Genomic DNA, 121,896 nt, shown 5'->3' on the forward strand with positions numbered 1-121,896 from the left:
TCCTTTCTGAATTGCTTGTATTGCTGTTTTAAAGCCCCCTGGGGGAACCTTCCCATATTATGTGGATACAAATGTATTTTCTTTTATTTTCTTTTGTCTTCATGGTGAAAAAAAAAGAAAGAAAAAATACAGTTCTAACCATTACCTGCTATAAAAGTAAAAAAATTGGTTTGACTTTAAATATAATTCACATCAATGAGGTTTAAGGCACATCAACATGTGCACAGCTTAGCCAATGTGTGCAATTCTGCTAGTTCACACCTATACAATGTGAAAAAAGGGGAGTGGGAATTTTGAGACTTTAAATGAGGTCCAGGTACAACGTGGAGGTAGATGGAATAAAAGTGCATATTTATTTGTCATAAAACTGCATCAGACATATCAATAAAAAAAACACATAAGAAAAAAACATTATAATAAATGTCATTCCATAAGTATTCATACACACATATGTATGTGCGCATGCAATGAGGCATCCAGAATACATCAAATATGTCAGCTAGATGCCACATAGTGGTCTCAACTGATAGCTTAAAAAGGGAGTCCACCTTAAACAAAAAATATTAAAAGCCAGCAGCTACAAATACTGCAGCTGCTGACTTTTAATAAATGGATACTTACCTGTCCCAGGGGCCAGCGATGTCGGCAGCCAAAGCCGATCGATCGCTCCTCTCTCGGCTGCCCCCACCACCATCCTCGGTCAGGTAATCAGGAAGTTTCCCACAACACAACGGGGGGGGGGGGGGCATTTGCGGCTAGCTATTCCCGGAAGTGGGTGCAGATACCTGTATTGTACAGGTATCTGCACCCCCCCCCCCCTGAAAGGTGCCAAGTGAGGCACCAGAAGGGGGGAGGAATCCTATGAGCGGAAGTTCCACTTTAGGGTGGAACTCCCCTTTAATACATACAATGATTGACAGAAGATGTTCTCAGTTGATGGTGAACACACATCACACCATCAACTGAGAACATCTTCTGTCAATAAATTATGATTCCACTGTTTTATACTATTTTTACTTTTCATCGCTAAGTGCTGCTGTTATGTGTGTATATATATATGTATTCATTGTATGTATTAAGCTATCAATTGAGACCACTATGTGGCATCTAGCTGACATATTTGATGTATTCTGGATGCCTTATTGCATGCGCGCATACATATGTGTGTATGAATACTTATGGAATGACATTTATTATAATGTTTTTTTCTTATGTGGTTTTTTTATTGATATGTCTGATGCAGTTTTATGACAAATAAATATGCAATTTTGATCCATCTACCTCCACGTTGTACATGGACCTCATTTAAAGTCCCAAAATTCCCACTCCCCTTTTTTCTGAACCAGGGATGGAGGTACACCACACATGTGTCTCATTTAAAGTCCCAAAATCCCCCCCTTTCTTTCTGCATTAGGGATGGAGGTCCATGTACAGGGTTGGCAGTGTTCCCCTGCCACCCATGTAGGAGGTCTTCAAGCCCTGTAATGGTAGTGTACCATGTCCAGGTCTTGCAAATTCTATGGACGCAATCACTTTGTGTCCATGAGATTCATGTAGCACAGCCGTGATAAATCAGTACTCTGGGATGGAAATACCGCTTTTGGAGCACCAGGGCCGGCTTGTTGTCTGATATTCGGGAGCTGTGATGCGCTCTGCGTATCCCCTCCCCCCTCCCCCTCCCCTCCGCCCCGTCCAGGGCAAGGGGGAGTGTGCTCATGTCGGGGAGGTGGGTGGGTGCCCACAGCGCATCGGCACCATGCATCCTGCCGCACGTGTGACGTCATACCTGGCGTCATCACGTGGGACATGAGGTTTGTCCATCGTAGCCGGTCAGCTGGGTTATGTGGGCGTCTCCCATGGGCGGTGTTCATCGTCCAGGCCAGAGCCCCTCCCTGCATATGACGTGTTTGCGTGAGGCTGGTGGGAGCCAGCGTGCACGTGGTTGGTTAGTCGTTAAGGGGATGCTTTGCTGGGAGGCAAAGGTCAGGTCAATAAAGCAACTACAAGCCCCAGAGTCAATAATGGCGGTGATTGGCACTTCCCTTCCCGGCAACTGTAATAAAATAGGGAGAGTGAGATGGGTGACACTAAGGGATGAAGGAATGTGGTTAACAGATGATAAGGTTCGCCACTTACATATCTTGAAGGGACAGGTGCATACGTAATGGCCAGGTCCCCCACAATAGAGATAGAAGTTGTTTTGCTGGCAGTATAGCCGTATTTCAGGAGACAGAGGGGGGTGTACTATGTCAAGCTGCATAGGCTCCGGTGCTTCGGCTGCAGGACTGACTGAAACAGGCTGGCTAGGAGCAGGGCTGGTACTAGCATGACAGGTGGGAGCTGGGACTCGAGGCATTACCCAAACTGGACGCTGCTGCTGTTCGGATCTCTCTGATCGCCGCTCACAGAGCTGGCGGTCACTCTGAATGGCCAGTGTAATGAGGGCCTCCAGGGTGCTTGGAACACCCAGGCTTGCCAGTTCATCCTTCGGGCTCTCCAAAGGTCCAAGACGGAACTGGTGTCCTAATCGTTCCACTACGTATCTGCACTCCAGCGCCAGAAGTCCATTACATAGTCCTCGGCCGTCCTACGGCCTTGCTGGAGTGCATGAAGGGCAGCCTCTGCTGTGGAAGTCCACTGCGGATAATCATAGATTCTTGCCATGATGTCAAGAAAGGTGGGCATAGACTGCAGCACTGCGTCACTCCTATCTAGCAGCTTGTGGATCCAGGACTAGGGCTCCCCCTGGAGTAAGGAGATGATAAACCCCACTTTAGTGGACTCCAATGAAAATGCTTGTGGTTGCAAGGCAAAGTATAATTGACATGCGTTGCGTAACGCACAAAATTTCCCCCCGGTCCTCCGAAAACTTCTCTGGTGCTGGAACTCTGGGTTCAGGGGGTGACATTGTGACTAATGGCACTGTAGTAGCAGTTCCGGTGGTAGAGGGCGCAGTAGTAGTTGCTGTGGTGCGTATTGGTGCCAATAGGGCCTGTACTTGCTGGTCCAGCTGCTTGTAGCCATCCTGCAGGGATTGGACAGCTTTGGTCAGGGCAGTGGAATGCTAACAGATGTTATCTCTGGAGGCCAACTTCCCACTTGCAGGCTCAGACATGGCTGTCTGATACTGTCATGTACCTGACGGGTGAGCCTGATGTGTAGCAGGAAGGCCTTGCGTACACCCTCGGCTCAAGGACCACCAATGTTATGAACAGTGGTCACAAGAGCCGAGTGGTGTAAGAGTGCCTGGATCGTCTCTTGTGCAGCTGATGAATTACCAGCATTGACCAGCAGGTAACAGGTGTAGTCAGCTCAGCAGACAGGAAGCAGGAAACAGAAAGCTGGAAGATGCAGAGCTGTGGAGACACTGGATGCGTGGTCAGACATGCCGGGTTCGGTAACAGATGATCAATCAGACCCAAGTGGCAGGCAGAGAATGGTCAGTATACAGGCAACGGTTTGGCAACAGGGTATCAGTCAATGTAGAGATAAGCATAGTCACAAAGCAAGCCGGGATCAGGATAACAGAAGTCAATCATAATCAAACAAGCCGGGTCATAACAGTAAACAGATCGAATCTTGAAAACAGGTAGACACAGGAACAGGTATAAGCTACAGCTCAGACAGCGAAGTGTCTGTGCAGCTCTTGTGTTTAAATAAGGCAGCTTGGCGCCAATCACTGCAATTACTGCACCATTGTTAACCCTTAGGTGACCCCTGCGCTGAGTGGCAGATCCATGACAACAGCACTAAATTCTGGTTTAATAAATCTATTCAAATATGTATTCTTAAAGGCTAAACTCCACCTTTTGGGCCATGTTACATTTTACACCTACAGTATATTTAGAGTATTTACAAGGCCATTAAATAGTGAATGTGAATGGATTTTTTTTTCAGTAAAATGTCTGATGTCCAAGGTTTGCTGAAGGCTTGGTGCTGATACCCTTTTTCCCCATTTCAAATTGCTATATTCTTGCCCTGGCATTCACCTGAGTGATTACATATTCTTTCTCATTTTGTTATCATTTCAGCAGTGTGGCTACCAGTCAAAAATTATATCAATAACTGCTACTTTGTCAGGACAACTTGGTCTGTTAAAGTAAGTTGAAAAATAACAGACTTAGTGGCTGGATCACCAAGTGAAGATAAAGGGAAAAAAGCCCCCCACCCCCCCCCGCCCCAGAAAAGAAAACAAATTCAGTTCCCACATCTAAGAAGTAATAAGCTGCAATATATTTGATTTAAGGGTTTTGGGTATAATACGGCTTTAACTACCTCCCGCCTGCGCTATAGCCGAATGATGGCTACAGCGCGGGCCTTAATTGCCGTCCTCCCATGCATGAACTGCCTGCGTGCCCCCTGCAGGGCCACACGTGGCATGCTCTGTGATCACTGAGTCAATGAGACTCGGCTGATCACAGATTCCAGCCCCTTACCACGTGATCAGCTGTCAGCCAATGACAGTTGATCACTGGATGTAAACAGGAGATCGGTAATCGACTTTTTTTTCCCCTCACGCTGACAGGGTGAGGGTGAAAAAAAGCAGATCACCAGATTATGACAGAGGGACATCGGTCCCGAACAGGGAGAGTCACTTGCTATGCAATGCCCTCCAGTGCCACCTGCCAGTGCCCACCAGTGCCAACTACAGGTGCATATCAGTGCCACCTACCAGTGCCCATCAGTGCTGCCAACCAGTGTCCATCAGTGCCTCATTATCAGTTCCACCCATCAGTGTCGCCTATCAGTGCCACCTATTGGCGCCACCAATCAATGCCACCCATCAGCACCCTTCAGTGCCACCTCTTAGTGCCCACCAGTGTCGCCTCATCAGTGCTCACCAGTGCCACCTATTAGTGCCCATCAGTGCCACCTTATCAATGCCTATCTGTGCACTCTATCAGTGCCCATCAGTGCAGCCTATCAGTGACCATCAGTGCTGCCTCATCAGCGCACATCAATGAAGAAGAAAAATTACCTGTTTTCAAAATCAAAAACAAACTCTGAAACTTTTTTTTTCAAAATGTTTGGTCTTTTTTCATTTTTGCAAAAAAATTAAAAACCCAGCAGTGATTAAATACCACCAAAAGTAAGTTCTATTTGTGTGAAAAAAATGATAAAAATGTAATTTGGGTACAGTGTTGCATGACTGCGCAATTGTCATTCAAAGCGTTAGAGCGCTGAAAGCCTAAAATTGGACAGGAAGGGGGTTTAAGTGCCGAGTAAGCAAGTGGTTAAATAAATATAAAATGTTCAGACCAATCAATTTGGGGTTAAAGTGGTAGTAAAGGTAATTTGTTTAGGTTTTACCTACAGGCAAACCTATAATAAGGCTTACAGGTAGGTACTGTAAATATCTCCTAAACGTGCACCGTTTAGGAGATGTTTATCCGCGTAGTCCCTGGTGAGGTCACCAGCGCATGTTCTCTGAAGGAATGGCAATCCTGCGCAGGAGTGATGTGATCGCGGCTCAGCCATTCAAAGGACCAGAGCCCGCAAACCTGGAAGGAAGACCAGATAAAGATGGAAGCCCTGTTAGCAGTGACAGCACACCGCTGGAGTGTTTTGTTTTAAAGTATAACTAAAGGAGAGTGGAGAGGGATTGGAACACCAGTCAGGTTTGTATTGCTGTCTGTGCCATTATGGAGATTCACCCTCTCTATTTGTCTTGTTTACCATTATTACTGAAAGTAAAAATAAAAGAAAATCTTGGGTTGTTCCCAGAAAAGTAATAGAGGGGAAATCTTTCAATGGGGACACTAGTTCTGGTGACCAAGGGATTCCCTTAATTTGCAGGGATTTACTATCACTTCCTGTTTGGCTATAAGACAGGAAGTAAAGGGAAATCTCCCCAATGGGACACAGATGGCGAAAAAAAATCTCACTGGGGTTATAACCCCCCCCTTACTCCACCCAAAATGAAAAAAAAATGGCTATAGTTCTACTTTAAGGTAAGTTTGACATAATGTGCTAGTATGCAAGACAAATTATGTCACATCTGACGAAATGCGCAGGGTGGAGCCATGTACACGCGCTACCACGCATGCGGAGCCGAATGTCCACCATCTTTGTCACTGGAAGAAGACCTGTTTCTCATCCTTCGTACTTTATAACATGCTGTTTGTTATCCACTTAAATGTAAGTGCAATTCTTTTACATAATGGAGGTTCACAATACAGGCATACCCCACTTTTAAGTACACAATGGGGTTTATTTACTAAAGCTGGAAAGTGCAAAATCAGGCTCACTTCTGCATAGACTTAAAGAGAGCAGTGCAGCGCTGGACAAGTATCACAAGTGAAAAAAATTTGTGGAAAATTGTGTTAAAAAAAAATATATAAATTAAACAACAATAATAAATGACAACTAATGATGGTGCTTCCAGCGATGTCTTCTCTCTAGAGAGAAGACATTGCTGGAAGTTTCAGCAGAGGAGGATGCGTCCTTGGGACTACATCTTCTGAATTGGCGCCCTGCTGTTGCTGAGTAGTCGCCCAGGAAGGAGGCTGGCAAGATTCCCTACAGAGTCTCTTATGGGACATCCCTTGAAGTTCATCTCATATATCTCTCTCTACTAAGCCTGTTTTGACCCCCCTAAATAAGGGCGGTCGCAGGCTCTCTGGTAAGCCTTCATTACTTTATCACCAGGTGGTGGGCAGCACTGGCGGTGGATTATTGATCAAGATTTCCACATGGAATAACCTTTGGATTTCACTTACACCATACTTTAGAACTCTTATTTGCTTTTATTGTATTTGTTTTTTATCACCTATGGACTTTGGATTGAATGCTTTTTTCATCAGTCACCATCATTAGTTGTCATTTATTATTGTTGTTTAATTTATATATATATTTTTTTAACACAAATTTCCACAAATTTTTTTCACTTGTGATACTTGTCCAGCGCTGCACTGCTCTCTTTAATGCCCCGTACACACGGTTGGACATTGATCAGACATTCCGACAACAAAATCCTAGGATTTTTTCCGATGGATGTTGGCTCAAACTTGTTTTGCGTACACACGGTCGCACAAAGTTGTCTGCATTTCCGATCGCCAAGAACACGATCACGTACACCACATACGACAAGACTATTAAAGGCCATTTCAGAACCAAGCGCGGCACCCTTTGGGCTCCTTTTGCTAATCTCGTGTTAGTAAAAGTTTGGTGAGAGACGATTCACGCTTTTTCAGACTCGTGGTTTTCAGATCGTTTTCTGCTGTTCAGTTTGTGCTTGTGGGTTTGTATCTGCTCTTCAGTGCATGCATTGAGTTCGTATTTGATTATTCATTGCGTTCTTGTCCGCTCGTTGCTGTTTTTCAGGTCGCTCTTCATAGGCCTTGCTGTTCTTCAGTGCGTTCTTTTACTTCCTTCTGAGCAGCCGACCATTTTCTAGCCATGTTGCGTATACGTACTCCTCGTAGAGTTCGTGCTGTGCTGGGCTTGGTGTTGGGGTCCTGACCTTGACACAAGTCCAGTCCAGGGTGGGGAGGAGTTCATGGACCAATAATTAGTTGCTTCAGCATGACCAGTTCTCTCATATGCCTTTACTCTGTGAGATCCGTGAGAATAATCCTGATGATTTCAGGAACCTTCTCAGGATGACGGACCCCGTATTTCACCGTTTGTTGGCTTTGCTGACCCCCTATATCAGCAGGCAGGATACCTGCATGAGGCAAGACATCACTCCGGAGCAGAGGCTCGTCACCACCCTGTGGTACTTGGCGACGGGGAGAAGCCTGCAGGACTTGAAGTTCTCGACAGGCATCTCCCCCCAGGCTCTGGGGATCATTATCCCAGAGACCTGTTCTGCCATCATCCAGGTCCTTCAGAAAGAGTATATTAAGGTAAGATTTGTATCCTTTAATGTCACATTTTATTGTATTTAATGTTTGCTAATGTATTGTATTTCTTTCCTCATTCCCTAATTACCATGATTGTAATATGCTGCGAATATCCCCTTTGTCCTCATGCATGCTGGATTTTTATGTAATTATTTTTTTCTCCTTCATACATATTTGCCTTCCCTTACCTCCCCAGCATGCTCTCCTGCCCCTATATTCACCTCATGTATTCACTTAACAATGTATTTTATCAGCTCCATAGTAGTGCTTTACCCAAAACACCCCCTAAAATGTTTAGAAATGTGATTAGTGCTTTAAATTCAGGCAGAGTGCCAGAGGCTTTTTTCGGGTGTCCCCAAATCATTTGGAACCCTCCCTCCCCCAATTGCTAAGTCAGCTGATACCAATTCTCTATCTGTCCTCAATCATCTATCTGCTGACTTTGCCAAACCCATACACACTATACCCATCTCTTTTGTGGTCAGATTTATGGAGGAATTCCCCAAAGCATGTAGTGCAAGGGCCTGCCTGTATACTTTCAAATGGTACTGTTTCAAGTTTTTGTATACTATTATTATCTTGATAGGTAATAGCAGAATGTCCAAATGTGCTAAAATGTGTGTGTGTGTCAACATGTGCTAGCTGCCATCATGGAGGATCAAGGGACGTGTTTTAGGGGTGCAACCCCTTCCTCACAGCTACTTTATTATTGAGGAAGGGGTTGCACCCCCAAAACGCGTCCATTGATCTCCCGTGATGGCAGATAGCACATGTTGACACACTGTGTGCATCTTCAAAATTTGGCTTTTCTGATATTTAAAAAAAAAAATTCAAAAATTGTAGCACACCAAAAAACAAAGGGATTTGGGGGGCTTTTAAACTCACCCTAAAACATCAATGATGTTCTTATTTTTTTGAAGAACATCATTGATGTTTTTCTTGATGTTTTCTAATGCAACATTACACCCCATGATCTCCCCGATCAGGATCTGGGCACTTTCAGAGGTGAAAGGATCAGGATCCACAACATCACGATCACCTAAAAAGAGAGAAACCAAGAAACCAAAAAAAAAAAAACAGGTATTATAAATATGCCGGCATCCATCTCTTACCTGAGCCTGTGGTCACAGACACTCACCTGTTGTGGTTACAATTTCCACCACGTCTTCCTCCTCCTGCTCTTCTTGTCTTTGGGGGATTTCACCTTCTTCCAGAGGTGGGGGGTCTGTGGTCTCCTCGGATGAGGGGTGTCCTCCGAGTCTTTTATCCCCTATGTAAAAAAAAATAGGTATACTTAGCACACAGATATTTAATGTCAGAACTATAAATATGAAGCATTGCTTGGAAGTGGGGTACAATTGTCTATTTTGGCAGAGTTCCAAGATGTAGCATTTTTATTGTCCTTTGTCAAGATGGCAATTGCATATGGCCAAACGAACTATGTTTGATACGAACGAATAATGTGCCCATGAACATGAAAGTTGCCATTTTAAACTGGATAACAGTTATTAAGAAAAGCACATGGAGCAGCACAAACGTAATAAACATAAAGAATAGGAACACAGCACAACTACTTACTTTTTTGCAGCACTCTCCGGATCTTTTCTGTACTGCTCGTGTTCTCTTAATTTGAGGTCCGACCACCACTTCCTGAGCAGACTCTTGACTACTTTCGCCATTATCTTGGCCTTTCTGACATTGGGGTTGGGGTAAGGTCCATACTTTCCATCATAGTCAGCCCTCTTCAGGATGTCGACCATCTCCAACATCTCCCCAAAGGACATATTTGATGCCTTATATCGTCTCCTTCTGGATCGGGACGTTTCAGGCTCCGGGCTTTCCTCCTCCTCCTCCTCGTTGGTGTAATTATCAGACATCTGCTGTGTTTCCACCATGTGCTCTTCCCCCACTGCGCCGAACGAGAAGGGGCGGGGAATAGACTAGAAAGAACGTCAGGGGCGGGCGGAGTTTCACGCATGCGCAGTGTCTATAAAGCGTAACACGCGTGCGTAGTACGTACGATCTGTGAGCGGAGGAAGGAGTAACGGAGGCGCCGATCGTGATTGCGAAGGTAAGATTTTACATTGGGCTTATACTGCTTCTAGATTGAGGCCTGTATTTGCACAAGTTTAGTAGACTTTAGGCTGACATTAGGGTTTGTCTTGTGTTGTGTCTTGCAGATAATAAAATGGATGGCTTCAATGACCACAACTTCCTCCCCCTGTTCATAGACAAGTACAAGGAGCTGCCCTGTCTGTGGCAGGTGAGACATCCACATTACAATAATAAACAAAAGAGGCAGGCAGCGCTGGAGAAACTGCTGGAGTTGGTGACGCCGGTGGTCCCCACGGCAACCATCCCCTATTTAAAAACCAAAATTGGTGGCCTGAGGAGCACATATCTTAGGGAGCGCAAGAAGGTCACGGATTCCCAGAGATCCGGAGCTGCAGCAGATGACATTTATGTCCCCAGGCTGTGGCACTATGAGAGACTGCGATTTCTGTTCGGACCACACTGAAGTCAGGGAATCCCTCTCCACTCTTCCTTCCACTCTTCCTTCCACCCCAGCTGAGGCTTCCGATGTCCAACCTGGGACTTCCAGCCAGGAAGAAGTGGAGGAGCCCAGATGGAGTCAGGTATAGCATTGTTCTAAAGATTTCTGGTCAATAAATAAATGATGTTTACTAGATGTTATTATTGATTGATGTTATAATTGCTGATTTAAAAATGTGTTTTACATATCAATAGACAGTAGTGGGCAAAAAGATTTTGGACAAGACTGAAAAATGGTGGGCTCAGAAGGATAGTCTGTTATATTTGTTAACATTCAATTTGCAACAGTCATGAGATGAAAATTATGTGTGATTGATGAATAAAAAACTAAAACTATGTCCCTTTTTCATACACGGGAAGACCTCAGCCAGGACGAGGCTCTGGAATGTGGCACACAGGAGTAGGCTGTGGAATGTGGCAGCCAGGAGGAGGCGGGGGTTAGTGGCAGCCAGGAGGAGGCGGGGCTAAGTGGCAGCCAGGAGAAGCCTGGGACCAGTCGCAGCCTGACCGAATCGCAGGTACCTCCTCTCCGCCTTCCATACAAAAGAGCGAGGAAGGCGACGCACAAGCAGGATTCTGTGCTCAGGCTCATTCAGGAGGCTTCTGCGTCCCTCAGAGCCTTACCCACTCCTGAAGAGGCCTTTGCCTGCATGGCTGCCACAAAACTGAAGGGCATGCAGGAGGGTCAACGCAAGCTATGTGAGGACCTGCTTTATAAAGTCCTAAGTAAGGGGGTGAGTGGTGAACTAACACCCAATACCCACCTGAGTGAGTTGGCCCCTCCTCCTCCTCCTCCTCCTCCTGCTTCCACAAATCCACCACCACAGCCACAGCGTGGAAGGAAGACCAGAGAATGATGGCCCTGGGTTCAGTCTGGTCTGGCCAAAGATGCAGGCTCTTGTATAACCACAGCCTGGGGACACAGATGTCATCTGCTGCTTTCCGGATCTCTGGGACTTATGGACCAGTCTGCACTCCCTTAGATATGGACTCCTCAGGCCACCAATTTTGCAAGAAAATAGTTGATGTGTGCCCTGGGGGCCAAAGGCTTCACCCATTTCAGCTGTTTCTCTAGAGTTGCCTCCCTCTTTGTTTGGTTCTGAGCCCTTAATAAAGGAATTTTTTTTACAATTATACTCGCCTATGTGTGTTTTCTTTTTAAAAGGACAGTTTGTTTGTGAGGAGGCAGGTACATTTCAAATATACAATGTGAAATTAACAAGAGACACTGTGACAGACCTAGGCGGGAGAGAGACTTTTGGAGGGGACTAAATGCTAGCCTCTTGCCGATCGATTGTGGGCCCTGGCATTTGGGGAAACGGTGCTCTTTGTGAGCTGCATGCCTGGGGATCCTTGAGGTGGCATTACTGTGGATTCGGGTCCTGGTCCCCCAGGACACACAGACTCTGGGGACCCTGGATTTACCATGTTAGAATAGTGACTGATTCATACCGTTGGGACTCCTACTGTTAAATGCTAATGTCATCAATTCCAGCTACCTGTCTGTTGTCTACTAAAATGTGTATTGTAAATAAGTCTCTAGTATGGGATCTAAGAGTCATTAGATCCTCATTGTTGGTTCTGTTTAATTAACTCTGATAATGTTGATTGGATTTTCTGAACTACAAGACGGCCAGTCTGGCCTAAAGGCCATGTCTGAGTCATCTAGGCTGTCTAAAGGGATTAGTTAATTAGCTCATGTTAATTAGGTTAATTAGGTTACAGCTGTATTGTTAGAGTAATATGAGCAGGAGGTCTGCACCTCCTCTTTTAGTGTATAAAAGAGCCTGTATATTGCAATAAAAGAGATTCCTGGTTGAACTTACATACAGCCTGCCTGGTGTTTGTTCTGAGCTATCACAACTGGGTTAGAACGGCACATAGCTGTAGTTCTAATCCCGGAGCATTGGATGACCGAGCAATCAGATGGTGCGATCTGCAATCTGATTCTATAGCTGCAGAGGAGTGTCGGGAGAGTGGAATAGAGCGAGCAAGACACCAGCACCAAACAATCTCCTTGAGATTCAATAATACAAGATAATAATGGTGTTGTGGTAACTTGACACAAAACATACACAAAAATATTATGGAGTAAAACACACACACAAAAAAAAAAAAAACATCTGACTTTTTAAAAATACAAACCATTAAAAAAAACAGCCTTGGAAAAAATACCAACCACCAAACAAATACAAAAACAGCCTTGAAAAAAAGAAAAAATATTTAAAAACAACCCAAAAAATATTTGGTCAGATGTGACAAATGTAAATATATTGAGGGAATCCCAATAAATAATAAAGAAATAAGTTTGTGAGAAGTCTGTGTGAATATGAGCAACAAAACTACTTCATTCTTCTCACATTATAAAGAAGAAGAGAGTGCGCTGCATCAAACTATTTTTCACATTGCAGCGTGACGAAAGTGCTGTATCCATTTCGAACGCTAATTTTACCAGACTGAGCTGTTCCGTCTCGAAATTTCTTCTGAGCATGCGTGGCGCTTTGTGCGTCGGAAATGGCCACACACGGTCGGAATTGACGCGATCGGATTTTGTTGTCGGAAAATTTTATAGCCTGCTCTCAAACTTTGTGTGTCGGAAAATCCGATGGAAAATGTCCGATGGAGCCCACACACGGTCGGAATGTCCGACAACACGCTCCGATCGGACATTTTCCATCGGAAAACCCGACTGTGTGTACGGGGCATAAGTCTATTTCTTGTGCCCTCGTATTGGGGTTATAGTGTCCAGCAGCAGGACCTCCTTCACGGTTACTACATCATAAATTAATTTTTCATATATATAATTTTGTTGAGCACCTAGCGCAATTCTTTTTCTTTATACACTTCTGAATAGAAACCAATGAGCTTCGAACCCCGGCTTGTTCAATTAAGCTTTGGTAATAAAACCTGGAAGCTCATTGATTTCTATGCAGAAGTGAGCCTGATTTTGCACTTTCCAGCTTTAGTAAATAAACCCCATTGTGTATTTAAAAGTGGGGTATGCCTGTATCACACTAGAGTTGATATACTATAGGCAGACTGTACACTGTGCAAAGTTCAGTTGCCGCCTGCAAGTGCAGTTACTCCAGAGCTTAGTAAATGAGCAGAAGCTCTGCTGACTTCCATCATCCAATCATGTGCAAGCAAAAATGCTGTGTTTTTATTTTCCTTGCACGTGATTGGGTACTCCTTGCAAAATGAAACCTTATCTAATTTACTAAGCTCTGGAGCAACTGCACTTGCCTATTTGCAGTTAGTAAATCAACTCCACTATGTTGAGCCCTTAATTTGCATATCTCCTGATCCACTGTGTGTTTGTTGGATCCATCTGGCTGTTTGATGCATTCTTATTATTGACAAAAGTGACCTGTGCTGATGCCCCTACTCCTGCTATGGAGTTCATCTCTACTGTTTAGCTGAATGCATATTGACCACCCTGGGTAAAGGGGATCGCCGGCATTCTGGTAAGCCTCTGGTGAGGGTATCTTTGATGTCCAATGGGCTATCCCTGGATTTATGGAAGAGCCCTGGGGCCATTATAAAAAAAACAGAATTCTGACTTTGAAACTCAGAATTCTGAGATTGAAATTCAGAAATGTAAGTTTAAAAAAAAAAAAAATTCTACAGAATTCTGAGATTCAAAGCCAGAATTCTGAGATTCAAAGTCAGAATTCTGAGTTTCAAAGTCAGAATTCTGAGATTCAGAGTCAGAATTCTGAGATTCAAAGTCAGAATTCTTAGATTCAAAGTCAGAATTCTGAGTTTATAAATATAGTAGTCTCTATTAAGAAGATTTTAGGACCAATGGGCAATAATGTAGTAACACCCACAGACCATCATTCTGCAGACATACAGATATGTAAATCTATCTTAGTTACAGCACACGGTATAGGGAAGCAGGCAGTGCTGGATTCTCTGGTTCCTCTGCTGTCTTATCATTCTCTGTCATCTGCTCCAACATAAAGAGCCATGCTGAAAACATGTGTATTGTGCGTGAGTGGGGGGGGGGCACAGCTTCCATAGATAACAGAACACAATGGCCAGCACAGCTCTGCACCCCAACTTGTAGGAAACATTGCACTTTTGCCCCTACATGAGGGAATTGTGAATGGCTAGAAAGCAGCAGGACAATGTGTGTCTATGTTCATAACAGATTGATCATAGCAATTACTTGTCTGGACTAATAGAGGTGTTTCACACACAATTAACCTCATATTAAACATAAACGCAAATCTAAACCATTACTGAGAGATAGCTTAGTGGTTAGAGCCGCAGACTTTTATTGGTGTAGTTGTGGGTTCTAATTCAGGTGAGGGAATTTTTTATATATTTTAAAATATGAGATAGTGAGGGCTTAAATTGTATTTTATCAATATATCCAAAATTGATTTCAAGGTATATTAACAAAGACACACTGATATATTGAGCACACAAAGTTGTAGTATATGCTGGCTACTATAAATTAGAGAGTAGAGATTTCAAAGAAAAAACTGTGAATATATTATCAGGGTGATCAGATGGGATCATTAGGGTGTCATCTTCAGGTTCCCCTGGGGGGCAGTTCACAATTTCAGGAGACTGGTCATAACGAATCAATTATAAGTCACTTGTTTGGATTAATACAGTTGTTTCATAGAGAATTAACCTCTTATTAAACATAGAAAGAAATTATTAAGAACCCCTAAGTGATAGTATAGTGGGTAGAGTAATAGGTTTATAGTGTTGAAAGCTCTGGTTCCTATCCAGGTCAGAGCATGTTTTTTAGTTATATACATATTTTCAATATATTGATTTTATATTAAACATATTTTAAACTATAAGTTAGTGAGGACTTAAATTGTATTTTATTGATATATCCAAATTGATTTCAAGGCATATTAACAAAGACATATTGATAAAATTGTTGTATATGCTGACTACTATAAATTAGAGTAGGGATTTTTTTACAAATCTGTGTATATATTGGGATGATTTTGGTGACATGGGGCCAGTTCTCAATTTCAGGAGATTGTCCCTGGAAGCTGCATGATAACCATCATGTCTTATAACTCAACCACCGATGCAGGACCCTGCATCTAGTGACATCACTGATGCAGGGTCATTTTTCCATCCAGTGACACCACCGATGCAGGGTCATTTTTTCCATGCAATGACACCACCAATGCAGGGTCATTTTTTCCATCCAGTGACACCACCGATGCAGGGTCATTTTTTTACATCCAATGACACCACCGATGCAGGGTCATTTTTTCCATCCAATGACACCACTGATGCAGGGTCATTTTTTCCATCCAGTGACACCACCGATGCAGGGTCATTTTTTCCATCCAGTGACACCACCGATGCAGGGTCATTTTTTTCATTACATTTATTACATTCGTGCTGCCACGTGTGCTTTTCTTAAAAGTGTACATTTTAAAATGGCAACTTTCATGTTCATGGGCACATTATTCGTTCGTATCAAACATTTTTCTTTCGGACTATAAAACACCATTGTTTTGGCCATATGCATTTGGCCACATTTTTTACGCCCTACTTGTATGAAACTAATTTGGTTGTGTAGATGTGTTTGTTACTAGAATGAAATGCAAACTAGATTCTGTGTAAGGAGAGGACACTGAGCAGCTGTTTTCACATCTGGACACTGGAGCACAAGTGTGGGACCCCAGAACACCATTTTTATTAGGGGGGCCACACAGGTGCTCCAGTGTATACTATAGGGGTGACTCCATCTGTGAAGCTTGTACCAAACAGGTAAAGTATTGCAGCTTGACAAAGGACACTGAAAATGCTACATTTTGGAACTCTGCCAAAATAGACAATTGTACCCCACTTCCAAGCAATGTTTCCTATTTATAGTTCTGCCATCAAATATCTGTGTGCTAAGTATACCATTTTTGTTTTACATAGGGGAGAAAAGACTCGGAGGACACCCCTCATCCGAGGAGACCGCAGACCCCCCACCTCTGGAAGAAGACGAAATACCCCCAACCCAAGAGGAGCAGGAGGAAGAAGATGTGGTGGAAATTGTCACCACAACAGGTGAGTGTCTGCGACCACAGGCTCAGGTAAGAGATGGATGTCGGCACATTTTTGATACCTGTTTTTGTTTGGTTTCTCTCTTTTTAGGTGATCGTGATGTTGTGGATCCAGATCCTTTCACATCAGAAAGTGCCCAGATCCTGATCGGGGAGATCATGGGGTGTAATTTACAATTGGAAAACCTCAAGAAAAAAATCAATGATGTTATTCAAAAAAATAAAAACATCATTGATGTTTTGGGGCGAGTTTAAAACCCCTCCAAATCCCTTTGTTTTTTTGTGATGCCACAATGTTAAAAATGTTTTAGCGATTTTTAGAAAAGCCAGATTTGGAGGATGCACACAGTGTGCCAACATGTGCTATCTGCCATCACGGGAGATCAATGTAGGCGTTTTGGGGGTGCAACCCCTTCCTCAATAATAAAGTAGCTGAGAGGAAGGGGTTTCTCCCCCAAAACATGTCCCTTGATCCCCCGTGATGGCAGCTAGCACATGTTGACATTGGGAAATTTGTGTGCATCTTCCAAATTTGGCTTTTCCTGGGGTGACTTCACCCCATCTGAACGCAATATCAAACACAGTTCCTAAATACTCATGTCTGATATTGCCTTCAAGTTCTACCAAATGTGAACTTTGTAAGTTCAAGATTTGTGTCTTTCTTGTTGGTTTTACACATGCCTGTTTTATTTAAAATGGATATTTTTATTTTTGATAATGCCACCCCAAAAATTGTTATACAACAAACTGTGAAAATGGGGGTTATTTCCTAAGGGCAAATCCTCTTTGCACTACAAGTGCAGTTTCAGTGCATTTTCAAGTGCACTTGTAGTGCAAACTGTCTTTGCCTTTAGTAAATAACACCCAACAGTGCTTTGTATAAGGTTACACAATCACGCCTTTTCAGGACTCCCCACATTTCTGTCAGGGTCAGCTAAAACAAACACAAGCAGTAAATGTCACCAAAGATTTGCTTTTTTTTGGATTTTATTTGATAAAGGCTTCATAAATTGTCTGGCATATTGATGGCCCCCCTACCCGCAAAGAACTCAAGGTATCTTAACCGGACATCACGGGCACTCAGGGAGGGCAAGCCAGGACGGCCACTTTCAAGCGCCGTCAGGGTTGTTTCATTTAGTATTCCAGCCTCAGGCCCAACTGAGCCAGCATAGTTGGCAGAATGTTGGCGTAAAAAGTTATGTAGAACACAGCACGCCAGGATTATATGATTAAGTTTATACTCCGCCATATGGATGGGTGTCAGAAATAGGCGGAACCGGCTGGCCATGATTCCAAATGTGTTCTCCACCACTCTTCTGGCTCTGGCCAGCCGGTAATTAAAAACCCTCTGTTCCGGGGTGAGGGTCCTCATCGGGAATGGCCGCATAAGATGGTCCCCCAGCGCAAATGCTTCATCCGCAACGAAGACGAATGGGAGTCCTTCCACATTCTCTTCTGGAGGTGGCAAGTCTAAGCTGCCATTCTGGAGATGCCTGTAAAACTCCGTCTGGGCGATGACTCCACCATCGGACATCCGGCCATTCTTCCCCACGTCCACATACAGGAAGTCGTAATTAGCCAACACCACCGCCAACATCACAATACTATTGAACCCCTTGTAATTATAATAGTACGACCCCGAGTTGGGTGGTGGGACGATGTGAACGTGTTTCCCATCAATTGCTCCTCCGCAGTTAGGAAAGTCCCACCGCTGGGCAAAGTGGGAGGCCACAGTCTGCCGTTCCTGTGGCGTGGAAGGAAACTGTTGAGGAAAACAAAAAAAAATTAGTATTTTTGCACATAACCATGGAAAGCAGATTAGACACAAACATTCTTGGCCAACATCCAGATAACATTTATTAAGGGGAATTTTACAACACCAAAGTATAAGGTACACCTATCATATCCCCCCCCTCTCATGGGTCATTTCTAACATTATAGGGGCGGGGGATGTTGGACAGGTAACCCTCTTCACTTCATTGAGAGATGAATGCCTAAATACAGGGTATTACTTGGAACAGCCCCTCCTTAGTTACACTATTGGCAGCCCACTGGACAGGTAAGAAGTGTCAGAATACAAAGATATAAATACACACTGTACACATTTGAGGACATTTGGACATTCTGCTATTACCTATCAAGATAATAATAGGATACAATAACTTTCAACAGTAACATTTGAAAGTATACAGGCAGGCCCTTGCACTACATGCTTTGGGGAATTCATCCATACATCTGACCACAAAAGAGGTGGGTATAGTGTGTATGGGTTTGGCAAAGTCAGCAGATAGATGATTGAGGATAGATTGAGAATTGGTATCAACTGACTTAGCAGTTGGTGGGAGGGAGGGTTAATAAAAATGATTTGGGGACACTACAAAAAAAGCCTCTGGCACTCTGCCTGAATTTAAAGCACAAATCAGATTTCTAAACGTTTTAGGGGGTGTTTGGGGTAAAGCACTACTATGGAGCTGATAAAATACATTGTTAAGTGACTACATGAGGTGAATATAGGGCCAGGAGAACATTCTGGGGAGGTTAGTGAAGGCAAATATGTATGAAGGATTAAAAAAATAATTACATAAAAATCCAGCATGCATGAGGACAAAGGGGACATTCACAGCATATTCCAATCATGGTAATTAGGGAATGAGGAAAGAAATACAATATATTAGCAAACATTCAATACAATAAAATGTGATATTAAAGGATAAGAATCTTACCTTCATATACTCCTTCTGCGGGACCTGGATGACGGCAGAACAGGTCTCTGGGATAATGATACCCAGAGCCTAGGGGGGAGATGCCTGTCGAGAACTTGAGTTCCTGCAGGCTTCTCCCTGTCCCCAAGTACCGCAGGGTAGCAACGAGCCTCTGCTCCGGAGTGATGGCTTGCCTCATGCAGGTATCCTGCCTGCTGATATAGGGGTGAGCGAAGCCAACAAACGGTGAAATACGGGGTCCGCCATCCTGAGAAAGTTCCTGAAATCATCAAGATTATTCTCACGCATCTCACGGAGCAAAGGCATATGAGAGAACTGGTCACGCTGAAGCAACCAATTCTTGGTCCATGAACTCCTCCCCACCCTGTTCATGGACTGGACTTGTGTCAAGGTCAGGACCCCAACACCAAGCCCCCGCACAGCACAAACTCTACGAGGAGTACGTATACGCAACATGGCTAGAAAACGGTCGGCTGCACAGAACAAAGTAACAGAACGCACTGAAGAACAGCAAGGCCTGTGAAGAGCGACCTGAAAAACAGTAACGAACGAACAAGAACACAATGACAAAGTCACGCGTAGCTTGCTTGCACGCACTGAAGAGCAGATACAAACCCACAAGCACAAACTGAACGGCAGAAAACGATCTGAAAGCCACGAGTCTGAAAAAGCGCGAATCGTCTCTCACCAAACTTTTACTAACACGAGATTAGCAAAAGGAGCCCAAAGGGTGCCGCGCTTGGTTCTGAACTGGCCTTTTCTAGTCTCTTCGTACGTGGTTGACGTCACCGCGTTGTTGGCGATCGGAAATTCCGACAACTTTGTGCGACCATGTGTACGCAAAACAAGTTTAAGCCAACATCCGTCGGAGAAAATCCTAGGATTTTGTTGTCGGAATGTCCGATCAATGTCCGACCGTGTGTACGGGGCATTAGTCATAGCTGTTGCCTAAACACGTCAGTTGTTTTGCTTGTCACTTCATGTAACAACCATTAAAATCATTATATGGACTACAGAGTTGCCAGCTCAATCCTTTTATTTGTTTGTGCTGTGGTGTGTAAGGACACACTGAGCCTGAGCACCTGACAGAGGATCTTGCAAATTGAACTGGAAGTTCCGCGTTGTGTGCGCTGTCTCTCTTCAAACTTCTGCAGTTTAACCCTGTCCACACTGCAGAAGGGTAATACAGCAGCAACAAAGTTCCACAGCAGTTATCAGCTACAGTCCATGTTACAATACTGCAATTAAAGGCAGCCTGCACAGAAAGGAATCTGGGGGCTGCCGTTTCTGGCCTTATTTTAGGAATTATAGTTGCCTGGCTGAATTTCGGCTGCTTCTATATGCGCCTCTCTGAACTTTTCTGCAACGTTTCTTCCATTAATTTATTTACTGTCTGTCTGAACTTGATGTTCTTTTGACCTCACCTTGATCTGGGGCTCTGGCCTTTCTCATGCTCTAGTGCCTCACTTCTCAGTTACTGACCCCCGGGATTGTTTCTAACTTTGATTCTGCTTCCTGACCCTCTACTTACCCAGTTTCACCCAAATCCATTACTACGATATACAGTAGATTCTGAAAGTACCAGTAGGCCAAACTTGAAAACCGCATTCAGATCACTTTGCAGCAAAGATTACCATATTTTAGTTACTCTCGAGAAGACCAGTGTGTTTCTTTGGCTTTATTTCTTGGGAAAGCCCATGTCCGCAACAGTAGAAACTGACAGTTGACTTTCTTCTACCTGATCTAATTGCCAAGCATGGTCCTAGATGACCAAGGAACAGGACTCAAATGTCTACCCTCCTTCTGTGCCATTTTATAATTGTTGTTTTGGCTGCATTTCAAAAACGAATTTCTAAACCTCAAGTCTTCTACCGGGACTCTCCAAAATTCAGATGTTTTGGGCAATACTCTTATCACTAAAACATGGCAGCCAGGCATCTAACATTTTGAGAAGAAGAGGTCAGAAATAACAGCCTCTATATTCTTTTAAAAAAGTTTCCTTTAGGATGCAACAAACAACTGGAAATTGTGTTGCATACTTTAGAGCTTGGCAGATTTGCTAAGGATGACTGCATTTAATAGAAGGTCATGCACTGAAGGACTCCATGTCTTCTTCCATTCAAACTTACTGTTACCAAAACAAGCATGAGGTAAGAGGCTAATGACTATATTTATTACTGTAGCAGCCCCTAGCATTGCTAGAGTGCTAGAGTCAGGTTTTTGTTAGTATAGGTAAATGTGTGCAGACTTGGTTGGCAGCCAAGCCTGTGTGTTTCTTTCCTAGGTTGGGCAGAGATCCAGGGAGGGCTGGGTGACTCACAGGCAGCATCACTGAGACCTCCCCCCTACTTCTAGAACTTACTGAAAAAACTTCTGGAAGAATGGGAGCGGAAATAAGGTGGAGCTGTCTGAAGTGTTCTGAGGGCCCTAACCAATCACCAACAGATGGGTTGGCAGAGAGCAGACTCCCTCAAATACTCAGGGTCAGCCCATGGGAGCAGTGGAGTTCGGATGGAAGCTGGAGATGGATTGTTAGCTGTCGGAGGCCTTTGAGAGTAACCCCCTAGTCTGGGGGAGGGGGTGAACTCAGGCATGGGCTCAGGTGCGGAAGGGACCCCTCTTCAAGACACACAGGGGGATCCTGATCAGGAGGCACAGGAGCAAGGAGAGGACAGCAGGAGGACACTGCCGGGCAAATCTCCAGGGAGGAAAACAGCCAGGTGGGCTGGTGAGTGACACACAGTCGGGAGAACTGAGAGGCAGCCTGAGAGGACTGGGAGAGAGCCGTCTGGAATGGATGCAGAGTCAGTCAGGAAGACTGTGGTGGAACGGGAAGGGAGAATGGGCAGCTGCAGCCAGGTGGGCTGGCAGTGCCTGAAGAGGTGGTACTGGGAGCAGTAGCCACAGATAGGGCAGCTGTGCACTAGAACTTTTCTACACCAAATGGGCCCCTGCCTGTAAAGGGCATTTGCTACTAGTCTAACTGAGCCTTGTGTTAGACTATCCAAACAGTGCCAGCTGGTCCTGGGTGTTGTGGTTCCACAAGCACAAACTGCGCTGGAGGAGAAAGAGTAGATTTGCTAGCAAGTTTGTGCAGAAGGCAGAGGAGTGTATTTACTGGATGTATATAGTTGATCCTGAAGACTTTATTACACTGATCAAGTGGGCATCCCATATTCCCCATCCTAATAAAACAAAAAAAAACAAAAGCTGTTCAAACTGTTTCCTGACTCCGTGTACTGTGGAAAATGTGGTGTGCCTGGCTATGCAAGGTGGGGGATCCCATTCACCAGTGGCTCCCAGGGGGAAGCGCTAAATTACATTTGTAAACACAAGCAAAGCATCTCTTTTACTATTTTAGTCCCAGTTGCTTTGAAAAGTTTGCCCACTCACAAGGCCAACATGATTTTAAACATTTTTTTTTAAATCAGTAGGCATGAAACTACAAACACACATATACACTTACACACTAGATAAGAATATACTGTATGTTTCAAAGCTTTCAATTTTATGCCTGATTTGAAGAGATTTTCATGTTTTATCTTAAAGCAAATTTGTCACTGCAGTGCACAAGTGTAATCTGACAAAGCCCTGAGGATTTTCAAGCCCCCGTTTCACATGAAGTTGCTTCGAAAAACTCATGTGCTCTATGGAAGTGTGCTACATACATCATAATACTGTCCTGCTCGTTACAGAGCCAAGTGTGAAGATGAGTGTTTTCTGTTTTACCTACCTGTTAGAGCCGTATTGAAAGGACAAGTGTATGTTTGTGTATACATAAACTTTTTTTTAATGTACCCTTTCTTTTGTAACTATTTACAAAGAGCACTGCCAAATTTGAGCTATTCAGATGCATTATTGACTCCCTAGGGAACTACTAGAAATAATTGGATCCTCCTGCCTATCCTTTCGCTACCTACCCTATATCTGGATCCAACAGTTCATCGGAAAGCCTCTGGCAATAATCAGGCTCCAGTCACAAGTGTTTTCTTGTACTATTTATAGCAGTACTCTAATTGGAGAGAGGGTTTAGGGGTGCTGGTTACCCAAAACACAAAATAGGAGGCCAAATATACTGAATCAGCAATAGGTCTTACATCAGCGATGCCCCAGAAATAAATGCCAATGATCAAAGGGCAGCCATATAAATCTGTGACCCTTTGAGAGCAGTCAAAGGGGTGGATTTACTAAAGGCAAATAGACTGTACACTTTGCAAAGAGCAGTTGCACTCTGCAAGAGCAGTTGCTTCAGAGCTTAGTACATGAATAGAAGCTCTGCTGCCATTCATTATCCAATCATGTGCAGTAAAAAATTATGTTTTTTTATTTCCCTTGCTCTTCATTTGGTATTCTTTGCAAAGCTAAGCCCTACCTCATTTACTAAGCTCTAGAGCAGTTGCACTTGCACAATGCAATTACACTTTGCAACGTGCACAGTCTTTTTGCCTTTAGTAAATCAACCCCATAGTGTACTCTTGCTCCTGAATCTGACCTCTGTCCTTCTTTAACCAGTTCCCGACCGGCGCATGCCGATGTACGTCAGCAGAATGGCATGGCTGGGCAAATGGGTGTACCCGTACGTCCCTTTGTATTTGCCGCCGTGCCATTGCGTGCGCGCCGCTGGCGGCGCGCGCCTGCGGGAGCTCCGTGAGTTGGGTTGCGGGTCCCATGGACTCGATCGCTGTGGGGATACCTACGATCGCCTCACGGAGAGGGCGAACGGGGAGCTGCTAATGTAAACAATTTGTTAATTTGTTTATAAACGACCTGGAGGATGGGATAAACAGTTCAATCTCTGTATTTGTGGACGATACTAAGCTAAGCAGGGCAATAACTTCTCCGCAGGATGTGGAAACCTTGCAAAAAGACCTGAACAAATTAATGGGGTGGGTGACTACATGTCAAATGAGGTTCAATGTAGAAAAATGTAAAATAATGCATTTGGGTGGCAAAAATATGAATGCAATCTATACACTGGGGGGAGAACCTCTGGGGGAATCTAGGATGGAAAAGGACCTGGGGGTCCTAGTAGATGATAGGCTCAGCAATGGCATGCAATGCCAAGCTGCTGCTAATAAAGCAAACAGAATATTGGCATGCATTAAAAGGGGGATCAACTCCAGAGATAAAACGATAATTCTCCCGCTCTACAAGACTCTGGTCCGGCCGCACCTGGAGTATGCTGTCCAGTTCTGGGCACCAGTCCTCAGGAGGGATGTACTGGAAATGGAGCGAGTACAAAGAAGGGCAACAAAGCTAATAAAGGGTCTGGAGGATCTTAGTTATGAGGAAAGGTTGCGAGCACTGAACTTATTCTCTCTGGAGAAGAGACGCTTGAGAGGGGATATGATTTCAATTTACATATACTGTACTGGTGACCCCACAATAGGGATAAAACTTTTTCGCAGAAGAGAGTTTAATAAGACTCGTGGCCACTCATTACAATTAGAAGAAAAGAGGTTTAACCTTAAACTACGTAGAGGGTTCTTTACTGTAAGAGCGGCAAGGATGTGGAATTCCCTTCCACAGGCGGTGGTCTCAGCGGGGAGCATTGATAGCTTCAAGAAACTATTAGATAATCACCTGAATGACCGCAACATACAGGGATATGTAATGAAATACTGACACATAATCACACACATAGGTTGGACTTGATGGACTTGTGTCTTTTTTCAACCTCACCTACTATGTAACTACGTAACTATGTAACAAGCATCTCCCCGTTCTGCCTAGTAACAGTGTCACTGATCTCTGCTCCCTGTGATTGGGAGCAGAGATCAGTGACATGTCACACGTAGCCACGCCCCCCCACAGTTAGTAACACATCCCTAGGACACACTTAACCCCTCCCTAGCCCCCTAGTGGTTAACCCCTTCACTGCCAGTGTCATTTCCACAGGAATCAGTGCATTTGTATAGCACTGATTGCTGTATAAATGACAATGGTCCCAAAAATGTGTCAAAAATGTCTGATGTGTCCGCCATAATGTCGCAGTCATGATAAAAATCACTGATCGCCGCCATTACTAGTAAAAAAAAAAAAGAATAATAAAAATCCCATAAAACTATCCCCTATTTTGTAAACGCTATAACTTTTGCGCAAACCAATCCATAAACGCTTATTGCGATTTTTTTTTTACCAAAAATATGTAGAAGAATACGTATTGGTCTAAACTGAGGAAAAAAAATGTTTTTTTAAATATTTTTTGGGGATATTTATTATAGCAAAAAGTGAAAAATAATGCGTTTTTTTCAAAATTGTCGCTATTTTTTAGTTTATATCGCAAAAAATAAAAACCGCAGAGGTGATCAAATACATCCAAAAGAAAGCTCTATTTGTGGGAAAAAAAGGACGTCAATTTTGTTTTGGAGCCACAACCGCGCAATTGTCAGTTAAAGTGACACAGTGCCGAATCGCAAAAAACGCACTGGTCAAGAAGGGTGTAAATTCTTCCGGGGCTGAAGTGGTTAAGCAAGTAAAATACCTGAGTTCATGGCCAAGAATCCTTCTTCCAAGATCCAAATGGCAGCTTCTAGCCAGCTCCTCTGCGACCCTCTTGAGGCAAGAGTATCTCCGTTCAGTCCATCTCCCTGCAGGCATGCACTTCAGCCTGTGGCTTGGTATCTGGGGCCCTCAGTACATTGCTCATTCTACAGCAGTTCTTTACAAAGGCCTCCTCCCAGAGAGAAACCCTAGGTAAGACAGCTCTGGAAAGGCGATTCCAATCATTTATCATCTAACCAAGCTATGGTGCTGAAAAACACCATCAGTGATTGGCTGAGTCAAATAAATATTCATGACCTAGTGGTTAAAGCAGTATTAAACCCCCCAAAACAAAAATGTATTAAACTGAAGCTCACCAATTTTTTAACTTACTTTAACAGACCAAGTTGTCCAGACAAAATAGGAGTAAGAGGGTGGAGACAAACCATTTAACACTGACCGGAGTGCATGCAATGGTCAGCTTTTATTTATTTATATAGAATTTGTATCCCTCCCAATCCAACTCCCATCATCCTTCTTCAAAACATTTAAACACATCTGCTCCAGATTCCCCTGGGGAGAACGTAGAGCTAGAATCAACTTCAAACAACTTACCAAACCAAAACGACTAGGAGGAATTGGCCTTCCAGATCTTCACAATTACCAAAATAGCCACTCACCGCACCAGAATAGTGGACTGGAATGTCCACTCCCCTTACAAAGATTGGGTATCCTTAGAAGCTTCCTTCACAACCTTACCTTTGTATGCCCTGCCTTGGACAACCCCAAGTCACATCCCCACCGAGACACGTCTCCACCCTCTGATAGGACCTACCTTGCACTGTTTCCAGAAAATGTGCTCCCAATCCACAATATCCTCCATCCCTGGACCACTAACTTCAGTAAAACTAAACCCTGCATTCCCTCCAGGCATGCATCAATACTATCTAAAGGACCACTGGCCACAAGACCAAATTAGAACCTACCAATTCTTTCACCATGAGAAGCTTCTTTCAGCCTCCCAACTCGCAAAGCAATTGGAGAGACCACCCATTCCTACCTGAACCTACCTCCTGCTTGCCCAACATCTCAAACTCCTAGACAAGAACTTACAATGTTCGCGACAACTTACCCCCTTTGAAAGACTATGCACCCAGATGACACCCCAATCTCACTTGATATCCTCAACACATAACCTTCTCTTTGCGGACCTACAGACCAATGAGAGCCCAGCGTGTAAAAAATGGGAGAAAGACCTCTCGATCACGCTCTCATCTGAGAATTGGGAAAAATTTTTCCTGAATATACACAAGGGCTCTTCTAATGTCAGCACGCAGGAAAATCGATACAAAATCCAATCCAGATGGTACCGCACTCCACCCCTTCTACTCAAGTTTTATCCATCCACACCAGACATCTGCTGGAGATGCCACCAGGAGAAGGGCACACTACTCCATATATGGTGGTCTTGCACCCCACTACAAGCGTTCTGGAGGAAAGTGTGCCGCATAACCACCCAGGTTACCTCTTACGACTTAACACTCTACCCAGCCCAATTCTTGCTCCACCATTCGCCCTTATCACACAGCTCCTACCACAAATCCCTAGCAATGCACATGATCAATGCAGCGAAACAGTGCATCCCCATCTACTGGAACTCTCCACAGACACCTACCCTAAAAGATTGGCTTCTCAGACTCCGCAAGGCAGCAGAAATGGAAAAATTGATTCACATTGCACGTGACACCCCGACAAGGTTTCACAAAAAGTGGGCCTATTGGATAAACTATCATACAATACCTGAAAACATTTGCTACCCATCCACCTAAAAAAAAGACAAAAAAAAAAAAACACGGAATGGCACGAAACTAGATCCACTGCAAATTGAGACATCACACCCCCACTCTCTTTTATTTCTCCCCCTCTTGGGACATCTCCCTTCAAACAAACCTAATCTTCTGAAGCTTATCCTAAAACCACCCATTACCCGGAGAAGGGAGTCAGAGAGTTCCCCCCTCTACCCTTCACACCTTACACTTACTCCTTTCCTCTTCTCCCCCCCTTTATCACAATCTTTCTCCTTCCCCGCATACCCCCCCCCTTCCCCTATGTACCACTTATATATCCACATCCACATATGACGCCTAATCACAAACAAAACCTACCAACTTCAAATTCTCCTCATTCACTCGATTTGGCAGATACGCACAGGACACACTTACGGCTGTCCTCCCCTCTTCTTTAACTGTTGAAAACTAAATTTAAACAGAGATATATTACAATCAATTGAAAACACTCCTTCCAGCACTACCCTATCTAGCCTCAGTGTCTGCCAAAAGATAGCAAGCAATCCCAATTAGGATTGCTAACAGGCAAACCCCATATACTGGTAGAACCATAAGGCAAACCCACTCATCTGTTTCCCCCACCAGGTATAACTTATGCTGAAATGATCTCCCCCTTTTGCTGTTGGCACATTGTGGTGTTATTAACATTTCTTTGTACCACTGTTGCTCAGGATCTTTGTTTATAGCTTGTATTATTTTTCAATAAAATTTTATGAGAAAGAATTTGTATCCCAAAAGGAAAAAACTGTCATCATAACTGCTTATAAAATGTTAGCTGGCATTCAGCTTACCCTTTCCCATATGGACTATGTTGCTGTCCAAATGTATCTGCTTCACTATTTCAATGAAAATGGAGACACCCTAATGTAAGAGGTGTGTTACTGGCTGGATCACCAAGTGAAAATAAAGTGAAAAGCCTTAAAGTGGTTGTAAACCCACTTTGAAAAAAAAACAAAAAACTAACACCTGCAAGACAAAGGCATAATGAGCTAATATTCATAGCTTGAACCCTCCCCCCCTTTCCCCCCCCCTACTTCTTCCCTTCCCACTCCCCCTTCTTTTTCTCCCTTCCCCCTTCATCCTTCACTTATCACTACCCACCCCATTTTTCCTCCCCCCCCCCCCCTTTTTTTTTTTATTTTATATCTTTATATTTTACAATTTATCTCATTCTTCACATTTAGTACTTACATACCGATACTGATTTTGTAGTTAGAATCATCATTATTGATTACCACAACATCCATATGCTGCTGGCTGTAACCAAATACAAAAAAACAAAAAACTAAAAAGTATATAAAATGACTTTTTACACTATAAAAGATCTAGCCATCCATTTATTATTTCTATTACTTTTGTATTAAAATTATGAAACTTTTTTATCTGTGTTAAACATATATGTATTTATAGCACTGCCATTTGATGCTTTGACCGCAGGTGCTGCGTTTTCGCCTCCACGCCCCTCCCTGGCATTTGGGATTACCCTTTATTGTGATTCCTCGTAAGCAATGCACGAATGGTAGGCCCTCATCGATGTTGTTCTGGCCTGCCGGGGATTCCCAGTGGGATCGAGTGGAGGAGGGGGGTGTTTAGATGACCTCCGTTTCAGGAGACATTGCATAATACAGTGTGATTGCTAATTACATAGACAAATGTTCATTACTATGGCATTTTTACTCTGAGAATATGTTTATGAATTTCAATTTATGTATAAATATTTTTACAGCGTATTAATCCTCTGATGATGACCCGGCGGGGTCGAAACGCATCAGCATTCGCTCTTCATTATCAACTTTTTTAGCGCTTGAAAACTATGTAAATTGTGTTCAGTCTCTGTGTTGTTGCTTTTACATCTCCTGTAACACAGCTCATATTCTAACCATCAGTGTCAATTTTTTGATATTATGTCATCAATAAAAAAATCAGTAATTCCAAATCACTTGTAAGATTTTTTCTACCCCTTTGCTGCTAAAAACCCCCACACGGGGGACCATTCCCTTTTTTAATCTCTAATCTTGTTCTGAGTGTATTAAAATGTGGCCTATTCATACAGACTGGCTCCCCAAGCCATACAAAATATTCTTATGTATTCTTGTAAATTCTTGTATTCTTACAAAATAAAGAAAGCTTGCAGGGAAAATCAATTTAAATGTTTTTTTCTTTATAAATGTCAGTTTTGCTGCAGCAGCTTCTATACACGGTACAGATGTGCCACTTTTCAGGCAGACTAAGGGGATCCCTCAGGCACTATATTTAAGGGAAGTATTCATTTTTATTGTTTCATCATTAAAATCACTTCGTTTTATAAAAAAAAAAAAAAAAAAGTTTAAGTTTTTTTGCATTGGTTCATGTCCCCCAGGGTTGTAGCCAGGTCCCCATACCCTTTTTTATGGCCAATAACTTGCATATAAGCCTTCAAAATGGGGACTTTTGATTTTTCAAGTTCGGGTCCCCTAGACTTCAATGGGGTTCGTGGCTCGGGTCCAAACTTTTGCAATGTTCGAGAGTTCTGGCGCAAACCGATTGGGGAGTGTTCGGCCCATCTCTACTCTGTGCCGCGGGTCTGGTCCAAAACGCAGGGAGCTGGCTGCTAGTGAAGGAAACAAGCACAACATCCCTTCACTACCAGAATAACCGTCACCCTACACCAGTCACCCATTCCCTGACTTGCTAATGACACATATACAGTTGTCCCTAGCAACAGTAAAATAGCCTACACTAGACAGCAAACTACATGCTGGACTAAAATGTACTGCATCCACTAACCTACAGTCCCCATGTTACCCTGTTCTCTGTTCTCTGGATACAGCATGCAATACACCAATTAAGAGAGAAACTTCAGACCAGGCATTAAAGAGCAACTTTACTGAAGGAAGTCTGCATACAGGAACAGTTCTTATCAACCAGCTTCTCACATGAATTCTTGTACAAGGTGCTTTAGTGCCCATAGGATATTCATACCTGAATAACAGAAGAGAGCTCTTAGTGTCAATTAGAGTCCATGAATAGTATATAATCCACAAGAGATAGCACAGGGTCCATATAGTCAATTTTTGGCAAAGATCATTAAAAGGCTATCAGTCCGTCCTTGGTGGTTAAGGTTCCCAGTCCCTCGGGGAATCCCGATTGCCCCACCTCCACAGCTGGGGGTGCCGTCCAGCAGCATAATGGCCTACATCCTGTATTTCCAGAAGTTCTCTCACCACTCAGCATTGTTATGCCCCGTACACACGGTCGGACATTGATCGGACATTCCGACAACAAAATCCTAGGATTTTTTCTGACGGATGTTGGCTCAAACTTGTTTTGCGTACACACGGTCGCACAAAGTTGTCGGAATTTCCGATCGCCAAGAACGCGGTGACGTCAAGCACGTACAACGAGACTAGAAAAGGCCAGTTCAGAACCAAGCGCGGCACCCTTTGGGCTCCTTTTGCTAATCTCGTGTTAGTAAAAGTTTGGTGAGAGACGATTCGCGCTTTTTCAGACTCGTGGCTTTCAGATCGTTTTCTGCCGTTCAGTTTGTGCTTGTGGGTTTGTATCTGCTCTTCAGTGCATGCAAGCAAGTTCCGCGTGACTTAGTCATTGTGTTCTTGTGCGTTCGTTACTGTTTTTCAGGTCGCTCTTCACAGGCCTTGCTGTTCTTCAGTGCATTCTGTTACTTCGCTCTGAGCAGCTGAACGTTTTCTAGCCATGTTGCGTATGCGTACTCCTCGTAGAGTTCGTGCTGTGCGGGGGCTTGGTGTTGGTGTCCTGACCTTGACACAAGTTCAGTCCATGAACAGGGTGGGGAGGAGTTCATGGACCAAGAATTGGTTGCTTCAGCGTGACCAGTTCTCTCATATGCCTTTGCTCCGTGAGATCCGTGAGAATAATCCTGATGATTTCAGGAACTTTCTCAGGATGACGGACCCCGTGTTTCACCGTTTGTTGGCTTCGCTGACCCCTTATATTAGCAGGCAGGATACCTGCATGAGGCAAGCCATCACTCCGGAGCAGAGGCTCGTCGCTACCCTGCGGTATTTGGTGACAGGGAGAAGTCTGCAGGACTTGAAGTTCTCGACAGGCATCTCCCCCCAGGCTCTGGGTATCATCATCCCAGAGACCTGTTCTGCCATCATCCAGGTCCTGCAGAAGGAGTATATGAAGGTAAGATTTTTATCCTTTAATATCACATTTCATTGTAGTTAATGTTTGCTAATATATTGTATTTCTTTCCTCATTCCCTAATTACCATGTTTGGAATATGCTGTGAATGTCCCCTTTGTCCTCATGCATGCTGGATTTTTATGTAATTAATTTTTTAGGTCCTTCATACAGATTGTCCTTCACTTACCTCCCCAGCATTCTCTACGGGCCCTATATTCACCTCATGTAGTCACTTAAAACAATGTATTTTATCAGCTCCATAGTAGTGCTTTACCCCAAACACCCCCGGAGGGGGAATATGATAGGTGTACCTTATACTTTGGCGTTGTTAAATTCCCCTTACTAAATGCTGGAGGTTGGCGAAGAATGTTCATGTCTAATCTGCTTGTCATGTTTATGTGCAAAAATACTCATTTATTTTTGTTTTCCTCAACAGTTTCCTTCCACGCCACAGGAATGGCAGACTGTGGCCTCCCACTTTGCCCAGTGGTGGGACTTTCCTAACTGCGGAGGGGCAATTGATGGGAAACACGTCCACATCGTCCCACCACCCAACTCGGGGTCGTACTATTTCAACTATAAGGGGTTCAATAGTATAGTGATGTTGGTGGTGGTGTCGGATAATTACGACTTCTTGTATGTGGACGTGGGGAAGAATGGCCTGATGTCCGATGGTGGAGTCATCGCCCAGATGGAGTTCTACAGGTGTCTCCAGAATGGCAGCTTGGACTTGCCAGCTCCAGAGGACAATGTGGAAGGACTCCCATTTGTGTTCGTTGCTGATGAAGCGTTTGTGCTGTGGGACCATCTTATGCGGCCATTCCCTATAAGGACCCTCACCCCGGAACAGAGGGTTTTTAATTACCGGCTGGCCAGAGCCCGAAGAGTGGTGGAGAACACATTTGGAATCCTGGCCAGCCGGTTCTGCCTATTTCTGACACTTATCCATATGGCGGAGTATAAACTTAATCATATCATCATGGCGTGCTGTATTCTCCATAACTTTTTAAGGAAACATTCGGCCAACTATGCTGGCTCTGTTGGGCCTGAGGCCGGAGTGATACCTGAAACCACACTGACGGCGCTTGAAAGCGGCCGTCCTGGCTTGCCCTCCCTGAGTGCCCGTGATGTCCAGTTACGATACCTGGAGTTCTTTGCAGGTAGGGGGGCCATCAATATGCCAGCAAATATGTGAAGCCTTTTTCGAATAAAAAAGCAAAAAAAAGAAATTCTTTGTGGACATTTACTGCTTGTGTTTGTTTTAGCTGGCCCTGACAGAAATGTGTTGAGTCCAGAAAATGGCGTGATTGTGTAACCTTATACAAAGCACTGTTGGGTGTTATTTACTAAAGGCAAAGACACTTTTCACTACAAGTGCACTTGCAACTGCACTGAAACTGCACTTGTAGTGCCAAGAGGATTTGCCCTTAGGAAATAACCCCCATTTTCACTGAAAACACCAATTACATCACCACCAAAGTGTTTTAGCGTTGACACAATAATCCACACATTCTTGATTAACACACTTTTTAATACCTGCACAATCACATGTGCATTTAGCAAAGGTTTTTCAAACAAACCAACATGTTTGTTGTCTAACAATTTTTGGGGTAGCATTATCAAAAATAGAAATGTCCATTGAAGATAAAACAGGCATGTGTAAAAACTTTGGAAAAATTTGGAAGATGCACACCAATTTACGAATGTCAACATGTGCAACCTGCCATCACGGGGGATCAAGGGACGTGTTTGGGGTGAGAAACCCCTTCCTCTCAGCTACTTTATTATTGAGGAAGGGGTTGCACCCCCAAAACGCCTACATTGATCTCCCATGATGGCAGATAGCACATGTTGACACACTGTGTGCATCATCCAAATTTGGCTTTGGGAAAAATCACAAAAACATTTTTCACATTGTAGCACACCAAAATACAAAGGGATTTGGAGGGGCTTTAAACTCGCCCCAAAACATCAATGATGTTTAGATTTTTTTGAAAAACATCATTGATGTTTTTCTTGAGGTTTTCCAATTGTAAATTACACCCCATGATCTCCCCGATCAGAATCTGGGCACTTTCGGATGTGAAAGGATCTGGATACACAACATCACGATCACCTAAAAAGAGAGGAACCCCCAAAAAAATTAGGTGTCAAAAATCTGCCGCCATCCATCTCTTACCTGAGCCTGTGGTCGCAGACACTCACCTGTTGTGGTGACTAGTTCCACCACGTCTTCTTCCTCCTGCTCAGCTTGTGTTGGGAGGATTTCCCCTTCTTCCAGAGGGGGGTGGGCTCTGGTCTCCTCGGATGAGGGGTGTCCTCTGAGTCTTTTATCCCCTATGTAAAACAAAATGGTATAATTAGCACACAGATATTTGATGGCAGAACTAGAAATAGTAAACATTGCTTGGAAGTGGGGTACAACTGTCAATTTTAGCAGAGTTCCAAAATGTAGCATTTTCAGTGTCCTTTGTCAAGCTTCAGTACTTTACCTGTTTGGTACAAGCTTCACAGATGTAGCCCCCCCCTATAGTATACACTGGAGCACCTGTGTGGGCCCCCTAATAAAAATGGTGTTCTTGTGTCCCACACTAGTGCTCCAGCGTCCAGATGTGAAAACAGCTGCTCAGTGTCCTCTCCTTACACAGAATCTAGTTTGCATTTCATTCTAGTAACAAAGCCATCTACACAACCAAATTCGTTTCAGACAAGTATAGGGCGTAAAAATGGTGGCCAAATGCATATGGCCTAAACAATGGTGTTTTATAGGCCGAAAGAAAAATGTTTGATACGAACGAATAATGTGCCCATGAACATGAAAGTTGCCATTTTAAACTGTACAACAGTTCCTAAAAGCACATGGAGCAGCACGAATGTAATAAACATCAAAAGAATAGGAACACAGCAAAACTACTTACTTTTTTGCAGCACTCTCCGGATCTTTCTGTACTGCTCATGTTCTCGTAATTTGAGGTCCGACCACTGCTTCCTGAGCTGATCTTTCAATCATCGTACCCCGAATTTCCGGTGCAGACTTTTGACCACTTTCGCCATGATCTTGGCCTTTCTGACATTGGGGTTGGGGTAAGGTCCATACTTTCCATCATAGTCGGCCCTCTTCAGGATGTCCACCATCTCCAACATCTCCCCAAAGGACATATTTGAGGCCTGAAATCTCCTTCTGGATTGGGACGTTTCCAGATCCGGCCTTTCCTCCTCCTCCTCCTCGTTGCTACAATTAGCACGATCCTGCTGTGTATCCGCCATGTGCTCTTCCCCCACTGCGCAGATCGAAAAGGGGCGGGGAATAGACTAGAAAGAACGTCAGGGGCGGGCGGAGTTGCACGCATGCGCAGTGTGTATAAAGCGTAACACGCGTGCGTCTTACGTACGATCTGTGAGCGGAGGAAGGAGCATCGGAGGCGCCAATCGTGATAACGAAGGTAAGATCTAAACTTGCGCCTATACTGCTTCGAAATGGAAGCCTATATTTTAACAAGATTAGGGGAGTTTGGCCTGACCTTTAGGGTTTGTCTTGTGTTGTGTCTTGCAGATAAAATGGATGGGTTCAACGACCACAAATTCCTCCCCCTGTTCATAGACAAATACAGGGAGCTGCCCTGTCTGTGGCAGGTGAGACACCCCCATTATAATAATAAACAAAAGAGGCAGGCAGCGCTGGAGAAACTGCTGGAGTTGGTGAAGCCGGTGGTCCCCACAGCAACCATTCCCTATTTAAAAACCAAAATTGGTGGCCTGAGGAGCACTTATCTTAGGGAGCGCAAGAAGGTCACAGATTCCCAGAGGTCCGGAGCTGCAGCAGATGACGTTTATGTCCCCAGGCTGTGGTACTAGGAGAGACTGCGATTTCTGTCAGACCACACTGAAGTCAGGGAATCCCTCTCTACTCTTCCTTCCACTCTTCCTTCCACCCCAGCTGAGGCTTCCGATGTCCAACCTGGGCCTTCCAGCCAGGAAGAAGTGGAGGAGCCCAGCTGGAGTCAGGTATAGCATTCTTCTACTGATTTCTGGTGAATAAAGAAATGATCTTTACTAGATGTTATGATTGATCACTAATTGGTGATTGAAAAAAAGTGTTTTAAATATTAATAGACAGTAGTGGGCACCCAAAATTGTTAAAAGAAACAAAAATGCTGGGCTCAGAAGGATAGTCTGTTATATTTGTTAACATTCAATTTGCAACAGTCAGGAGGTTAAAATTGTGTGTGATTGATGAAGAAAATACTAAAACTATGTCCCTTTTTCATACACAGGAAGACCTCAGCCAGGAGGAGGTTGTGGAATGTGGCAGTCAGGAGGAGGCGGGGATTAGTGGCAGCCAGGAGGAGGCGGGGCTAAGTGTCAGCCAAGAGAAGCCTGGGACAAGTCGCAGCCTGACAGAATCGCAGGTTCCTCCCCTCCGCCTTCCATATAAAAGAGCGAGGAAGACAACTCCCATGCAGGATTCAGGGCTCAGGCTCATTCAGGAGGCTTCTGCGTCCCTCAGAGCCTTACCCACTCCTGAAGAGGCCTTTGCCTGCATGGCTGCCACCAAACTGCAGGGCATGCAGGAGGGTCAACGCCTCCTGTGTGAGCAACTGATTTATAAAGTCCTAACTAAGGGGGTGAGTGGGGAACTAACACCCAAGACCGACGTGATTGAGTTGGACCATCCTCCTCCTCCTGCTGCCACAACTCCACCACCACAGCCACCGCGTGGAAGGAAGCGTGGAAAGAAGACCTGAGAGTGATGACCCTGGGTTCAGTCTGGTCTGACAGAAGCTGCAGTCTCTCGTATGACCACAGCCTGGGGACACAGATGTCATCTGCTGCTTTCCGGATCTCTGGGACCTCTGGACCAGACTGCCCTCCCTTAGACCACCAATTTTGCTTGAAAATTTTTGATGTCTGCCCTGGGGGTCCAAGACTTCGCCAATTTCTGCTGTTTCTCCAGCGTTGCCTCCCTCTTTGTTTAGTTGTGAGCCCTTAATAAAAGTTTTATTTTGGGAAATTCTACTCTCCTGTGTGTGTTTTCATCCGAAAAGGACAGTTTGTTGGTGAGGATTCAGGTACATTTCTAACATAAAATGTGAAATTAACAAGGGACAACAACGCCAAACAATCTCCTACAGATTAAATAGAACAACATATCAATGGTGTTGTGGTAACTTGACACAAAAAACACACACAAACATTTTCAGGAGTACAAATAAAAATCCAAAAAAAAAAAAAACACCCTTCCAAAAAATACAAACACAAAAAAAAAAATCTACATTAAAGCTAAAAAAAAAACAAAAATTACACCAAAATAATGTTGTCAGATGTGAGAAATCAAAATATATTGAATATATTGAATGAATCACGATAAATAGTAACGAAATAAGTTTGTGAGAAGTGTGTGTGAATATGAGCAGCAAAACGACTTAATTCTTGTCACATTATAAAGAAGAAGAGAGTGCGCTGTATTAAACCATTTTTAACATTGCAGCGTGACGAAAGTGCTGTATCCATTGCAAACGCTGTTTACCAGACCGAGCTGTTCCGTGTCGGAATTTCTTCTGAGCATGCGTGGCACTTTGTGCGTCGGAACAGGCCACACACGGTTGGAATTGACGCGATCAGATTTTGTTGTCGGAAAATTTTATCTCCTGCTCTCAAACTTTGTGTGTCGGAAAATCCGATGGAAAATGTCCGATGGAGCCCACACACGGCCGGAATTTCCGACAACACGCTCCGATCGGACATTTTCCATCGGAAAATCCGACCGTGTGTACGGGGCATAACAGTTTCACAGGAAGGACAACAGACTTGACCCATATAACTGCAGAACATGAATCAGCATAGAAAAAACATTAACCCTTCTGTAGGCACCTGCCTACAAGTGTATACAGATGTTTGACTTTAGTTGGTACATGAAAGGAAACTGGACATCTTTAATTAAAAAAACAAGAACATACATTCAATTCACAAAGATAATACGCCAGATAGGGATTCCTATTTTTAAAAAAGTGAGTTATTTTCATTTGAGTCCTGTGAGATTTGCAAATTAGTCTCATGGCTGGAAAAAGAGTTACTTTTACTTGTGTTAAAGCTTTATGAATTTAATCTAATTGTAAGCTCTCACAAGCAGGGTCCCCCTAACCCCTTTGTATTTGAATTGTACTATAACTGTATTGTCTCCTTGTCTTTTGCAAATCATGATGTCAGCACTCCACCTGCCCTGGCCGCTATATCTCTGCGTTACATTGAATTCAACAGAAATGTGAAGAGCTGCAGCAAAAATATTTTCTTTAGTTTTAGACCAGACTTTCTCAACCAGGGTTCCATGGAAACCTAGGGTTCCCCAGAGGTTGCTAGGGGTTCCTTAAGCAGTAAGCAATTTCTGCCTCTCAGGTAAGTTACCACTAGCATCAATGATTTTTGACCCTGTTCCCATTAGGCACATTTTCCCTTGTGTCATGTCCCAATGGTGACCACACAGGAAGTGAAGGGAATCTCAGCTATGACAATACAGACGGCAATAGAAAAAAAAATTTGATAGGGTTTTCAACCCTTTTCTATCCTCCTAAAAAAGTGTTTTCATTGCTGTCTACATTTCCAATAGAGAACATCTCCTAAGCACACTGAAAGAGAGTGGAAATTTGCACAATGGGGACCCAGACAGAAATGAAAATCTGACATAGATTCTAATGCTGCGTACACACGAGCGAACTTTTCGACCAGACGGTCTATCCGACGGACTTTCGGTGGACTTTAATAAGGGGGCCCTCAGATCCCGGCCCCCCACCCTATGTGAATGAGTATGGGGTACATTGTACCCCTACCCATTCACCTGGGGAAAAAAGTGTCAATAAAAAAACACACTACACAGGTTTTTAAAGTCATTTATTAGGCAGCTCCGGGGGTCTTCTTCCAACTTCGGGGGTCTCTTCTGACTTCTCCGCTCTCTCCGGCCTCTTCTCCTGGTGTCCGGTTCTTCTCCTGCTCTCCGGCCTCTTCTCCGCTTCTTCTCCCACTCTCCGGTTCTTCTGCCGGGCTCCTCCGTTATCTTCTGCTCTTTTGTCGCTCTCTTGCTAGCGGTGGCCCGATCTTCTCCATCATCTTCTTCCCTCTTCTCTTCTTCCAATGTTGACACAACGCTCTCTGCCACTGTAATGCTGTGTTCACGGTGCGCAACGACTTATATAGGCATGGGGCGTGGTCACCAGGTGATGACCCCGCCCCTTATGACGGCACAGTCCCAGCATGCCCCAGGACTGTGACATCATAAGGGGAGGGGGACCCTTTATGATCATCTTGGCGCGAGATGCATAGTACCCTGTCGCCGAGACCCAGCGTGATTGGATCGTGCTAGAAACATTCTCGCGGGCAGGTGCTATAGCTGCCCTTTGCGTCATATTTGGTCCGTCAAAAGTCGGCGGAGTTCCAGGGGAAAAATTTGAAACATGTTTCAAATCTAAAGTCCGTCTGATTTTCGACCGGAAAGGTCCGTCAGAAGTCCAATGAAGCCCACACATGGTCGGATTGTCCGACGGATTCGGTCCGTCGGACCAGTCTGGTTGAAAAGTCTGCTCATGTGTACAGGGCATAACTATTTTAAAGTATATCCAAACCTGAAAAAACATTAGGTTAGAGTTTGGTTTAAGCTTTAAGCCATGCAGGAGCAGATTTTATTTATGAAATAAAATTAGCCTCTCTTGTTGTGCTGCCCTCTGGACAAATATCTTTGTGGTTGTTCAGTTCTGTATTTTAGGAATAACAAGCAAGATTGCTGAGCGAGCCAGCTGCCTGCTTCCTAACAATTGATGACATCATTGGTTGCTATGACGCTAGCGGGTACACACTCATTGGCTGTGTAGTATCCTCCTAGTTCAGAGTAGGCTGCTAGGCAAATTAGTTAGCTTCTCTTTAGGCAGAGGAGCAGGGGTTGATTGCTTTGGACTGTTCAGTGTCTCACAGGCTGCCATGTTCTGCCATTCCCTTGTCTTCTGAATAGTTCTGGAAGTATAGCAGGAGAGAAAGCAGAATAAGCCCTGGTGGATATTGATCAAACTGGCTTTATGCCAGGGAAATCTACAAACACCAATCTCCGCTGTTTATTTACATGTCTACAGATTTCCCATACCCAAACTGGGACCAGGGCGGTGGTGTCCCTAGATATGGCCAAGGCGTTTGACTCAGTTGACTGGGGGTACATGGGAATGGTGCTACAGTGTATGTGTTTTGGGCCTTGTTATTGTAAATGGGTTTCCCTACTATATAGTAAACCCAGTATGGCTTTAAAAATAGGGTCCTCCATTTCCAATTTTTTTGATATTGGCAGGGGCACGCATCAGGGATGCCCGCTGCTCCCCTTTTTGTTTTTCCTGATGATTGAGCCTTTGGCGGTGGCACTGCGCTCCTCTCCTTAAGTGGGTGCATTCGAAATTGGATCCATAAGAGAATGTCATCCGCTTTATGCTTTATGCGGATGACATGTTTTTATTTTTGAAAGATCCAGGTCCATCTCCTTGTGTGGTTTTTCGTTTGTTAGATCAGTTTGCAGTTTTCTCGGGCCTCCGAGTGAATTGGGACAAATCTACTATACTTCCGTTATACTTTCTCTGCAACTCTCCTGTTTGGGTCCCACGTTCTTTTTTTAACAAAATATATGGTCTTTTCAGATCATTTATATGGGGGTTCGCTTCTCCCAAAATTGGAATTAGGGCTCTGCAAGAACACTGGGGGCAAGGGGGCTCGGCACTTCTTGACCTATACAAGTATTTTCTGGCAGGACAAGGGGTTTTCTTGCGTAAGTGGCTTCTTGGGGACGATGGGGACTCTGCCACTGTGTTGGAGGCAGCAGTGTTAAGCTCCTATGAAAGCCTATGCCTTCTATCGCATAGAGGATCTGAGGCCCGGTTTCCCCTGACCATAACTATGAGAGCTACACTTAAAGCATGGGACTGTTCAGGACCTGCTGCAGCCCGCCTCTGACTCTTTCCAATTCCAATTGTGGGTAAACCCCATCTCTCTCAATTTCTTACCATTCCAGACCCCATTATATGTTCAGCTAAAGGGATAAAGATGTTAGGGGATATCACCAGAAGGGGGGTGAACTTTTGTCCTTTGAAGACTTCATGTTGAGATTTAATTTCCTAATCCTTACCAAATTTAGATACCTACAATTACGACATGCTTCCCAATTTGGCTCTGTTAGGGTGCAAATTAAGCCATCAAGCTTAGAAAACATTTTGCTAGATGAGTCTCTGAAAAAAACACTTTCTGAATTATACAAAGAACTTTTCCCTGTACCTCCTCCCTTGGTGGTTAAATGTAGAGAGCAATGGGTAGAAGAGGTTTTGGATCTTGGAGGGGAGGATTGGGATGGGGATGTTATTGCTTTCCAAGTAAATGTCGTTCTGAGATGATCTTATGGCACACACATTACAACTTCATAGGAAAAGACTGACTGATCTTCTATCCAACCTGTACAGTTTCATTCTTATTCAACCAGGAAAAAAAAAGAAATTGCAAGAGACAGGTTTTTTTTTTTTTAAATATATACATAATTAGATAACTAGTGTGGCTACTCTTGACTTGACAACACAGTAAAAATTTACAATGCAATAACTTTTTTTCCAAGCCGATCTTCAAAAATATTTCCGGTACCATACACACATTACAACCTTGTAGGAAAAGGTTGATTGTCTGTGCAAGCTTTATATTGCATTTTACTTTAACCTTAAAATAAAAGAAATTGTAAGATATGGTTTGATTTTTTTTTTTATTGGATTACATGTATGACTACTCTTGACTTGTTAAAACAGTGAAATGTTATAATGCAACAAAATGTTATTATTAGCCAATCTTCAAAAATCTTTCTGTTATATTACATACATTTCAACATTGTAAAAAGACAGTTAATTGTCTGTCCAACAGTGGCAGCCGGTGCTAAAAATTTTTGGGGGGGTGCAAACAAACCCCTCCAGGTCCGCACTCACCAGAGGACGCCCTGAGACTTACCTACAAATGGAGCCCTACAGGGCTGATACTAGGCAGCTTCCGTGTTAACCCTGTCTTCTTTCCGGGGTCCAAATCTTCAGCCTCCTGATTTGCCGAGACGAGAAACCGGGAATCGGAAGTGAAGCAATGGCGAATATTGATTCGCTAAAATCAAAAGTGGGAGGGTGGGGGGGCAGACCAAAAATAAGCCAAAGCCTCAGGGTCTAATCACATGCTTGTCAAAAATTGACAAACCTAATAGACACCCATTAGTCTGGAGCCCTGCACAGTGCACACACATAGTACGATTTATGTTTAGGGCTGAGTTCATACCATTGTGAATTGGATGTGGGATTTCTCCACATCCAATTCACATGTCAGGAGATTGTGACTGGCTCTCTACGGAGCCGATTCACACATCTCTGGAGCATCTTCGGTGCAAATTGCACAGGAGTTCTGTGCGTCTTTTCAGGTCCGAATTCAGACAAATTTGGGCTGAAATCGGACCTGAAACGGTGAACGGGGACGCACCGGACTCCTGCTGTGAGTCCGTGCTGCATTGTGAACCCAGCCTCAATAAATGATAAATGTAATCGTAAGCCGATCTCCAAAAGTATTTCTATTATGTTACACACTTTATAACCTCTTAGGAAAAGTTTGCCTTCTTGCCTGTCCAACCTGTATGATTGCATTTTAATTCAAATTACAAAAAAAAAAAAAAAAAAAAAGAAATTGTAGGCAAGGATTTAACTTGTTTTATAAAGATAAATTAACAATTGGATTGCAAGCAGTGAAGTGTTACAATGCAATAAAATATCATTGTAAGCCAATCTTGCAGTTATGATATACATTTTATAATCTCTTAGGAAAAGTCTGTCTAATTGTCTGTCCAACCTGTATGCTTGCATTTTAACTCCACCAAAAAAAGAAAATATTCTAATGCCGCGTACACACGGTCGGACTTTTTGTCTACAAAAGTCCAATGGACGCCGACGGACCAAATCCGGCAGACAATCCGATCGTGTGTGGGCTTCCCCGGACTTTCGGCGGACTTTTCCAGCCACAAATCTGACGGACTTTAGATTTGGAACATGTTTAAAATCTTTACATTGTAACTCTGCCGGACCCAGAAATCCGCTCGTCTGTATGCTAGTCCGACGGACAAAAACCCACGCTAGGGCAGCTATTGGCTACTGGCTATCAACTTCCTTATTTTAGTCCGGTGTACGTCATCACGTACAAATCCGTCCTACTTTTGTGTGATCGTATGTAGGCAAGTCCGTTCGTTAGAAAGTCCGCCGCAAGTCCGACAAAAGTCCGTTGAAAGTCTGTCGGACGGGCTGTCGGACTTTTGTAGCCGAAAAGTCCGACCGTGTGTACGCGGCATAAGAGATGGTTTTATTTTTATTTTTTATCAAAGTATAGAAGCAATGAAGCAATTGGTTTACTATACGTGTGGTCAATCTTAACTTGACAAACCAGTTTTTTTTCAAGCAGCTAAATGCAGAACATCATTTTACTTCACTATTCTCACTTATGAATGCCCCAGATTTGCTGCTTGTCTCTACCTCCTACAAAAAAAATTAAAAAATAGAAGAAAGAAATTGCAAACAAGGGTTTATTATTATTTTTTTTATCACAATATAGACCCAATTGGACTACAAGCAGTGCAGGGTTACAATGCAGTAAAATATCATTCTAAAGCCGCATACAAACGGGTGGACTTTTCGACCGGACTGGTCCGACGGACTTTCAACGGACTTTTGACGGACTTCAGACTGACTTTTTAACGAACGGACTTGCCTACACACGATCACACCAAAGTCTGATGGATTCATACGTGATGACGTACACCGGACTGAAATAAGGAAGTTGATAGCCAGTAGCCAATAGCTGCTGGGTTTTTGTTCGTCGGACTAGCATACAGAAGAGCGGATTTCTGGGTCCGGCGGAGTTACGACGCAAAGATTTGAAGCATGTTCCAAATCTAAAGTCCGTCAGACTGTAAAAGACCGCTGAAGGTCTGATGAAGCCCACACACGATCGAATTGTCCGCCGGACTCGGTCCGTCGAACCAGTCCGGTCAAAAAGTCCGACCGTGTGCACGCTGCATAAGTCAATCTTCAAAAATCTTTCTGTTATGTTATACACTTTATATTACACACGTTATACACCTTAGGAAAAGTCTGTCTGAGGGTCTGTCCAAACTGTATGATTGCATCTTAATTCCACCAAAAAAAAAAAAAAAAAAGAAAAGTTCTAATAGATGGTTTTTTGTTTTTTAAGCAAAATATAGAAGCAATTGGTTTACTATATGTGTAGTCACTCTTAATTTGACAAAACAGTTTTTTTTTTTAGCAGCTCAATGCAGAACATAATTTGACTTCACTCAGATTTGCTGCTTGTCTCTACAGCCTACAAATAAAGCTTCTTGAAAAAAAGGGGGGAAAAAAAGCCCACTAGGCAGGCGTGACAAAAGCCTCCAAAAAAAAAAAGAGAAAAAAAGAGAAGCAGCAGCTGCTATCTGGATGAGGAACATTGACATTGTCTGCCTGCAATTCTAACAGTCTACAATCAACCAATCCCAGGAACCGCACAATCACAGAGCTGGAATCAGCAGATCCTCCAACAATTTCTGCATTAGACGACCCTTAAAGGTAAGAATTTATTTCTATTTGTGATGTTGGAATCAGTTGTGATCTGTGCTTGTGTCATTTGTGTTAATGTGACATGCATGCTGGTGCCTCTATAGATAGATGCATTGTGCTATTACTGTGAATTAAAACCAAACGTGGGCTCATTCTATTAAAAAAAAGGCTGCACTCATGTGAAGACTTCCTATTACATTGCATTAATAATTAAACATGTTATGTAAGCAATGCACAACATATGTCCTGGCTATAAATCCATAATTATCCAGCTCACGGGGAGAGACTACTATTCCCATTAGATAATAGTGAGGGTGGCACGTTGTACATATCAGAACTCTCATGGTTACATTTCAGTGATTAATTGCAACCAGGCGGCTTCACGCTATGCTAAAAATCTGAAGTCCTCCTGGAGGAATCATTAATTATTAAAATTGTGCAATGGCCTCGTTTGTAGCATGTGTACGGAGAGAGAAAAAAAAATCCAGCTAGCCATTGGTTCATAGGACGGGTACCATGTAGGCCATGCACTGTTGCCAGGCAACAGCATCTGCCTGATCTTAAATTACAGATGCCTAAGAAATGAACATGCACACAGCAAAGGGAGTGGAATGGTGTACTGGAAATAAAACAGATGCTGCAGTTCTTCCTAAAAGTCTAGTTTGTATTTAATATCTAGGTGGGTTTTTTTTTTTGTTTTTTTTAGGTGGGGCACTGTAATTGCAATTGTAACATGTTATGTGGTAGCATTTAAAGCTGTTTTTAAACCAAAAAGGTAAAATATTGCAGCTTACCACTCTTTCGATGTGGTGGCTGCATTTATTTACTTTTCTTAGGGTTTATTCCCTCTGTTTTCACCTGGTGATCTGACCAATAACAAAAATCCTGTAGTAGGCCGGGTTCACACTGGTACGACGAGACAGTCGTACGACTGTGGATCCGACTTTGCCCTGCGACTTGTAGTCCGACATCCATCCGACTTCAATGAACAGGGATCCGATAATACCAGGCATACACTTTGTGTCTGGTATGAATCTTTAGGGGAAACTCCACGCCAAAAAAAAAAAAAAAAACGCATGGGGTTCCCCTTCCAAGACCATACCAGACCCTTCCTGGTATGGTTTTAAGGGGAACCCCCACACCAAAAACCATACCAGACCCTTATCCAAGCACGCAGCCTGGTAGGTCAGGTGAGGGGGTGGAGATGAGCAAGCGCCCCCCCCCCCCCCCCCCCCGAACCATACCAGGCCACATGCCCTCAACATTATGGTGTGGGTGTTTTGGGGCATGGGGGCCCTGCGCCCCCCACCTCAAAGCACCTTGTCCCCATGTTGATTAGGACAAGGGCCTCTTCCCGACAACCCTGGCCGGTGGTTGTCAGGGTCTGTGGGTGGGGGGCTTATCGGAATCGGGAAGCCTCCTTTAACAAGGGGGCCCCAGATCCTGGCCCCCATCCTATGTGAATGAACCTATGGTCCGACTTGTGTTGGACCATTTAAGACGGCTCTCATAGGGAACCACTGATTTGCACACGTCATGCAACATGAGCTTCCAAAGTCAAAGCATTTGTCGTATAAGTTTGAACCCGGTCTTAAGGCCCGTACACACGATACGAAAAGCGGTAAAGTTTCGTCCGCCGAACAATCTGCCGATTTTCGGATTGTTAATACGGTGCTTTCGACAGCCGATTCTGATTTTTCGGACGACAAAAGCTGGATGTGCAGACTATAAAATTTTTGTCAGACGTGAACACAACATCCAATTTTCATTTAATTAGTGCAGTTTTCGTCCCAAAAAATCGTAAGAGCAAGACTACGCTTGCTCAGAAATGAAAGAACACATACAAAACTATTTAACACATTACGCCACTTCTGAAGTTGAATTCTGTCGTATGAGAATTTTCATATGGTGAGTAACCTTTTCACTTTCCACATATATATATATATATATATATATATATATATATATATATGTGTGTGTATTATTATACTCCAATAGGAAGTTAGTTTTTAGCGCACTTATACTTTTTTAATAGTTTTTTATTGTAGTGGTATCAGAGCACTTTTCACATGAGTGCAGCTTAAAATTATTTGGTTATTTCCTATTTTTCACTCACAATATAGAGGTTGGGGGTTTTTTGTTATATATTCACTTTATCCCAATCCCTGATATTTGCACATTTTTTTCACATTATTTTTAACACCAGTTCATATTTAATATTCACCCTACATATCAGCACTTTAGTACACCTTAACAATCAATCAATCACATATGCATCCAGGTATTTGACATATCAAAATCAAAGCAAGAAACTCCTCTAATGCCCTGTACACACGATCGGACATTGATTGGACATTCCGACGACAAAATCTGTTGGATTTTTTCCGACGGATTTTGGGACAAACTTGTCTTGCATACACACGGTCGCACAAAGTTGTCGGAAAATCCGATCGTTCTGAACACGGTGACATAAAATACATACGTCGGGATTATAAACAGGGCAGTAGCCAATTAGCTTTCGTCTCTTAATTTATTCTGAGCATGTGTGCGTCGGATTTGTGTACACACGATCGGAATTTAAACGATTGGATTTTGTTGTCGGAAAATTTTATATCCTGCTCTCAAAGTTTGTGTGTCGAAATTCCAATGGAAAAAGTCAGATGGAACCCACACACGATCGGAATTTCCGACAACACAATCCAATCGCACTTTTTCCGTCTGAAAATCCGACCGTGTGTACAGGGCATTAGTGTAAACAGGTTAAAACTGTTATTTTATTAAAAGGTGAAAAAACACTCACATTTATGACGATTAAAGCGGTTGTATTGCCCACTTGATGATTTTTACCTACAGGTAAGCCTATAATAAGGCTTACCTGTAAGTAAAAATAATTTCTCCTCGCAGGTTTAGGAGATATTGACCCTGCATGCAGCCACTGATGTCAGCGGTGCATGCGCACTGCAGGTCCGGCGTATCCTGCCGGAACGTGCCAGAACGAAGGGCTCCCGCGCGTGAATGCGCGGGAGTGACGTCATCGCGGTTCCAGCCACTCACAGCACTGGAGCCAGCGATCCCGGGAGCAACGCCGGAGGAGCATGTGCTGTGGGAGCTTTGTTCTAAGGTAAGTATTTCATAATGTGCTAGTATGCGATGCATACTAGTACATTATACTATTGTCTTGCAATTTTTATATTTTTTTCAGCGGTTTACTACCGCTTTAAAAGCTTTTGTAAACAAACTCCAGGGTAACAGCAAAATGGCCTCCCACTAACATCCAGTTTGCCTGGTGATGTCACAGCAGGCTCCACCCATTTCATGTTTGGGAGTTAGCGCAACATTTTTTGTATTATATACTACATAAAATGTATTATATATAAATATAGTGTATGAGTTTCAACAGTGTATTGGTGCTCATTCTTTTGATCTGCACATAAAATACCAATGTAAATACATTGTAACAATAATATTGTTACAACGTATTTATGAATGAAGCCTGCAAACATTGTTGGTTTCATTTATACATGAGTTTCTGTTCTTCTGCAGCAGAGAGCAAGACCTAGCTGTCAAACTGATTGCCGGTCACTCTACACAATGTCAGCAGTGGGGAAAGAAGGCCATATGAAAAAAGTACTAGGTACTTAAATGCAATATTTTAGGGCGTACATCATACCTCCTAGGTTCACATTAGGTTAAAATTGGAGCACACTAGATACTACACTGGCACAGCTCAGACAGCTCACACTAAACTGCCAGAAGAGAAAAAAGTTTAAAGCAAGTGCTGCATGTTACAGTTTAACCACTTCAATACCGGGCACTTTCCCCCCTTCCTGCCCAAGCTAATTTTCAGCTTTCAGTGCTGTCAATTTTTAAATTACAATTGCGCGGTCATGTTACACTGTACCCAAACAAATGTTTTTGCATTTTGTTCCCACAAATAGAGCTTTCTTTTGGTGTTATTTGATCACCTCTGCGGTTTTTATTTTTTTGCTAAACAAATTAAAAAAGACCGAAAATTAAAAAAAAAATTTTTTCTCTGTTTCTATAAAATTTTGTAAATAAGTAAGTTTTCTCCCTTACTGATGGGTACTGATGAGGCTGCACTGACAGACATTGACAATGGGCACTGATAGGCGGCACTGATATGCAGCACTGATGGGCATTGATAGGCGGCACTGATGGGCACTCAAAGGTGACACTGATGGGCACTCAAAGGCTGCACTGATGGGTACTTATGGGTGGCACTGATAGGCGGCAATGATGGGTACTGATAGACGGCACTGATAGGTGGCAATGATGGGCACTGATAGGTGGCACTGATAGGCACCACTGATGGCACTGGCACTGGCAGGCATTGCTGATGGCCACTGATTGGCATCTGTCAGGGCATTGATTGGCTCATCCCTGGTGGTCCAGGGTGGCATACCTGGCGTGCGTCCTTTATGGGCATCCCTGCTGGTCCTGGCAGCATCCCTGTTGGTCCTGGGCGGGCATCTGCGGGAGGGCTGCACTGATAAACCATCAGCACAGACCCCCCCTGTCAGCAGAACCGCGGATCAGCTCTCCTCTACTCGCGTCTGTCAGAAGCGAGTGAGGAAAAAACGATAAATGGCTTTTCCTATTTACACTGTGATCAGCTGTGATTGGACACGGCTGATCACGTGGTAAAGAGCCTCCATCAGACTGACACACCGCACCACCGATCATCATATGACGCCCAGTCAGGATAACTGAACCACCGCCCAGCCGTCATTTTGCTATAGTGGTTAAAGTGACATTAAACCCAAAACCAAACATGTAATTAGCAATCCTTAGATGCGGTGACTACATCCGTTTTTTCTGTTCTTAGACTTTTTTTCCCTCTGTTTTCACCGGTGATCTGGCCAGTAACACCTCCTGAATCAGAGTGCCTACACTCTGGGTGAAGGAGCAACAGAGACACCTTTGCAGAGCAGCATTGTCTGTCTGGGGAGGGGAGAGTATTAGATGCACACAAACAGATTTAGATACACTAACATATTGAAGCAAAACTCAAGCTCAAAACTGACTATTCTAAGCACCCATGTCAGTGGTAAATGGTTTGTCTCAACCCTCTTACTGTTATATCTGCAGTATCTGCAGGACAGCTTGTAACAGACTTACTGGCTGGATCACAAGGTAAGAATAATAGAAAGAAAGCCTAAAAAGGAAAACTAATGCAGCCATCATAACTAAGCTGCAATATAACATATGTGTTGTTTAGGTAACAAAGCATGGAATAAGCTAAATATTATCCCCCACCCCCACCATGGTGCCCAAATCATACATGAAAGTACACATGAACCAATAAAATCATTTTCATGAAATATACATTGAAAGTGTTACTAAACCCACAACAGTAAAATCAGTCTGTATATGCAGTAAAGCATGCTTGTTATACTCACTGTGGAACCTAAGGGGTTAATCCTCTGCATTGTGTAAAAAGGCTGTTTGATCCTGTCTTCTTTGATCCTCCCCTTCTTCCACTATCTCCAATCCATCTCCTGATAGAGCTGAGGGGGGGGGGGGCTGGGGGGGACAAGCTGCACATGCTCAGTTCAATGTGTATTGTTAGTTTTTTTTTTCTTGGGAGAGTGTATGTGATCAGCACAGGGCCAATCAGCATTGTCCAGACAGAGGGTCGGGGGTCCACAAGTTTGAGAGGACGGTCAGGGGAGAATGAAAACTCCTCCTACAAGCTTTAACCCGACACTGATAGAGGTCACAAGACTGCGCTAACTGCTGATGAGAAAAGGGATTTAGCCATTTATATTTACTAAAACGAATGTATTTATATTTTCTGTGTACTATGGGAGACCAGATATAGTGAATGAAGGGTCCTGGGTTTAGTAACACTTTAAGATAACTCGCTGAACATTTCTTTTGAAAAAATGCTAATATCCTGGCTGTAATGCTAATGCTGGCCATACATTATACAATTTTCCTGTATATTTACCAAAGCTATATAATTTCTGGTCAAATCTAAACACCTTCAATTTGTATGCAATCGGACAGGCCCTTGCACTATATAGTTGAAGGTAAATCTAAAGGAAATTGAATTTTAAAAAATTGTATAATGTATGGCCAACTCCCTCTGCACATGTGTTCCAGGTCAGTGACTAAGAAAGTATTGGAACCTGTAGGTCAGCACAATAACCAACCAATTTTCAGAAGAAGAGGTGTAATGACATCTCATAAAAAAATTTCAGTCTTCGTGCTCTAAGCGACGCAAAAGTATGAGCTGTGTTAGTTATATCCTTGTTTTTTAAACATTCTGCCAAAAATGTAAAGAAATGGACATCGTCATTCAACTTTTAACTATAGCATAATATATTTTCATAAATGTGAAATGTACACCAACACCTACAGGCAGTCCACACATTTGTTTGCCTTCAGTGTGGGACACTTATTATATTCCTTCTCGCATGGATTTTCTTTGGCACAGGCAATGTAACAGTATTAAGAGATCTGACCCAGTGACATAATATAATGTGAGCCATCTGTTCCTTCATTACAGGCTGCTGTAGGGAATGTACTCAGTAAGCTCCTGTAATGTAAATCCACTATTTCAATCAGTATTGTTTTCCCTTTCGTTACCTTTTTAAGGTCCACCAAAATGCTTTACGGAAAGTTTATGTAAAACCAGAACTCATTTTAGATTAGAGTGGGCGATGGTTTAATTCCTTATTGGAAGCCTCCATAATGTGAAGACCCTTCATATTGACAATACTAAGCTAAGCAGGGCAATAAATTCTCTGCAGGATGTGGAAACCTTGCAAAAAGATCTGAACAAATTAATGGGGTGGGCAACTACATCATGGCAAAAGAGGTTCAATGTAGAAAAATGTAAAATAATGCATTTGGGTGGCAAAAATATGAGTGCAATCTATACACTGGGGGAAGAACCTCTGGAGGAATCTAGGATGGAAAAGAACCTGGGGGTCCTAGAAGATGACAAGCTCAGCAATGGCATGCAATGCCAAGCTGCTGCTAACAAAGCAAACATAATATTGGCATGTATTAAAAAAGGGATCAACTCCAGAGATAAAACAATAATTCTCCCGCTCTACAAGACTCTGGTCCGGCCGCACCTGGAGTATGCTGTCCAGTTCAGGGCACCAGTCCTCAGGAAGGATGTACTGGAAATGGAGCGAGTACAAAGAAGGGCAACAAATCTAATAAAGGCTCTGGAGGATATTAGTTATGAGGAAAGGTTGCGAGCACTGAACTTATTCTCTCTGGAGAAGAGACGCTTGAGAGGGGATATGATTTCAATATACAAATACCGTACTGGTGACCGCACAATAGAAATAAAACTTTTTCGCGGAAGGGAGTTTAACAAGACACGTGGCCATTCATTAAAATTAGAAGAAAAGAGGTTTAACCTTAAACTACGTAGAGGATTCTTTACTGTAAGAGCGGCAAGGATGTGGCATTGATAGTTTCAAGAAACTATTAGATAAGCACCTGAACGACCGCAACATACAGGGATATACAATGTAATACTGACATATAATCACACACATAGGTTGGACTTGATGGACTTGTGTCTTTTTTCAACCTCATCTACTATGTAACTATATTCACCTACCACCAGTACCCCAATGTGCTTCCCCTTATTTTTTTTTGTTTCATTTGTTTTTATTAAAAAATAAGTGTAATATCGCACAGTACAACAAAAGAATGAGTATGTAGTACCCCAAGGGGGTGAACAAGACAACAAACTTTAAGCAACCGGAAATATGTCCCTATATACTCAGGTATTTGGTACATGTTACACAGGATGTAAACAACGTAAATGGAGAAATCCCTCAAGGGGTGGGACTATAGCATCACTGGTAGATTAAAGTCAAAGAGGTAGTAAGAATTGTAACAATATCAAATGTTATTACAAACTGGACATATACAAAACATCAAGTGAAAATGGTGTATGGTACATATTGGAAAGATTAGATACAGACAGCTAACGCGTTTCAGGACTCTTTCAGAGGTGTCTTCAAAATAAAGTACATACAACTTTCCAAATGTTTGAGTGATAAATCATATCGTGAAGCTTAAGAACATGCATCAGCGGCCCATGCGTTAGGTATTACCTGACACCCATCCTGATGAGAACACTCGAACAGGCCAGCAGAGATTCCCCCAGGATGCAGTCTGAAGAGACGGGGACTGTGTGATGATAGAAGATGGATATAACCCCAATTGGGAACATGGATCAGCGGGACCACTGTATAGTGCAGAAAATCACTGCACCGACATAGTCCAGACTGAAGATAGTCCTGAGTCAGTTGTTTGGTGATGAAGCCAGGTGGTCAGTATTTCTAAGCACAAAAAGCGAGTCCACACCTGTATGAGCTTCAGAGAGATAGAGACGCATCCAGCCGATCAAAGAACCCTGTGTGCAGACAGCTGCTACCTGGATGCTTAAGGGGGAGGGATGATAGCTCCTGACAAATTCTCCGTCGCATATGATAAAAGCAGTCTGAGTTTTGTGTTGGGGAGGATGCAATATAGATTAGCAGAGCCCTGAACTATTCAATGAACAGTGCTGAAAGTCTCTACCTATGAGGAGGGGGGGTGCCTTTACTCCAATCAGCTGTCTTGGCTGTATACCCAGGATTCACTGCAGTGCTAACCAGGTAGAGAAAATCTCCTAACATGATCTGAACTTTCTAAAGAGTATTACTATTTAAAGATAAAGACGGTAAGTTTTTTATGTAGTGAGATTTGTTTCATCTCTGTGTATCATCTGAGGCTGTTCATTTCACTGGGTATATGTGAGGGTTTACATCCACTTTAAAGTAGGAGGTGCCGATGCTTGAAAGTGCATTTCTTGCACACAAATTAGGCCACATCCCAGTTTAAGAGACATCTTCCATAGAGATGCTCTTTTGGCAGGGTGGTTAAGCTCCTGCACTTTAAACAAAGTTACTTTAAGCACCATGGGGACAAACCATATGTGTTACCTTTAGTCAACATGCGGGGAAGGCAGCAGACCCAAGTGTAAGCTCCCGTTAAAGCTGCATAGTAGTATTCCAGTTTGATATCCTACTGAGTTTTCACCTCAAATGCCAGACCTGGAACCGACAAGGAATATCCTGGGAAGTGTGCTCCATGTGACTGGGGAAGTCAGGTAGCATACCTGTTTCAAGTTTGAAGGTTAGAGGCGATCAGAGTGCATGACTCTTTTGTTTGCACTTGTAAGAGACAGTCTGCCAGTCATTTTGGGTGTTTACCCTGGTAGGGGGTAAACGGGATGTGGGTTCTTGCTCTGGAAGAATGTTCCATGAGCAGAGCAATGCTAGGCCCTCATTGAGCGATGTGATCATGGAAGTGGTATCATTGAGGATGATAGTGAGCTTCACTGGGTAGCACCAACAGTAAGTGATATTGTGATTTAGGGCTTTCGTTATTGGCAGGAGTGATTTACTTTTTTGTAGCATATATTGGGAGAGATCCATTTGAAGGCGGGAGAATTGCTTTGGGATGTTTTACGGAAGTTGGACATAAGTTTGTCCTTTACGTGGTAAAAATGTACCCTCATTATAACATCTTTGGGAACGTTGTCAGGAAGGTAAAAGGGTTTAGGTAAGCGGTGTATTCTACGGATTACCATTTCAGAGGTTGGAGTAGACGGTAGGACTGTGTGGATCAGGTCATATGCGTATTGATTCAGTTGAGCGTTTTGGACAGACTCGGAACACCTCTGAGTTTCACATTGTTCCGCCTTAAGCAGTCCTCAATGTCTGCGGCTGTAGCTTTGAGTTTTTCCAGCTCATCATCCTGGTCATTGTGTGCATTTATTAGGGTGTGTTGTGGGAAGATGCAAATTTACCCATATTATGTTATTCATTCTCCCACCTAGCTCCTGTACTTCAGCTTTGAAATTTATCACACATGCCATCATATCTTCATGTAAGGAGGCCCGCAGGGACACCAACATGTCCTTTAGAGTGGACTCAGAGACAGGCTAGTTGGTAGCAGGAAAGGAGCTAAAGGTATCTGCCAGTTCCCTGGTAGTCTTTGCATAGTTGCAGCTATGGCTTACCTCTATGGATGGGAGAGGAGCCAGCAGATAGCCTTGGTTTTCACTTGGCAAGGCTCTATGATGTTGGGGTTGAAGCCACTGGTGACCGTGGCTGTGAGGCTTTAGAGGCTCCATGTGGAGTGAGAGGAGCCGCTGGACGAGGCCAGGGAGCTGGTGCCATTTTATACATACAGCCGCTCCGTGGGGAGGAAGAAGTGTGGTAGCTTCTTCGTGCTGGAAGCTTCTTTTTTCTTCCTGGTCATCTCTGAGGATGCAGGGACACTATGGCAGGTAGCTGGGGGTATTGGGGGCTTGGTTTTATCGCCTCTAGATGTTGTATTCACCGGTGACCGGGAGGAGCTGCTCAATCAGGCTTCCATCCAGCAGCATGGTAAACAGGCCCCCTTGGTCCCCCTTAATAATAGTCACCATTACACCCCCACCACCTCCTCCTGTTATGCTCTCAACAAATTCTTCCAGCAATCTCAGCCCCATGATTATCTTAGGGATCATTGTACAGTATATGTCCACATTATATTGGTGATCAGTGTAGATCTCTGTTACATTGGTGGTCAGTTTTAAAACACCTGTTAGATTGGTATTGAGTGTACATGCCCCTTTTACATTGATAGTCAGTATAAAAACAACTGTTACACCAGTATTCAGTGTAAGTGCCCCCATTACATCCATGGTCAGTGTAAAACCATGACATTCATGACCATGACAGTAGAAGAGAAGAATCTGGTTGGCCGCACATCCAATAAAATCACCTTTATTTAGACATATGCCAGAAAGACTCTTTGCACTACATTCAAGGTGAACACAGCACTCTAGCTAATGCGTTTCACGTCAACATCAGCGCTTAGTCATAGCTGAAAAATACGTAAATATAGATAAATAAGTATAAAAATGTAGAAAAATCCTTATCCATGTATATACAGTATTTGTTACTTCCCATAAACCTATGCCCGAATACAAGAGTAACTGATAGGATGGGTTCACCTTTTGTAACATGTTACATGTTACAAATCCATAGGCCGCCGAAACCCCCCCGGCATGCTGTCAATCAACTTCTGGGCCACATCCTGACTGATGGCAGCTCATTCTTGCATAATCAATGCTAGTTTGTCAGAATTCGTGGATTTCTTTTGTTCTCCCGTCTCTTGAGGATTGACCACAAGTCCTCAAGGGTATTCAGGTCTGAGGAGTTTCCTGGCCATGGACCCAAAACTTTCATGTTTTGTTCCTCAAACCACTTGGTTATCACTTTTGCCTTATGGCAAGGTGCTCCATCATGCTGGAAAAGGCATTGTTCCTTACCAAACTGTTATTGGATGGTTGGGAGAAGTTGCACTCTTTGGATGTTTATTCTTTATTCATGGCTGTGTTCTTGGGCAAAATTGTGAGTGAGCTCACTCCCTTTACTGAGAAGCAACACCACACATGAATGGTCTCAGGATGCTTTACTGTTAGCATGACACAGGACTGATGGTAGCGTTCACTTTTTCTTCTCCGGACAAGGTTTTTTTACGGATGCCGCAAACAATCAGAAAGGGGATTCAACAAAGAAAATGACTTTACTCTAGTTCTCAGCAGTCCAATCCCTGTACCTTTTGAAGAATATTAGTCTGTCTCTGATGTTTTTCCTGGAGAGAAGTTGCTTCTTTGCTGCCCTTCTTGACACCAGGCCATCCTCCAAAAGTCTTCTCCTCACTGTGATGCACTCATACCTGCCTGCTGCCATTTCTGAGCAAGCTCTGCACTGGTGGTGCCCCGATCCTGCAGCTGAATCAATTGTAGGAGACAGTCCTGGCGCTTGCAAGACCTTCTTGGTGCTCTGAAGCCTTCTTCACAAATGCAGTGGAAATGTTTTTTTATAAGATTAAGTTAATTTTCATGGCAAAGAGGGACTTTGCAATTAATTGCAATTCATCTGATCACTCTTCATAAAGTTCTGGAGTATACGCAAATTGCCTTTATAAAAACTGAGGCAGCAGACTTTGTGAAAATTAATATTTGTGTAATTCTCAAAACTTTTGGCCATGGCTGTAGTTCTCAATGAATTACCACAGCGCTGTTGAGTGGTAGTCCATTGATGCTTCCTGCCAGTGTGTACCTGCTTTGCCATACAATGTACGACCAAACAGCTTACACACAGAGTCTGCAAAAGTACTGCATTGCACCCATGATCTGCTGATCGTGGGTGCAATGTTTTAGAGGCTCCCAACAAAAAATAAAAATAAATGAACATATTTTTACCTGCAAAAAGATGTGCATTTATTTATTCTTTTAAAAAAGGTGAACTTTCAATGGGTGTCCGCTCACTAACTAGACAAAACAAAGACAAAAAACCCTGACAATACAGAAAGAGTATAAAAAAAAAAACAATTAGGAGTTATTTCCAATATAAACCAAAACTTTATTCATAATAATACCGAATGGTTAGGACTCAATCATTATTTAGTCTGTAGAAAAGCTATAGAGTCCACAAACTATGTTATGTACTATATATCTGAAAATTAATCAATCCTGATGTACTGGTGGCCTATCTCATTTCTTGAGGTCCTTAAATGCCAGGACAGTACAAATTCCCCAGATTACTCATTTTTGGAAAGTAGACAGTCCAAGGTATTTAGTAAGATGCATGGCGGGTTATTTGAAGTTGAAAATTTTTGTCATAATTTTATGAAAAATGAAGAAATTAATTAATTCAATTTTTTCTTTACATACTGTCACCCGTGCAGTACAGGATCATCATATAACTGGTGTGGTTGTGATCAGGGACACTGACTGGTGACAGTATGAACAAAAAAATAATAATAATAATAATTTTTTTTACATTTTTCTTTTCTTTATTACATTTTTTTTTTTACATTTTTTTAACACACTATGACCAGAACACTATAATGTTATCATAGCGATCAGAATTTTATTTTATTTTTTACACATTATGTTGTTTATAGCAGTGAATTACATTGATTATGGATGCATTCAGTTTGTTCTGTTTTGTGATTAGCTGTGATTGGTCAAAGCTTGTCACATGGAACAGATGGGCTGTGATTGGCCCTGTCTGTACCATGTGATCACACTGACCAATCACAGCTAGAAACACAATTGTACACAATGGATGGCATGAAAGGAAGTCACAGTAGTCACATGATACCAGCAGTGAGCCAGTACAATGATCAGTCATTGGCTGTGTCCAGTAGACATGGCTGGTGACAGATCGTGCCCCTGCGCGGCACCGCAGCTACTTCTGATTGGACGTCATGGTAAAGCCATCGTCCAGACATCATTCTGCTATAGGCTGGGTGGGTAGGTGTTAAGGAAAGATTGGTTTAACCACCTCAATACTGGGAACTTTCACCCCCTTCCTGCCCAGGCCATTTTTCAGCTTTCAGCACTGTCGCCCTTTGAATGACTATTGCTTGGTCATGCAAAACTGTACCCAGGTTAATTTTTAATCATTTTCTTCACACAAACAGAGCCTTCTTTTGGTGGTATTTAATCACTGTTGTTTTTTTTTTTATTTTTTTACAAGAAAAAAGACCAATAATTTTGAAAAAAAAAAGTTTTTCTTAGTTTCTGTCAGTAAATTTTGTAAATAAGTAATTTTTCTCCTTCACAAAAGGCCCTTATAAGACCCTAATCAATTTGTGATATTAATCTGTCATCATGCAACAAGCAATTCCCATGGGGACAGCACGAGCATAAATCATATTAGGCAGTTAGTCAGTGTTTGGGTTTTATGTGCCTTTTTATTTAGCAAACACTAGTCTAGATGGTAAGGTCTGTAAGATCCGTGTTGGAATACACTGTGTATTTTAACCGTAAACACTGCCGCCTGCTTCATCAGTTGGCAAACACAAGACAGAATATGCAAGTGGGCAAAATTATAACATCAAGTACTAGTATTAAAAACGATTTTTTTACAGACAGAACATTAGCAATACAATAAAAGAATTAAATCTGAATTGACAGAAAATATTTAAATCTCCCACAGACTATGCAGTACACATTTAAAGCTGAACTCCAGGATGACCAAATATCGTCTAAATACAAAAGCCACATATATTTATATTTGAATCTTTGTGTATTTCTTGCATATATGTGCAGTAATCCAGTGTGAAATGTTGCCTCTGTGCAGGAACTTCCTGTAATAAAGACTGGTCACTGCTGCTCCTTGTCCTTGCAGGGCGACTGGACTGGTCTCTGCCCCCTCCTGTTGTTTTCTGCAAACATTCTGTGGTGGGTGGGACTGCTAGGTCCCTCCCAGAGCTCTGCTGTCTACACAGGCCTCCTGCAGCAATGTGACAATGTCACTGCTACAGACCTTTGTTTACATGTAAAAAACTGTATTTTTGCTAGAAAATGACTTAGAATGCCCAAACATTAAATATATTTTTTAAAGCAGAGGCCCTAGAGAATAAATTTGGGCATTACAATTTATGTCACATGGTATTTGCACAGCAGTTTTTCAAACGCAAATTTTTGGGAAAAATCACACTTTTTTGAATTTTAATGCAAAAAAACACAATACATAAGGGCCTTTTAACACTGCTCTGTAGCAAACTCGTGGTAAACACGCATATGCATTTTTACCACAGTTGTGCTGTGTTTCAGATAGTTACATAGTTACATAGTAGGTGAGGTTGAAAAAAGACTCAAGACCATCAAGTCCAACCTATGTGTGTGATTGTATGTCAGTATTACATTGTATATCCCTGTATGTTGTAGTCATTCAGGTGCTTATCTTATGCCGCGTACACACGAGCGGACTTTACGGCAGACTTTGCCCGGTGGACTTTTCGACGGACTTTACGATGGACTTTCTGAATGAACGGACTTGCCTACACACAATCAACCAAAGTCCGTCGAATTCGTACGTGATGACGTACGACCTGACTAAAACAAGGAAGTTCATAGCCAGTAGCCAATAGCTGCCCTAGCGTGGCTTTTTGTCCGTCGAACTAGCATACAGACGAGCGGACTTTTCGACCGGACTCGGGTCCGTCAGATAGATTTGAAACATGTTTCAAATCTAAGTCCGTCCAACTTTTGAGAAAACAAAGTCCGCTGGAGCCCACACACGATCGAATTGTCCGATGAAATCCCGTCCGCCGGGCAAAGTCTGCCGTAAAGTCCGCTTGTGTGTATGCGGCATAATAGTTTCTTGAAACTATCGATGCCCCCCGCTGAGACCACCGCCTGAAGGGAATTCCACATACTCGCCGCTCTTACAGTAAAGAACCCTCTACGTAGTTTAAAGTTAAACCTCTTTTCTTCTCATTTTAATGATTGGCCACGAGTCTTGTTAAACTGTCTTCTGCGAAAAAGTTTTATTTCTATTGTGGGGTCACCAGTACGGTATTTGTATATAGAAATCATTTCCCCTCTCAAGCGTCTCTTCTCCAGAGAGAATAAGTTCAGTGCTCGCAACCTTTCCTCATAACTAATATCCTCCAGACCCTTTATTAGCTTTGTTGCCCTTCTTTGTACTCGCTCCATTTCCAGTACATCCTTCCTGAGGACTGGTGCCCAGAACTGGACAGCATACTCTAGGTGCGGCCGGACCAGAGTCTTGTAGAACGGGAGAATTATCGTTTTATCTCTGTAGTTGATCCCCTTTTTAATGCATGCCAATATTCTGTTTGCTTTGTTAGCAGCAGCTTGGCATTGCATGCCATTGCTGAGCCTATCATCTAGTAGGACCCCCAGGTCCTTTTCTATCCTAGATTCCCCCAGAGGTTCTCCCCCGAGTGTATAGATTACATTCATATTTTTGCCACCCAAATGCATTATTTTACATTTTTCTACATTGAACCTCATTTGCCATGTAGTTGCCCATACCATTAATGTGTTCAGATCTTTTTGCAAGGTTTCCACATCCTGCAGAGAAGTTATTGCTCTGCTTAGCTTAGTATCTGCAAATACAGAGATTGAACTGTTTACCCCATCCTCCAGGTCGTTTATGAACAAATTAAACAGGATTGGTCAGTACAGAACCCTGGGGAACCCCACTACCCACCCCTGACCATTCCGAGTACTCCCCATTTATCACCACCCTCTGAACTCGCCCTTGTAGCCAGTTTTCAATCCATGTACTCACCCTATGGTCCATGCCAACGGACCTTATTTTGTACAGTAAACGTTTATGGGGAACTGTGTCAAATGATTTTGCAAAATCCAGATACACCACATCTACGGGCCTTACTTTATCTAGCTGGCAACTCACATCCTCATAGAAGGTTAGTAGATTGGTTTTGCAAGAACGATTCATCAAGAATCCATGTAATGATACCGTTCTCATTACTAAAATCTTGTATATAGTCCCTTATCATCCACTCCAAGAGTTTACATACTATTGATGTTAGGCTGACTGGTCTGTAATTCCCAGGGATGCATTTTGGGCCCTTTTTAAATATTGGTGCTACATTGGCTTTTCTCCAATCAGCTGGTACCATTCCAGTCAGTAGACAGTCTGTAAAAATTAGGAACAACGGTCTGGCAATCACTTGACTGAGTTCCCTAAGTACCCTCATGTGCAAGCTATCTGGTCCCGGTGATTTATTAATGTTAAGTTTCTCAAGTCTAATTTTAATTCTGTCCTCTGTTAACAATGGAGGTGCTTCCTGTGATGTGTCATGAGGATAAACACTGCAGTTTTGGTTACTGAAGCCCCCCGATTCACTCGTGAAGACTGAGGAGAAGAATAAATTCAATACCTTCGCCATCTCCCCATCCTTTGTAACTAGATGTCCTTCCTTATTCTTTATGGGGCCAATATGGTCTGTCCTACCTTTTTTACTGTTTACATACTTAAAGAATTTCTTGGGATTTTTTTTTGCTCTCCTCCGCTATGTGTCTTTCATGTTCTATCTTAGCCATCCTTATTGCACCTTACATTCTTCTTGCATTCTTTATAAAGTCTGAATGCTGATGATGATCCCTCAACCTTGTATTTTTTGAAGGCCTTCTCCTTTTCTTTTATATGTATTTTTACATTGGAGTTAAGCCATCTAGGACTTTTGTTTGCTCTTTTAAATTTATTACCCAATGGGATTCATTGGCTAATGCCCTTATTTAATATGCTCTTAAAGCAAACCCATCTCTCCTCCACGTTCTTTGTTCCTAAGATTTTATCCCAGTTTATGCCTTCTAGCAAGGTTCGTAGTTTAGGGAAGTTGGCTCTTTTGAAATTCAGTGTCTTTGTGTTCCCTTTATGTTTCCTATTTGTGTGATTTATACTGAAACTAATTGACCTGTGATCGCTGTTACCTAAATTGCCCCGTAATTCCACACCCCTGATCAGGTCTGTATTGTTGGTAATCAATAGATCCAGTAATGCTTTATTTCTAGTTGGTGCGTCTACCATCTGACCCATAAAATTGTCCTGCAAGACATTAACGAACTGGCGAGCCTTAGATGAATACTCGGTTCCCTCCGCCCAGTCTATGTCTGGATAATCCTCCATTATGATAACACTTCCCATCCTTGCTGCTAATCCAAATTGTGATAGGAGATCTGTCTCCACTTCCTCCCTCAGGTTGGGGGGCCTGTAGCATACTCACAGTATTTTTTTCCTCTTAGCTTCATCCCTTTGAAGCTCTACCCAAAGGGATTCCACCTCCTCCCTAGCTCCCTTAGTGATGTCATCTCTCACATTCACATACATTGTATATCCCTGTATGTTGTGGTGGTTCGGGTGCTTATCTAATAGTTTTTTAAACTATCGATGCCCCCCGCTGAGACCATCAGACCAGTCCCTTCGAAAAGTCCGCTCGTGTGTGCGCGGCATTAGAAATCATGGGGCCCCATACAGCCTACCTGACAGGGCCCCCCCCTTTGACATCGCCCTTGACTCCACCCCGCGCCCCTTCCCTGACCCCGCCTCAAAACAAAATGCAGTTTTGTCTTTAAGTGGAGCGGGGGGGCATACAGTGCAGCAATTGTGAAAGTGATTGGGAGGCTTCAGAGCTGCTCTTATCATTTTCACATGAAACCCGACAGTTGCCTTTACAAATATACACACACTCCTGGCTGCTGACCCTGGTCGGGAGTGTGTATGCATTTAAAAACACATGTTTGCAGCACGGTCCTAGTGTTGTTTTAAAATAGTGCTGGGACTTGGTTAAGGTGAAGTGATTGGGGGGAGGCAGTAAAAATGCAGCTCAGCTGCTCATTTTTACCCCCATGCAAGTGTAAAGTAGCATCTCACTGTGCCTTATGATCTTTATCATTAGGATATTCATTCACATAGCACATCAGGTGCTCGGCTGAGTGCTGACTTTTAACTTTTTACTGTTAGCTTATGGCTGTACTGTGTGTTACAGCCATGTGACACTGCAACAGAACCGAGCACCTGATGCGCTATGTGAATGAATATCCTAACTGTCAACTGTCAACTGGCAAATGTCGTGTTTCATGTGAAAGTGATAAGAGCAGCTCTGAAGCCTCCCAATCACTTTCACAACTGCATTTTGTTTTGAGGCGGGGTCAGGGAAGGGGCGTGGGGTGGAGTCAAGGGCGATGTCAAAGGGGGGGCCCTGTCAGATAGGCTGTATGGGGCCCCATGATTTCTAATGCCGCGTACACACGAGCGGACTTTTCGAACGGACTGGTCTGATGGACCGAGTTCGACGGACAATTCAACCGTGTGTGGACTTCATCGGACCTGCAGCGGACTTTTTCGGTGGAAAATCTGACGGACTTTAGATTTGGAACATGTTTCAAATCTTTATGACGGAACCCTGCCGGACCCAGTTCCTATTGAAAGGTCCGCTCGTCTGTATGCTAGTCCGACGGACAAAAACCGACGCTAGGGCAGCTATTGGCTACTGGCTATCAACTTCCTTATTTTAGTCCGGTCGTACGTCATCACGTACGAATACGTCGGACTTTGGTGTGATCGTGTGTAGGCAAGTCCGTTTGTTCGGAAAGTTCGTCGGAAGTCCATGAGGACCAGACCTGTCGAAAAGTCCACTCGGGTGTATGCGGCATTACAGTGGCCCTGCTCACAGGTAATTCTGCTGACATCAGAGATCACATCACAGAATTTCCCTTGTAACCAAAATGCCCCTATAAAGCATTCTATAGTGAGATCAGAAGTCGATCAGCTGGAAACCAGGAATTCAGTTTCCTTTGACGGCAGCAGTTCCAGCACAAACAACTCCGGAACCCACCACCAGAGTCTTGGAAATCAGCCACTGCACCATATGCAATTTCAAAGATGTTTTCAATAATGGTTAGGAGGGAAGTAGCTAAACAATTCAGCAGTCATAGCTGCCATAGTTGTATCCCCAGTGGTTTTCTGTAACTGGAAAACCATAGCCATTCCTACCTGCATTTTTTACATAGTATTGTTTGATATAAAATGACAAGTTAACTTTAATAACCGGGGTTACTATAATGATTGTACTTACTTTAATAACAGATTTTAGTCAAGACCTTGAGGTGAAACATCTTGAAAGCTTCTATATTTGCAGGCAATCTTTACCATTGCATACCCTCCTAAGTATTTACAGGGTGTGTTAGTCAGTAAAGTTTTTTTTTGTTTTTTTTTTCAAACAGCAGCTGATAAGCCTATCCATTTCTCATTTTCACTTGTACCCTGTATAAAACAACAGCTGTTTCTTCATGAGGAAGAGATAGATTCCATACTTGCCAACATCCGAACATAATATGTACAGACATTTTTCTGCTGGTCACGGGCATGCTTTCTCTTTATCGGTTTGAATAAAGGGCATTTTTATCAAATGAATATAGTGTATATGTTGGCAACCCACTTCCACTTATTAGCTTATATTCCATGACCTCATTTACCATAATATTGTTGCTAAGAACCGTCATTATTACCCCATAACCATCAATTAGATTTTAACTTGATCAGACAAATTGCAGCTGGAACCTGGAAATCCAAATAAGATTTGTGGCAATGAGAAAATGCAGACATTTCATAATATGAACAGCGATGAGCAAATATTAAAACATTTGCTCTACTGGTGATGCAGCTGAGTGGCCACTGAGTTTTGCTTTATAGGGTAAATATTTACAATTTGCCATATAACAAGTTAGTAAATGGGTCATTTGGACCCTTCTTTAGTTTACTAAGGGAGCCTCTGTCTCAGTGTGGGTTCCCAAGTCTCACAAATCTCTTGTCCATGTGTGAGTGAGATCCTGCATTTACTGACTAGTAGAGGATACAATATAATTGTAGCAAGATCCCAGGCCCCCTTTAGTCTAACGAGAACCTCCAGAGCCAAGAGCTGCTGACATCCTTCTGTATAGAGTGGGTTGTAAGGCATAGTGGGTGTAATGCAAGATAGATTCATGGGCGCCAGACACTTTTTAGATGCAAAGAGATTGTATTTCTCTTGAACAGAACTTTGAGAGAGGGTTAGGGCTAGGGTTGTCACCTCATTCCTTTAAACCCGAATACATATTAATTACACAGGTTCTGTGGCTGATTAAGGTGGTAATTAAACTCACTTGGTGCCTTATCTGCATTAAATTGGCCTCAGAACCTATGTAATTCATATGTGTCCAGGTTTAAATGGATGAGGTGGCAACCCTAGTTAGGGCCTGGACACCCTTAGGTAGTTGTAATGTTAATTAGCAGACTCCCGAGACTTCTACAGGTAGACAGCTATGCAGGGAAAGGCATCCAGCAAGACACCACATCTGCATGTGTAGGAATGCTGTCTCCTATGGCAACAGTCTTAGAACAGTTCCTAACACAAGTTGTAATGAACTGCTTTACTTTCTCTACAGTCACTTCTTGTAGGTGCTCTTCCAATCTTCACTTAAGTATATTCCTCAAGCATCACCTCTGCTTCTTTGCTGGGTCCCTAGCTTGGCACTCCAGATACTTCTCAAGCTTCACCCCACTGCCCTGCTCGGTCCCTGGCTTGGCGCACATGGCTGCTCTGCAAGCGTCACCTCTGCTGGCTGGGTCCCTGGCTTGACACCTGCTGAAGTTTCCCAACTCTTCACTGTCCCCGGTTGGTGAGAATACTGCTCCAGTACTTGCTTCAGCTACTCACTGTGGTCCCTGGTAATAAGGTGGTTGGTACCTTAGTGGCGACAGCTTCCCCTCTACCCCCAACCACGACAGGTTCTCCGGCCGGCAGAACCGTCACTTCTGGATGGACTGCAAGCCGCAGTCTCAACCCTACTCTGCTCTCTTGCTTCTGGATAGGCCCCCAGACAGCCTAGCAGCCAGATGTGCCCGGGATAGGGCCAAACTCCGGCCTGGGCAGTAGAACACACATCCACCCAGACAGCCGTCCAGGTGGCACAGAACCCTGATCACCTGACTCCACCCAAATATATATGTTCTCCCAGCAGGCCACGGGATTTAAGAAAACCCCTGCCCATTGGCTGAGATACCCCATAAACTCCTAATCTTTCCTTGCTTTGCGATTGTCTTATCTAATGTCACCAGGTACCTGGCCACCTAGCGACAGAAGAGAGAAGTGCAGCAATTTCAGACTTAGGGTGAACTCAATTGATTCCTAACAATGAGCCAAGGTAACTACACCTGGCAGGTAAATTTAGGAGCAACCCCGCCTAAACTTCAGGGTGTTACATAATACTTGTTTATTAAAGTCTTGACAGCCTTTAGGAAATTTTACAATTTAATCAGGTCAGTAAAGTCAGGAAATATATTTTTAAAAAGATTCTGCTCACTAACAGAATAGAGGTCCCTGCATGACAGGTCGAGAGACTCTGCTCATCTATACTACTGGCAATCTGATCATTCTGATCATTGTAAGTACAAGGAATTAAAGATAGTCTTTCTTCGCTCGTTATATAGAAAGAGGATCGAAAAAGGTCCTGCTGTCTAGTATGGAGGATGTGATGTGACAAGTGAGCTAGAAAGCAGGAGGTCATGGGAAGAGTGGAGAGGACTTGTAAGAGGGTAGTAAGGAGCCGGGGAAAATCGTATCATTCTTTTCCCTATATGGGTTCAGCTAGGAAGATAGGTGTAAAGAATACCCCTCAATGGGCAACTGCTGACTGCTTTGAATGAATGATTTTTGTGTGCCTGTTATGGCAAGGGGAGGTAAAGTTACTGAAAAACAGCATGGACTGGTCTCTGTTATTATCGTGTGACCTTTACCTGAGTAGGAATGTATTCACCTAGTACAGTCAGGGAAAGCTATTAGAATTGCAGTCATGAAAGTAAGTATTCACCACTTGGGACTGTTCCCATATCACTCCCTCTGGGACCGGGACCAACACTAGCTTAGGTTTAGGCCAGAAGCCTGCTGGTAGCACCCGTTGTTGGAATATAGGTGCAATGTTTACTTTGCCCCGGCTACAGACTTTTTATGTAATATTTTGAAATGAGGTTGGTGATGTAGGTAAAGGGCCCAGTTGTGGATGGCTTTGTAAGTTGGTATGAGGTGAAGGTAGTAAAATTTGGACAATGATTGTATGCAAGGTTAAAAAATTAGGTACAGGGGCACAGGGGGTGAAATATTATAAGCTCTGTTTTTTAAAAATTTAGTTTTATGAAGTTAGTTTAGTTTAGGCTATAGGGGAAGAAGTTTTTTTTTTTTTTTGTCCTAGCTGGAAAGATTCACTGTCTCTATTTGTCCTGGAGACCAATGTCACTGAAACAGCAAGTTATGGTAAATCCAAAATTTTACAGCTATCGCCAGAACAAAAACTTCCAATGGGAACACCTGTTATGGTAATAACTGTCTGATAGGGCGTACACACGGTCGGACTTTGTTCGGACATTCCGACAACAAAATCCTAGGATTTCTTCCGACGGATGTTGGCTCAAACTTGTCTTGCATACACACGGTCACACAAAGTTGTCGGAAAATCCGATCGTTCTAAACGCGGTGACGTAAAACATGTACGTCGGGACTATAAACGGGGCAGTGGCCAATAGCTTTCATCTCTTTATTTATTCTGAGCATGCGTGGCACTTTGTCCGTCGGATTTGTGTACACACGATCGGAATTTCCGACAACGGATTTTGTTGTCGGAAAATTTTATCTCCTGCTCTCCAACTTTGTGTGTCGGAAAATCCGATGGAAAATGTCCGATGAAGCCCACACACGGTCGGAATTTCCGACAACACACTCCAATCGGACATTTTCCATCGGAAAATCCGACCATGTGTACGGGGCATAAGAGGTTATTTCCCCTCATTTTGTAAAGATTGACTTTCACTTACTGTTGCATTAACAGAACCGGAAAAAAGGGAAATCTTCCCAATAGAACACAGACAGCAAGAAAAAAAAATGAACAGGGATTGTAAACCTTTTATACTCGATCCCCCAAAAATTGCTTTGCATACACTTAAATGAAGGGATGTTCAATGATCATCTTCTACAGGGGAATAAACATGGCAGTATTTTTGTACATGATTGGATGCTCTATATAAACACAGTTTCAGTCCAGAATGCCTACTGCAGGAACGTGTGCAGTGAAGCAGCATGGAAGAACTTAAAGTATATTTAAATGCAGTTTAATATAAATATTAAGTTGTCACTGGAACAAGTATATAGGAGAATCTTAGAATGAGGATGACTGTGTAAAAGAGGATTTCAAGAGACAACTTCATGTGGTGTCTCAAGACAGGAAGTGAAGGAAAATGGCTCCAAAGGGACAAAGACAAAAAAAATCTGACAGGGTTATAATGGATCCCCCAAAAAGTTTTGGCTTTAGAGGCTTTAGATATTCTTTAAAGAAGAATTTCAAGTGTGACATGTTTTACATAGTTACATTGGTCCACCAATGGGACTATGCATGTACCATACCTGTGGGGAGCCTCTAGAAGTTGGAAATCACTGTAGTAGACATCACTACTGTAGTGATCTCCACTAGCTTCTGGGTTCAATGCCGAGCACCTACCCTGTTGCATTGTGAACGCAGGAGGGCAGCCAATTGGCATGGGCCCAAATGCTAGTGGAGATCACTGGAATAGCAGTGTCTACTATGGTGATTTTCAGCTTCTAGAGAGATCCCACAAGTATGGCTTATGCATATTTACATTGGTCCAAGCTGGACCAATGTAGGTCTGTAAAAAAGGCCATAACTGGAAGTGAATCTGTCATGAGAGCACAATAGAGGCTACCATTGTTGACCTTTTTAGACAATGCTAGTTTCTTGGCTATCATGTGACCCAGAACTAATATAGACATAAGGAACTCCTAAAGCTTTTCTAAAACTCATTAACAGCTAGAAATGGGCCGAAGACCCCCCGGTTCGGTTCACGCCAGAACTCTTGAAAATTGTAAAAGTTCGGACCCAAACCGCGAACCCTATTAAGGTCTTTGGGACCCGAATTTGAAAAATCAAAAGTCCCCATTTTGAAGGAAAATTTAGATGTTCGTCGAATGGGCGAACAGGTGATGTTCGGGCCGAACTATTGCTTGACCCGAACCGTTCGCACAACACTATTTACATGATGCTTTCTCTGGTGCTTTGACTCATTGTGCTATGTTGCATGATTTATTGGTTGGGTATTTAGGGACCATTGATGTGGATTAGGTTTTTTGGAGCACTCCTCAGCCATCAGAGAGGCCCTACACCTAAAGCCCCCTGTGTGACATTTGTCATATCAACCAGGAACTACTGCTAGCTGTACTTGTAAGTGAATGAAACACTGTGCTACATTCTGTGCATGAACTGCCTTGAACTTATCCTTACATGACGTGTGCATGGTGTTTATCTGTCTGCCAGTCTGCAAGGACAAGCGAGGCATGTCCTGACTACCTGAGAGCATCAGCTATTATCTGTATTAGCCATCCCTTTGCAAACCTGTTCATTTGGCAGGTGACTCTAATGGCCCATAAACGAGATAAAAAAATCATAGGAAAAATACCGCTTTGGTAGCGATTGTACAATAATCTGATCGTTAGAACACAGCTTCTGAGTTCCGATCACGACAGTTCATGCGATATTATCAGATGAGACAAGCACAAAAAAATGTCTCGTACGATACCAGATTATACGATTTTCATTTATTCAGTTCAGTTTTCGTTTGCAAATACAATACAATACATTACATCACTTCTGAATTTTTGTTCTGTCAGATGAGAATTTCATAACTTTAGTAACCTCTCCATTTTTTGCTATGAAGACTAGCATGCACAAAAAAAAACAAAAACAAAAATAACAGATGATCATTCGTCCAATAATCTCATTGTGTGTACCAGGCATAAACCTGCTGAGCCTACTCTATTGCATGAGGCATATTTTTGTTACAGCAAATCACCACCCTAGTGTGGCTGTATGCAATAGCTTCCCCATTTACGTAATAAACATGGAGGACATCATATGATATAAGGAAAAGTGAAACTGCACAAGCTGAATCATTGTTCATTAACACAATGTGTATCCCATGCACATTATATAAGTGTTTATGTTGAAACAGGACCCCCAAAGACTGTATGATCAGGCTGCAGGGAGTGCTTCTATCTAGCCCTTGGTAGTTGGTTAAAACGTCACTTATAGGGACAGCTGTCACAGTCTTTAGCAAGGTGATGACATAGCAATCCATAAATAGAGACGCAGCAATGGAGGCTGCAATCTGCCAGCAGTGAGATGTAAATAGCACTCCTAAGGCCTCCTACACCAGGATTCTGTATGCAAGAAACCGAAAAGTGAGTAATTCTGCTTTATTACACTATTGTAGTGAACAGTTGGCCTCCACACACCTAGTACTTACAGTATACCTTTTATACACTGGGTATGTGTACAGCTGACTTTACATGTGTGGCATGCTGATTGCTGTCAGATATATTTTACAGCTGACATTTTTGTAGCAATAATTTATTTAGTGTAATGTTTTCAAAAGGGAAACAATATATGAATTATTCTTTATTTTGTACATTAGAAATGTGGATGTATTGATGACATGCTCTGCATACAGTGAAGAAATCTGTTTTTACTTTTTAAATATCAATGCTGTCATTGCAAAGTCATCATCTACAATTGCACATCAGTGGCTTTTGACACCTTCCAAATCTCTAGCTCTATAGCTGAAAAATTGTATGGAGTTAGAAACACATAAGACTACCTGAGCACTGAAGAAATATTTAAAATGTAACATTATTCTGGTCACTGCCCCTAAACTCTGGTTTTAAAAAACTAAAAGTATGCATTCTTAACTCGCTAAGTTCTATTGCGTCTATTGCTCTCAGCTGCCTCCAAATATTCAAATTCCTTTTTTTGGCTGTTGTGATCTGACTTCCTGCTATAGGGTGGCTACATTGGTTCTCCATCCTCCCTCTGTATGTAGGAACTTAGCCACCCTCTCTTACTCCCTCCCAAGATGGACTACGAGATGTGTATTGTGCATAGAGAAATGCACATGACCACAACTGACGTGCACTACTCATTTCAAGGGGGAGAAGGAGAGGTTCAGGAGCTCACAGAGGACATTACAAGGAGGCAGAAAAACATAGTGACAAGCACTTTCATGAAACATAGATTCCAAGGCCATTAAGTAGTGGATGTGCATTGATTATGTTTGAAGAAAATAAGGTATCATTTAGCCCTGGTTCACACAAGATTTGCTGTGCTTCCCAGCATCACAATGCTTGGCAATTGCACAGCGTCCATGCGATCTGCTGCAGGCGTCAATGTTAGATTAACGACAGCCCGAAACAGAATGCAAAACACCGTGCGATGGCCAGCATCGCATCGCATGGGTGTGAACACCCATGCAATGCGATTCAGGTGTGGAGGAAAAAAAGGGTCCTGCACCGTTTTATATTTTATATGGCTCAAATCGCACAGCACAGACATCGCATGTGATGTGCACAGGAACTGGGTGTGATTCCTGTGTGGATCACCAGTGTGAACCTAGGCTCAGTGTCATTTTAACAATACCACTGCTGTTCGCTGCTTACCCATGTGTCACTGATATTTATCCCCAAAATGAGCCTTAATACAACCAAATAGTTTAGCTATCTTATCCAATAACTTGGGACATGCCAAAAAAAAAAGATTGGGAATTCAGTTTGAGGTCTGGATCGACCTGTTGTTTTATACATTACGTTTTATACATTTCATATTGCTTTTTAACTTTTTAATTAGATTTTTTTTAAGTGTTTATATTGCCTTCTTTTTTTAAATTTACAGTATCTTAGAAGCATATTGAAAGCCAAACACTGTTATTTAAGGTCAATAAAGAAGACCTCCAAGCTAATTAAAAGAAATAAGCTCCCGAATCTGGGAACAAAAACAAAGGTGTAAAGACTTTGGGTGCTAAGACGACAGTGCTTGACTTCATGAGCTGTTTTTCAGCCCTTTCCTGCCCAGGGAGTGGGAAGGATAGGCCGATCACATGACCACTGCGATTGCTCATAGTGGTCACATGATCGGGAGTCAGTCCTGCCTACTTCTGATCACATGATCGGGAGTCGGTCCTGCCTATTTCTAATCAGAAGCAGGCAGGACCGGCTTCCGATCATGTGACCACTTTGACCAATCGCAGTGGTCATGTGATCGGCCTATCCTTCCCACTCCCTGGGCAGGGAAGGGGTGAAAAAAAGCTCATTAAGTCAAGCACTGTCGTCTTAGCACCCAAAGTCTTTACAACTCGTTTTGTTCCCAGATTCTGGAGCTGGCTGTGCAGTCTTTGATTGTTTGGTTACTGGCAGTGGACAGTGAGTGTGCTCTCAGCACAGAAATCTCTGCCGCCTATGAGCGCATATGTACGGCATGTGGGTGTTACAGCCCACCCTTTTTGCCACCACACATATGCCTTAAAAGAGGTTGAAAGCCAGCAGCTATAGTACTTTTTATCTGCTGATTTTTATGAAGCACTGCCCCCTCGGGGGTTGCTTGGTAATGCATGTTCTCCTGCGCAGCCATGACCTTGTAAACTCTCCAGCCCCTCTGACACTCTAGGTTCAGACATGTTGTATATACCTTTTATTGACACACAGACACAAAACAAGTAGTATCGACTCTCTCCGCTTTTTACTTACTCAAGAGGAGAGATTTAAATAAAGGATTAATTTGCCAAATCCTGGTTACAACCAAGACTAGGTTGTAATATTGCTTGCAGCAATAACAGCTAGTAGTGACAAATGAATGATAACAATATACACAGTCACAATTGGATACCTTGAAGAAGCTATTAATGGATATAAGGAAATGCTTTAAAGAAGAACCCCGGGCCGGTCTATAATACCTTTAATCCTAATGAGAGATAATGTACTATATTTACCAGTAAAGTGTCCCCTTTAGGAGTGATAAACAATAATCTCCTAAAAGCAAGACCTTGCACTGTCTTCACCGGCAAAGTTGGAGCTCATAGAAGAAAGATTCCTGACTATGGTAAAGTGAAGATAAAACAAGTCAAGATAGCTGATCCTGGTTTATAGCAATACTATTTGTAGTCCAAGTGAGTGTCGCCTGTGCACAGTGTTCAGAGTGTGGTACAGAGGGATCTGTGGGCATGAGCCCCCTCACCAATCCTAATAAACCTTGGCCACCTCCCAGAGGGACAATCAAATGATTCCTCTTACTGCAGAAGGGCAGAGATGGCGATCAGTCTGCTAACTCAGCGAAGTGGCTGGTTCAGCGGTGTTCAGCACTGCTGCAGGTTGTCCTTCTGCCAGCGGGCAATGGCTGGACTCGCTGGGGCTGGAGCTGTAGGCTGTGTGCCACGTGATAGGCCGCGATCTCCACTACCAGCGGCGGGGTGGTGCTCACGTGATGGGATCCAGGAAGCAAGAGAGTGTGGGAATGGTCAGCAGATCCCTTTATAGTTTCTCCCACAATTCTCCTGTGTAGCGGATGGTCTGCTCAGAGATGTAGTCCATAGTCAGTTATGCAATTCAGCAATGTCTATCCAGAAGACTACAGTTCCCACAATGCTTTTCTCTGTGCTCAGAACGTGATGTCAGTGATTTGAGTCCAACACTACAGGGGCATAGGAGCAAGCTGGAATAATAGGAAGCAAGTCTGCAAAATCAGATAAACGTAGTTGGCTCCCGACTACCTTTAGTTTTACTATATGTATGTGAGGTCAACTATGAAAATATCTCTGAATTTTCCATGCCTGGTGAAGATCTGGGGTTCCCAAGTAGTGATCAGAAGCACAAAAGTGGCAAGATGAGGGAACAGGAGAATATAATATGATCCTATATTCTAAAATTATGCTTTAGAAGGAACTAATGAGGTTTGGTCTGCAGGAAGTAATGAAGCAAGGTATTAGCTTGTTCAAGAGTATTAGCTGACTGTTTGGGATTTCAAGAAGTACCCATGAGGGAATTTCCTTAAACATGAGTCTTTAAACCAATGTGGTGATATGGGCTATCCTTTTTTTTTAATACTTAAAGAAACACTCCCATTCGATTTAAAAAATGTTAACAGGGCTAGAAGCACCAGTAGGGTTCTCAGCATCCAACACTCTTGGTGTGTTATTATAATAGTATCTTCCTTGGCAGCGGGGCTGAATAGTGTGCCTGCGCGTTCCACCCGCACCTAACTGCCGGAGTCTCATGCACCGGGACTGAACATCCAATGTGCATTGGGCCGAAGACAATCAACCAGCTTTAGCATATGCTAAACATTTCCTCGGGAATCAGCCTGTTCAGAGTGCTTGTCTGTAAGGCCACACAGGCCTGGACACAGGCTACTTGATTGTCTATCTACACTCATGCGGTGCTCCTGCAGCAATCTGTCCAATGATTTTTACACCTAACCTGTTACACTGTCACAATTCACTTCTCAGTCTTATTTTAAATATCATTATTTGTTGCGTACTGCATAATATTTTCATGTAGACATTCTTAGAATGCATCTGGTTTTGAAACAAATTAGTGCAGGATCAGTACAGCATATACACCGATCAGCCATAACCTTATGACCACCCACCCAATATTGAGTTGGCTCCCCTTTTGCCACCAAATCAGCCCCTTCTGCCTCCAAAACAGCCCTGACCCACTGAGACACCAATTGGTTACTAGCAGATTCCTTTAAGTCCCGCAAGGTGGGGTCTCTATGGATCGGACTTGTTTTTCCAGCACATACCACAGATGCTCGATTGGATTGGGATCTGGAGAATTTGGAGGCCAAGTCAACACCTCAAACCCGTTGTTGTGTTCCTCATACCATTCATGAACCATTTTTGCAGTGTGACAGAGCGCATTATCCTGCTGAAAGAGGCAACTGCCCTCAGGAAATACTGTTTCCTTGAAGGGGTGTACTTGATCAGCAACAGTTTAGGTAGGTGGTACATGTCAAGTAACATCCACATAAATGGCAAGACTAAATGTTTCCCAGCAGAACATTGCCCAAAGCATAACACTGCCTCTGGCAGCTTGACATGTTCCCATACTACCTCCTGGTGCCATCTCTTCCCCAGATAAGTGATGCACATGCACCGGGCCATCCACATGATGTAAAAGGAAACATGATTTATCAGACCAGGCCACCTTCTTGCATTGGTAAGGATTTAAGTGCAGCTCTAGGTAACTAGTGATATATGTAATAATGCAAACATATAAGTGACAGTGCACAATTAAACATACATTAATTACACTGCCTGCAAAGCAAGACTAGTATGCAAAATAGTGAGACAACATATACAGACACATATTGAGAACCTAAATGTCCCTTAAACTGCGTCAAAAGACACTTAGATTAGTCCAAAGAGAAAAAAAGTATTTTTTCAAACGGTGATAGGTGGATATCTACTTTGAGGTAAGTGCAATACTTTATTTAATACATTTTTAGCCAATAATTTTATGCTATGTGGTGCTCTTTTTTTCCTGTATGACTCCTTCCTGTTGACTGGTGGAGCAGATGAGTCTCTATACACTGAGCTTGGATTGTTATGCTTTCTTGATGTTGGTCCCTGAAAGCTTGAGTGTCGAATCTGCACTGCTATACAATCCACATGTTGGTTCCTGTGATGTTAAAGACCAGATCAGTTTTGCTTGTTTGGCTCCTATTACCTTTACTGGTGGTGATAGCACATTTGATGGTGAATATTGTTTTCTTGCTGAATTGAGCACATACCTCTGACGGTCGTCCTTGGCTGGAAATCCGAATATCCACCTATTTTGCACCATTTGAAAAATTACTTTTTTTCACTTTGGACTCATCTAAGTGTCTCTTGACGCAGTTTAATGGACATTTAGGTTCTCAATATGTTTATGTATATGTTGTCTCACTATTTTGCATACTAGTCTTGCTTTGCAGGCAATGTAATTAATGTATGTTTAATTGTGCACTGTCACTTATATGTTTGCATTATTACATATATCACTAGTTACCTAGCGCTGCACCTAAATCCTTACCACTTTCTTTACACAATTTGTCTAATTGTAGTGTCAGCAGCTCATTTATTGTATGTTGGCGCAGTATTTTCCTTCCTTTTTTTATTCACCTTCTTGCATTGCCCCTTGGTCCAGTTCTGATGCTCATGTGCCCATTGTAGGCACGTTTGACTGTGGACGCGGGTCAGCATGGACACCCTGACCAGTCTATGCAGCATTACAGTATACACAGAAAACTGCGATGCCAATTTTTTTCTGATTTAACACTTCAACAGGCACAACATATTTACTTCCTGCCTAAAATGTTATATACTTTCAGATGCCATTGTAACGTAATAATCAATGTTATTCACTTTTCCTGCCTGTGGCCATGAAGTTATAGCTGATCAGTGTCCTGTATATTTGCTGACCAATTGTGAATTGTGAAATTCCGAAGAATTAGGAATAATTTATAGGTAGTACTATATATACCAAGGATCGGACTGTTACCCTTTAACATGTTTATAAATACAGGGGGTCCCCGGGTTACAAACAAGATAGGGACTTTAGGTTTGTTCTTAAGTTGAATCTGTTTGTAAGTCGGAACAGGTACATTTTTTAAGTGTAGCTCCAGCCAAAAAATCTATTTTTAAGTTTTGTAGATAGCATAAGGAAGGGTTATCACCCCTGTAACATTTGTTTTGCTGTCTGTGCCCCTGTTCAGAAGATTTCACCTCACTTTCTGTCCCAATGACAATTGGATTTTGAAAATTTGGGGTTATTAGGGAAATAAGGATAGGTGATAAAGCATCAGTGGAGACACCTTTTTCCCATATTAACTGTTACAGGAGTGAATTTCCCTTCCTAGGGGTAGATTTCCTCTCACTTCCTGTTGTCTCCCACCGTTTGTAAGTAGGAGTCGTTTGTAAGTCGGATGTTTGTAAGTAGGGGACCCCCTGTAATATGATAAAGATAACCAGTTATTTTTGGTTTGCAAATTACACATGTCAGAGCATCTGTGAATTAATTAAAAATATGACATAGGGTTGCTGCTATTAAATACGGCTTGGTCTAATTTTTGGATAGACTGAAATATTAGAAGATTCAATTCAGGTCACAACTAACTCACATTCAGTGTTTCCCACTGGAATGACTGGAGGGGTTTGCAAACAAAATGTTTACAGAAGAGGTTAGAAAAACAATGAGTGTACTTTTCCCTCTCACCTGAAGCCAAGGATAAGACTATTTTTATTGTCGCCAAATAGAATTTGTTTGATGATCCTTGGACCAGTAATATAGACTAACCTTCAAAGGCAAGTTACACACAGTGTCCAAACAGAAATTAGATAAAACTACAGTAAAACCTTGGATTGCAGGTAACTTGGTCTGCAAATGTTTTACAAGATGAGCAAATTTTTTTTAATAAATTTTAAATTATTAAACTTGCAATAAGAGTAGTGTCATGTCAAAACTGAATATAAAAGAGAAGAGAAGTGTAGCAATATGGTTACATTTAATGAAGGTACAACATTTAGCAACTCACGTGGTTGATGATTAAAACAGACACATCTAAGTATGCAGGCATCCGGGTTAAACTTGCCCACATAGACCATCCTCCTCACCACCATTGATGTGATCCCTTCCACGCTGCAGTCCATAAGCGCTTCAAGCCTATGTGGGCAGTTTCACCCCAAATGCCTGCATACTTAGATGTGCCTGCTTTAATCATCAACCATGTGAGTTGCTAAATGTTGTGCCTTCATATAATGTAACCATATTGCTACACTTAGAGGCGCCTCTCTTTATACTCTGTAGCTCCTGCTGGATTTTGCTTCTAATCCCCTTGTGGAGGCTTCCATTTGTGAATGGACATTTTATAGTCACACAACCTATCACATTGCTATAAATCTTTTTATATGGACTATAAACTGAAGGACTTATGAAAAAATGGTTGTGGAACGAATCATCTGAGTTTCCATTATTTCTTATAGGGAAAGTCTCTTCGATATATGAGTGCTTTGGATTACAATTATGCTCACAATCTAAGGTTTTACTGTGTACCTCTGTGTTTAAGAGAATGAAAGACTCCCCCACATGCCTATTTACACAGGTGAAAGAAGACTCAACATTCCTGACCAACTCAAAGAATTCATATAATATACCGTATTTATCCGTGTATAACACGCGCCAGCGTATAACAGGCACCCCAAGTTTAGGAGGGAATTTAGGGAAAAAAACTTTTGGGAGAGAAGTTTAAGGAAAAAACTTACATTTAAATGCCCATCAATGCAGCCTCATCAGTGTCCATCTGCAGCCTTGTCAGTGTCATTTGCAGCCTTGTCATTGTCATTTGCAGCCTTGTCATTTGCAGCCTTGTCATTGTCATTTGCAGCCTTGTCATTTGCAGCCTTGTCAGTGTAGCCTTGTCAGTGTACCTTGTCAGTGTAGCCTTGTCAGTGCAGACTTTTCATTGCATTCTTCCAGTTTAAAAATGGCGCCGGTCCTCTCGGCCGCTCTCGGGTCCTCTCGGCTGCTCTCGGCCACTCTCGGGTCTTCTTGGCAGCTCTCGGGTCCTTTCAGCAGCTCTCGGGTCCTCTCGGCCGCTCTCGGCGGCTCCCGGGTCCTCTCGGCCGCTCTCGGCCACTCTCGGGTCTTCTTGGTGGCTCTCTGGTCCTTTTGGCAGCTCTCGGGTCCTCTCGGCCGCTCTCGGCGGCTCTCGGGTCCTCTCGGCCGCTCTCGGACACTCTTGGGTCCTCTTGGCAGCTCTCGGGTCCTTTCGGAGGCTCTCGGGTCCTCTCGGCCACTCTTGGGTCCTCTTGGCGGCACTCGGGTCCTCTTGCAGTCCCGAGTGGAGCCGAGAGTAGCCGAGTGTACTCGGCATGGCTCCGCTCACATTCACGCCCAGTCCCTATGTTATGTCCATCATAGAGCGGGATTGGGCGTGACTGTAAGCCGAGCCGAGTACACTCGGCTATGTATCTCGGTGGCTCGATCCTCCGCTCACAATCAGCGGGGGACCAGCGGGGGATCGGCGTATAATACGCACCCACGATTTTCCCCTGATTTTAAGGGGGAAAAAGTGCGTGTTATACGCCGTTAAATATGGTAAGTCACTTCACAAACTCTATACTGCAAATCATCAGGACCCTGTCCGATATATACAGAATATCTTACAAGCCATTGGATTATACGTTATCTTACCTGGGAAACATTATGGACATTTTCATGTGATTGTAAATCATAACAGTATTACACAGTATACATGTTGAAAGGGTACACAAAATGTTATCCAGGCAAGATATTCCATCACCGGAAAAAGGGTGTTAATATGACAACAGTTTGTTTATTTGTAATCAATATTGTTAGGGAAATGTGTGTTGTGATATAACTATATTCAATTAATAGTTCAAAGGGTTCTAAGTATTTGATGTATTCCAATTGCTATTCATGGAATTCCACCTCCTGATAATCAAAAATTCTTACTGTTAAATATTGCTGTATCAGAAATGTGTGCTCATACATTGGCAGTTACCATACACACTGTATGTAGCGGTACCCCCATAAGGGCTGCTGAGTGATTGTGGCCCACCTGTCACCATGCCAAGCCCGGCATTCACTTCCAGACACTCCAAGGCAATGAACAAGTCCATAAGCTTTGTTTGTTTTGTATTTTATTGAGGGATTAGAACTTGGATGGGGTTAAGGAATTCATGGGATGCCCAGGAAAAAGATTATTGCATGGTTTAGGACAATTTAGATATTTTCCACCTACACAACACTTGCTGCAGACTATCTCTCCTTCTCCTTCCAGCACAATTCTTCAGGTGCAGCTAGCACATGGTTAGGCCTAACTCCATAGGTGTGCGCACAGGGTGTGCCAGGTGTGCCTGGGCACACCCTATTCACCCCATGTGCATTAGCATTATCCAGGGACAGCACCAGGTGGGTGTTTGAGGGTGCCAATGACCAGTGTAAATGCCCTCATTATATTAAAGGCTGGGTTCAACAGTAGGAACACATTACACCCATATTTAGGGCGTAAAGTAATATGCTCCCTATAAACTGTCTCCCTCCACCAGAGCCTCCTTTCTGTGACAGCAGGTGACGTTCATGTGTGTTTGAGATTTGGGGTGCACACCCTAATGCAATAGGCTGCGCACACCTATGCCTGACTCCGATTTCAGCCATGCCTTAGCAAAAGTACCTTATTACAGGCAAGGACTGCAGGCCCCCATGGTGTAGCAAATAAATTTCTGGTGCTAGCTACCCTCTTTGGTGGACTACTGATCTACTGAGCCCCCTGCAGACCCTGACAGCCCTCCCAGCTGCAGTGACCCGACTTCACTGCTAGTAACATCTCATTCTCTCCCGCTGGCTCTACATCCATCTCAGACTGCACACTCCCAGCCCGCTCCAGCATGCCTCCCAGCTCTCCCAATTGTGCCTTCCACTCACCGACACCTGGTGGATCCCTCCTGGAGACTTGCCCGGCAGTATTTCCCGCTGTCCTCTCCTGCTCCTGTTCAGGACACCCCTTGGGTTATGTGGGGTCCCTGTACAGCTCCGAGCCCCTGGCCCAAGGTCACCCCCCCCAGACTGGGGAGCTTCCTCCAAGGCCCCGAAAGCCTAATACTCCATCTCCATTTCTTCCACCCGAACAACTCCTCCCCACCTGGGCTGACTCCAGGTATTTAAAGGGTAAGCTTACACAGGACCCCCCCCCCCCAGTCCCGCTGCCCTGGATGGCAGCGATCGCCCATTCTGAGCCCTGGTATAGCCGCCTCAGGAGGTACATTTAGGAGCATTCTAACTGGTCAGTGCCGTCACATGGGCGACGCAGACCAATCAGAAGCCGCATAGCCCATCCTCTCAACGGGGAGGAAGAAGAGGAGAGAGCTGAGAGTATTTCTAAGCACCGGAGCCGTGAGGCGGCTATACCGGGGCTCAGAACAGGCAAATGCCGCCATTCAGGTCAGTGGGAATGGGGGCGAAGTGGGGCTCCTGTGTAACTTCACCTTACAGATTTTTTCCTGTAAAGATGAATTTGCACTTTAAGGAGGCCTGCCCCCTGCCAATCCAGGTTGGGGATTGGTCAGGGCTCCTCAGAACACCCCAGATAGCTCCACCTCTCTTCCCCTCCTTTCTTTCTAGAATCCTGTAGAAGCAGAAGGGAGGTAACCGAAAGATGATGCTATCTATAAATCACCAGCCTATATTGAGCCACTCCCTAGCTTTTAGCTAGACCTGCCTAAACTTACCTGTTCTACAAAAAAAACTCACTCTAGCACCTACACTAGGTAGAGGGTGCTATATATATATATATTATATTAATATATATATATATATATATATATATATATATATATATATATTAGCTTGTGGGGTTCACCTTTTCTCAGAATGAAGGTCAGCATACAGGCAGTTTCTTTAAAATCTGGCGGGTTGCCAGCTTTATTTATAGGTGGTTTGCAAAGCCATAAAAATAAACAAAACAGTAAAACAAATCCTTGCCGTCCGGCGCTAAACTAAACAGTACACTGCTGTCTAAAGGGTGTGGGGCTGATCCCCGACACCTACAAAACATGAGGTAAAGCAAACCTTTGTTTTCAATCCAAACAAACAGGGCTCCTTTCTCTCAGATTCCCTTCCGAGTCTCAGGCCAGATAACTGCTGTGCTCCCTTCCTGGTCATTTAAATTCCACCTGAGCATGGACTCAAGTGGACCACAAGACCCGGACCGGAACAAAGCCTGCCACAGGGGCTGGAAAAATCCAGGCCGGATTCCGGTTCAGTCTCTGACAATAGAACAAATGCAAGGTAAAATATATCGATTATCGATGACCTCACCTCGCATACCGTCACAATATACTGTATATATATATATATACATATATATATATATATATATATATATATAGGCAGGTCCATAAATATTGGGACATTGACACAATTCTAATCTTTTTGGCTCTATACACCACCACAATGGATTTGAAATGAAATGAAAAAGATGTGCTTTAACTGCAGACTTTCAGCTTTAATTTGAGGGTATTTACATCCAAATCTGGTAAACGGTGTAGGAACAGGGGCGGACTGACCATTGAGCAACTCGGGCACTGCCCGAGGGCCCTGGGCCACTAGGGGGCCCCATCAGGGTTGCCAGCCTCAGTAAAACCAGGGACAGTATGTATAAATCTGTGTTTTTTTACATCTGTCTGTGTATACTGTGTGTACAATTATGTGTATACTATGTGATTGTATACTGTGTGTGTGTATACTGTGTGGCCCCATAATCTCTGATTGCCTGGGGGCCCCATAATCTCCTATTGCCCGGGGGCCCCATGAGTTATCAGTCCGCCCCTGTGTAGGAATTACAACAGTTTGTATATGTGCCTCCGATTTTTTAAGGGACCAAAAGTAATGGGACAGATTAACAATCATCCATCAAACTTTCACTTTTTAATACTTGGTTGCAAATCCTTTGCAGTCAATTACAGCCTGAAGTCTAGAACGCATAGACATCACTAGACGCTGGGTTTCATCCCTGGTGATGCTCTGCCGGGCCTCTACTGCAACTGTCTTCAGTTCCTGCTTGTTCTTGGGGCATTTTCCCTTCAGTTTTGTCTTCCGCAAGTGAAATGCATGCTCAGTTGGATTCAGGTCAGGTGATTGACTTGGCTATTGCATAACATTCCACTTCTTTCCCTTAAAAAACTCTTTGGTTGCTTTCGCAGTATGCTTCGGGTCATTGTCCATCTGCACTGTGAAGCAAGTTCTGAAACATTTTGCTGAATATGAGCAGATAATATTGCCCGAAACACTTCAGAATTCATCCTGCTGCTTTTGTCAGCAGTCACATCATCAATAAATACAAGAGAACCAGTTCCATTGGCAGCCATACATGCCCATGCCATGACACTACCACCACCATGCTTCACTGATAAGGTGGTATGCTTTGGATCATGAGCAGTTCCTTTCCTTCTCCATACTCTTCTCTTCCCATCACTCTGGTACAAGTTGATCCTGGCCTCATCTGTCCATAGGATGTTGTTCCAGAACTGTGAAGGCTTTTTTAGATGTTGTTTGGCAAACTCTAATCTGGCCTTCCTGTTTTTGAGGCTCACCAATGGTTTACATCTTGCGGTGAACCCTTTGTATTCACTCTGGTGAAGTCTTTTCTTGATTGTTGACTTTGACACACATACACCTACCTCCTGGAGAGTGTTCTTGATCTGGCCAACTGTTGTGAAGGGTGTTTTCTTCATCAGGTAAAGAATTCTTCAGTCATCCACCACAGTTGTTTTCCATGGTCTTCCGGGTCTTTTGGTGTTGCTGAGCTCACCGGTGCATTCTTTCTTTTTAAGGATGTTCCAAACAGTTGATTTGGCCACACCTATTGTTTTTGCTATCTCTCTGATGGGTTTGTTTTGTTTTTTCAGCCTAACGATGGCTTGCTTCACTGATAGTGACAGCTCTTTGGATCTCATATTGAGAGTTGACAGCAACAGATTCCAAATGCAAATAGCACACTTGAAATGAACTCTGGACCTTTTATCTGCTCATTGTAAATGGGATAATGAGGGAATAACACACACCTGGCCATGGAACAGCTGAGCAGCCAATTGTCCCATTACTTTTGGTCCCTTAAAAAGTGGGAGGCACATATACAAACTGTTGTAATTCCTACACCGTTCACCTGATTTGGATGTAAATACCCTCAAATTAAAACTGAAAGTCTGCAGTTAAAGCACATTTTGTTTGTTTCATTTCAAAGCCAGTGTGGTGGTTTATACAGCCAAAAATATTAGAATTGTGTTGGTGTCCCAATATTTATGGACCTGACTGTATATACAGTCAGGTCCATAAATATTGGGACATCGACACAATTCTAATCTTTGGTACGCATATATGATTAGGGGGGACTTTTTTTGGAATAAAGGTTTATGTTTTAAACAATATGACACTATGTGGACATAGCGCCCAATCTGAGCGCCCAATAGCATGACTGACACCTGGTGGACGTTTGAGTTGGAGCGGTGGAGAAGCCTTTTTGAACCCAGGCTCAATATAATTATATTTCTGGTGAGTGCATCCCCATAGGGAAGTTATCCCACACGTGGTGTTATTATATGGTGGAAGTACCCTACACGAAACGCCATGAAAGCGACATCTAAATCTTCGCTGCCCATATCACCCTATGCATGAACTGTATATATTATACCTGCTTTTTTTGAACAGCTAGAGCACTGCTGCAATATTGACAGAGACTTTAAGTTTTAGTATATTGCCTTTGATAATAATCGTTCAGGCAATTCCTGACACAAATGCACTACAACAAAAGTTTATAGTGCGTGACACTGTGATAAAAGTGCAGCTCAGACATCAATGGTTAAACTTACCATCCATAGAAAAGTGCATGCCATTTGCTGTATTTTATTTTGTTTTGAGTCAAGAAGAGTTAGAGCCTCTGTCAAGCTTTCATTGCTGTCTGTGTCCCTACTGGGGAGATTTTCCCTCCCTTCCTATCAGGACTGGAAGTGACTGGAAATCTCTACTAGAGTGGAGAAGGGTGCCTCTTGGGCTTGCTGCATATTCTCCCACGCTATGGGCATGTCTGCTGCTATTCTATCCTGAATCTGAGGGAGTTGCTCGATTAAACTTTCTTATAGGAGTCTTATAGATTATAGCACTTCCCTTACTGTAAAAATTAAGTATGGTAACAGGAAGCTCCAGTCTCTTCCATCCTCATCAGCCTCTTTTTTTTTAACATACTTTTCTGGGTTCTATTAACCACTTCAGCCCAGGAAGAATTTACCCCCTTCCTGACCAGAGCACTTTTTGCAATTCGGCACTGCGTCGCTTTAACTGACAATTGCGCAGTCGTGTGACGTGGCTCCCAAACAAAATTTACATGCTTTTTTTCCCACAAATAGAGCTTTCTTTTGGTGGTATTTGATCACCCATGCGCTTTTATTTTTTGCACTATAAACAAAAAAAAAAACGTCAATTTTGAAAAAAACGCATTATTTTTTACTTTTTGCTATAATAAATATCCCCAAAAATATATAAAAAAACAATTTTTTTCCTCAGTTTAGACCGATACATATTCTTCTACATATTCTTGGTAAAAAAAATCGCAATAAGCGATTATTGATCGGTTTGCGCAAAAGTTATAGCGTTTACAAAATAGGGGATAGTTTTATGGCATTTTTATTAATAATTTATTTTTTTTTAAATGGCAGGGATCAGCGATTTTTATTGTGACTGCGACATTATGGCGGACACATCGGACATTTTTGACACATTTTTGGGACCATTGTCATTTATACAGCAATCAGTGCTATACAAATGCACTGATTCCTGTGTAAATGACACTGGCAGTGAAGGGGTTACCCACTAGGTGGCAGTGTAGGGGTAAGTGTGTCCTAGGGGCGTGTTTCTAACTGTAGGGGGGATGGGCTGTGTGTGACACGTCATTGATCTCTGCTCCGATGACAGGGAGCAGAGAACAGTGACACTGTCACTAGGCAGAACGGGGAGATGCTTGTTTACATTAGCATCTCCCCGTTCTTCCTCCCCGTGAGGCGATCGTGGGTATCGCCGTGGCAATCGTGTCCGCGGGACCCGCGACCCAGCTTGCCGCGGGCGCGCGCGCTCTGGCCACATCTTAAAGGGGGAAGGAACAGGTACATGATTCTGCTTGTACGTGCCCTTCTGCCACAGTATATCTGCGTGAGGCGGTCAGCAAGCGATTAAACTACTCTAACAACATATCAGTATAGGGATGATAGTGATTGTAAAATGTATTATTTTTTTTTTTAAATAACAAACAAGTCATACCCACCTGCTCTGAGCAATGTTTTTGCACAGAACATCCCCAATCCTCCTCTCCTTAGGTCCCCTGCCGACGCTCCTGGCTCCTCTCCCATGCTGAGTGCCCTCATAGCAAGCTGCATGCTATAGGGGAACTCATGCAAGCTTCACTACACACACACACATACGCACACACACACACCACACATACAGTGTGGCTCAGCCCTGCCCTCCACTTCCTCAAGTCCCTCCTCACTGACTGTGATAGACATCAGCAGGAGACAATTGTTCCTGCTGGTGTCTCTGAACTAGTGAGGTGAGGGGAGAGAGAGAGTAGCGATACAATCTAAATCAGACTCAGGTATGTATAAAGGGGGAGGGGGGAGCTGGGGGAGAGCTGAACATAGGTTTTTTTTATATACCTTAATGCATAGAAAACATTAAGGTAAAAATAAAAAACCTTCTGCCTTTAGAACCACTTTAAAGGCATTCCTAGGTTCCTTGAAATATCCCTAAGAAAACCTGTATGGGAAAATGTATGGAAGAGCCTTTTCACTCTAACGGTAGAGAATGTGTTTCTGAGAAGGAGTGCTTCTGGATACTGGGTGATATAGTAAAGGACTGCCAATGTGTGCTGGTGCCCTCTGGCAGACTTTGATATCAATTATAGGCAAGAGTACTAGCAGACTTTGAAAATGTACATGGGGTCATCAATTTGACACTCCAGGTCATGATTTACAATACTCCTAAACGGCTTTGTAAATACTGGGCCATAAAAGGATGCTGCCTAAGACCACCCAAACATGAGAATAAGTCCAGTGTAGTTCAGAGGTACCCAACCTGCCTCTTACTGCTATATCACTTGTACTCCAACATCCCCATTTCTTACCCTTCTAAAATGATGAGACCGCACCTTAATTTGGAGCATAAATGCCCATAGCAGCCTATTTTTATTAACACCATATAAATAACTCCAATATAAAATATATACCAAAATATAACATCTGTAACAACTTGCGTAACTCCAGTCCATTGGTCTTTGACAGCACCCCCGAACTCCAACACATATTCCACCAATACACTGCGGGACCTTTTTCCACATGATAGGCCTCCAGCCATATAATCACCTCGGAGACAACCCCCTTCCCGCAGTGCAACCATTACAGTATTTCAGCTAACCTTTCACTGGAATACACTGGAGGGGCACATACTACCGATGAGCCCCCCACCCCTTTCCATCACATATGTTTACTGCCACCATCAAAGACCAACAAAACACTGCCATTCCACAGCTGCCATGACGACCATCTGCCATGCTCCTGAAAGAAAGAAAAACACATAAACCAACAAACACAGACAACATATAGGGAGGGCGGGTGCCTCCTCCTTTCTTTCTCCACAACTTTCTGTTCCCCAGCCCAGTCCTGCCTCCTCCTTAAATAGTACCACTGCCCCTTGGACTTTACTCACTGTCTCCTCCCCTCTTAGCTCTTCATATTAACCCATATGTTGTCTCCCCTTCACACACTGTCATGCCTGGCCCTGCACTACTTTTCTTTCTTTTCCGTTCCGGGCCTCACTGATCTAATTCCATCCTTTTGTGAGACTGGGGAGCAACCAGCTGCTCCACAACTTGCTCTTGTTCTTTCTTTGCATGATACAGTAAATGTGGAGGTATACCAGGCTAACTTCTGGTTAGGTATATCCGATAAGTCATAAGTCCAAGTCCTCCAAGCATACAAAGTAATTTTCAGCATGAAGCTACCCCCTCACTTTCAAAAGTGGGGGAAGTCTGTTTACCTTTGCAGACACCTGATTAGCAAGCATCTCAGATATATGGGTAGAAGATGTCCAAGGGCTACAAATAAATGTAATTCTCTACCTCCACTCCAATTAATGTTATCCAATCTACCTGTGTATTTGCACAAGCTAGAAGACTTCCAAGCTTCTCTTGCAGATCTTTTTCAAATGCAGAAATGTTACACTTTATTTTCCAACCTTTTCACTTTTTCAAAACCAAAAGCAGGCGTTCTCTCCATCTTAGATCTGTAAACGCAAAACATTTGGATGCCCCTATCTTTTCAGTGCAGTTGGCACACAAAGCTAGCCTTAGATACTATCCTACAATGGGAATCATTGAGGTATCCATGGTTGGATCCTAAACAGTGGCGTATTATCCATGGGTGCAGGATGTTCACTGAACATGGGGGGGGGGGGGCGACTGTGGCCTTACTCACACTGCACCCATGGATGATCCATCCCTGGTTGACAGTCAGGGATGATCGGTGCGGTGATGGGACAGTTACAGGAACCGATTTCCCTGATTGGCTTTAAATGAAGCAGCTGAAAGCCGTGGAAGGTAGAGGAGGAGATGCGGAGAGGTAGGAGCTTCTCCTCCTCTCCCTCCCGCCGTGGCTGTCAGCTGCTTCATTGAAAGCTTTATAGGGAGATCGGTGCCTGTAAGTGCCCCCACCACTACACCGATCATCCCTGACTGTCCCCATGTGTCCTCCTCAGACCCCCCTGTATGCTCCAGTGCCCGCCTCCTGCCCCCTGTGTCCTTCTCTGGCCCCGATGTCCTCCTGTGTCCACCTGTCAGTGATCATAATTGAAGCATCGCAAACTGTGTTTTCAGTTTATGAATGAACAGCAGCCACCTGTTCATTCATCTTCAGTGCAGCTCAGGCTACAGAGAAAGGGACTGGGCAATCTCTGTCCTCAGTCCCCTTTTCTGTCTCAAAGGGGAGATGTCAGGGGTTTAGACCCCTGATATCTCACCAAAGCCCCCCAATAGGGCTGATTAAAAAAAAATAATTGTAATTAACACAATAAAAAAAGGAAATTGTAAAAAAAAAAACAATAAAAAAAAAATGAAATTGTAAAAAATAATATAAATGTAAAAAAAACTACTTACACTGTTCACCCTCAGACCTCCCCCCCCCCCCCCCCAAAAAAAAAAAATGTAAAAAAACATTGAATTGTAAATAAAAAATAATAATTTGTAAAAAAAATAACAAACAACGAATGGCACCATCCACTGCCTTACTGACACTGTCCACTGACAAACTCCCCCCCCCCCCCCCCCCCACCAATAAGAAGCATTGTGAAAAAAAATATAAAAAAATAATAAAAAAGTAAAATTGTAAAAAATAACAAAATAAAATAATAAAGACAAAAAACTACTGATACCATCCACTACCCCCACCCTACCCCCCACCAAAGCATTGTGAAAAATATAATTTAAAAAAATGTAGAAAACTATAAAAAAAATCTGGTCAGAGTTGATGGAAGATGGATGGAGCCAAATACAATCTTATAAGAAAACCTGTACAGCCAGAGCTACAATGGAATGGTTACTTTAGATCAAAGTATAATCATGTGTTCGAATGGCCCAGTCAAAGTCCACACCTAAATCCAATTGAGAATCTGTGGCAAGACTTGAAAATTGCTGTTCACAGACGCTCTCCATCCAAACTGACAGAGCTTGAACTATTTTGCAAAGAAGAATGGATAACAATTTCACTCTCTGGATGTGCAAAGCTGGTAGAGACATCCCGAAAAAGACTTGCAGCTGTAATTGCAGTGAAAGGTGGTTCTACAAAGTATTGACTCAGGGGGGCTGAATAAAAATGCATGCCACACTTTTCACATATTTATATGTAAAAAAAATTGAAAACCATTTATCATTTTCCTTCCAATTCACAATTATGTTCCACTTTGTGTTGGTCTATCACATAAAATCCCAATAAAATAAATTTACGTTTTTGGTTGTAGCATGACAAAATGTGGAAAATGTCAAGGGGTATGAATACTTTTTTTAAGGCACTGTATATAAAGAGTGTGTCCTCCCAATAGGGAAATATTTAGAGCAGTACTGCGAAAATGTGAAAGCTCAGATAAGATACATACAAGTCCAATAGTAAGTGGTCATTGCAATTCCCTAGGGATGCATAAATCCGGTAAAAGCTTTAATAAACATACATAACAACAAGAGAAACAAAGAAAATGGTAGAATGTACTATAAGTACTGGGACCCAGGGCTGTCTTTAATATTGACTGGACCCTGGGCAAACATTTTCTTGGGCCCCCTCTTCCATGTAATTTCTCTCTCCACATGCTCTGAGGCATACAATAAATAGCAGCAAGACTTAAAATCAGTTTACTGAATCAAACCAGGCAGCAATTGCGATTGGTTGCCAGAGGTTAGAGTGTATCATTAACGCTCACTGACTGGCTGCTAGAGGTTACAGCGCACATTATGGCACGTCGTTAATTTTCTAGAGGTTACAGCACATGACTTCTGCTTGTTTGGTTGCTAGAGATTACTGTACATCAATACTGCTCACTGATTGGTTGCTAGAGGTTACTGGGCATCTATACCACTCACTAATTGATTGCTAGAGGTTACTGCACATTATTACTGCTCACTGATTGGTTCCTAGAGGTTACTGCATAGCCTTACCGCTCAATGATTGGTTGCAAGGGGTTAGTGCACAGCATTATTGCTCACTGGTTGCTAAGAGTTACAACACATCATCTTCTCACTGCCTTCACACCATGGACTGGGAAGGTGAGGGGACCCATCAATAGACAATAAACTCCTAGGAATCCTAGGACTCCTGGGATCAGTGGCAATGCTGGGGGAGGAGGGGAGGGTGATCAGTGGTAATTCTGGGGGGTTGATGGGATCAGTGGCAGTGGTGGGGGGATGGGATTAGTTAGGGGGCAGTACACTGTGACAAATTCTGAATCATGTAGAGCAAAGCTGGACATTTTTGGCAAGTATATAGTGGGGGATTCTACCAATGTTATGGGGAAATTACATGACCACCAATGTGAGGGAGATTTACACTGACCATCAATGTGAGGGGGAATTCGAAATGAACACAAATGCAAGTTTGGATTTTTTATTGATTACCAATATAAAGTGGAGTTTCTACACTGGCCAGCAATGTAATTGGGATTTACACTGACCACTAGCGTAATAACAGCATTCACAGTAACCACCAATGTAAACAGGGATTTACACTGACCACTAATGTACGGGGGACCTTCACACTGGCTACTAGTGTGAACGAAAGGATCGTACACCAAGTCCCAATGTAATGAGAAGATTTACACTAACCACCAATGTAACTGAGACATTTAGCCTGCGTTCACATTTGTGTGTGTCAGGAATAAATGCAAAATCGCTTTCCTGACACTACAGAAACATGCTGCCCTTTAGCAGATACACAAATGTGACATTAATTGTTAATGACACCCTCATGCATCGGCTGAGATGTGCGTATTCACATTCACCAAAATTCAGGGTGCTGTGGCACCATGTTTTTTTGAAGAAGGGTTCCACCTTCAATTTGCTTACCTTTGTAGAACAGGCTGATGTTAGGCTTAATGACTGTAGTTGTGGGTAGGCCTTTTAAGCATGCCCCTTTACCTCCCCAATGGACAGCATTCAGCAGAAATGATGGTAGATATGACCTCAGGGGGACATGATATACATATGAATGCTGCCTCTATATACATATCAATGCAGGTTATTTACATGTAAACACAGGGTCTGCAGGTGAGTCATCTGTACATGGCAATAGGGCAGAGCTGGGCAGCAGCAAAAGAACTTTACACTGAGATGTCGGAACAAAGCACGGGACTAAAACTTCAAGGGATAAGGGAATTTAAACTGGGATAGTTGGCAAGTTTGAGGCAGCTGCTTTGGGCTCCACAACAATGATGAGGCCCAGGGCAGCTGCCCCTTTTGCCCTGCCTTAAAAACAGTCCTGCTGGGACCTCATCCAAGAAGTGCACAGGGAATTACTGACTCTTTGTCCTAAATTGTTGCCATATTGACCATCTGTTATGGAATTTAGCGTGAGTTGCAGTTTTGTAGGCCATCATGTAGAAACAGATTTACCTACTGATGTTCCTTTAAGGAGACCTGATGGGCTTCAGTCAGCTGTCGCATCTGCTGGGTCGGTAAGCAATCCAGGCTGGTTTATCCTGCATTTTTATTCAGTAAGGCAGTAAACAATGCAGGAAGCCTTTTTTACATCAAGTCCATAGCATAAAACAACATAAATATCCTCCTTAAAACAGTTCGCTCGCACATAAAAAGGCCTGTGTACAGCTGAGACTAAGCTGGCCATAGATGATTCTTCTTCTTTTTTTTTTATCAGCCAGTGGGCTGAATGAAAAGACAAACAGATTTGTCCAACCACACAAGCATGGTGGCTGGAGGAATCCCCCTCACTAGGACATTGTATTCTGACAGCAGCTGTCAACAGCGACAGTCAGAATTCACTGGTAAGTGGCTGCAGTGAATTGACTGATCGACAAACGTTTTCCAACATTCCTTTTCCACAGAAGTTGATATTACAGTTGACTTCTGTCAAAGAGGAAGGACTACACACAATTTGAAATTTGCCTGATCCCTGCTGATTTCAAATCATCTGTGGCCAGCTTTATAATGGCTAACAGGTAGAATGTGGACCAAGGAACAGAGGCTTTATCCCACGCAAAGTTCTAAAAAGCCTCCAGGCACTACGACCCACACCAGAGCTTCTTGATATCTGAGAACCTAAAAAGTTTGCTTTGTTAATAGCAGACACAAATCCTCACCGTGTATCATATAGTCTTCATTACAGAAAATGGATGCACTTTTCAAGCTTGCCTGAAATCAATTTCCATTAATTTATTGTATGTGGTCCATTTGCAGAGCAGAAACAGCCGTTGTTATAGAAAATGTGTCTGAAAAGCATAGATCTTATTACAACATTTAATCTGCTGAAGGTTATCACTTTGAACATGTCATTACTCAGCAATCTGTTTAATCCGTTATTTTTAGAATGGTACACACAGTTGTTGTCAACTTGGTTTCTATTACTGGTCTTCATTTAAACCATACACAATCTATTTATGAAAAGTGGCACACATAAACATACATACAAATAAAAATATAAGTATTTAAAAAAAAAGAGTACAGCCATTATATAGAAATGAGCAGGAACAGGTCAGTCTTCCTGTTGGTGCAGTTTCATTTTTTTTTCTAGTTGGAAAACAAAAAATGTACAACCTTTTGGAGTTTCTACTGATTTGTCATTAATTCATGATATTTCTAGATCGAGAAAGGATATGGTATCCTTTTCAATGTGCCATGATAGTTTGATGTTCCTATTGTTAAGCAAATTAAAAAAAAATTGATCCTGGTTACCTTTCCATATGACAAACACATCATCAATATATCGTCTATAAAGAATAAGTTCCCATTCACCAAAAAAATGTCAAAAAGTAAAAAACACAAAACACGGTTTTTGACAATTCCTTTATTTAAGAAAAAAAAAAGTGTTCCGTGATGTAAATCCATCGTCGATCATGCCGCCCGACTGACCGAAAAATAGAAAAAGCACCCTCCCCATGTTGAGGGCAAGCGGCCTGGTATGGTTCGGGGGGGGGGAGCTCGTTCGTGTCCCCCCCTTCCCTGACCTGCCAGGCTGCTTGCTCGGATAAGGGTCTGGTATGGATTTTGGGGGAGGGGCCTCACGCTGTTTTTTTTTTTTTTTTTAATTTTGGCGTGGAGTTCCCCTTAAAATCTATACCAGACCCAAAGGGCCTGGTATGGACGGGGGGGGGGCATCCTGTTTTTTTTCTTAATTCTGTCATAGGGTTCCCCTTAACCACTTCAACACACTGTATTACATCATGCACTGACTGCACTGTGTATGTATGTCTGTACACACACACACATATATATATATATATATATATATATATATATATATATATATATATATATATATATATATATATACATACTGCATGGTATATATATATACAGTATATATTAATACACTGCCTGCACTGTATATATAATCTACACTACACTGACTACACTGTGTGTGTATATGTATGTAATATTTACAAAAATGTGAGGGGTGTACTCACTTCTGTGAGATACTGTATATATTAAACTGCCTGCATGCCACTAACTAACCTGCCTCTAGCTAACGTTCTCTCATTCACTACACTATATGCGGCCGTCGTGTAAGCAGCCTTATATAGTGTGGGGAGTGGACTTAGACCCCTGAGCCATGATTGGCTAAAGGCACCCTGCCTTTGGCCAATCATGACTCACAGCAGAGTGCGCTGTGATTGGCCAAAGCATGCAGGTCAGGTGCATGCTTTGGCCAATCATCAGACATCAATGCACTGCGATCCCGCGGCGCTCGAATTTGCCGCCAACGCTGAAGGAGCGAACACCCGATGTTCGAGTCAAACTTGCGTTCAACTCGAACATCGGGACTATCCCCAGTATGTAGTATAACATAGGAATACTTGCATAATGGTCTTTTGAGTCTGATCTGGGTGAAAATACAGCAGTAGTAGCAGCCCCTGTGTGTATAAAACCATGTGGCTCAGATCTCTGTCTCTCTCTTTACTTCTTCCTTCTGGGTTTTCAAAGCCCCCTCCATGAGACAGGCAGTGTTAATACATAACCTTACATACCACTGTGATGTCAGCAGCTAATAGTAGAGGGCGGCAGATCCCTATACACATATTATATTTTAGCTTTAAAGGATCATGCACCAAAAACCCATTTGTTGTTAATGGACAGATGAGCTGAATTACCTACTGACTTCCTAAAGTTAGCCTGTGAGCTGAACCAAAAAAAATGTAACAGATTCCTCCGTCCATACTATACAGCACAGATAGATGCATCTCCCAATGCTCCTATTGTATTCTAACAGCCACCTGTCAGTATACCTGGACAGCGGCTGCAGCTGCTGTTCGATCTAAAATATTCTGGGCGGCTTCTTTTAAATTTTCAGTCAAAGAATGTCATGTGGGAGGATAGCGATAGGGCCACCATGGAGCTAATTTAGGCCAGTTCATCACATAGTCTATGGCCATCTTTAATCTTTTCAAAATTTCAGAGGCATGATCATAGGTGTGTGTAGCTTATTGCATTAGTGTGTGTACCCCAAAGCTCAAACACACACTACCGATCACTCACAATGTTCTTTCAGAAAGGGAAGGGGCCAGTAAATTACATATTTACCGGTCCCTTCCCCCACTTATCCGAAAACATCCTACAGCAACAGCCGGTGGTAGCGGAGAGGAGGGAAGCTGGCAGTGCTGCACAGTAGGGGGAATCTGTGCTGCACAGGGTCATTAGGGTGTGCCTGGACACACCTGGAACACCCTGTGCGCACGCCTCTGGGCATGATAGTTTCTGGTCTGCCCTCACCAATCCTTACTGCAGAGTCTCCTTGGGGTAGCAGTTGAAGTGTTAGTCTTCATGTTACCTTCTTTATCATGGAGAATAAATAAAGCATCCAGGAGCTCGAGGCTCCTTATAAAAGATATGGCCAATAAGAAAACCTGAGAGCACAGTGTTCCTGGTAAACAAAGCCAGGAGGTCATTCAAAAAGCTAGCATTTGTTCGGAACTTTGAGGGAATGTATAGGAGTTTTGTATACGTTTTCTTAATTGGCCAGGACTGGAAAAATAAAAATGAAAAAAATAAATATAGATACATATTTAAAATTGTAGATAAACATTATTGAATCTTCTATCCAAAGTTTTCACTTTCTCTTTTCCACCTGCTGTAGAAAGTCTGTTGATCAGTTGCTCAAGCTGACATTTATTAGCCCCTTTATTAGATCTCATGCACATGGACGGTGACAGGCATAAAAAATAGCTGGGCATAGAAATCTGAGCATTTTGCTGTTCCACGCACAGCACTTGCAGCTCCGAGCAGATAAAAAATGCCCAGATTTCTACACCCAATATTTTTTATGCCTTTTACTGTCTATGTGTAAGCAGCCTAAAGCCTAGTACACATGATGAGAAAATTGTAGGAAAAATACCGATTTCTAAGCGATCGTAGCAATAATCTGATCGTTAGTGTACAGCTTTCAAGAGCCGATCATGACAGTTCATCTGAAATTATCCCAAGGGACAAATACGAACATTTTTCTCATACAATACCAGATCGTACATTTCATTTATGCACAGTCCAGGAACATCAGGGGAAGGGAATCACCACTCCAGGTGGATAGTGGATAAGCATATAGCAAAATAAGCAAAAAGGAAGTTCTGGACAGCCGCACTCCGGAATATAGCCTTTATTGTAAAAAGTCCAACAGATACAAACACGCAGCAAATACACAGCAAAAAATGGGACAAATGAGTTGACGCGTTTCACACTTAACAATGCTTAGTCATAGCTGCCCTACCACCAAAAGCGATGCAATATATATACTAAAATATTTCAGATATGTGACTCCATGTATAGTTAATTAAGTCTAATTACTCGATTAGATATTCAATTGAAAGAAACTCTTGATTAATAAATAAATTAAGATTAAACCAGCTAAAATAAAATGTCTAAATAGATGATTTTATTTTAATAAATTGTTCCAATGAACTGTGACCTGTGAATGTGTCTAATAAATGTATGAACACAATTATGATACAGTTTTTTTTATACATAAATGAAACATTTTTAAATTTTGTGATAATAACAATATATACAAATTTTTCAATAATGATAAGTGTTTAATTGGATAGGAAATTAATTAATTCTTTATATGGTGATAAATGTTTTAATGTTTACTTATATTTGAAGTCTACGTCCACAGTCAGTTGTGCAAATAAGGATTATGTTTACATGTGTATATATGTGTATATATATGTATATGTGTCCATGTATACATTTTTTGGAACATATGTGACTTCATGATACACCAATCGCATATACAACTACACTATATATATTTTTTTTTTTTTTCATTATTATCATTAACACAGATTCACAATTATAATTGTCACTTATTTTCACTTCATTAAAATGTTTAGTTATTATCACATTTCATTTTATTTCATTTCATTTTATTTTATTTGTTCACCAACTATTTAAGTGTTCATACATGTATTAGACACATTCACAGGTCACAGTTCATTGGAACAATTTATTAAAATAAAATAATATATTTAGACATTTTATTTTAGTTGGTTTAATCTTAATTTATTATAAAAGTATTTGTTTCATCTTCACACTAAATTCACATTTTTATGTGCACTAAATCACACATGTTGATCACGTTTGTTAATCAAGAGTTTCTTTCAATTGAATATCTAATCGAGTAATTAGACTCAATTAACTACACATGGAGTCACATATCTGAAATATTTTAGTATATATATTGCATCGCTTTTGGTGGTAGGGCAGCTATGACTAAGCACTGTTAAGTGTGAAACGCGTCAGCCCGTTTGTCCCATTTTTTTGCTGTGGTTTGTATCTGTTGGACTTTTTACAATAAAGGCTATATTCCAAAGTGCGGCTGTCCAGAACTTCCTTTTTGCTTCATGATTTTCATTTAATCGATTCAGTTTTCATCCGAAAATATAATACAATACATTACATCACTTCCAAAGTTGTATTCTGTCTGAGAATTTTCGTAAATGTAGTAACCTCTGCATTTTTAAAACGTAGACTAGCTTGCAAAAAAAAACAAAAAACGGACGATATTCTTATCGTGTGTACAACTCTTAAGATGGCTCTGTCTAAAGTTTCAGATGAAGCAGTGCCTTAAAGTGGATGTAAACCCTCACATATACCCAGTGATGTGAGCAGCCTCAGATAATACACAGGGATGAAAAAAATCTCCCTACATAAGTTTTACATGTATATCTGCTGTCTTCAGCTTTATATGTTCTTTAGAAAGTGCAGATCATGTTAGAAATCTTTTTTCCTGTTTCAGCACTGGGAGGGGAATCTGGACATACACTGCGTGAAAACTGGTTGGTGAAAAGGGACACCTCCCCTCCACATAGGCAGAGGAAAGAGGAAACTTGCAGAGCTGTACTGTGAATAGACCAGCTCTCTGCTTATCTGTCTCTAAGTTCCCTCCGAGACACAAATTTCCAGCTGCTTTTATATCCTGTGTCGGAGAACTTGTCAGAAGTTATCATGTGATTAACAGAGGAACGGAGCAGCAGAAAGACATGGGACTTAGGGCTTTAGAGAGAGATAATTAAACACTACAGATATATGTGCTTAGGTCAGATTTCATGAATGGGGCTTACATCCACTTTAAGGTAAGTAAGATGGTGTTGAGATTTAGCTAACCCATATTGCTGCAGTGACGTCGCGTGTGTGTGTTTTTTTTAACAAACTCTAACGAGTTAAAACCACTATCAGGTTGTTTTTTTATATTTTTTCTGGCTCTGTCCTTATTTAGAGGAATTTTCTCTTTGACCCACTGTTCTCATATCAATGTGATGGGCAGACTTATTGACCAATAGTGAGGCAGAGGAGGATAGGTCAAACTCCAAACTTCCTTGCAGAACCTGGAATTTTCATTATAAAGTTTTGAGGCTGTTGTAGATCTCTTTGCACTTACAGTAAGTGTGGATTCAGAATCTTGATAGTCACTGTAGGTACATATTCATCACCAGTTTGGGGTTGACTGACCCTTTGGCATTTAATGTTTTAAAATATTTCAAAAATATGTTTCTTTGTTTCTCTATAGGCACTGCTATGTGGATACTTGGTAGCAATGACTGATGTGGAATCTACATATGCAGATTTCATAGCCTCAGGGAGAACGGGAAGAAGGAATGCTCTGCATGATATACTCACCACAGCAGGAGGGAACACAAGTGAATTAGCCATAAAATTATCTGAGCTTGACATAAACAAATCAGGTAAGTGTCTGTCGCTATGAAAAGTATGGTGTCCTTGCAGGGCCATCTTTAATATTGATTGGACCCAGAGATTGCAGCATATCATTGCCACTCACTGACTGACTGCTAGAAGCTAAAACACATTATTTCTGGTTGCTGATTGGTTGCTAGAGGTTACTGCGCATCATTACCGCTCACTGATTGACTGCTATAGGTTACTGCACATCATTACTGCTAACTGATTGGTTGCTAGAGGTTACTGCACATCATTATTGCTTACTGACTGGTTGCTAGAGATTAAAGCAGATTATTACTGTTCACTGATTGGTTGCTAGAGGTTACTGCACATCATTACCTCTGCATCAAATTGTGAGTGTGGCTAAACTGCACTAACAGTGAGGCATTGTTATAAACCAGGATTTCAGGAGTGCACCATATACATACTGCAGGGTTGTGCTATGTATGGAATGCGGGGTTGAGGGGTGCGCTACGTATGGAAGGCAGGGTTGAGGGGTGTGCTACATATGGAATGCGGGGTTGAGGGGTGCGCTTCTTATGGAATGCGGGGTTGAGGGGTGTGCTACATATGGAATGCGGGGTTGAGGGGTAAACTTTGTATGGAGTGCAGGGCTGAGGGCTGTCTACATCCAAGTTCTCCATCCCCCTAAGTACAAAGCTCTCCCCTCAGATTCCAGTTCAGAGCTTACCCCCCTGTCCCCCCCACCAATGTAGAGATTTGATGGGAACAGTTTCCTGTTCCAACATGACTGAGCATCAGTGCACAAAGCAAGATCCATAAAGACATGGATGAGCGAGTTTGGGGTGGAGGAACTTGCTTTACATGCTGATCCCTTAAGGCCCGTAAAAACTATACAAAAATCGGATGGAAAAATTTGTACGACGAGCTGTCTGAAGATTTTCGGATCGGTGCTTTCGACAGCCGAATTTCGCTCTTTTGTCAGACAAAAGCTGGATGTGCAGACTATAAAATTTTTGTCGGATGTGAACTCAACGTTGAATTTTCATTTCATCAGTACGGTTTTCGTACGAAAAAAATCGTAAAAGCAAGACTACGCATGCCCAGAAACGAAAGAAAACATACAAAACTATTCAACACATTATGTCACTTCTGAAGTTGTATTCTGTCGTACGAAAATTTTCGTATTGTGAGTAACCACTTCACTTTCGACATGGGACTAGCATGCCACAAAAAACGGACGTTCGGTCGTACGAAAATCTAAGAGTGTGTACAAGACTTTACCCATGTGAAGGCTCACTCTCTAATTCTGGGTTTTGTCTGTAATATAACTATAAGGTAATTTCAACATGCAGAGATGTCAACCTGGATAACCAGTTTTTAGGGTTAGAATTATACCCAGCATACAGAATAGGAAAATGCTATGATGCAGCATCCATACATAGGAAGTGCTACTGTGCACTTGATCCATCAATGGCCAGCTTTGCAGTCTACAGACCTTTGTCATATGGCTGAATTCAAGCACTTCAGGAAATACAAATTAATTGAGTGGTGTTAAATATTTGTTAGCCAAACATCCATGTAAGTATCATGTTCAGGTTGGGTGTGTCAGAGAATGGTGAAGAGGAAGTTATAAGAGAGGTAATGCAGCTGTCACAGTTTGATGAAGTGTGAAAGAGGTCATTGAGACAGTGCTACAGATTGCATATCTTTTCACGTGCATACTACGGGGGCACATGCAATCCTTCTTTATGCAGAACCGACGAGGGAGGTTCCTGGGTTCATTTCGTGGGATGTTCACTGAACTGATAAAAAAGTTCAAAAATTGCAAACGAATAATGTAAACCCAGCAGATGTCAATGGGAACCAAATTTTGAAATATGTGTCTCTTCATTCTCAAGGCAAGGGTTTTTCAAACAACAGGCATAGGGAGCTGGACACCGCCAGGGAGGGTATGTACCAGTGCCTCATTTTTCAGGGAGCATTTTTTATAATGCTTAAACTACAACATTGAGCCCAATCACACTTTTTCTGTTCATTTCCCTATGCTTGACTATACTCAACATTCAGAATCCCATGCTTTCTAATTGTCCCTGTTCACATTTTAACCTCAGTCACCCTATGCTCTGCACCCTATGCTCAAAAAAGTATGTGAGCTTTTTTAAGTGTATTTAGGCATTTTTGGTCCAAGAGACTTCAGGAGGAGCACCTATAAATTTTCAATACGTGCATTTTTATGCTTGAATAATTCCTGTCCTATAGATCTGCTCTCCATCCCTTTGCCCAGCCCAGTAAAAAAATCCTTGACACATGGGAAGAAACACTTGAAAAAGCCTGATAAAAACATGAAAAAAAGAGGTACAAAATCACCAGGTATAGGCTCTGCTCAAAACCCGATCGTTTTGAAACTTTTTCTGCTTTTGTGTTGGCAAATAAGTAATCTTTCTTCTTTGGTAAAAATAACCCAAATCTGTGTATAATATTTAGTCTGTGTGAAAGTTTACAACAAAGTCTACAAACGATGGCAGGGGCAGGCAACCTTAAAGTGGTGGAGATCTGCCTGAACAACATGGGAGAAGTCAATCACTGGGCACAGTCTCGTCGCCTCACACTTGATTTAAACCTCTAATTACTGTACTACCTTTTCGCAATCACATGCATTGCAGAGCAATCATAGGTTTAAATCAGGTGGTGAGGAGGCAACATATGTCAAACACACTTGGATCGCTTTTCAGTGGAGCAGCAGTACCTGCTGCACTTGTGAATGACCCCTTAGGGCTCATTCCCCAAGTTGGAGGGTGGTAAACCCCTGCGGTTGAAACATGGATGCAGGATATAATAGATATAGGAAAGCTGCAGGTACACTGCAATGCACCCGTGGTGTGGGTAAACCACAGCACATCAGTGTGAAAGCAGCCCATTACTATTATGCCCAGTGTATTGCTTCACACTGACCTGAAGATCTCTTCTTTCCTGCTGCTGGCACCACTTTGGAGACCGCTAGCCGGGATAAGAGGTGGAGTGCAGTTGGTATTACTCCACATGGGACAGGAGCCAGCAGGAGCCAGCACTACAGAGGAAGCATCAGCATATGTGGCCCTTACTCCCTACTACAGCTTCAACTTTACAAGTAGTCCCTCTGCATTACACTCTGTTTGATACCCTGCAATGGCGGATCAACAAGCCCAGACAAGTAATCTACCAGCCACCTGTCCACGATCTACTGGTTGCCGACCCCCGAACTATGGTATACAGTATCTCACAAAAGTGAGTACACCCCTCACATTTTTGTAAATATTTTATTATATCTTTTCACTTAACAACACTGAAGAAATTACACTTTGCTATAATGTGTTTTAAACGCAAATTTTTGGAAAAGGGACACTTTAATGAATTTTAAAAAATCCAAACAAATAGATACCAAACATGTCACCCTTTATAATTGCACGCACTTGTGGAATGGCGACAAACTACGGTACCTATGAATTTCCATAGGCGACGCTTTAAAAAATTTTTACGGTTACCAGGTTTGAGTTACAGAGGAGGTCTAGGGCTAGAATTATTGCTCTCGCTCTGACGATTGCAGCGAAACCTCACATGTGTGGTTTGAACACAGCGACTTCCGTATGCGTTTTCTTCGCTGCGCGAGCTCGCGGGGACAGGGGCACTTTGAAAATTTTTTTTTTATTATTTATTTATTTTATTTATTTTTTTACTTTATAAATTGTGTTTAAAAAAAATTTTTTTTTTTTTTTACTTTTATTGCTGTCACAAGGAATGTAAATATCCCTTGTGACAGTCATAGGTTCGTGCTTGGAATGTCTACTTTCAAAAAAGGGGTCATTTGGGGGGTGTTTGTACTTTCCTGACTTGTTCGGGTCACAAGAAATGTACATCAGGTGTGATCAATTTTTTATGATTTGCACCATAACTTGTAGACTCTGTAACTTTCACACGGACCAAATAAAATCCACTAATTTGGGTTATTTTTACCAAAGATATGTAGCTTTATAAATTGTGGCCAAAATTTATGAAGAAAAATTACTAATCTGCAAAATTTTATCACAGCAACTAAGAAAAATGCGTTTTTTTTCAAAATTTTCGGTCTTTTTTCATTTATAGCGCAAAAAATAAAAAACCCAGAGGTGATCAAATACCACCAAAAGAAAGCTCTATTTGTTTGAAAAAAAGGACAAAAAATTCATTTGGGTACAGTATTACATGACTGAGTAATTGTCATTCAAAGTGTGACAGTGCTGAAAGCTGAAAATTGGTCTGGGCAGGAGGGGGGTTTAAGTGCCCAGTAGACAAGTGGTTAAATAAAATGTTTCTTTTTTTTTTTGTTTTTTACAAAGTTGTCATTTTAATAAGTTATATCTTACACACAGCATAGGAATGTTTACAATTACACCCAAAAACACATTCTGCTATGTCTTTCGAGTTTGGGGTACCACATGTGTGAGACTTTTTTACAGCCTAGATGCATAAAGTAGCCCAAAATTCAAGAAGTACCTTTGGGCTTTCAGGGGGCATAAATTACATATCTAATTTTCTTCACTGAAGTGCCAGGACAGGAGACCAACCCACAAAATGACAACATTTTAGAAAGCAAACAAGGTATTTTCTGAAAAGCATAGTGAATCTCTTGAAAATGTCATTTTTTTGCAAGTTTTTGAAAAACAGGAAAGAAAATGAAAACATGTTTTTTTTTTACACAAAGTTAGTCAATTAATAAGGTAGTTCTAATTCACATCATAGGCATACTTAGAATTACACACCAAAACATATTCTGCTACTCCTCCCGAGTATGGCTATCACGTACCTGGTCAGAAGCCAAAGTGCTGAGAGGGCTTCCGTTGTGGCTGAGTGCAGGGCACCCCTGAAGGTGGTAACAGGGAGTGCTGTGCCCCAAGAAGCAGGGATTGCCAGCTGCGATAGGCTGAGTGATGAGATGTCTGCTGGATGGTGGCTGGACAAGCAGGAAGAACTGCTGGGCAGGGACCCTCAGATATACCTGATGAAACTTGGTCGAAGGAAGAGCCAGGAGCAGGGTCAGGAGCCAGGCCAGTAGTCATACACGGAATATCAGCCAAGGGTAAGTCAGCAAGCAAGGTCAGGAGTAAGCCAGGGTCATATACTGGTAATCAGGTAGCAGAGGAGTCCAGAAGAGCAAGCTAGAGGTCATACACGGGTACAGCAGACAGGAGCAGAGTCAATGGAACAAGCCAAGGGTCAAAACCAGGAATGGAGACAAGACAGTTCAAAGGCAAGCCGGGTCGGTAACAGGAAATCCAATAGTATCAAGAATAGGAACACACAGGTGAGCTCAAGATCATCCAGCAACTAGTGGCTGATGCTGCTGGCTTTAAAGAGGCCACTGGGCGCCAGAATCTGTCCTGAATTGCGTGCACCTTGGTGCATGCGCGTGCACACTGACACATGAATCTTTGCAGCCGTTCGTGTCTGTGTGCGCATGCACATTAGCATTGGTGAATTTCTATGTGCCAATTTGCGATTCTGCTGGGCATTAGCTGATGTGCCAGTTCTTCTGCGGACTGTTCTCTGACATTGGCGATACCAAAAGTGTGAGAAGCATCTTTAGGCATTCCAGGGGCATAAATAACGCATCTAATTTCCTGACTATCTATAACATTTTGGAGGCCCTGGAGAACCAGGATAGTGGACACACCCACAAAATGTCCACATTTTGTGAGAAGCATCTTTAGGCATTCCAGGGGCATACATTATGCATCTAATTTCCTGACTACCTATCACATTTTTGGGGGCCCTGGAGATCCAGGATAGTGGGCACACCTACAAAATGTCCACAAGGTATTTTCTAAGAAGCATAGTGAATCTTTTGAAGACTTCCTTTTTTGTCACAACTTTTTGGAAAATGTGGAATGGAAAAGTATTTTTTTACACAAAGTTGTCAATAATAGGATTTTTCTAACACACAGCTTGGGCATACTTAGAATTGCTCTGTTCTGAGATAGCCACATAGAGAAGCCCAAAATCTAAGGAGCACCTTCAGGACCAAGACAGTGGAAACACATACAAAAAAAACACATTTTGAAGAGTAAACACCACAAAGTATTTTTAGGAGGCATGGTGGGTCTTTTGAAGACTTCCCTTTTGCCACAAGTTTTTGGAAAAAGCATAAATAAAATGTAAAATCATTTTTATTTACAAAGTTGTAAATTTAATAAGATATTTCTCACACACAGCATGGGCATACTTATGCCCCGTACACACGGTTGGATTTTCCGACGGAAAATGTGTGATAGGACCTTGTTGTCGGAAATTCCGACCGTGTGTAGGATCCATCACACATTTTCCATCATATTTTCCGACACACAAAGTTTGAGAGCAGGCTATGAAATTTTCCGACAACAAAATCCGTTGTCGGAAATTCCGATCGTGTGTACACAAATTTGACGGACAAAGTGCCACGCATGCTCAGAATAAATAAAGAGATGAAAGCTATTGGCCACTGCCCCGTTTATAGTCCCGACGTACGTGTTTTACGTCACCGCGTTTAGAATGATCGGATTTTCCGACAACTTTGTGTGTATGCAAGACAAGTTTGAGCCAACATCCGTCGGAAAAAATCCTAGGATTTTGTTGTCGGAATGTCCGAACAAAGTCCGACCGTGTGTACAGGGCATTAGAATTACAGCCCAAAACACATTCTACTACTCCTCCTGAGTATGGCAATTATGCACCGGACATTTTATCTCGTGACCCTAAAAAACCCATAGAGTTCCGCTCTAAGCGCCAACATGTAAAAAATATCTGTCGATATGTGCCCACCGTCGAAAAGTGCCCGCGCATGGGCAGAACAGAAGGGCACTCCAGCTGGGTTGCCAATCAGCTGGAGTGACGTCCCATAGCGCATGCACACATCGTAGGAGCCTTCTTTCGATGTAGGAGATACCATTTCTCGGGCATAATTTAATGCTATGCAAACAGCGGAGGGACACCGTATTTGTCATATCGTGCCTCGGTGTTGCGCCGCGGGTTTACAACGAGGCACAATCTGACATCTACGGTGTCCCTCTGCTCTTTGCATAGCTTTCAATTGTGCCCGTGAAATGGTATCTCCCGTTGAAAAAACCCTCCTAAAATGTGCGCATGCGCTATGCGGACGTCACTCCAGCTGATCGGCAAATCAGCTGGAGTGCTCTTCCGTTCTGCGCATGTGCGGGCACTTTTTGACGGAGGGCACATATCGATAGAGCACCGGCATCCAGTTGGGGCTCATCTGGCCGGCTGAAAATGACTATAAATGAGAAGCCACATTAAATCAGGTACCTGCATTTTTCTTGACAAATTTGGATAGCTACATTTTTGACAGCTCTATTTTTTGGGCTTTCAATGTCTGAACTTTTCTATGCTTGAAGCTCGATGTCGTGTTGTCCTGAACCAAATTTACCTAACCTATACACACTATGTACACAAGGGGTTGCTACACCTATTTTATTTTCTTCTTTTCTTTTCTTTTGTATTATTTAGTCTGGCTGATCCTCATTTGTTGCAATGCCTTATGATGCATGTAACCTGAAACTAAACTGTCACTCCCATCTCTACGATTAAGCCCGTGGGAGGGTGAATCACGTTAAAACCAATTGTGTCAAAATCAATGTACTGTAATGGTTGCCTCTGTACCAGTGGTCAGGGAATATATCTTAGTGTAGTGCTACCTATAGCAGTCTCAGTTCCTATAATCCATGCAAGCCTAGGCTATTGATAAATGGCTGCCCCAGGAATGCCATGTTTACTGGCCAGAAAGTATAGGGGGCTAAAGAAAGGAAGAACAAAAGAGTTCCTGTGGTTCCAGGAGTGCAGTTATCCGCAGGATGGCTATGCCTGGTGTCTCGCAGGAACAATAAAAAGGCCAGGGTTAGTACACATGGTAGGCAGAGGCAACACTGCACTGGTGTGGCTACGATCAGGAACACTGTTGCTGGCTAAAGTTGGGTGAACAGTTCGAGCCAAGCCAAAGTTTGGCCCGAGCATCACCTGTTCGCCAGTTCGGCGAACACCCGAATTTGCGGGACGCTCGGCGGGATGTTTGCCGAGCGCCCCACAATGCGCTGCACAGTGCATTCTAGGACCCTAACTGGATGAAGCAAGGCTTTGCCCAATCAGGGCACAGAGCACAGTCAGAGCGATGATTGGACAAAGTCATGATGACTTTACCCAATCATGGCTCAGTGCTCATAGTCCCACCCCACACTATAAAAGTTTCCTTCCCACTGGAACCTTTTGTAGTGTGTTGTTGGAGTGGAGATAAATAGAGCAGGGCTCTGTTTGCTACTAGCAAGTTAGTGTCTGAGTGTAGAGTGTCAGTGTAGTGTTAGTGTAATCTGAGTATAGTGTGAGTATAGTGTAGTGTCAGTGTAGTCTGTCAGTGCAGTGTTATGCCCCGTACACACGGTCGGACTTTGTTCGGACATTCCGACAACAAAATCCTAGGATTTTTTCCGACGGATGTTGGCTCAAACTTGTCTTGCATACACACGGTCACACAAAGTTGTCGGAAAATCCGATCGTTCTAAACGCGGTGACGTAAAACATGTACGTCGGGACTATAAACGAGGTAGTGGCCAATAGCTTTCATCTCTTTATTTATTCTGAGCATGCGTGGCACTTTGTCCGTTGGATTTGTGTACACACACGATTGGAATTTCCGACAACATTTTGTTGTCGGAAAATTTTATATCCTGCTCTCAAACTTTATGTGTCGGAAAATCCGATGGAAAATGTGTGATGGAGCCTACACACGGTCGGAATTTCCGACAACAAGGTCCTATCACACATTTTCCGTCGGAAAATCCGACCGTGTGTACGGGGCATAAGTGTAGTGTGAGTATAGTGTAGTGTGTCAGTATAGTGTGTTAGTATAGTGTAGTGTCAGTGTAGTGTCAGTGTAGTGCAGTGTTTAACACAGCATTCAATAAAATGTTGTGCTGTATACAGTGCTGTATACTCTTTTACTTTTTTTTTGGTTGCTGTGTTTTTTTTTCTCCTATGCCTGCCCCATTTTTTTTAAATTGTCAGCCGCAGTTTTTCTGACTGCGACACTGTTGTTTTCCCTTTTTAATTTTTTCTATAGTTTTTACATTTCTGTCTGTGGTAGTCCTCAATTTAAAGTGCACAAAACATCGCTTTTCATTGTGCATCCAACAACACATTTCCCAGTATCTACTAAATTTGTGTAATAACCCCCGTCATGTCTGGGTGGCCAAAAAGGAGAGGCAGACAATCCTATGCCACTATGAGTGAGCCAGCAGCGTCAGTGTCCACGGGCAAAGGTGGACGTGGTCCGTCCTTGGGCAGGGTACGTTTGTCTCTATTTAGTGATGTTGTCCATGCTATCCAGCCACAGCATGCAGAGGAGGTGGTGGACTGGCCTAGTAAACCATCCTCATCCTCCTCAACCTCTATCACCGAAGTTGAGACTTGTATGCAGTCCAGCGCTGCTGCCAGAGCAGCTTATTCTGCCTCTTTGTCCACAGGTACTCCTACCATAGCCCCAGCATCATGCATGGAGGAGTCAGCTGAATTATTTGAATACAGTGTGAGCCACTTGCTTCTTGGTGATGCACCGGCATTACATGATTCTGATGTTGGTTCTGAGGTTGAGGAAGGGATTAACATGAGCAGGGGCGGACTGACCATCGGGCAGTTCGGACGCTGACCGAGGGCCCGTGGCCAGTAGGGGGCCCCATGGCAGCTTCCACTTTGGGAGTCGGGACCCGATCTACCCGTCAGCTAGCTGTGATTGACGGGCTGATCGGGTCCCTGCTCACTGCTGAGACTGCAGTGTATACAGAACACCTCGTGATGCGCTCCTCCTCCTCCCCGCCGGCCCCTCCTTCCCTCCCGTCCACCCCAGGTGCTTGTATCTGTCATCACCTCGGACGGACAGAAAAGAGGAGGGGCCGGCGAGGAGGAGGAGGAGCGCATCACGAGAGGTCTGTATACAGCCGCTTCCCGCGCTACTCTGCATCTAGGAAGGAAAGTGCAGCAGCTTGTACCACGTGCTGCTATTAGAAAGTTGCTGCACAGCTTCCCACCCACAGTGTCCCCCTGTGCCCCCACCTCCCCACAGTGTCCCCCTGTGCCCCCACCACCTCCCCACAGTGTCCCCCTGTGCCCCCACCTCCCCACAGTGTCCCCCTGTGCCCCCACCTCCCCACAGTGCCCCCCTGTGTGCCCTCCACCCCCACAGTGACCCCCTGTGCCCCCCACCTCCCCACAGTGACCCCCACCTCCCCACAGTGTCCCCCTGTGCCCCTCACCTCCCCACAGTGCCCCCCTGTGTGCCCTCCACCCCCACAGTGACCCCCTGTGCTCCCCACAGTGACCCCCACCTCCCCACAGTGTCCCCCTGTGCCCCCCACCTCCCCACAGTGTCCCCCTGTGCCCCCACCTCCCCACAGTGTCCCCCTGTGCCCCCCACCTCCCCACAGTGTCCCCCTGTGCCCCCACCTCCCCACAGTGTCCCCCTGTGCCCCCCACCTCCCCACAGTGTCCCCCTGTGCCCCCCACCTCCCCACAGTGCCCCCCTGTGTGCCCTCCACCCCCACAGTGACCCCCTGTGCCCCCCACCTCCCCACAGTGTCCCCCTGTGCCCCCACCTCCCCACAGTGTCCCCCTGTGCCCCCCACCTCCCCACAGTGTCCCCCTGTGCCCCCCACCTCCCCACAGTGTTCCCCTGTGCCCCCCACCTCCCCACAGTGCCCCCCTGTGTGCCCTCCACCCCCACAGTGACCCCCTGTGCCCCCCACCTCCCCACAGTGACCCCCACCTCCCCACAGTGTCCCCCTGTGCCCCCCACCTCCCCACAGTGTCCCCCTGTGGCCCCCACCTCCCCACAGTGTCCCCCTGTGGCCCCCACCTCCCCACAGTGCCCCCCTGTGTGCCCTCCACCCCCACAGTGACCCCCTGTGCCCCCCACCTCCCCACAGTGACCCCCACCTCCCCACAGTGTCCCCCTGTGCCCCCCACCTCCCCACAGTGACCCCCACCTCCCCACAGTGTCCCCCTGTGCCCCCCACCTCTCCACAGTGTCCCCCTGTGCCCCCCACCTCCCCACAGTGCCCCCCTGTGCCCTCCACCCCCCACAGTGACCCCCTGTGCCCCCCACCTCCCCACAGTGACCCCCACCTCCCCACAGTGTCCCCCTGTGCCCCCTACCTCCCCACAGTGACCCCCACCTCCCACAGTGTCCCCCTGTGCCCCCCACCTCCCCACAGTGACCCCCTGTGCCCCCACCTCCCCACAGTGCCCCCTGTGCTCCCCACAGTGCCCTCCACCTCCCCACAGTGTCCCCCTGTACCCCCCACCTCCCTACAGTGTCCCCCTGTGCCCCCCACCTCCCCACAGTGTCCCCCTGTGCCCCCCACAGTGTCCCCCTGTGCTCCCCACAGTGTCCCCCTGTGCCCTCCACCTCCCCACAGTGTCCCCCTGTGCCCCCCACCTCCCCACAGTGACCCCAACCTCCCCACAGTGACCCCCTGTGCCCCCCACCTCCCCACAGTGATCCCCTATGCCCCCCCACCTCCCCACAGTGTCCCCCTGTGCCCCCCACCTCCCCACAGTGCCCCACCTCCCCACAGTGTCCCCATGTGCCCCCCACCTCCCCACAGTGCCCCCCTCCCCCCTCCCCACAGTGCCCCCCTGTGCCCTCCACCTCCCCACAGTGTCTCCCTGTGCCCTCACCTCCCCACAGTGCCCCCCCACCTCCCCACAGTGTCCCCATGTGCCCCCCACCTCCCCACAGTGCCCCCTTGTGCCCCCCACTTCCCCCCTCCCCACAGTGCCCCCCTGTGCCCTCACCTCCCTACAGTGTCCCCCTGTGCCCCCCCACCTTCCCACAGTGTCCCCCTGTGCCCTCCACCTCCCCACAGTGTCCCCCTGTGCACTCCACCTCCCCACAGTGTCCCCCTGTGCCCTCCACCCCCCACAGTGCTCCCTGTGCTCTCCACCCCCCCCACAGTGTCTCCCTGTGCCCCCACCTCCCCACAGTGTCCCCCTGTGCCCCCCACAGTGCCCCCCTGTGCCCTCCACCTCCCCCCTCCCCACAGTGCCCCCCTGTGCCCTCCACCCCCCCCACAGTGTCCCCCTGTGCCCCCCACCTCCCCACAGTGCCCTCCACCCCCCCCCAGTGTCCCCCTGTGCCCTCCACCTCCCCACAGTGTCCCCACCTCCCCACAGTGTCCCCCTGTGCCCCCCACCTCCCCACAGTGCCCCCCTGTGCCCTCCACCTCCCCCCCACAGTGCCCTCCACCCCCCCACAGTGTCCCCCTGTGCCCCCCACCTCCCCACAGTGTCCCCCTGTGCCCTCCACCTCCCCACAGTATCCCCCTGTGCCCTTCACCCCCCACAGTGTCCCCCTGTGTCTTCTATCCCCCCCCATGGTGTCTCCCTGTGCCACTCACACAGTGTCCCCCTGTGCCCTCCACCCACCTACAGTGTCCCCCTGTGCCCTCCAACCCCCCCCCCCCATGGTGTCTCCCTGTGTCCTCCACCCCCACTGTGTCGCCTTCCCCCTGATGGCTACCCTGAAAGACACTGTGTTAAGCCTGGAGGATCCCAGTGCTGTACTGTGTGCCCTGTGTTTTGGTTTGTGCCCTGCTATTTGCCCTACTGCGTGCCCCATGGCCTGTGATGTGCCCTGCTAGTGTACCCCCTTATGTGCCCTACTCTGTGCCCCTTGCCCTGTGATGTGCCTTGTGATGTGCCCTGCTGTGTACCGCCTGTTGTGCTCTACTGTGTGCCCTGTAATGTGCTCTACTGTGTGCCCCATGCCCTGGGATGTGTGCCCTGCTGTGTGCCCTACTATTTGCCACATGCCCTGTGATGTGCGGCACGCTCCCTGCTGTGTATCTCCTGATGTGCTCTGTGATGTGCCCCACTGTGTACCCACTGATGTGCCCTGTACCCTCTGTGATGCACCATGCTGTGCTCAATAATGTGCCCTGATGTGTACAGCATAATAAACCCTGCTGGGTGCCCCATTATGTGTCCTGTGATGTGCCCTACTGTATGCCCTGTGCCCCATAATGTGCCCCGTGCTCTGCTGTGTGCCATGTGATGTGCCTTACTGTGTGCCCCATGTAAGTGGGGCTTTGTGTAGGTGCGGCTTGCATGTGGGCGGAGACACAGGGGGCCCCATGATCTTCTATTGCCCGGGGGCCCCATGAGTTGTCAGTCCGCCCCTGAACATGAGCCTACAAAGTGGGGAGAACACTGATAAACAACAAATTGGCAGTCATGTTCCCCCAGCCTCAGCGTATTGCCAAGTTTGCTCAGGTGATGATGAGGATAGAGGGGGTGATGATGATCATTTATGACAATGCATGCATCCGTGACACTATCCCTGTTGTGTTCCTGCTGATGCATACTCTGCTTGGCATTATGGACAGGGCACTTGAGGCAGAGCAGCGGGAGGAAGATGAAGACTCCCTTTCCTCTCAAGGCCCACTTTATGCAGACGCCATTCTTGTGACGTCACAGGACACACAAGAGGGAAGGGAGGAGGAGGACGATTCTGGCAGTTTTGGAGGCATTGAAGCAGAGGAAGACATACGTCAAACCTTAACAGATGGTATTCAGTCCCCAGAAACCTTGGGATTAGTACATGGCTGGGAGGAGGCAGTTCCAGATAGTGTTATCCTCAGTAACCCCAAGGACTCTGCTTCTCTTGTCTCCGCAAATTTGCAGTGCATGGGCTCCCTTATTCTTCAAAGCCTGTGAAAAGACCCAAGAATTTGTGGCATCAAAGAGAAAGATCATTATTGGTTGGCAACCCTCTATGACCGCCGTTACAAGGGGAAAGTCTCGGAACTCATCCTTCCCTCGCAGAGTGAGCACAGGAGAAATAACTTGAGGACACCTCAAAGGGAATTTATGTAACACCTTTCAAAACTGGTAGGTTACAGTCTCATGTAAAAGGTAGTTTTGAGGATTCTGTAGGTCAGAGGAGGAGTGGTGGAGAAGGGGGCCACTTAAGTGATGCAATTTTTAGACCTCGGTGCCCAGGGCTGTCAGCTTCCACAACCTATCGGCAGCGTCTGCATCATATGGTGGAAGATTATCTAGGGGCGAAAGCAAACATGGAGAGCTTTCCAGTAGACGATCCACTGGGTTACTGGGTCATGTGAATAGACCACTGGCCAGAACTTGCCCAGTATGTAGTTGAGCTGTTGGGCTGCCCTGCATCCAGCGTTCTTTACAAACGGGCATTTAGTATTGCCGGAGGTTTTGCGACAGATAAAAGAGCGTGTCTGTCCACAGACTCCGTTGACTGGCTGACATTTGTCAGAATAAATCAGTCCTGGATTAGCAGCAGCTATCAAGCCCCTGATGCCGATGTCGCTGATTAAATGTTTTTGGGATCTGGAATCACCGCAAGACTGTCTAGGCTGCCTAGCTTTGTGGGTGTTGATTTTATCTTGAAGTAGTTTTTTGGTATATGTTTCATGGGCACAATTAACACCCAAGGACCAATTTTCCCACGCCTGTTTGACAGGTGCATATATATTTTTTTTTTTATAGAAAGGTCAATTCTTGCTTTCATCAAGAGAACCTCTAGCCATTTCCTGCTCTCTCCGGCGGTGTGTCCTCGGAGCATTCCGCAGGAATTTTGTTTTTCCTTTCACTGGTCTGTAAATCAGTGGCGGCTTCAGCGGCAGAATAAGTTTGCCACTAAACCCAAAATCATTCCTTAATGGCCCTACTGGTAAGCCAGTAATGGTGAAACTGAAGTGGGGTATGGAATACAAGGGGTACCTGGTCTCTGTGGATGGCTACGTGAACATGCAACTCGCCAATACAGAAGAGTATATTGATGGGGTATTGTCTGGACATCTTGGAGAAGTTCTAATAAGGTTTAATAATGCATTGTATATACGGGGAGTAGAAGAGAAGGAAGACACTATGGCAAGAGAGAATAAAACAATTTTAAAATTAGTTTTGTACATTTATTTTGAAACTTCTCTTTTGAGGTTATTGTTGGACATTATTTTTCTTAACAAAACATACAAAAACAAACAGATTTCTTTTCAAGAGTACCTCTAGGATTACGGGGTGAAGGCACCACCAACACCCAAAGCCCAATTTTTCCGCACCTGTTACTTCCAAAGCCTGTGAAAGAGACACCAGACTTTACCAAAAAAAAAATGTTAATCTTGGCCTGAGTGTACTATAATTTGGCTTCTTCACATAAGGCTTGTTCACTGTGGTGCAAAAATGTGTTATTTCTATCCAAAGTCTGCCAAAGAGACACCAGAATTTATCCAAAAATCTCTAGTCTTGTTCCAAGTGCACTAAATTGTGGCCTCCCCAAGCCGTTGTTTACAAAATTTCAAATTTAAATGTCTTTTTTTTCTTTATATATGTCAGTTTTGCTGCAGCAGATTCTATACACGGTACAGATGTGCTACTTTATAGGCAGACTAAGAGGACCCCTCAGGCACTATATTTATATACTTTAAGCATCGTTAAAATCACTACTCGATCTTTTAAAAAAAATGTTTGCATTGATACATGTCCCAAGGGCAGTACCCGGCCCCCATTCCCGTTTTATGGCCAATAACTTGCATATAAGCCTTCAAAATGGGCACTGCTAATTTTTCAAGTTTGGGTTCCACAGACTTTAATACGGTTCACGGTTCGGGTCCGAACATTTGTAATGTTTGAGAGTTCTGGTACGGACCGAACCAGGGGGTGTTTGGCCCAACTCTATTGCTGGCTGCACTGGTCTGGTGACAGTGGGATTGGGAAGGTGACAATCAGGGAAACTGTGTTACAGTGATGTGGTGACACTGTGACTGGTATGGTGGTGAAAAAAAGAATACTGTTGCTCCTGTCTTTACAGTTTTAATATGTTGGAATTTAACTGTAACATGCAGAATGTTTTCTTTGGCCCATCTATTCTTAATGACTCTTGTGTTTTATTTCTTTTGGACTTTGTATGGAAGAAAATCATTAAAGAATGCAAAGAAAAGAATACTGTTACTGGCAAACACTGGTATGGGGACACTGGGACTGGTGTGGCGGTGATCAGGAAACCTTTGCCTGCTGCACTGGTGTGGTGTGGTGATAATCAGGAACACTGATTATAGCTACACTGGTCTGGCGACACTTTGGCTACTGTGGTGGTGATCGTAGAACTGTGACTGACTGCACTATTAGGGCTCATTCACATGAGGTAGGGGTAAAACCTTGCAGATGAGCCACGGTTTTACTTTCCCTCAACTCCTACCCCCTTTAGCTGCAGAGGCAGCAGCCAGTAGAGTTGGGCGAACAGTTAAGACCGAGCAAAAGTTCGGCCCGAACATTGCCTCTTCACCCATTCGGCGAAAACCCAAATTTGCACAGTGTTCGGCGGTTGTTTGACCCACCGAACGCCCTGCATTGCACTGCGAGCTGCACAGTGCATTCTGAGCCCTGACTGAGCAAAGCTTTGCCCAGTCAGGGTGCCATGAATAGTTGTTTGGTAAACAGCGGGCCGGGAAGCCAGCCATGGCGTTCTTAACAACCGATGAGTCATCAGCTGTCAATGGGCTTCCCCACTGACAGCTGATTAGAAAAAAAAAAACATTGCCGACAATTAAAAAAAGTAAAAAAAAACGATGTGGGGTCCCCCCCAAAATACATACCAGACCCTTATCCAGGCAAGCAGCCTGGCTATCCAGGAAAGGGGAGACAGCGAGCGAGCACCTCCCGAACCATACCAGGCCACATGCCCTCAACATGGGGGGGTGGGTGCTTTGGGGTGGGGGGGCTCTGCCCCCCGCCCCACAGCACCATGTCCTCATGTTGATAGGGACAAGGGCCTCATCTGCCCAGGGTTGTGGAGGCCTGCGGGCAGGAGGCTTATCAGAATCTGGAAGCCCCCTTTAACAAGGGGGCCCTCAGATACCCCTATGTGAATTCTGCCCATTCACCAAAAAAGTGTAAAAAAAAAAAGTAATAAATCACAAACAGTTTTTGACAATTCCTTTATTATAAAATAAAGAATAAAAAAACGTGTCCCTCGATGTAAATCCATCATCAATTACAACGCCCGTCGCACCACTAGACCTGAAAAAAAAAAACGCCCACACTCTTTGACGGCTGACCGCCAAATGTCTCCTCTGCTGTTTGACAGTTCTTATATAGGTAAGAAGCAGAGCCACCTGGTGACGCCACCTGGTGGCACCACCCCCTGGTGGTACCGCCCCCTTGTGATGTCACTGATTGGTGCATGCTGCTACACTGAACTGCTGTGGTAATGATAGGAGACGATGACTGGCGGCACTTATCATAATATGTAAATCCCCTTTAAAACACAGAGGCAGGGGATGTTGGCTAGCATCACTGATAAAAGCCACAATTGATCAATGATGTCAGCCAGCATCCCTGACCTCATTCATCAGAATATAAACAGTGGATCTGGGGATGCTAGCTGACATCATTGACCAAATGTAGCCATATTGTGTCATTGTTGTTAGGACACTAGCGGCCAACAGTGTACTAGTAACCACAGCCTTAAGCAGGCAGCTCTTATTCTTTAGTGGCAGTAGTATAATGTGTCACTTTAAAATGGTCAGTGTGAAGAAGGATAGCGTTCTACGTCAGAGAGGTGCTGATCTAGAGGGCCTCTTCAGATGCAGGTAGACAGACAGACAAGGAGACAGCTGCTGTGAGCGACCCAGATAATATGTGATCTCTGTGCAATCACATGACACCTAGTAAACAACAGTCATGATGGAATCCATTCATGACATCATGGTTTACTACTGTTTGTGATCTGGTCACCAGTGATCACATGGTACCTGGGCCAATCACAGCACCCTGTACTATGGGATAGCTGTTGTCAATTACATCATCACAATAGGAAACAATAAGTCACGAATGAAAGCCATTCATGACAGTTCAAATGATTGCTGTTACATTGACCATCACTGTAACAAGCAATCACAGTGTAAAAAATAAAAATAAAAAATCCCTGATCACCCCACCCAGAGTAGTACAGTGTCAATAAGGTGACCCTGAACTACTCTGATAAGTAAAAATAAATAAATAAAACAAACAAAGTTAAAAATAATAAACAAAAATGTTTAAAAAAAATTGAATAAAAAGTTATTTGATTTTTTTTACATACTGTCACCAGTCAGTATCCCTGATCCCTGCCACACCAGTCATGTGACAATTGGTGACAGTATGCAATAAAAAATGTAAAAAAAAAAACATTTTTTTTAATTCTCCAAAAAATTGTGCCAAAAAATTACAACTTCAAAAAACTTGCCATGCCTCTTACTAAATACCTTGGACTGTTTACTTTGCAAAAAGGTGTGATATGGGGGTATTTGTATTGTCTTGACATTTTAGGGCCTCAAGAAATGAGATCATCAGTACATCAGGATTGCTCAATGTTCAAATATACAGTATATACCATAGTTTGTAGACTCTATAACTTTCAAACACACTAAATAATACACACTTCTTTGGGTTACTTTACCAAAGAAAAGTAGAAGAAGACATTTTGACCTAAATTTATGAAGAAAGATTATTTGTTTGCAATATTTTAAAAACAAAGAAAATAGTTTTTTTTCTTCACGTTTTTCATTTACATAGCAAAAATAAAAAACCAAGTGGTGATTAAATACCACCAAAACAAAGCTCTATTGCCCTGTACACACGATAGGACTTTCCGACAACAAATGTTCGATGGGAGCTTGTTGTCGAAAATTCCGACCGCGTGTAGGCTCCATCGGACATTTTCCGTCGGAATTTCCGCCAAACAAAATTTGAGCCAGACCGTTGTTCCTAATTTTTACAGACAGTCTATTGACTGGAATGGTACCAGCTGATTGGAGAAAAGCCAATGTAGCACCAATATTTAAAAAGGGCCCAAAATACATCCCTGGGAATTACAGACCAGTTAGCCTAACATCAATAGTATGTAAACTCTTGGAGAGGATGACAAGGGACTATATACAAGATTTTAGTAATAAGAACAATATAATTAGCAGTAATCAGCATGGATTCATGAAGAATCGTTCTTGCCAAACCAATCTATTAACTTTCTATGAGGAGGTGAGTTGCCATCTAGATAAAGGAAGGCCCGTAGACGTGGTGTATCTGGATTTTACAAAAGCATTTGACACAGTTCCCCACGTTTACTGTACAAAATAATGTCCGTTGGCATGGACCATAGGGTGAGTACATGGATTGAAAACTGGCTACAAGGGCGAGTTCAGAGGGTGGTGATAAATGGGGAGTACTCAGAATGGTCAGGGGTGGGTAGTGGGGTTCCCCAGGGTTCTGTGCTGGGACCAATCCTATTTAATTTGTTTATAAACGACCTGGAGGATGGGATAAACAGTTCAATCTCTGTATTTGCAGACGATACTAAGCTAAGCAGGGCAATAACTTCTCCGCAGGATGTGGAAACCTTACAAAAAGAACTGAACAAATTAATGGGGTGGGCGACTACATTGCAAATGAGGTTCAATGTAGAAAAATGTAAAATAATGCATTTGGGGGGCAAAAATATGAATGCAATCTATACACTGGGGGGAGAACCTCTGGGGGAATCTAGGATGGAAAAGGACCTGGGGGTCCTAGTAGATGATAGGCTCAGCAATGGCATGCAATGCCAAGCTGCTGCTAATAAAGCAAACAGAATATTGGCATGCATTAAAAGGGGGATCAACTCCAGAGATAAAACGATAATTCTCCCGCTCTACAAGGCTCTGGTCCGGCCGCACCTGGAGTATGCTGTCCAGTTCTGGGCACCAGTCCTCAGGAAGGATGTACTGGAAATGGGCGAGTACAAAGAAGGGCAACAAAGCTAATAAAGGGTCTGGAGGATCTTAGTTATGAGGAAAGGTTGCAAGCACTGAACTTATTCTCTCTGGAGAAGAGACGCTTGAGAGGGGATATGATTTCAATTTACAAATACTGTACTTGTGACCCCACAATAGGGATAAAACGTTTTCGCAGAAGAGAGTTTAATAAGACTCGTGGCCACTCATTACAATTAGAAGAAAAGAGGTTTAACCTTAAACTACGTAGAGGGTTCTTTACTGTAAGAGCGGCAAAGATGTGGAATTCCCTTCCACAGGCGGTGGTCTCAGCGGAGAGCATTGATAGCTTCAAGAAACTATTAGATAATCACCTGAATGACCGCAACATACAGGGATATACAATGTAATACTAACACATAATCACACACATAGGTTGGACTTGATGGACTTGTGTCTTTTTTCAACCTTACCTACTATGTAACTATGAGATCTGGATCTCAAATTTTCCATCAACAAAATCCGTTGTTGGAAATTCCGATCATGTGTACACAATTCCGACGCACAAAATTCCACGCATGCTCAGAAACAAGCAGAAGAGCCGCACTGGCTATTAAACTTCATTTTTTTTGTCTCGTTGTACGTGTTTTATGTCACCGCGTTGTGTGACCGTGTGTATGCAAGACAAGTTTGAGCCAACATCCGTCCGAAATAAATCCAGGATTTTGTTGTCGTAAACTCCTATCGTGTGTACGAGGCATATTGGTGCGATAAAAAATGATATAAATTTTATTTGGGTACAGTGTTGCATGACAGAGCAATTGCCAGTTAAAATAGCACAGTGCTGAATAGTAAAAAATGCCCTGGTCATGATGGGGGTAAAACCTTCCAGAAGTCAGTGGTTAAAATCTTGGTTCTTCTCGCTGTACTTCTATTCTGGCCGTGCCCAATACTGTATCCTGGCCTAGGGCAGCACTTTGCATGGGGGTAGCATGGAAAGAATCCCCGCCAGCTTGCGCGGTTAGTGTAGCGCCAATCTTATGGGGCTGACTGGGCTGAGAGGCAAATAAGTCTAGCGCCCCCCCGTAAAGCGGCCACACTGCTTCCGTGGGGGGGGTGCCACTTCTAATTTTGACTGTCCTCTCATCCTGGACCACAAACCTTCCTCACTGTGCTATGTTTTCTGCTGCACCATTGGCATGGTTATATCTTCTTAGTCCGCTCCATAAAATTATCAGAAATTTGTGCTTAAAGTAGAACTATAGGCAACACTTTTTTTTTTCATTTTGGATAGAGTAAGGGAGGGTTATAGCCCCTGTCAGTTTATTGTTTATTTTTACCATCCCTGTCCCATTGCAGAGATTTCCCTTCACTTCCTGCCCTATAGCCAAACAGGAAGTGAGAGGAAATCTATGCAAATTAAAGGAATCCATTGCCCCCCAGGTCCTCAGAACTAGTGTCCCCACTCAAAAATTTCACGGCGGGTCTTCAACAGCAAGGGGTGTGGCCTTGACATGGGTCATATTTAAATTAGGGAGTTCACAAGTTTAGTCAGGCCTAGGGCAGCACAAAACCTAAATACACTACTGGCCGTGCCTCTGGTCCCTGCTCTTTGCTCTAAGGAGCAGTAAGACAAAATAAAACCCCACCTTCTCCAATTTATACAAGTCATTGCATGGTGTAAACTCATCATCTAGCCTCATGATAGCTATGACCTGCAAGAATGCACAGTCCATAAGTTGGAACTCTGCTGAGATAGAGATGATTGTGACCTGCCTGAGCTGCAAAGAGTCTTGTGATTCATTTATTCTGCTCTGTATAGTTTTTACCACCTCATATCTGGTGTTGTGTAAAGGCAAAAGAAGATAATGCCTTCCCAAAATTATTATGCTGCCAACATATCCGTACTATAGCATTTACTATTATTGCTTCCATAGTAAAGTTGACCAGCCATTGAAAATACAATGCCCTCCTTCCATTTCTTATACTGAATGTTTACATAAGTCGCCTCTGCTTGCCAGAGAAAAAGGCAAAAAAAATCAAAATTTTGATGCTCCCCGTGCTTGTCTTGTGGTATGTTACAGTAGTATGGTTCTGGAAATGTATCTCATGCTTCTTTTTATTTTTATACATTTTGTATATATTTTTGATATATTTTTTTTTATTACAGAGGGTGATGAGGAAAATGAACAAGCAACTCCAAGTGAGAAAACCACAGATGAGCAAAACAAAGCACCAAAACAGGAAAGCTAAGGACTCAGTGTGATAGCTTTTAAACTAATCATACCTGTGATATGCCTCAAAGCAATATGAAATCCACTAGCCTCGAAAGCAAAGAATACGGTATAGATGCCAGAAATTACTGGATCATATCAAAAAAATGGCTGGCTCTAAAACCGTGGGAAGGATTTTTTCCCAATTTTATCATAAGCAATGGCTGACATGCGGACAAAGTTCATTTAATCACACGAGATGTTAGTGAAACACCACGGCTTGCCACAGAAATTCTTGTTGTGGCAAAGAAGCCCATAAAGGGTTAAATTCTGTGCTGTTGTAAAGGCTTCCACGAATTTTTAGAACTCTAGTACATATTCAGATTTCCCAAATGTAGAAAAGCAAAGTAAGATGAGAAAAAAAAAATCAAGAATATTGTATTTGCATTTCAATAGCTTTGTTGTTTACAGATGTTTTGTACGGTACATTTTAATAAGCTACACTGCCCCCAATTAAGATGTGCACACGTCATATGGTTATCACACAAATGAAGGGCTGGATATTCTTATTCAATGGATTATTTAATCACCTTGAAATACATCACATTTCATCACCATAGAGCTGTTTTCTAGAGCGAGACACTGTCTATTCAGTAGCAGTTAAATTCACTGTGTCATGTGATTTGTCCACTGAAATTTTCACTGTGGCTTAGATGTTTAAACAATGGTGAAGCCAATTTTCACAGGTAAATTTTTCACAAAATTGCAAATGGAATTCACAAATTTTTGTTACTTTTTTACCTTATACAAAATCTATATGTGTTTTTTTTTGTGGCTGAATAGTTACACAATGGGGTAATGCACTACAATAAATGGATAAAAGTATAAATGCACTTAGGAAGTGTGTGGTGGTATCCAAGCACACCTATTCCTTCCAGAATCAGTATTGATTTCTAACACTGTACTTGTTACAAATGTAATAGTGCACTTTTTAATGTTTGTACGTTTTAATAATGAATTGTGTGGTTGTTTATCAGTTATAATAACCAATAAAGTTAACCAAATAAAACAAAAAAGATCGAGCTGTATTGTGTCATTCCCTACATATTTCTTAATAGAGCGAAGGTTATTTTAAATGTTTTGCTTAAAGTGGTTGTAAACCCCATTCATAAAATTTGAACTAAGCACATATATCAGTAGTGTTTACTTATCTCTCTCCAAAGCTCTAAGTGTTGTTTCTCTCAGGTGCTTCGTTCACTTCTGAAAAGTTCTCCGACACGTGATATAGCATTAGCTAAAGATTTTATCGGGGAGGGAGTTTAGAGGGAGATAAGCAGGGAGCTTTTCTATTCAGAATACAGCTCTGCATGTTCCTTCATTCCTCTACCTATGTAGGGGGCGGGGGGGGGGGGGGAGTGTACATTTCCTTCAATCAACGCACAGTGTAAGTGTGCTGAATAATGAAGAAAGATTTTGAGCATGATCTGCATTTTTCAAAGGGTGTAGAAAAGGGAAGAAAACCGAGTAAAACTTAATTAAGAGGATTTTTTTCATCTCTGTGTATCATCTGGGGCTGTTCACTTCACTGAGTATATGTGATGGTTTACAACCACTTTAATATACCCCTTAGGGATCTGAGTTTGGGAGCAAGGGATCTGAGCTCGGGAGTGAGCATACATGAGTGCCCCCATGGGAAGCAGCTTCCCACGGGGGCACTGGACAGGGAGGAGGGGCTAGGAGCGCTGGCGTGTGGCCCAATAAGAGGAAGTTTGGGGCCTCACTGTGCAAGTCCAAAAATTACCTTTACAATCGCTTTAAAGTAGTTATATACCCTTATATATACACCCACCGAAG

At 43.4% G+C, this 121,896-nt stretch overlaps 1 protein-coding gene across 2 annotated transcripts; it reads left to right on the forward strand.

Annotated features, from left to right (window-relative positions):
- Positions 1–44,058: 44,058 nt before the first annotated feature.
- PKIA (cAMP-dependent protein kinase inhibitor alpha) lies at positions 44,059–121,118 on the forward strand. Of its 2 annotated transcripts, none has more exons than XM_073631845.1 (3): positions 44,059–44,278; positions 97,894–98,068; positions 120,000–121,118. In XM_073631845.1, the coding sequence occupies exons 2-3, from the start codon at positions 97,921–97,923 to the stop codon at positions 120,080–120,082; spliced, it is 231 nt and encodes a 76-aa protein (XP_073487946.1). In that variant the 5' UTR covers positions 44,059–44,278; positions 97,894–97,920; the 3' UTR covers positions 120,083–121,118. The 2 variants fall into 2 exon arrangements, with proteins under 2 accessions (XP_073487946.1, XP_073487948.1); XM_073631847.1 differs by lacking the exon at positions 44,059–44,278 and adding an exon at positions 69,791–69,937.
- The last annotated feature ends 778 nt before the right edge of the window (positions 121,119–121,896 follow it).

Source organism: Aquarana catesbeiana, linkage group LG05, assembly GCF_042186555.1.
Source record: "Aquarana catesbeiana isolate 2022-GZ linkage group LG05, ASM4218655v1, whole genome shotgun sequence".
Classification (NCBI taxonomy): Eukaryota; Metazoa; Chordata; class Amphibia; order Anura; family Ranidae; genus Aquarana; species Aquarana catesbeiana.

Excerpts from the sequence above, each read along its gene's own strand:
- PKIA (XM_073631845.1), top strand. The coding sequence starts at position 97,921 with ATGACTGATGTGGAATCTACATATGCAGATTTCATAGCCTCAGGGAGA. Across the intron at positions 98,069-119,999 it reads GCTTGACATAAACAAATCAG|AGGGTGATGAGGAAAATGAA; the intron begins GTAAGTGTCTGT and ends TTTTTATTACAG.